Here is a 129,009-nt window from a genome sequence, read left to right on the forward strand (position 1 = left end):
TCAAAACTATAAATGTCATTTTATAAAAGGAAACTTCAAAAGTGGGAATATTGATCCAAAATAAAGAATTAGGTGCGGTCCGAATCAAATACTTGGAAGGGTTAGACAGCGGTCCGCCAGTTTAGTATCCAAGGTGTGTTGTATGAGTGTTTTGATACAGGTTTAATACATTCATTAATATCATCCTACAAAATCGACTGTTTGAGCCGAGCTCAGATATTCTAAATACAATGGGCAATGGTTTGATTAAACACAATTTCTAAACATGGAAAAAGCTATGGGGCAAAACCAAACCTATATAAATAAATGTAAGAGTATCAAATATTTGATTAAGCTAACATAACAATACAAAAAGTGTCTATACCAAAACCACACAATAACACACACTCTTGACAAAACTAGACAGCAATATTTTCAACTCAAAAACTATGTTGGCAATATTAAACATTTTAAAGGCTCCTATACAAAATTGCAATCTAGATGTTTTTCGAGGTCAATTTAGATGTTTTTCGTCGGGCAAAAGTGGCAGCCCTGCACAAGTCATATTTAAAGAGCATTGTTCAATCCAAGGAATGCCAGAGCCCAAAGGTCCCGCTATGTAGCATGCATAACAATAAATGGCTGGTAAATTTCTGTCATAATCATGTTGGTTAGTGACATTTACAATAAACTAACATTTTAGCAGATCTGAATAAAGGTATATCTGATGTTCATGTGTGTTCTTGTTTATAATGTGGCTCTTGGTGATAATAAAGTACGAAATGCGACTCTCGGTCTTTGACTAGTTGGCCACTCCTGCTCTATTCCTTCAGGCAAGTGGATTCATATGCGTATAATGATAAATATATATAGCAAGAATGGAGATTATCATTCTATTTAATTCAAGAGTCGTGTTTCGCACTAACAACAGTTCGTGTCTATTTATCGCGGTCGTTCAAACACATGATTGTTATGTTAGAGTTTCTAACATATTCATAAAATATACAAATCAATATATATATATATATTGTTTATTGCGTGATTGTATATAATCAGGGATTCCATCGATCTGGAACCCAAAATAAGGACAACTGGAAAAATTTCTGCATTGTGAGCAGAAATAGCTGGCTCTGCTATGGCCGTCAGGTTAAAGTTATAATTACAGACGTCACAGCGTGCGAAGCACTCACCCTTCAAGCTTCGTTTACCTTCGAATTCTTTCCCGTACTCATCACGAAAAACGTTCTTACATTTGTTCATTTTTAAATTTAGGCTAAAATACAAATAGCTAAAATACACCACGACAAAACCTAAGGATCGCCACACTAGCAATGCTTCATGCCTATCTGTGCCTTGATTCTTTGTGTTCCAAATAAGATTGTGTTGCTTTTATGATGCCACAATAAAGCTTTGGCGATAAAACAAACAACACAAAGCCTTCTTTATGAAGTCCAAATAAGACAAAATAAGGACACGGAAGCAAAAAATAAGGACGCAAGCCAAAAATAAGGACGAATCTTAGAAATAAGGACGTTATGGAATCCCTGTATATAATAGATAGATTAGTGTACTTTATATTTAACTTGCCGTTATGGTGGTGCGCTATATTGAGCGGAGATTTACAGTATCGATTCTCAAGTCGACATGGTCTGTAGATTATTTGAAATCCATTCATTTTTCAATACTGACAATCGATTCTGGCATCTGCTCGATAAGTCGAAGTCCCCATATTTGTTTGAACTTGCGCTAATTCACATAGATCTATTATCATATATATTGTCCCTTTAATTTATCTGAATCTGAATACCTCCATCTCCCAGTTTCTAGAATTCCTACCCGCAAACGAGACTCAGTTTTCGAATGGATTCAGTCTTCCACAGAACATTATTTAAAAAACTGAACTCAACTGGTATCCCCATATCAAGAACCATATTGAAGTCATGGAGACATATCTGTGACTGATAACAAGCAAGTTCAATTTTATTTCGCATAAAAACGAAAGAAGTACCATCGATAGAATGGTGGGATAAATGTTCATCCTGCACTAGACGCAATGCAATATAATTGACTTTTAAGAAACTTTGGCAGCAAATATTTATGTACAAGCATTGGTTTAAATGTAGTGTGTTCAATATATATCACATGTATTCAATAAAAAATAATATCATTTCAAATTCAATAGTACAATAAAAATGTCATGTACAAAGATATGTACCAAGATTAAGTTGTTAAGTTTCTGATATACACATTTTAGAATCATTTATTCAAATTTATAGAAGATTCACAATGTGAAGTGGAATAAATAATATCTGCTGAGATGGCATCTGAAGGGAAACAATGAGAAAATTATCACACTACTAAATAGAACATAAAATTTCAAAAGATGTTTAATCTAGGATTATGCTTATATATATATATATGTGGGTACCATTTTTCAAATATAAATAAAATTTGATGAAATTTGTGTTATAAATTTGTTTTTCGAATGTGTATTGCAGGGCTACTCAACTATTTTTATCGAAGATCAGCATACAAAACTTCAGAATTATTTGGGTCTGGTCTTTCCAGAAATTATATTTCGGTATCCTCAAACGCGCACTTCCTCGGCCGGATAACGATTATTAGCTAATCAAGATTATTTGTTATGGTTCTTTTCATATATATATTCAAAACTATGAATGTCATTTTATAAAAGGAAACTTCAAAAGTGGGGTTATTGATCCAAAATTAAGAATTAGGTGCGGTCCGAATCAAATACATGAAAGGGTTGGACGGCGGTCCGCCAGTTTAGTATACAAGGTGTGTGGTACGAGTGTTCTGATCCAGGTTTAATACATTCATTGATATCATCCTACAAAATCGACTGTTTGAGCCGAACTCCGATATTCTAAATACAATGGGCAATGGTTTGATTGAACACAATTTCTAAACATGGAAAAAGCTATGGAGCAAAACCGAACCTATATAAATAAATGTAAGAGTATCAAATATTTGATTAATCTAACATAACAATACAAAAAGTGTCTATAGCAAAACCACACAATAACACATACTCTTGACAAAACTAGACAGCAATATTTTCAACTCAAAAACTATGTATGCAATATTAAACATTTTGAATGCTTCTATACAAAATTGTGTCTGTCGAAAATCAATATATAAATCAGTAGGTAAAAATAGATTAGATAGATTTGATCCATTATGAGCAATATAAAAAACATAAAATCAGGTTATCGTAATAAATCAACAAGAGAACTATGCTCAAATATATGGACACGTAGAGTCACATATTTTTGATGACGTCATAGCGGGGGGAAAAGTAATAGCCTTCTGGAGAAAATTTTTATCTTTAACCACTGAAAATTTCAAAGCAATTGGTCCAGTATTCGAAGAGAAAAGCTATTTCTTCAAAACGTGTTGACGGAGACAAATAATAACAATAAAAACAAAATTTTGAAACGATCGTTATGTCCACTACGTGTCCAATAAATGTGAAGACACGTAAAATTCAAATATTTGTGCCATGTTGGAACAAACTGATAATGTTCATGATTCAAAGAGTCTAAATATTAATTTTTATCGACTCAATTTAAATGTGGTAATAGACAAAAATTTGTCCAATTTTTTGGTTATTGTGAGATGACGGAGTCTCAACATATTTATCCTACAAAATTCTACATATAAAAATATTCGTTAATTTCAAAATAAAGACATATCGAGTTTGTTACCTGAAAATAAAAATACTGATCTGTCTTTTGAAATACAGTTATTCTCTTACTATTAATAATTCAGGCTGCTTAAGATTGCGTAAATTAAAGTACGAGAGCTTTTTGAGGGATGTATTGCACATCAAAACAACGCTGTACCACAAATTTTCGAAGTAAGGTTGCACATGAATAATACATAGATAAAATGTACGGTATGTAATTGCTGTTTATGATAAGAAGCTATATATTCACAATGTTGATATAATTTGGCAGGATTTGTATTAATACCTTACGACAGAAGTAAATCAAAATTGTTATTTCAAATTCTACAATCGGTCTTTTAGATGCTAACAAGTAGCAGCATTCATTTACAGCCACCAAATGCAAATTTGTTGGACTGGACTTTATTGTATATTACAGAATTTTTTCAATTCTTATTAACTGCTTTGTCATACAAGTGTGTAAGACACAAACAAATCATTTCTACAAGGTGTATCATTTATTTGGTCGTTTAACATAATTCGGTCAGGATCATGGTTTGACTACCGATTTGTTCATACCGTACTACTTTGTTTTGGCCTTCGCGTCCATATATTGAAGGAATGCTCACTTATTTCATGAAGGTCCCAAGGCAGTCGGCGTGTGTAAATTTGACTTGTTCTCAGCATAAGAGAAAGTTAAGAATAAAACTATTATATTGCAATTTTGACTTCCTTGCACTATAAGTGCAATTTGAAGAATAAGAAAGTGCCAAAGACCATTCTCAAGATTGAATAGTTGATTAATGCATTGAAATATAGATAAATTTTTGTATATTGCATCTCATTTTGGTACGAGACTTGATTAACCGACCATCTAGGAATATACTTTTAATACATGACATCTATATATTAAAACGAAAAGGGTACAGTTTTGCAAACATCGCAAGTTTTAATAAACGTTGCCATCACCCAGTTTCTAGAATTCTTACCCGCATGGAATTTCTGTCAAACGAGAGTCGGTTTTCGAATGGCTTCCTGTCTTCACAGAAAATTATTTAATAAACTGAACTAAACGGATATCCACATATCAAGAACCATATTCAAGTCATGGTGACACAAATCTGTGACTTTTAACAATCAAGTTCAATTTTATTTCGCTTAGAAATGAGTGTAAAGAAAGTATCATCCATAGAACGGATATTAGTAGAATAAATGTTCATCCTGTACTAGATAATATAAATGCAATATAGTTGACTTTCAAGAAACTTTGGCAGCAAATATTTATGTAAGACCATAGAAAACATGGTTTAAATAGAGCATATTTAATATATACCACACATCGCACTGCATTCAATGAAAAACAATATCATTTTAATAGTACAATAAAAATGTCATGTATAAAGATATGTACCAAGATTAAATTATTAATTTTTTGATATATATTTTTTAGAATCATTTAGGAATTTAAATTTATAGAAAATTCACAATGTGATGTGGAATAAATAATATCTGCACAGCTGGCATCCAAAAGGAAACAATGAGAAAATTATCACACTACTAGATAGAACATAAAATTTCAGATGTGGGTACCATTTTTCAAATTTAAATAAAATATGATAAAGCTTGTGTGTTTGAAGTTGTTTTTTGAATGTGTATTGTATGTGCGTTTTGATCCGGGTTTAGTACCTTCAACAATATCAACCTACAAAATTGACTGTTTGAGCCAAGCACAGATATCTCAAACACAATGGTTTGATTGAACACAATTTTTAAAAATGGAAAAAACCTATTGAGCAAATACGAACCTATATAAATAAATGTAAGAGTATCAAATATTTGATTAAGCTGACATAACAATACAAAAAGTGTCTAGAGCAAAACCACACAATAACACACATTCTTGACAAAACTAGACAGCAATATTTTCAACTCAAAAACTATGTATGCAATATTAAACATTTTGAATGCTTCTATACAAAATTGTGTCATGTTGAAAATCAATTATAAATCAATAGGTAAAAATATAGATTTGATCCATTATGAGCAATATAAAAAGCATATAGCAGAAAATAGGTAAAAAGTACTTGTTCTAAATCATTATGAGAAAGATCAAAGCTCTAAATTTCCTTTTATATGCTACGAAGTTGGAAGAAGGCTGCCCTTTTAAAGTGTGATGATCCATTCTTGGACAATCAAAATTTTACGAAGTTTTAAAAACTTCCACCGACTGCTAAATGACCCCCACCAAAGTATTTATGCTTCTCTATCAAACAATTGAAAAATAGCATCATAAATACAATATATGATTGGAAAATATACAAGTACTATAATATAAATTTTCAATTAGTACTGTGGTCTACTGCAATACTATCTTATCACAAATATCTAAATCAGGTTATAGCTATTAAACGTAATAAATCAATAAAAGTGAAGACATGTAAAATTCAAAACTTTGTGCCATGTTGGAACAAACTGATAGTGTTCATGATTCCAAGAGTCTAAATATAATTTTTTATCGACTCAATTTAAAAGTGGTAATAGACAAAAATTTGTTCAATTTTTTGGTTATTGTTATTGTGAGATGACGGACTCTTAACATATTTATTTTTTATTTATTTAACAATTTTACATATAAAAATATTCGTTGATTTCAGAATGAAGACATATCGAGTTTGTTACCTGAAAATAAAAATACTGATCTGTATTTTGAAATACAGTTATTCTCTTACTATTAATAATTCAGGCTGCTTAAGATTGCGTAAATTAAAGTACGAGAGCTTCTTGAGGGATGTATTGCACATCAAAACAATGCTGTACCACAAATTTTCGAAGTAAGGTTGCACATGAATAATACATAGATTAAATGTACGGTATGTAATTGCTGTTTATGATAAGAAGCTATGTATTCACAATGTTGATATAATTTGGCAGGATTTGTATTAATACCTTACGACAGAAGTAAATCAAAATTGTTATTTCAAATTCTACAATCGGTCTTTTAGATGCTAACAAGTAGCAGCATTCATTTACAGCCACCAAATGCAAATTTGTTGGACTGGACTTTATTGTATATTACAGAATTTTTTCAATTCTTATTAACTGCTTTGTCATACAAGTGTGTAAGACACAAACAAATCATTTCTACAAGGTGTATCATTTATTTGGTCGTTTAACATAATTCGGTCAGGATCATGGTTTGACTACCGATTTGTTCATACCGTACTACTTTGTTTTGGCCTTCGCGTCCATATATTGAAGGAATGCTCACTTATTTCATGAAGGTCCCAAGGCAGTCGGCGTGTGTAAATTTGACTTGTTCTCAGCATAAGAGAAAGTTAAGAATAAAACTATTATATTGCAATTTTGACTTCCTTGCACTATAAGTGCAATTTGAAGAATAAGAAAGTGCCAAAGACCATTCTCAAGATTGAATAGTTGATTAATGCATTGAAATATAGATAAATTTTTGTATATTGCATCTCATTTTGGTACGAGACTTGATTAACCGACCATCTAGGAATATACTTTTAATACATGACATCTATATATTAAAACGAAAAGGGTACAGTTTTGCAAACATCGCAAGTTTTAATAAACGTTGCCATCACCCAGTTTCTAGAATTCTTACCCGCATGGAATTTCTGTCAAACGAGAGTCGGTTTTCGAATGGCTTCCTGTCTTCACAGAAAATTATTTAATAAACTGAACTAAACGGATATCCACATATCAAGAACCATATTCAAGTCATGGTGACACAAATCTGTGACTTTTAACAATCAAGTTCAATTTTATTTCGCTTAGAAATGAGTGTAAAGAAAGTATCATCCATAGAACGGATATTAGTAGAATAAATGTTCATCCTGTACTAGATAATATAAATGCAATATAGTTGACTTTCAAGAAACTTTGGCAGCAAATATTTATGTAAGACCATAGAAAACATGGTTTAAATAGAGCATATTTAATATATACCACACATCGCACTGCATTCAATGAAAAACAATATCATTTTAATAGTACAATAAAAATGTCATGTATAAAGATATGTACCAAGATTAAATTATTAATTTTTTGATATAAATTTTTTAGAATCATTTAGGAATTTAAATTTATAGAAAATTCACAATGTGATGTGGAATAAATAATATCTGCACAGCTGGCATCCAAAAGGAAACAATGAGAAAATTATCACACTACTAGATAGAACATAAAATTTCAGATGTGGGTACCATTTTTCAAATTTAAATAAAATATGATAAAGCTTGTGTGTTTGAAGTTGTTTTTTGAATGTGTATTGTATGTGCGTTTTGATCCGGGTTTAGTACCTTCAACAATATCAACCTACAAAATTGACTGTTTGAGCCAAGCACAGATATCTCAAACACAATGGTTTGATTGAACACAATTTTTAAAAATGGAAAAAACCTATTGAGCAAATACGAACCTATATAAATAAATGTAAGAGTATCAAATATTTGATTAAGCTGACATAACAATACAAAAAGTGTCTAGAGCAAAACCACACAATAACACACATTCTTGACAAAACTAGACAGCAATATTTTCAACTCAAAAACTATGTATGCAATATTAAACATTTTGAATGCTTCTATACAAAATTGTGTCATGTTGAAAATCAATTATAAATCAATAGGTAAAAATATAGATTTGATCCATTATGAGCAATATAAAAAGCATATAGCAGAAAATAGGTAAAAAGTACTTGTTCTAAATCATTATGAGAAAGATCAAAGCTCTAAATTTCCTTTTATATGCTACGAAGTTGGAAGAAGGCTGCCCTTTTAAAGTGTGATGATCCATTCTTGGACAATCAAAATTTTACGAAGTTTTAAAAACTTCCACCGACTGCTAAATGACCCCCACCAAAGTATTTATGCTTCTCTATCAAACAATTGAAAAATAGCATCATAAATACAATATATGATTGGAAAATATACAAGTACTATAATATAAATTTTCAATTAGTACTGTGGTCTACTGCAATACTATCTTATCACAAATATCTAAATCAGGTTATAGCTATTAAACGTAATAAATCAATAAAAGTGAAGACATGTAAAATTCAAAACTTTGTGCCATGTTGGAACAAACTGATAGTGTTCATGATTCCAAGAGTCTAAATATAATTTTTTATCGACTCAATTTAAAAGTGGTAATAGACAAAAATTTGTTCAATTTTTTGGTTATTGTTATTGTGAGATGACGGACTCTTAACATATTTATTTTTTATTTATTTAACAATTTTACATATAAAAATATTCGTTGATTTCAGAATGAAGACATATCGAGTTTGTTACCTGAAAATAAAAATACTGATCTGTATTTTGAAATACAGTTATTCTCTTACTATTAATAATTCAGGCTGCTTAAGATTGCGTAAATTAAAGTACGAGAGCTTCTTGAGGGATGTATTGCACATCAAAACAATGCTGTACCACAAATTTTCGAAGTAAGGTTGCACATGAATAATACATAGATTAAATGTACGGTATGTAATTGCTGTTTATGATAAGAAGCTATGTATTCACAATGTTGATATAATTTGGCAGGATTCGTATTAACACCTTACTACAGAAGTAAATCAAAACTGTTATTTCAAATTCTACAGTCTTTTAGATGCTAACAAGTAGCAGCATTTATTCACAGTCACCAAATGCAAATTTGTTGGACTGGACTTTATTGCATATTACAGAATTTTTTAATTCTTTTAACTGCTTTGTCATACAAGTGTGTAAGACACAAACAAATCATTTATACAAGGTGTATCACTTATTTGGTCGTTTAACATAATTCGGTCAGGATTAGTGTTCGACTACCGATTTGTTCATACCGTACTACTTTGTTTTGGCCTTCGTGTTCATATATTGAAGGAATGCTCTCTTATTTCATGAACGTCTGAGGCAGCTGAGGTGTGAAAATTTGTCTTGTTCTCAGCATAAGTGCAATTTAACAATAAAACTATTATATTTTAATTTTGACTTCCTTGCAATATAAGTGCAATTTATGGATTAAGAAAGTGCCAAAGACCATTCTCAAGATTGAATAGTTGACAAGTGCATTGAAATATAGATAAATTTTTGTATATTGCATCTCATTTGGGTATCAGGCTCGATGAAACTGCTCTAAACAATTCCCTTTTCCAATCTTTCCACTTTATTTTCATTTTAAGCAAAACTTTATCAGTTTCATCCCATGGATAATAAACGAGTGGTTTTCCACCATTTTTAATATTTTTTATGCTGTTTTCTTTTCCTAATTTTTCACGTAAAATTCCAAAAAGTAGGACATCTTCAAGATTAAACCCTGAAATATTAGTTGATAATGATACCTCATGAATCATTTTTACAAATGGAAAACTTAAGATTACTAAATTCTGTCTACAGAATGGTGGATACGTTTTTTTCGGATACAACTCTTTGGAAATACTCCTGAAGCCACTACCTCGAATCACAGCCGTGTCTTTTTCAAACATATACCCACAATGCACAGATTCTGCAGTTTCATCCTGGTGATCTAATAAAAACTTCACCACCGTATTAATATTCACAACACAGTTGTCCAAAGTAGTAATATAGAACGTTGTATGAGCCTGCAGAGAGTTTCTAATCCAATAGAAAGCAGATAAAGATTTTTTCGGTGATGTCAAAAATCTATCTGATACATTAACTTGCAGAATATCCTCAAAATTTTCAGCTTCAGATTTCAGACCAATCTAAAGAAGAAAATATTGTCTTTCATTAAACTTGTAAAAATAATCAAATAGACAGACACGAATGATTAATAAATAATATTTTTCCATTATATATTTAGTCATATATTTATTCAGAATAAAGCGCCACCAGCACCATAATGGTACTAAAGTTTGCATAGCTTACTCTATTGATGATATACATAATTGCATTACCTACATTAATAATTTGCATAACATTGAATATATGAGATGAATAGGACCTCAACTATTACTGAGTTGTGAATCAGAAATTAGAACTCATTTTTCAAACTGTTACTTGTATTGTCAAATCCCCTCGTTTAAATCGAGGCATGTCCTGTCAAAGTATATAACATTGAATTGAGAATTTCAATGATTCAAACCTGTAAAGGCTCATACCTCAACATTTGAATCTTCTGTTATGCCAACAACAAAGATTCGAAAAAGATTAACTCCATTGAAATTTTTGATCGATCCCCAAGTATTTCTCACCAACTGACGTCGAGCAGAATTTTCAGGAGTTGAGTATATTATAAATGTCACATTAAATTTCCCATCAGCCTGAAAAACAAAATCAAAGCATTATATAATATTTCTATTTGATAATTGAATGAATAGAAAAACTGAAAATAAATAAAATTGCTATAATTTTAAGCAGTTGCAGTTTCCAAAACAATTTCTATGTGTTGGACAAGTTTATAGGACAAAGTATAGATAATTACATTATATGACTTAATAACCATCCGGATAACAAACCTCATTTTTCAGGATTGGTTCAATTATAGCATTTTTGTGTGTTTGTTTCTGCGGATAGTAGCTTGCAGCAAATCGATTTGGCAAGGATTTGAAATATTCCCAATCTATTTTCCTGAAATAAAAAAATATCAGTTGACAATACAACAACATATATTAACAAATTATATTCAATATAAAGAAATTACGTAATCTAGCTCCAAGGAATACCCTGCATCTATATATAGAATATTTTTTCATTTATAAAAGGATAGACACCTCTTATTACAGTTTTGAATAAGCATGTTCAAGTACAAATGAAAATGATCAAAAAAGTGGTTGAGATTGTACAAAAATCATAAATTAGTTTAGCACCGTCAGACCGTAGTAACTTCAGAACTTGGCCTATACATATCAAATACCGAAGGATACTGGCAATAGTGTGAAAATAAGGAACAACAAACCTTGGCTTATATTCGTTTTCAGTCGGGAGTTTCACTCTAGAAGCTATATAGCGATATCTAATGAAACCTATTAATGTAATCGTTGACACAAGCGTAGCAATCGCAATAGACGCTTTCACTGGGTTGACCATGCTTTCTTTCTACACAGCAAACGTAGTAACAGGTGCTAAAATATTCTTTCTGATTTTGGAAGAACAAAGTCAGATTTCTTCCAGACATATCCTATCTCTGTACTCAAATAACAGAAGAATTACAATTACATCCTGATACGATTCCAAACACTTGCTTACTTCGCCCGAGGCACAGAGTAGCGCAACAGAGCACCAAAGCTTATTCCGACGTAGTTCGAAAAACGACTCAAAATTCAACACTGCAATGAAGTAAGTACAGTATCAGCGAATACGTGGGTATGCACCTCGCCAATAAAAAATGTTATAGTGTCTGACCGAAATCGACATAGTATATGAGTGACAGCTCGTACAGATAACCTTTATTGGGACTTATTATTTACGATAGGATATGTTGTCGGTTTTTAAAAACTGTGTTTCTCACATATCCCCAAGTTGATCGACCCCCCTCGAAATTACAATACAATACAATACAATTTTATTTCGATCTTTCGTCTACAACACAAATAAAAAGAACACAGAACAAGGTCAACTGAAAGATCGGGAAAACGGGCAAAACCTATATAAAGGTTTATAATGAACGCTGTAACCAGCGATTGTGCCCATTCACCCACATTCAGGATTATTATCAAATATACACGCAGCACTGACTGCGAGCAGTTTTCTCTTCAGACAATGAGGATTTATACATTCATATATCCTCATTGCTCCAACCAAAACAAGCGTCAATTTACACACGTTTTGTGGTTAACAAATCAAACCATTCGTAATGGCACATGCGTATGCTCACCCTTTGCACCCGCGGTTACCGAACTATAACAAAACTAGATTTAGATCACGTTAAAAACATATTTATATAGAGAGAAAGAGAGATAAAATCACAGAAAATAATGCTCGGAGGTTGATATTAAAAGTTAGAGGTTAGGAACGAGCCACCGCAGAATCTGATTAGTCGGCTTGGGTTCACGTGGAGAATAATCATGTACATTGTACAACAAAACTGCTGATTTGCGCGCAGGATTTGTACGACGACTCCCAGCATCATCCAAGTCCGAGCATAAGGAATATTTTACTGGTTCACTATTTCTCCCACACGCTGCCTGGGATGATAACCGGTAGTAAAATGGGACATGACATATGCCAAACTTTTCTGCTGCCCGCGGCGGGTTTTTATACTGTAATGATGCCCCCCTTATCTAACTTCAAAAATAATTTCGGGGAAAAACAAATTATAGATGTGGTTATACATGAGAACGAATAAAAAAAGGTAAGTAGGAGTTATAATAAAATCGTACACATACGCCATTTGACAAACTGAGCAACAAAAACAGTATGTATAAGATCAAACTGCCTATCTGCTGCCCCCTGCAACGCGCCCCGGGGCGTCTCTACGGCATTCCTTAGGCCCGCCCCAGGGAGTGAGGCTGCGGTTCTGTCGTATATAACAGTGATCCTTACATTTTATGCACCAGCGCTCCCTTACAGCTCTCTCTGTCTATCATCGCCCCCGATTCTTCGGGGGAAAAAACGTTAGTCAGCCTTAGATTTGTCACAAACACAGTTAAACAAATAGACTACAAATGAGCCTAAAATTTCCAACTATTTTTTTTTTTTATAATTTGAAGACATTTTAGCAAGGTTTAAATCAGGGGTCGGCAACCTACGGCCCGCGGGCCGGATCTGGTCCGCAGAGTAATCTAATCCGGCCCGCGACGCTTCACCAAATTATAGTAACAAAACAGCTGTTTTGACGATTATATTCATTACTCAACAGAATTTATTGTGTGGCACGTGTAGACTAAATTAAATTATATTCTAACAAATATATAATATACAACTACTCGTTTAATGAGCCTATAGTTTAATTATAATTAGACAAATGGCAACAAAACGCAGAAAAGTTGATGCTGAGTGCAAAGGATTTAATGACGCCGAAAGTATTCAAATGGAATTTTTTGAGATGCAGGGCAATGAGGAAATGAAGCTATATTCTATTCGAGAGATGTATCACTGCTTGGTTTTTATTGTAACAAGTATCATCCGTTCAGTTTTCAACGTTCTAAAAATTTGTGCGGCCCGCCAAAGACTTGCAACCTTGATTTTGACCCGCGAGCGACAAAAGGTTTAAATCATCATGTCTGCTGATTAGGTTGCCAACTTGGTGATAAACCCTTACGGGGCATCTTGTTGTCTAGAATTTAAAATTGATGCAACAGTAGCTTGTGAAACACGAAAGACATCAAAAGCAACAGTGCGCACTGCCTGTCAAAGACTGATGATCGTGCAGCGATTATAATCAAAGAAACTTGTGAAATGTTGAATCTTTGGGGCATCATTTGAGGTTATACAAACTAATCAATCTAATCTTCACCTTCTTTCTTTACTCGCCTTTTACATCTACAGAACCTACAGAACCGTTTCAAAAACTACCTGCTTTTTTTCAATTAATATACCAAGTTGAATGATCTACTGTATATTATTTCATCATCCATTTTGCGATCGGAGTTTATTTGATTGTTATGTCATCAGGAAGACACGGTTGACAAAACATGTCCTAACAAAGTTTCAACTCGCTTCTATTTAAGTGACCCACACAGAGGTAACCGTTTTTTGTAATATTCGCGTGAATTACATCCGTTTCCAGTTTTGAACGAAGCCGACACACTTACATGGCCTTTTATTTTAGAACGCCTTGGTTGTCAGTAAATTCTGGGACAACCGTAGCCAAGCCCGGAACACGGGACGCCAAACTTCAATTCCCGGTGTGACAGTAATAACGTCAAGAATAAATATCCTTTTCTACCAAATATGATGTTGGAAATGAAATAATCAATCATTCATTTCCACGAAAACGAGTAGGTATTTGCCAAATTACTTGTTGCAGAATATATCATACTTTCCCTTTGCAAGTTCAATCTGATTTTCTGTGTGGCTGCAGGCATTCAATGCTTTCCTTAGTCTGTTGATGGAAAGCTAGCAGACTGATGAATAACAATTCAATGCAGTTTGACTCGTGTTTCAATATTTTAATAGCATGGAAATCCAGCTTCCACAGGACAAAGTCCAGAAATAATGCAGTAATGTTATCAAACGTGAAATATTGTGTTTCAGTTATGTTAATCAGTAATTACAATGTTGAAACTACGGTAACTGACATTGAATTCGGTGCTTCTCTGACAAACTGTGTAAACAAGAACATAACAATTAATTCCCTTTTTGTCAAACAATAGAGGCGCGGTTCGTACCACTTCATGGCAGCTCCTGCCACGATTTGCCATGGTTTTATAGCGCTATTCAGTATTCTGCAATCAGTATTAACGGTATATTCACAAATTAGTGTACCAGATTTTAATTGATCATGCGGAATTATATCTACTTAAACCCTAACCCCAAATCCATCAAACTGTATCCATAAGAAAAACGTTCCAACTTACCCAAATTTTTACCTGCCATTGGTTTTCAATTTGCTGCCGCAGTAACGGCAGCTCGTCATTGGTTTGTGGCAGCTAAAAAGTCAGTCGCCATAGGTTTGGCCGTAGCGGCCATGGTTTTGCGGCAGCTGCAGACGCAACAGAATACTTAAAACTGCACTTGAAACAATATGCAACTGAACTCAATATCAGTACGGTACATATCCTAACCTCATGTTTTCCAACCTAATAACATATTTTCCAGAACATTCTAATTCTAACTAAACGAAACATCCTAACTATGACGTCATGCAATCTCGCCTGTCAATCATTTAAACACACTGCTGCAAACCGTTGCAGTAGGCTACCGGTAACATTCTGGTGTTTTGAGAATGCGATATCGCCCCCTATCTCTTTCGATCCTACTTCAACAGACAAGATCCGATGACCAACCCATTTCTCGAAAACGCTAATCAAATTACCTAGACTGTGCATTTTTTTAGAAAACTACGTAAAAAAACTTTCTCAAAATCGACATTGACCGTAACAAAATTCAACGCCCCTCGCTTTAATGGACGTTTTCTCGAGCATCGACTTTCTTGTTTACTTCATGACATTGGCCAATCAGCAAGATTCAAAAAGTTATGTAACAATGCTACCTTTTCGCATCCGCTCAGACACTTTTCCCACTCAGACAGATTTTCAGGCGTGGTCGTAAACATTACCTCGTTATCGCGTTTTTGAACTCTATTCGTTAGTTTTCAGTTGTGTTTCGGAAATTTAAATATAAATCGGGTAATTCAATGATCACTCTGTCCTCTTGGGAGTTTCAATTTAATTGCAGTAATAAAAAAGAAATAGCTGTGATAGACTAGGCTAAAATTATTTACCGGTACTTTTAAAAATCATATTGTTATATGCGATGAATCATAATAATGGTTTGAAACACATACCCCATTTTACAGGCGCCAACTCGCAAGCCACTCTTGAATTAAGCCTCGAAAATTTTGCAATGGTAAAGTATAAAAAGAATTTTTCGGGGGTCAAAGGTCGGGAAAAGGTCCATTAAAGCCGGTATGTTAGTCGTTGATTAAAGCCAAACATATGATTTAAATATTTTTTACGAATATCACAAATCAATATAAGACCTAATTTTGGATTGACAGTCAAATTTTCTCTCAGTGCATATTTATTGTTTCTTGTTTATATTTCTAATTGTAATATTTAAAAGATTTTTTTTCTGAATTAAGATACAAAATATTCATCTTGCATGCAACATACATTTTGTACTTTTTACATTTTCAACAGAATTGCTCGAACAAAAATTTTTTAAACTTCATTTAAACTTGAATACTACACTTCTTCATTTGACACACATTTATTAATTAATAATAATTTATTTCACAGAAATAATTGCGTTAGAAAGAGCCACCTTTGGTAAGTATATAATATAAATATGTATAACGATTTTAAATTTACAGTTTTAAAGCATGATTGGGTAAATTACCCACAGTGATCGTCAAACTCACTAACATGACGCTTATTCCAAGCAAATAGGAAATATCCAAGCCCTGATCCCAGGGATACTGAAACCGCCAGCCAAACGTTAAATGTCATATAAATTAACATGAGAAACATTCCTAGTGTTGTCTGAATAACTTGCATGAAGCTGAACAGGATATGCCACCAGTTGAATATCTTTTGCCTGAAAAAAAAATCGATATAATTTTAAATCTTCTATAGTGCCTGACAGCGCTATTCTGTCGTCATGGCGCCATTCATCGCACAAGAGACAGGCATGTCCACCTTTCTTACAATGAGGCAAGCGATCAAATCGAATAATATATAGTTATATTTATAGTTTGATTTCTTATGGGAATGTTAAAAGTTTTGATAACATTCGACAAGATTTAAATGATAGTGACAATTGGATATAATAAAAATGTTTTAGGTGAATTTCCAAAACTCATACAAATTAAATTTTGTCGCACAACATTAGCCCCTAAACGTTACCTGGTCAGCTTGCGGATTAGTATAGCTGTTAAATTGTTCATATTGACTTATACACATTTGTATGTAGTATATTACATACCAACATTGGATCCTCTAAATACAAATACGTATGAGTATGTAGGAATAGTTTTGATTACTATTTGTCAATATCACTTACACACAAGTTCTTTCTGGGCTCTTTATTTTTGTGCCTTCTGATAGTTCATTTACAGCAGACTTGAGCAAATGTCTTCTTTCGTTTTTTGCCTAATTAAAAGTTATAAACATGAAATTAATTTTGCGCATTGAGAAAACAGACATTTTATGTTAACTTGCGCGCTCACCATACTTCCCATTTCGTGAAATACTTTGAAAACCTAAATCTTGACTTCATTTGAATCAAAATCTTTGTATGTAGTTGGTATAAAATACTTTAGGTTATAAAAAATACATTAACTTTGTTTGTAGTAAAATTTAATTTGTTAATTTATAAAGGAGTTCTTCCTCAATTGCCCTTCGCCAGCGTGTTGGACCGTTATGGTGGCCCATCGTTGTCACGCGTAAAATTGAAAATAAAAAATAAAATAAAAAACCGATAATAAAAAATTTTTTGTAAAAAAACATAAAAATAATTAAAAAAAAAATGAAAAAATAAAATTAAAATTAAAAAAAAATAAATAAATAAAAACGAAAAAAAAAAAAAAAAAAAAAAAAAAAATTAAAAAAAAAAAAATTGAATAAAAAGAAAATAAAAAGGTTGGCAACAATGGTCCGCCTCGTGGCCCATCGTTGTCACGCGTTTTTATTTTTAGAAAATTTGCTTCTGCTTGGGACCAACGTTGTCAGGCATAATCTTACACGCACAAATGTGTTCCCTGGGTTTCAAACTCACTACTGATTTTCTTGAGCAATATTCAATATGAAAATGTTCTATAAATTCTCCATGCTACAAGTTCAACAAGAAGTAATATATTTATAATAATGATAAGAGAATATAGAATTGAATACGAAAATTCGGATAATTTGTTTTTACGTGTATAAGGTAATTTAATTGGAGAATGCTGCTTAACTACTCAGTTGTCTGGACACTCGCGATGCCGGTACCGTACCGTCTTACCAAATACCGGTAGTCGGTTATAGTCGCTTTGCGTCTGACCGTACCGGTAGCCATACAATCACTCATCATCTCCCATTCTTTCACGAGTGATTGCATGGGTACCGGTACGGTCAGACGATACCGTACCGGCATCGCACGAGTGTCTGAGCAGTTAAGCAGCATTTTCCAATTAAATTACCTTCTACACGTAAAAACAAATTTTCGTATCCAATTCTATATTCTCTTATCCTTATTATAAATATATTGCTTGTGGCTGAACTTGTAGCATGGAGAATTTGTAGAACATTTTCATGTTGAATTTATTGGATATTGGTCATGAAAATCAGTAGTGACTTAGAAACCCAGGAAACACATTTGTGCGTGTAGGATTAAGTCTGACAACGTTGGTCCCAAGCAGCATCAAATTTTCTAAAAATAAAAACGCGTGACAACGATGGGCCACGAGGCGGACCATCGTTGTCAACCTTTTTATTTTCTTTTTATCCAATTTTTTTTTCCAAATTTTTTTTTTTTTCAATTTTTTTTTTAATTTTAATTTTTTTTTAAATTTTTTTGTTTGTTTTATTTTTCAATTTTTTTTTTTAATTTAAATTTTTTTTTATTTCTTTTTTTTTCAATTATTTTTATGTTTTTTCACAACTATTTTTTTATTTTCGCTTTCTCATTTTATTTTTTCATTTTTTTTTTAAATTTTACACGTGACAACGATGGGCCACCATAGACCGTATATTATTGTCGCTATTGTAAACTTGGAATCTGGTCGATGAATCTTTGTTACCACTAACAACTACATTATTTTAGCCTATTCATAGAATAATGAAGAACGCAATAGATAATCTGGCAATGGATAATAATGACATTGATATATACAGTTTTTAAAACGATAAAATTGTATCATAATTTCTACCATAACGCAACAGATACGCTTAATATTAAACTACTCGTGGTATTGCGATTTATTGTAATAGAAATCAACTACATGAATCGAACAGGGATCTAATTTATGTTTTCTACCTAACTCACGCTCATTTCATATTGATCTTGGTTGTTTTGAGACTGGTAAGAGGATATCCGAAATTGCCTTGGTCGGGATTTCTTCAAATCAAACATAATTTATGAATATAACGTATCAAAATATGCATGAATAATAATTTATGAATTACTTTAGCTACAGGATATATATGTTTTTATTTTTCAGCCTTTAACGTACTTTCCACCCGCATTGTGGCAAGCAAGAATGTTGTGTGAAATGACTAGACGAAAAATAACAGTAAACACTACTTCCTAGAGAGGGCGAACGTTTTCCAATACTTACAACTTTACATATGAGACTCTGACGCAGGCTTTTCAGTCCTTCATACACTATTGACAACACGAGTACAGCGACACACGCTCCAGCAAGCTCACCTTGTGTTGTAACTTCCCAGCCGTAAAATAAGATGTGAAGAGGGAGAGGGAAGTCGAAATATACCTGGAAATACAAATTATTCCGATCTAGAACAGTCAGAAGCTTGAGTGATATACATATGTACATCAATAAAACAACTCTGAAGAAAAAAATAAAAAGAAGTCTTACTTGAAATACAAAATCGTATAGGAATTATCGATCATAATATAGTTATTGAAACTGTTAAAGGTGTATACTCACTCCGCCTGAACCTCCGTGATGACCACCAGCAGTACCGTGCATGCTATGACCTTCGTGGCCCATTCCACCAGTCATTTCAGGATTTTGTGTACCATGCATATGCCCGTTATGCCCCATGGGGTTTGGATCCATGGTCATACTGGTAACTGCGTCATGCATATGGTGACCGTGGCCCATCGTCTCCGTACTGTTCGACATTGGCGCCATGGTTCCATTCATACCGTGCATGTGATGTCCCATATTTCCACCGGAAGGCATTGTCATGTTATTCATGATCATGTTCATAGTAGTATTCAGTATGGACGCGGTCATATTATGCATATTATGTTCTACAACTGTTCCAGCCATAGCCTTATACAATCGATTTGTTACACTAAATTTTGACTATGGGTTATATTAAAAACCTTGAACATTCATAATATAGAGTTTGTTTTTGAAAATATGAGCAATTTTGAAAGCAGACAAAAATTGTGCTTGTCTGATGAACGTCATACTGTCACGCGACGCCATTGATCCTTTGCTTCTATTCCAACCCTAAAACGGTATTGCGACGTCACACACCGATATTATGACGTCGGCCATTCTTTAATCTAATTCTCTTATAAAATAGGTTATTCATTCGGTAAAAATTCTTTCGGTAGTGGACGAATGTCACAGCGCTTCTGAGCCCTCTGACGCTATTGGCATTGTCAAATAGAATTCGTATTAAAAACTGAGTATTCACTTAAAACTTACATGGAAGCGATTCAGGTCTCCGGAACTAAGGAATTATCCTGTTCGATTGATCCGTCAGCCGCGGGCGATTCAGTCATATGTTATTCAAATTTAAATTACGTATAAAAGCCAATTTCCATATTTAGATATAGAAAATAATATTTGCTAAACTTCATCATCAATTATGTGCTGTTAATATCCAAAATTAATTCTTTTACTTTCATTCACAAATCTAACCCTTTTCCAACAAAATTTGACACTGTTTTTATAGAAATCATTCCAAAAACAGAATTGATCGATAGACATGAGCCGCATAATTTACTATTTTCCCTACAATTTATCTGATGTCAAAGTTTTATATAATTGTTTATATACAATTTTGTATTGTTCGTTGGATACGGTTGCCGTGGGCAATTCAGTCATATGTTATTCAAATATAAATTTAAATTACATATAGAAGCCAGTTTCCATATTTAGATATAGAAAATAATCTTTGCTAAACTTCATCATTGATTATGTGCTGTTAATATCCGAAATTAATTCTTTTACTTTCATTCACAATCTCAACCTTTTCCAACAAAATTTGACACTGTTTTTATAGAAATCATTCCAAAAACAAAATTGATCGGTAGACGTGAGCCGCATAGTTTACTATTTCTTCTACAATTTATCTGATGTCAAAGTTGTATATTAATTTATATTACACTATTACGACACATCCTCATACTATTTGGTTGAAAGTGTGAAATGAATTTAAAGTACATTGAACATAGCTTTAAATCGCGTGAGAAATGACACAAAATCAGATCATTGCATGGCAACGCCAAAATATAATATAATTCGTTCATAAAAACCAAGTTTGGATTACAAAAATGTAATCAATACGTCTGACGTAATGATGGCTTCTGACGACTCATGCTTAAAATACGTATGATATTAGCTGCGTGCGTTTGATACAATGCGAGATAGTTGCAGGCCTCCGAATTAGTTCTCAAACTTCATTCTACAATAACACATAAAATGCACTGTGTCTAATAGACCGTCGACAATTTAGCATATTTAAAAAGTTTCAATTCTGGCGTAATCATTCTAGGAAAATTTATATAATTTGACGACTAAAACTTATATATATATATTATGAATAGAAGTTATCAACACCTAACTTATACCTTGCGATGGACAGTTTCTGGTAAAGTACAAAGCACCGTCAAGTTGCCCAATTCTGTAAATTTTGCTATATGAGAAAACCGTTTAATCTACATTTCACATCTGATTTTGCCCTGCAGCTCATCCTTACGTTGCTTCGCGTGCCTTTCGATGTTTTAATTTCTGACCAGCGGTTTCTTAAAGGTTTGATTTCTCAATAATAATTCCTATCACGTGACGATTTTGATATATCCCGACATACCGCTTGATTGGATTATCTTTGTAAAGGAAATTAACAATCGGAAAATTTAAAATGGCTAGAGGCGCAAATATACGTCCTAATTACTCACGTGACATGTAATTATGATGATACCTAATATATTCTCAAGTGTAGAAATATTTCGCTATGGATAATACCGTAGTGACTAATTATAACTGCACTTGTCATCAATAAAATTGCAATAAGTTTAGTTTAGGATAATCGTTGATAATATAGCTTCAACTTGGAAATATGGCAAAGTGTATTTTTGACTTACACAATCCTACCAGCATTTAAAAGAACATTCAGCAGAGACTTGTAATACACCACTAGTAAACTTTCATCCTAACTTGATTTTAAATATCTACAAATTTTCGAGAGATTTTCATCTTTATAAAGTAAAATTCACAGTGGGAAATGGAACATAGGTCAACCGTGAATTTCGTCGAAAGCCATGCCTGATTGATTCCCCTTCTTCATCGACAATGTAGCCAGGAAAATTCAAAAAAATAGCTCATATTGCAAAGCCTGCAAAACTTACAATCGTGTGAATTTACTATCTATAAATAAGCAGTCTGCGTAGAGTCAATAAAATGGCACATATATAACACATTGTATCAAATTGGTTTGCCCCAAGGCAGTCAGATGTAAAAGACACAAAGCGTCTTTCCCCAACGGCGTATTTTAAATATACCAGGAAATAATTGAATGAAATTTGGCTAGGTAAAGGTTTAAGCAGTTCGAGAATATAACCCCTGACGCCAAATTCAAATACAGTTATGACATTTGCTTCTAAAGTTGAATTAAACACATAATAAATCATCACACAGTTTTCCTGACATCACGTGAGCTTCACATGATAACCATCAACACACTTCTATCAATGCGAAAATCTGCACTCGAGGCATATGTATTCAGCCACATCTCAAGTTTATTTATTTGATGTTATTGAAAACAAATTCTGAAGACAACAAGTATCATCACGTTCCCGAATTAGTAAGAGTATTTTGTGGCTCTTTATTATGGTAATATACGTCTCCAGGCGAAAAGAAGACAGAGCTGTTACAAACAAAAATATAGTTCTAGTCGAGTTATCTTTGTGCTTCTGTATAATAGAAGTATATTTATAATTTACTTTACCTAATCGAAATTGATATTTCGTATGTTGCAGTTACATCTTCTGGTTCACTTTTTTTTTGTGAAATATTAGAAGCAGTCATACATTTTCCAACGACATCCATTTTTGACCGCTCGATTTCCAAGAATAAATTTGTAAGCTTTAGTTGTCCAAAAATTATTGAACATAGTCCAATTTTAGATTATACAAATATCCAGGATTGTTCCCAGTATCTGAATTATGGGACAGTACCAATGTGTTACCATGTTGAAGTTATTTTCAGTTAGAATGTGTTTGACGTGAGATTACAGATATACTTGCTAATCGATTGGAAAACAAATAAAGCTGCTGAAGGTGTTTTTCACGCACTCATAATATCTTTTTGGCAGCTTCACTTCATACTGGGTTTTCCGTAAAATCATGAGATTGCGCTATTTTAGGCTCGTTGTTTTTTTGTTCTTTGGTTACAATCTGCGCATGTATCATTGGTGCATATCTCCTTATTCAACTTGAAAACAAAAATACCACGCCTGAGTTGCGCTTTTTCGCTGTAACCGTTCACGTGGTTAAAATAAACCCCCGAAAGTTGCGCTCTATAGCTTGTACATAGAAACATATATATATATACTTGGTATCCATATGCACATTCGAAAATATTAATCAGAATGCGGAATTCAATCAAACACGTTGGTATAAAATCGAACAGTTTTTACTTTCATGAGCCGCGACGCGTGACTTTCAAGAACACGGCCAATGAGGGAATGCTTTTTTTATGTTGCTCTAATTATATAGGTAATAAAGGCGGGCTGGGCTATAATAAACTTTGTTAATTTGATCAGACGAAACATTACAGCAATTACAAATCATGTCGACTCAAAACTCTGACAAAGCTAGTGGCCATTGCCATCTTTTGAACAATAAACGAGAAGTTGCTGTTCGGAATATTATCTTGCTGTTATACCGATTTTCTCTCCACCTGCTGGTTAATATAAAACACCTGATTTGTTTTAGTTTCTGTGTACTAATTCTCTCTTCAAAAGTAAAAGTGATATTACAGTGATATTATCCCGAGAACTGTGACAAGTGCTTTTCATACTCTTCAGTTTTCAAGAGCCACAACAGCTCATTTTTAGATGTTACGCATTGAAGTATGGATGACATATTCAAAAGACAATTTGCACTATATACTGTATGAATTTTGCACATGGTGGATTTACAAGTTTTCACTTTTATTACGATGGCGAACGAAGATAATAAAACTGCTTAATGCTTGGGTAATACAGGCTACTTTGCCAATTTCCACCCCATGTAAGTGATGGCCTATTAAAAGCATGCACCAAGTATCGGTTATACAAGAACAATTCTCACCTCTGTGGACCTAAAATTACATAAAGAGGAAGGGTCACGCCGTTTCGGCAAATCAGCAAAGAATAAACGTCTCGCTTGCTATTCAAAGCTAATACCATGCAAGAAGATGCGAGATGGTTGTAGACCTATTCGCCGTCCTGACAGCCTCACGTATATAAGTATATATAATGATATATATAATATGAGTAAATCTGGGAATTTACAGATACAAAGGGTTTTAAAAATTTAATACGATCGTGGTACCGTTGAACTCGCTTCGACGACAACGTTATAGCAAAAAGATACATATGAACAGATATTTCGAGTACCGGTATCAAAAATCTCGCAATGAATGTTTCTCTGAGCGTTGATTTCCTTTTTGGACTGGAAATGAACATATGGATCGTTTTTGGACACGTCAGTGGACATGACGATCGTTTCAATATTATGTTGTTGTTCTTGTTTTTCTTCTTTTTCGTCAAGATAAAATCGCGTTTCTCTTCGAATACTAGACCAATTGCTTGAAATTTTCAGTGGTTCAAGATTGATTTTTTCGCCAGAAGGCTATTACTTTTACTTATTTCAAAAATTTCAGTGGATTTCAAAAATTCGTTTTTTATGTGTCAGAAAAAAAAAATAGCGAACCTTGTGACATGTCCATATATTTGAGCATAGCTCTTTTGTGTTATTACTTATCGATTTTAGTCGGTAAGTATGTTGATAAGTATTTGTCTGTCTGTTAGATGCACGCGATATCTCACGAAAGCGAGATTGAATCTGCTCCAGATTTTGCATGTGCATTCATCATATGTCGGACCAGAAGCCTATTGATTTTGGATGAATTATATAGTATACTTAGCGATTTGTTAATTAATTAGTGATGGGACACAAGGTGTCACTATGGAGTAAGAGCGCTGTTTTGGAGGATCCCCTAACTATCGATCAAGTCTTCGGTCTCTGACCGATATTCTCGTTATGTTATTGTTCTTGTCGTTGTGAAAAAATCGCCTCTCAAATCACCTTCTGGAGCGATTGCTTTGAAATTTTCAGGGGTGAATGATTTTCTATAGAGTTACTATTACTTTTTACATTTCAAAAATTCCCATCCAAAAATTTTCAAAATTTACATAACGATCAGCGATATATCAACAATGACGTAAGTACGAAGGGTACTAAGGTATTGAGTGCTGAACTGCAAATTTTTTGCTTCTTGTTTACTTCCTACTTAGATAGATAGTTTATTTTTAAAATTCCATAATACACACTAATTAAAAAGGAGAAGTCTAGAAAGCGGGCAAAATTGTTGAAAAAGCTTAAAACGTTTGAAATATCATGTGTCCACTCACCATAAATCACAAAACCTAGTTAAACAAGGCTTGGTCCAGAAATAAACAAACAAAAATATGCGAATATATTGAACTTTCGGGCTGTTGTATTACTAAAACACGCATACAATAATTGTAAAACACTGTTAGCTGTATCTCACCAACTTACATCATCACATCTTATCTAAAATTTTAGACACAAAAGACTAGACTAAGTCCACTTGGTGAATTTAAATAGGCTATATTCAGTTACATACAGCATTAAATGTGATAAAATACTAACAGACTGAACATAAATTTGAATGAAGTAAAAATTTAAGTGCTCCCGAAGTATGCGAACCAAGATGGCGGACATCGGAACGTAACATGGGTAACAGGTTAGAGTTAGGCGATAATTTTTTTCCAAATTTCCTTATTTTAATCCTATTATCCGTTCGAAGACGAGCCAAGAGCCTCTCGTAGTATTTATACCTAAAACTATGGCCTAACCTAGTACACATATTACATTCGGATGTCCGCCATCTATTGCGTGTCATTTGGCAGATTTCAGTTGTGCTTTCGAAAATTAGTTGTAAATAAGGTAATTTAATTGTCATTATGGGCTCCGATGAGCTTGAGTTTAGTTGTAATCAAAATTAGTTTCCTAAAAAAAGCTGCGATTGACTAAACTAAAAATAAGCTACCAGTACCTGTTAACCAAGTTTGTAAGTGTCAATTCTCCAAAACTCTCGCAAAATAAACTTACAAAATTTTGCAATGGTTAGGTATAGGAAGAGTCATGTCATAGGTATATGCAGTGGTGGGATTCCAATTTATTGTCAGCCGGTTCCATCACAAAAGTCATATTTTCAGCTGGTTATGTTACAAACAGAACATTGACAGTAGCCAGTAATGCTAAACGGTTCGCTGATCTTATAAAAATCCGTGAGACGGTTCTATAGAACCGGTGCTAACCGGCTGAATCCCACGACTGGTTATATGTCATGGTAGTGACAGCGAACCATGGTAGTATAGTGGTGAAAAAAAATTGTATTTTAAGCCTGGTTGAAAGGCCTCGTTGAATCTATTGCTCAAAAATATAAATACAAGAAAAAAGAATATCACATGAAAATTTACATAAACAGTTATGCATGAGAAAAAGAAAAAATAACCAGATGGGCTTAAGGATAATTATAAAATTCTCAATATGGTCTTACATTATGTTAGACAAATAGTCAATCATCGGAAAGAGGCAATTTATATGAATGAGTGGAAACAATATATACCATTTTCAAAGAGATATGTCACACGTCAGTACTAGATCAAAAAAAAAAACAGGTCTTATTTCCTACCTCAGGTTTCAACTAATATTGGGAAAAAATCCTTAAAATATAATGGTGTCCAGGTTTGGGGTTATGTCCCATTTGAAATAAAAAAAATCTTCTCTATTATTATTTTCTAAGAAAAGGAAAAAACTCTTGCTCACAGCACAGAATAATCAGAATAATTGCCTGATAAGTTGAACATGTTTTATTACTTATGTGTGCTGTGCATTACATTTTCAACTTCTGACTGTATATCAGAATAGTTTAAACTTATCAATATAAGCTTCTATACCAGAGGTTCTTAACCTTATTTCTGTCAAGTACTCCCCGATTCACGAAACAATCAACGCGAACTAAATTAAATTTTCCTGTTGATAATATTGCCCTTGTCCTCCGCCTAACTAATGAATTCTTGAAATCGCTCTCAAGTTGCAATAAGCATATCACTTTCTGCAATGCTCGCAGCACGCTGTCTTTGAAGATTTCACAGTTTGCCTGCAAAGCCGTGAATTTCACATTGTTGCATCACAATCACAACAACGCAAGATCAGGGAAAATGAACGTTTCAATTGGCATCTAGCTTCAATGAACAAGCATTTTCCTCTGGTAGTAATAAAGGGTATTAAAAAACAGCAACACACAAAAACTCGACTGCCATACAAGTACCCCTGGAAATCTTCTCGTGAACCCCTGGGGGTTCGCGAACACCAGGTTGAGAACCCCTGTTCTATACCATTAATATTTCTTACATTATTTTTGATGTAATATAGGTTTAGTTTTGTTCAGTGATTAAATCAGTGATATTTTTATCGCCATATTGATTATTCATTTTTATATATATCGACCAGGTTTCTGTGAAAGTGAATAGTATTGTACCAGAACACAGTGTAGTATAACTTTACACATGTCCTCTGAACTCTACAATAAACATGATTATATAGTGTCGAATCATAGAAAATTTATCATTTCATTCAAATCATTTATTTGTCGACTCGTTTTCTGTCTTTTTATTTTTTCAAATTTTATACTGTTACAATCCAATGAATTCATTATTTAAGCTTAATCACAGTGAACAAAATGGTCGGGAGCCTCGGTGACCTGTAAAGGTCTTGCATACTGACCATCACAGTTCAATGTTTAAATTATTTACTGCACTGCATTCCGATAAAAATCTGTAATATTGTCTGTTCTTTTTTATTTGAAACATTGTTTCGTGGAAATAAAATCTCTCTCTCTCTCTCTCACTCAGGAAATATACGAGATAATCTAATAGCATCTTCAATATTATTCTACAGAACTACAGAAACCTGGATGTGAAATCTATTGTAAGGATTTGATAGCATACATTGAGATTTGCACATCATTGTGTCACATTACAGTCTGCTAATAAGTGTTGTTTCAATTTGAGATTGAACAGTTTAAGGAAACATTGTTTTATACTCTGGGGAATACTTTGCCAAACTTCAAAGCCCTCTAGCTTAAGCGATTTATTTATGGCTGAAGAATGATATCGTGGGGTGAAATACAACTTGTGTGATGATTTTGACAAAGTAGTTTTGGAAATAATCTGGCAGCAGCAGATTTTCATAACGATACATAAATTTTCCCGTTCCACTTATGTAAAATTTTTTCAGGTATAGAAATCCGCACTGATGATACAGCTTTGCATTATTACTACGTATTTGTTTAGGTGACCCTTTTGTACATAATGCATCTAATCATTTTATTTTGTATAATATCAAGAGGTTTTAGAACACTTTTTGTCGCATTACCCCAACATAACATACCGGTACCATATCGAAGTTATGAAAAAGCGTTAGGAGTTTCCAGATTAACAAATCACCTCATTTTATATAGCATTCTAAGTAATTTTGAAAGTTTTTTTGAAAGATAATCTATATGATATTTCTTTGAAAGCTTTCAATCAAAAATAATTCCCCCATTATTTTCATGTTACTCGTTCTTTCCAAACTCATTGTGCCAACTTTTAATTTAAAGTTTCCATACTTCACTAGGCCAAAATTAGCTATCGGTACCTGAAAGCTGTACGTGGATATATATTTTATGGTTTTAAATATGTAAACCCGTTTGCAGGTGACATCCAGTGGAGAAACACTTTTTCTTAAGAATTTTCTTAAGGTCAAAAGTCGAGGAAACATCCATATAAATTGTATGGTAAATTTTTCAGGGGTCAAGGGTCGGAGAAACGTCTATCGGTTCCATGCATTGAGGTGTATATAATTAGTAAAATTTTGTGCCGAATTGAAGGCGTTCCATGGCTGATGTCTCGAACGCTGCGCACTGGGGAAGGAATGATGAAGTAGACGATAGTGATTAATTAAGCCTAATACTACGCAGCATGTAAACTAGACAAATATAACAAACAGACATTGATTCACGGGATTGCAGGATTGGGAGTGACATGTATACCCACGTACAATGATCAATTATGTAGGTTACTGGGGAGATGATTCTGTATAGGATAGGATTTACAAATTTATCCCGGTGGAGAGGAAAGCCGATAGGGCGACTTAGACATATGGCGAACCACGGCCTCTCCTCCGGTTACCATTCCAAGTCTGGTATGGGATTAGTCATATTGTTTGTTTTCGTAAGCATGGACTTGGTGGTGGAGGAAGCCGTAACCGACCAGATCTTCCGTGAACCACCCAACGACGGCGAGGAGTCCAGCAATCCTCTCGCACATAACCATCCCTGCACAGGATGCGAATCCACGCAAGAGTAATTAGAGGTGCGGTGGCGAGCGTATTCCTAACGCTTAGCTCGTTGAGCCACACTGCCGCGCAGTATTTAAACAAATGTCAGAATGTGTGACTTCAATCCAGCATAATACAGTAATATGTTTAAACCAGTGTTTTCATGTTTGCTAACAATTTCTTAGCAGCATTTACTTAATGACTTACCGGTACCGGTACTGAATTACAACTCAGTGACTACCAAATGATGAAATGCCCTCCACTTTGAAAAACACTGGTTTAAACTTTCTGAATCATCGTCACTAAAATTATGGTGAAATTTTCAAATATTGAAATTTACGCTTTGTAACCTAACAGCCATGCAGTTTAGGAATATTTTAAGAATTGTAACAACTGATGAAATAATTTTATACTTTCTAGACATTTAAAAATTGAAACCTGAAAATGCCACAAAAAAAGAAAAATAATTCATCATTGGGAAGAGCTTTAATGAAAGAGAGATTTGGAGGAAGACATAACACATCTGGAAACAAAGCATCTTCACAACATATGAGAGAATATGCTGAAATTGCAGATCCTGCTACATTGAATCTGAAATCTGTAACAGAATTGTCATCGCTCGATGAATTTCTAGAAACAGCGGAGCTGGCAGGAACTGAGTTCACAGCGGAAAGAATGAACATTGAATATGTTCAACCAGCCAATTTTGGAGTAATATCCAGTATCGAAAGTCGTTTGATCGAGGAAACGCAAGAAAAGTATAAAGAAAAAATTGTCATTCCAAAACGACCGAAATGGACTAGTGAAACATCCGCTGAAGAACTAAATGTAGCCGAAAAAGAATCTTTTTTACAGTGGAGACGATCTCTTGCAGAAATTCAAGAGCAGGAACATATCACACTGACCCCTTATGAGAAGAATTTGGACTTTTGGAGGCAACTCTGGAGAGTCATTGAACGAAGTAATCTAGTCGTTCAAATTGTGGATGCAAGAGATCCTTTGCTATACAGATGTAAAGATTTGGAAAACTATGTGAAGGATGTTGATCCAAATAAGAAAAATATGATTCTTATAAACAAGGCAGATCTTCTGAGTCAAAAGCAGCGAGAAGCTTGGGCTGAATATTTTGACGAACAAGGAGTAATTGTGGCATTCTGGTCTGCCACTCTAGAAGCTGAGAATACTATTCAACCTGACTCACTGAGTATTGAGAAATATGAACCTATCGATAAAAACAACCCATCAATGCTGGATAAATATGAATTAATCTCGTTTTTCAAATCAGAGCTGCATCATATAGAGGGGTGTAGGACTGTTGGGATGGTAGGTTACCCAAACGTGGGTAAAAGCTCCACTATCAATACAATATTACAATCAAAAAAGGTTGCAGTATCTGCAACACCAGGTCGCACAAAACATTTTCAGACATTTTTTATAGAAAATGATTTTATACTTTGTGACTGCCCAGGTCTTGTTTTTCCGAGCTTTGTATCAAATAAAGCTGAAATGATCTTAAGTGGTATTTTATCTATTGATGAAATGAGAGATCACGTTGGCCCAATAAACTTAGTTTGCCAAAGAATACCAAGACAAGTATTGGAAGTTACCTACGGTATCAACATTGCCAAACCTATAGATGGGGAAGATGAATCTCGTCCACCTACATCTCAAGAATTATTGGACGCATATGGACTAATGAGGGGCTTCATGACCTCAAGGGGTCAACCTGACAACCCCAGGTCAGCAAGAATCGTTTTGAAAGACTTTGTGAAGGGTAAGCTATTATATTGTCGCTCTCCTCAAGTTGCTGACCAGGAAAAGTATTCGTCTTGGAACTATTCTGTTATTCAACATGTCTTGCAAATGGCAGAAAATGCACCAGATGAAAATGCAATAGAGGAAATATTGGTCACACAAAGAAAAGTGGAAAGATTACAAAAGCAGGATCAAATTCAACCCAAAAATGAAGTTGATGAAGCTTTTTTTGATTCACAGAATGTGAAGGCATTTACAAAAGGAACACTGTTGGGTGGTGGCGGTGATAAAGGTTCAAAAAGTGAAAATGATTTTTCTAAACCATGGAAAAAACACAATAATAAGAATAAGAAAGAAAAAGTAAAAAGGACAAGAAATCCCTATTTGAATTAATAATTTTGTTTTCAATTACATAAAATGGTGATATTAATATTTTCTGATTGTCGTTTGCCTGGTTCAGTACCATACATCCAGTATTTGGGCAACTTGGTTTAATTTCTCATGTAGAACAGAAATTTGCTACAAATGGGGTCACTTCTTTGTCCTGTTTTATCCAGCAATAACAAATACGAGTAGGTATACATGTATAAGTAGACTGTTCCCCTTGGCATATTTCAGAAGACAGATAGGCACGCATATGTGAATCCAGGGCTGGGAGTCTTGCCTAGCTAAATTATATATAAACAGCCCAACAGCCCAAATAAAGATGGTATAATGTTTCAGACATGAAAAAATTACATTGAAGCACTTGCCTCGCATGATTGAATATTTCAATCAGCAAATCAAAGAAAGTGTGAAAAACTGTTCTTTCATCGAACATACAAGCAATCATGCTTTACCTAGCCTTTTCCATTACTTATCACTATCAATAATTCGAGCGCATTGCCATTAACACCTTTCCAAAATAACATGATTGGAATGCAATTGTTATAAAATGTTTTATTACAAAATCTTGGCAGTGTAGAAGTGAAAAATGAGTTTGTATTATGAGTTATGACAATGCAGCAATGGGAGGGAAAGGATTCACTTTACTGACAACAAGTTTTTTGTGCTGATGAGATATGTATCCTTTGATATTTCCTGAATATATTAAACCAGCCACGATACACTCTGTTTCATCCATATCTATGTCAGCAAGCTGGAAACAAAAGGAACATTTATTGTAAAAAGCTTCGCTCATGCAACATAACACTTGTATGGAGTATATATTTAATGAACGCAAAGGGACAGTGTTCCCCGAAAAACTGAACCCAGGTCATTCTGAATGGAACATACCCAATGTTGCGCAAGCGTACTAGATGACCAATACTTTTGGGTATAACCATATACTAAAAAATTTTTGAATGTCCTGTATTTAACAACAAAAATATTGAGTGGTGGCATTGCCATATGATTCCATACAACACATTAGAACAGCTGTGATACAATGTTTTTACCGTATTTCATTGACAAGGGCAGAATCATTTAAATGTCTGATTCAGTTGAACTGGTTCTAAATGCGGATGGATGTTGTTCATCTGGTCTATGAATTAATAGATGATTTGCCAAAGTTTATAGTTACCCCTTGCATTTCCAAAGCATCTTGAAACGCTTGCAATGGAACTTGGTGAGTTTTTAGCAACTCTGTAACTTTCTTGAATAGTGTCCTTAAAACAACTGCTCGTAATTTTTCTAAAATGAGATAAACTCCTGTTTTTATGAAAAATGTTTCGTGCGTTTCCAAAGTTTTGTCAAGAAGTTGAACATTTCCAGTCCTGTAAAGTAATTGAAGCATAGAAATTTTGTGTCGCAAATTCACAATGAGATTCTTCAAAATAAACATGGATTTACCTCACTGATTGGGCCACCGCACCAAAGTGTGTTAAATTATGTCGTTCTAATAATTCTTGTGGAGGAAGATTCCCCAACAACATTTTAACAGGTACCAGGTACGTCATAATCATTCGAAGATTTTTCTTGCAATTTCTGTGACAATTCTCAAATGCAAATGTTAGATAGTCATCAGCTGAATGAAACAGGAACATAATATGAAAATTAGGGATTGTTTTGTTGATATCAGAGCAGCCTAGAAAGCAATGTGTCATCAACACCAGTTTGGAGTGCCAAGGTTACATTTACACATAGACACTGATAAATCTCAAGAACTGAGCGTATAAAAAATGATATAAAATATGTGTGTCCAGAAAAAAGAAATTCCATCAATCAAGTGGATAATTCCAGTATTAAAAGCAATAAGACAGGTAAACAAAATGAATTCCTATGTGAACTCACCCATTTTATAATCACTGTCAAACATTGCTTTACGACCGACATAAAACCTAAAAACAAACATGACTAATGTTATATACCAACTGTTAATTCAGAGAATTTCATGACAGGTTCAGAGTCAATTTCTAATGAATGTCATAATGAGTACACATTATGGTAATTGAAGAAATGTAAACACAATAATATTTTTCATAAATAGCGTCGAAGGATTTGAATTTACAATAGTAAACAGTTTTGTCCGGCTAACGGTTAACCTAATAATAAAAAATTCTCAGACGTAGATGACTTCATCCAGGTGCTAAAATGCATAATAGTACAGATATTTGAACGTTTTACCATCCTCAACAAATTTTTAATCTTAAGTTCTTAAAATAATTACCCAATCCAACTTGTTGGTCAAAATTATCTTAAATGATTAGGCCTAATAACCAGAAGTTTACTGACAGACTTACTTATAGGTCACTCTCTGGGCCAAAGTAAACCTTTCTTTTATATTATTACTCTCGATGGCTCGAATTAATGGTTTGCAAAGGTGTAGTTTTCCTATTCTGTTTAAAAACAAATGGAAGATAAAAAGAAAACAATGAGAGTGTTGGTTATCTTTAATACTATAACACGTTGGTCATAAATTGAGGTAAAATGAAAGCATATCTTACCTAAAATAAATTTTAAAAAGTTGATTGACTAAAAATAACATTCCCCATTTCTTTGACACTTCAATTGATGATCTCCTGCAAATAATAGTGTCAGTGTCAATTTGAACACATTTAAAATATTGGGATAAAACTATAGCAATACTCGATAAAAGACTAAATAAATTTATGTAAAGCTGTTTATGCCCGATAAATGCTGCTTCTAACGAAGTTTTTTATCAGTGATTTTCCCATTGACTTGATAGCTCCGCGTTTTCTTTCACATATAAAATGATCAAAGAAATCATGATCTAAGATTACTAATTCATTCAATGCAGATAATGGATATTTCAGAAGCGGAAATCCAAACAGATTGTGTTGTTATAAAACAGGGGTGGGCATGGTTTTTGGACCAGAATCAAGTTAGGCAAACAAAAGTAAACGAGCTGTGGTTCACTCTTTGACATGTCACATACCCATCACTAGCACAAACTCTAAAACAGCTCATCACAGTGTCTGCAGCTTTTTCCAGCATATCACCCTTCTTCCCTTTGCCCGTTCTTTGTAATTCTCTATCAGCCTGTAAATATTTATTAAGCTTTATTACAAATCAGTACGAAGTCATTGGAAGTTAAAAATGATAATTATCAATGGTTGTTTGAATATACTAGTCTAGAACTAATCGTAACTAACTTGGAATAAAGAAATTATACTCTTACATTATTTGCAAATGTCCTCAGATCCAAAATTAATGCATACATGATTGGAAGAGCCCTGTTAAAACAATATATCATCTTAGTAAATACCATATGTAACATCAAATGCTGGTAATGACATGAGAGGTCTATCAACCTTAGCCTGGAGTGGTCGATCCATGATTACTCACATAATATTCCACAAAATTAAACATCAAATAGGTGCGATTACGGATTGTAATTTTTATTAGGTCATACAATGCAGAAGTAACTACTGCAAGTCATCATCAGCAAATATTGTGACTCATTATAATTACTGTGTATATGGTATACTGATCAAAGCAAGTGCTTGTGAGTATTTTTTTTCATGGGATCACATGAGATCAAAAAGACTTCAAATTTACGTCCTGTACTGAGACATAAAAACATTATTTGAGTTGAAAAGGATTTTATTGCTTTTAAATTTTTAAAATAATTTAATCAGAGCAGAGTCCCACACACTCAGAAGTGAAAATTACTAACTCTGAACAAAGTTACAGGCAACACTGAAATGCCAAAAGCTAAGGTTTGTAAAGGAAATCTGTGTATAAATATTTCTGCTGTGGTATAACATGAAAAAAAAAAAATTACCAATTTTCATCTTTTTGTAATTGGAAAGCTTTAACAAATGACTGTATAGCCAGAACTTGATATCCATGAGCATCCTTGAAATTGTGACTTGCAACAGAGAAACAGGCTCTGCAAATGAACATGATATGCATAAGCTAATCTAAAACACAACTTACACATATAATGTTACAATGAATAATATATATAAATGTGCATTTTATTTATTCACGAAACAGGATATATTGAGTGCTACATAAAAAACAGAACCAATAAATTATTCAATCACTTCCGCAAAAATGAAGAAAATTTTATTCTACACTTGCAGGGAACTTCTGTTTGTACCCAAAAGTTTAAGTACTCTAAGACGCTTTTATGCACATAAAGGTGTTCTCATTTCAACTGGATCATTATGGTTCCCTATGGAACCACAAGACAAACACCAAAGAACTGTAGAGACCAATCAGTTCAGATCAGTGGTCCCCAAATTTTTTTAAAAAAATTCCATGACGGACCCCTATCTTAAATCTTAATTAAAAATCAAATTAATCTAACTTACTTTACATGAGCAGCAAATAATTTATCATATGGACTCTCTAAATATCTTTGGCAACTTCCCTCTGGATCATCTCTCTGCAGCTTGGAATTTGCAATGTGGGGATCTTTGAAGGAGACAAAACTTGCCAGTGCTTCACCATCACATTCATCTAATGCTGTTGAAACCTTGAAAAAAGAAGCATGGTCAAATATCTGGATGAAATTTCGAAACACTAATTTCAACGATAGATACCAGAAATGTATGTTGCAAATAACATAACAAAGTAGAAATAATAATCAAAATAGACCTTTTAATAAGAATAATTCAAAATATCTAATAGCAGGTTCAAAATTTCTGAATAAGGCTTCAGAAAAGCAACCCAACAAACCAAAACTATTTTAAAAACGAGACTGGGATTTGATCATAAATTTGTAACACTTACTTCTTGCAGATATTGATTTAGGGAATGGAACTCCATGTTGGAATAACTTGATGAAACTTTAAATAAACCAACATAAATGACAGATGAGCAAGTTGTATTTACTACTCTATTATTGAGATATTCTAAAGATAAAATAACAAAAAACAAAACAAAGAGTTTGTTCAGCTCATGTTTTACAACAATATTTGTTTAACTAACCCTTTTTTACAATTACTAGTAAAATACTGTGCCAATATATAATTTATTTTTAGATAGCTAGTCTAGACCTGTCATATACTACAATGACATAAATCAGCGCTCCAGAAGTATGTGTACCAATATGAAGGTAATCCCTAATTTTGTTCGCCTATTTTACATCAAATTGTGTGAAGGGACTGAAACCTATGCGCAGGGGGCTAACACAGGCAGTCCCCAAACTTGTAATAGAACTAAAATAAGGGAAATTGGAATAAAATTACGGCCCAACCCTAACCTGGTACACATACTTCGGGAGTACCCATAAATTATCAAATATTTTACATTTCAAAGTATTGCTGATAAAGCGAGATTTAAAATTTCAAAAAGGTCAAACATAGAACCAATAACAACATTGCCATACACTAGAAACATAAATAACGTAAACACATAAATAAATTCATAATTAATACAAATAAATGCAGCATAATCATGCATTGTGTCTGACCGCTCTGTATATTAATATGGGTTGAATAAGACAGCAATTCATGATTGCAGTGACTTATAAATTATAAAATTACATGTCAGGATATATTTTGGCAAGGTGAATGGAACAAAAAATATATTATTGACATTGGAATTTTTATATTGATTTGAAATTTTAACTATGCAATGAATGGTAAAATATATCCTGCATAGGATCATGCTCTGCAGGGAAGTTTTGTTAATTTATAGAAATTGAGTTTGGTATTGCAGATGAATACCGTAGTTTAGATATACATTGACTTAAGTGATTTTCTACAGTATCAGAATTAGAATTAGAGCTATTATTCACCCTACCCTCTGATGCCAAGTGCTTAAATTGACGAATTTTCAAATGGAAATATTTTAAAATTCTTTCAAAAAATATTTCACTATATCTAATATTTCCCAGTGTTGAATGTATTCAAATATTAGATAGGTCTTGGACAAAGACTGTCATGTACAAATAATGAACTTATAATATGATCCAAAATATAGGCTATAGGGCACACCATATAAAAACAATCTATTCACATGTAGCAGTTTTCTAATTAAAATGCAGATACTGCTTATGAAACCGATACTACCCCATGAATATTATTTATTGAGTAGTTGTGATTCTGCACTGAGTTTGGTAATTTAAATCAGAAGCAAATTGCAGACAGTCGAATCTTAGATTCCATGGATCATCTAACACAGTGATTCTCAACATGTGGTACGCATAGCACTAGTGGTACGCAAGCAGCTTTGGATTGTTGGATTATTAACAACAACTAACTTTTGAGTTGACAGAAATAAGCCGGCAACGCTTTCTCCTTATTTTCAATACTGTATATTTTTGCTGAACTGCATTTATAGCGCCACCCGTCGTTTTTCCAGAGATCAGGAATCGCCCTATTGTCAGTGCGTTTCTTGTGCCATTGTTCCCCACCCTTAAAATATGGTTTTGTCAGTGGTACGTGGCCAGAGTAAAAACCAGTTGAGTGGTATGCGATCAGTTAATAGTTGAAAACCACTAATCTAACAGGTATAAAACATGAATTGTCATTCTAGTAATAAACATATAAATTAGTATTGCGGTTTGAAAATACTAGAAATATTTCGGCTTGCTATTGCTCATGCAAAAAATATGAACACAAATATAGCTGATTTATCCGGATCAAAGTTTCAAAAAGTATAATGTCTAAAACTCTTGTAGAATTAATATTAAATTTCATATTACATAGTTAAATCTCAAAGGAACAAAGATATATATAGCTGAATGAAGTAAATTTGCATGTAGTGGCAATTCTTTAGAATAATCAAGTAGCAGTCTCCAGTTGTGGAACAGGTTCTACATAATCCTTGATTTCCCTTTGTCCCATTCTTGATTGTACTTGATATTTCAAATAGATATTCAAAAATCCTTTGAGAATAACAAACGATGCGCCACCCAATGCACTCCTTTGAAAATTCGACTCAACGCTGTGAAACAAAAGCTTTCCGAAAATAGTTGCAACGGTTGGAAAGATCAAAGCTCCACAAAGAACTCTCGTAAACTTGATTTCTCTTGTCTGTCGCATTTCTACTGGAGATGGAGGAAGTATGGTTGAAGTTCCTTCTTGTGAAGGGCGTGTCCCAAAAATCAGCTTTTTCAAGTAAACCAACTTGCTAGAGTGTTTCTTCCATAACCTCAAAAGATAATCGTCCCATTGTATCATTTTTCCAAGGACAAGACCGACTGGTATCATAGGAAGGCCGACAAGTAAAAATAAAGGATCTGCTCGCTCCATCATATCTAACCCTTCTTTGTGGCCCAAAACTTGCATTACTGTGATTGCTCCATAAGTGACCGCACTCCAATATATTGATCCAAGAAGAACTCCGGTTGCCGCAATGGGTGAAGCTTTAAACACAATGTGATCAATCGTTTGAATAAAACTCGTCAATTTTCCAAAAGGTGGAAAAACAACAACATATTCAGTGTTGCATTGTGGACATTTTACTTTAGTAAAAGAATGGCCTTTCTGCTTTTCATCTATCCATCTCATCAAACAAGCATGATGGACCCACATTGTCGTACCTTTGCAACGACAAGGCTTCACCCATTTCATATGTTCATCGTCATCTGTTCCAAAACATACCCAACAACTTCTATATGTTGAGCTTTGAGGATCCTCACTTGTGCCAGTCCCAACAGAAGTTGAGGAATCATTAGCTTCCTCCATCATATATGTACCTGATAATTATGCAGATATGGTCATTAGACTATGAATAGATAGGTGATCCCTAAGCTAGGGAATTAGAATCAAATTTTCAAGGCTAATAGCGTTATTACTTACCGATCTTAAGATCGGTAAGTATGTTGATAGGTATTTGTCTGTTTGTTTGTCTGTCTCTCTGTTAGATGCCCGCGATATCTCACAAAAGCGAGGTTGAATCAGCTCCAAATTTTGCGTGTGTATCATCATAGCTCGGATCAGAAGCCTATTGATTTTCGATGAATTATGTCGTATAATTAGCTAGTTATTAATTAATTAGTGATGGGACACATGGTGTCACTATGGAGTAAGAGCGCTGTTTTGGGGCATCCCCTAACCTTCAATCGATAAGTCTTCGGTCTCTGACCGATATTCTCGTTTAAGCAGTTAAGGCATTCATCCTGCTATACCAGTATACTACCCACAAGACAGACTGTTACTTAAAAAAAATAAAACTATGGGCTCTATTTTCATATCACATTTTTGTTTGCCATTATTCAAGTAGTTATGGCATTCACTATATTATGATTATTCAATAAATGTTATGAACTATGGGGTACAGGCAGGGCTGTATTTAGACAGCAAGAGGCCACTAAGCTAGGCCTATTTCATTTGTAATGTCCCTTCAACAATGACGTCACAACGTTTCACAGAATCAATTATACGAAATTTTATTTACAGGCAATATACATTCGCTAATAACCCGAATAGATTGGATAGTAAGTTAAATTTAAGAACTTCTTCAAAAACCCAAGGCTGTAATAAAATCATGGCATTGGATAGGGTTCATAACAACCATTTACGGTCGCGGAAAAGTGAGGGAGGGGCCATGGCCCCAGGTAGGCCTACTTATAAATAAAATATTACTAATAAAAAAGTTATTCGTAATAAACGGGTCTTTGTTAAAAAACTATCCGAAAATCATAAAATAATTAAATAATTCTTAGATTAAATATTGCTTAGATGAATGAGTATAGCTATATATCGATTTGTATCATCTTTTTCAATAAATAGAGGGAATTATTATGGTAAAAAACTGTTCATTTATTTCGAAGTAGTATATTTGTTTAGTTGAAGGGGTGAAGTTGGAAATTTGGAACAATCCATTCATTCGATCGTATTTAATTGTTAATTTTGTAAACAGAATATATTTGCGACAAGCATTAAGCCAAATAAAAAATTCAATGAATGTCAATTTAAAAAAATTTTTGAATCAGTAAAAGCCTTAAAATTTAAAAACGACTTAAAATGAATAACAGTTCAAAATTGGATGTCGAGGCCCCTAGGCTACCATGCCTGGCAAATCCGTACACCACAATTGTAGCCTTCTACAAAAATTGCAAGCTATGTTCACAACCAGCTGCTGCATTCTGCGTCAATCATCGTTGATTCATTAATTATTAAAAGGTAAGATAAATCGCAGAATTTTGGTAGTGTTTCCCAATTCTAATTCAGATCCCTTGGCACTGGTCCTTTGCATAATCGCACATTTCGTTCGATAACCTGGTACAGTGGTACTGTAGGTACCGTACCGGTACTCGCCATATTATTTTAATAAGGCACTGCGTTTGATGAATTTGCGCCGAAAGTGCAGCACCAACATTTTTCTGAACCACCTAATTCATGCCTTTTTACAGTCAGACAGTTCAGCAGTTGTAGGCTTGTAACCTACTGGCAGACTGGTCCAAACTTCCAGCTGCTTTCAAAATATTTTTTTTGCACCACCCCATAGCCATACTGCCATAAGCAGATACCGGTATGAGTGGTTTCAAAATATTAAATATCAGTTCAAATGCTGAAGTATCAGATAATATCAGTCAGTCCATTCTACCAGTATACCGTACTGCAGCTACAATCTGACCATAGCCAGCCAAAATTTACTCCAACGTTCACCGGTACCACAAACCAGTACGGTACGGGTACCGGTAAACTGTGATAGGAAAAAGCAGAACCGTAGACTACTGCACTGGGCTACTGGGCTAAGGCCAGTTTCAGAGTTTGCGAATAGATAGGCTACCTGGATAGGTATACAGTACTGAGATGTTCGGACAAAAATCTGCCCCATTACCGGTACCGGTACCGGTAACAGATTAAAGTCGTTAGATTTCCAACCCTCACTACTTACAGACTTGGCGTATTTTGTATATTTTTCCATCGTTGCAATGTTCGTTTCCTGATAAGACAAAATAATAATTCTTTCTCTCTCTCTGCATTTTATATGTATGTCTTTCGTTAATGATAAATCACTTATTATTTAACAGTAACTCAAAATGAGGTATAAAATAAGTTATAGTCTTATTTAAAAATAATTAAAAATTATTCAAATAAATATAAAATTACCCAGAATTTGTTTTCGTGTATAGCATACATAAGTTAAAAATAGTAAACGATTTATTGCCAAGGCAAGCTTGCTTTGGATAGCAACAATAAACGTTGGCCTTATCAATGACAGTCATTGGCCTTATACAGCTAGCCTATAGCTTAAACGGGTGTCAAAGCGTCCTTCGGTTTCGGTCGTGTTTGGCCTTTGGATTCATCAGATTTGACAAATTTGAATGTTTTTTAGTAGATTTGATTAAATTCTACAATTAGTTTAATTGATGGTGAACAATTTCGATAGTCTGGTACCGCAACTCAAACAACTGCGCAATGTCAGCTGAAGTTGAAGAAACGGCTCCCCAGCAGCAACAACATGAAAATACGTATCTAATCAGGCCGAATTTCCAACACAAGTAAGTATTGAAGTAAGGCTTTGCAGCTCATTAAATTCTTGTAAAGAGAGATTGATTTATTTTACTTTTTGCTACAAAGATTTAAACCAGCTGAAGTGAAAGAAATTATTCATGAAGTTGTTAAAGAAGAACTTGATGGTAAAGATTATGATGGAGAACAAGTAGCGGAATGGGTACAAAATATTGGTAATAATACAAAAGCCAAGTTAAAAGGTAATGCTATAATATGGATATTTGATAATGATTTCCTCTCCCCAGAATAAATACCGGTATGTAACTAAATCCTATCCCATCCTTTTTCTGACTGTCTGAAGGAACCGTTCAACATTATATAAAATTACTATGGTATAGGATGGAATTTACATAATTATCCCAGGGGAGAGGGAAGACAATAAGATGGCTTAATCATATAGCAAACCACGGCTTCTCATCCGATTGCCAATCCATGTCGAGAGTGGGATTAGTTATCCAGGTATTTTTTTTCAGATGAATGGACTTGATGGTGGGGGAAGTCGTAACTGACAAGTGGTACATGAACCACCCTACAGTGACAAGTAGTACAGCAATCCTCTCACACATAAATAACCTTCACAGGGTAATCAGAGATGCTGTGGCCAATGATGATGCTTCGTACAAGTACAGTTATGACTAAACTATAGAATGGCTATATTCCTATTTCCTTGCTTAGTAGAAAATTTGATTTATTTTATGTTATTTCTTTTTATTTATTATCATTTCCATCTGACACATGAGTGGGGTTTGAACCTGTGTCTACAAGTGACAAGTCCGAACAAACCAGTATATCAAAGTTTTTCTGAAATATTCTAATCCCATAGCAAGAAAATCTCTAATAGTTGACGTACCAATTAATCTTGCTATCTCATGGAATGGTCGCAGAATTTTTAGTTTTCAACACTTTATATTTCCATTCAGCAATGGGGTATGACAGATACAAATTTGTGGTGCAAGTTGTTATTGGCGAACAGCGAGGTGAAGGAGTTAAAATGGGATGCAGATGTTTTTGGGATTCAGATACAGACAATTACGCACAAGATATATTTATGAATGTAAGTACTGAAATTGATTATCTTTGGTTTAGTCTTTGGTGAGACTAGTTGTTTTGCACGAGTGACCATTTTTACTCAAATTGTGCAGTTTCAATAATATATGAACCACACATAGTAAACGTCCAAATTTTTTGGTTACGACAATTAGAATAAATTTATTTAAAAGTATTACAATTTTTAAAACAATCATGTTGTTTTCCAGAAATCCATGTTTTGTGTCGTCGCAGCATTCGGGATATTCTTCTACTGAAACACAATTTTCATTCAATATTATGACCCATCGTAGTTACCTTTATGTGCACTTTTCTGTCATGACTAGTCCTGGGGATTATTTACCTTTTGGCTAAATAGGATGAAAATACAAAGCAGGAAAGTTATGATGCGTATATAGATCCAAACACTTTGTTCACCAAAATTATGCTCACAGCGCAGACCTACAGCCTATATTTTGAAGAGCGTATTTAGACCCAAGTGGGTAGGTCCACTTTATATGTTTCCACCATGAAAAACTGTCTTCAAAAGTGTAGTAAACAGAAATCCAGTTAATCAAGGACCCCTGGTCATGACAGAGAACCCCCTTTGTGTATCGATTCCTGTCTATATAAATATATATTTTCTAAATAAAAAACGAGGCTTTTGAAAGCATTTGTTTTATTTGAAACTTTATAAAAATCAGAAAACGAGAGATATTAATGTAGAGAAATTAAGGGTGTGTTGTATGAAATAGAGACGCAAAGGAAGCAATTGCAACATATAGAAAGAAAAGTACATGATTTGAATTGAAAGGAAGTGAAAAATAAAAACAAATTGGCCCTTTTCTGTGAATTGCCTCTGGATTGAATCCAGTTTGTCAATGATAAAGAAAAGTGGTTTGAACAAAGAAGACACCATTATTACCACAAAATCATATACAGAAATGTGCAGGAACATGACAGAGGTTAGTCAGAACATTCATTCACAAAGGCTAAATCTCCGACAACATGGACCACCTCCTCACAAAATCTCACCAAAAAGTTGGATACATTCTGTTACATTTTTAACTACCTTGATCAGGTGTAGAATTTTCTGCTGTTGTTGGATGATTTGAAGAGCCGCAATCATTTGTCTTTACCACATCTGTACTTGTCTTGGTTTTGTCTTCGAAACTTTTTGTACAATTTGAATGGGATTCGCTTTCAGCTTCTGAATTGTTACTATCACACATACCAGCATCACAAGATTCATGGGTGCTGACTTCACAAGAATCTTTGGTCTTTTCGTTGACATCAACGCTTGCGACTTCAGCGGAATTCTCATAATTTCGTGGTTCTATTGTGTGCAGTCTTTCAATTTGTGCTTTTTCAGATATCGGTAAAACCACATTCACTTCTTCTGGTGAAACTTCAGTACTTTCATCCACAGTTTTTAGCTCTAAACTTCCATTTGATTCTTGTTTATCAATAGGAGAAATATCTTTGAAGATATCCACTCGAACAAGTTCAGCACCAGTCGATTTGCTCACCTCAGAGTCTAATGCGATGAGTTCAACAACTTCACTTGATAAACTTGGTTTTACCATCTTTTTGAATAATTTGTTTTGCATCTGGATGAAAAAAAAACGATTAATAAATTCACCGAGCAAACAAGTTTGCATGAGAGAGAGAGATTTATTGATTCGTCGACCAAAACAAATATAAATATGAAAGCATAAATACAAATAAATAAACACTGTTTATGGTAGAGACTGGAGGGAGCGATACGACCATACGGTCATCCAAGTCAGCTCCCCCCAGGTAATGGATGACTATGTGTGTAACAGCTAATTATAGAGTAATATACACTTAAATAATTGTAAAAAGCACAATTACAAGGGGCTAATGATTTAAGTTAGTTATCACGCTCATATGATCATTGATCCATGCATATTAATTACTAGGGGTCTGGAGAATTACTAATATGGTGAACAAATTGTGGTAGTTATACCCAATGAGCGTATTTGGATAATTATTATGGTAAATGAAAAGGAATATAAGTGAAAAAAATTAAAATATTGGATTTACGAAGATAGGATTAACTTTGGTTTATGAGAAACAATTGAAACACAATGTAAATATGAAGATCAATTTCAATGACTACTGAAAGGGATTTTTCAAAGTACAAGAAGGGGGTTTGTAATCAAATATCTAAATAACTAATATCATTAATTAACAAAGGATGAAAAATAGAACTCTGAAACCAAATCGGGGTCTGTAGAGATCTAAGTTCTAGTGTCTACAGGGGGTGTACTGAGGAACGGTTGTACCCATTTAAAACATTTTCATCAAACAACAAAAATCTCAAAAGGTAATTGAATATATCAAATATAATAACAACTTCGAGCAATATTGAATTTTTGAATAGTTCCAATACCTATAGCAGTGCTATTGATAGGAAGTGGACCTAATGTATTTGTGGTAATTAGCCAAAATATAGTAAAAATTTTACAATCAGGGATGTAGAGGGATGAATATTTGAACTCAAACTTCACTTACTATATTGTGAATAGAATACTAATTTGAGTTTCAAAATTATCTATTAATTCGAAGGTTACAAAGAATTGCGCTTTACTTAATAAAAAAAAAAATGGATAGGATTCAATATAATGCTAATCACAGCCACTTTCTGAAAAAACTATTTCGGAGTATGCAAGTTCAAAGTTGGGTCATACACGAAAAGAGGATTATATATATGTAATCGAATATTACAACATTATATAGAATATCCACATAACTGATTTGGTTGATTATATTTTTGCAATATTAGACCAGCGGAATTAATCAGCTGACAACTTTTGAGTTGTTGCATCAATATTCCGCCAAGAATAAACTACATCATATACAACTAATTTCAAAACAAGTTATTCAGTTGACACTTTCCGAGAAACTAATTCAGAGGATACAAGTTCAAAGTGCGATCATACATGAAATGAGAGTTATATACAGTATATATATTCAAATATTACAATGCAGACTACCAGCAGAAATGATTTGATTGAATTTATTTCCTGCAATGTAGGACCAATAGAAATACTCTTGTGGCGGATTTACAAATTGTTAGATTAATATTTGATCATGATTCCACTACAAGGAGAACAACTAGTAACAATACTGATTATATTATTTAAAGTTCCCATCTTGCAGATTGATAATTGCCCAAATTTGAGGTAAATCATAGCAACGCACCACCATGAGTATACTGATAACCACAACCAAAAGTATACCAAAATGTACTCCGGACCTAAGAGGAAAATAAACATTCAACCCAAATGACCTGAGCCTGTTACACTATAACTAAATCTTATGTAATGTTTGCTATTAACGCGATTCAGTATGAACAACCACTCAAAAGTGCGAGGGGCTGAGTTTTGTGAAGACAAAAGGGGGCTAGTTCAGCATACACTACCCAACTCCTTATACCATTGTTAAAATGGTATAATTGAGCTTAACAGTGGAAGAACACATGCTCAAATCTGAGGAATCTAATACTATAACTCAGGGGCATAGATAATAAATAGGACTCAGGTATAGGCTTCGCAAAGGGATTGGAATTACTCGCACGTACCAAATTAAGAACTCGTTTCATAAGCCGCACAATTTTTCCTCGTGGGTAGCATTTGGCCCACAGGTTGCACATCCCTGCTGTAACCCATGATCTCAACCAGGCATGTGAAGCTGGTGTCCGAATTTAGATACTTCCAGTGTCAGAATTTCCGACTTTTATTTAAAAGTTTATTTTGATTTCCTCAGAAAAACATACACAAAGCATAACGAAAATCTCACAGTAGCTTGCGAAATTTGTGATTTTTCAGACAAAGTCAAAAAGCATTTTACCAGACAAACAGAGATGGCTTGTTTTGTTACCAAAATTTGGTTTTCCCATAGTAACAACTTTGTAGTTTGGAGTCAGGGCCGGGGTTAAGTTTCACTGACTACACTCAAAGAAAAGTGGTTTATGTCTTATGAAAAAATTAATTTGTTCAATTTAGTACTACAAGTCCAGTAAATATTGAAAAACGTCTATTGAGGAAATGTACTCAATTTGATCAAAAAGTCAATAAAATTATAATTGCGTCAAAAATTCATCTTACTTGGTTTCCTTCAACTTGACTAACAAATTGATCTCTTGCTATTGTTGTAATTCGAATACTGGCCTTTCTATTTCCTTGTTTTTCCGTTGCTTTTAAATAATCATCAAGTAAACAGAAGTTGGATCTCCTGCAAGAAAAAATACCATTTACCACAAGACATAAAAAAGATAATTTAAGCAGGCAAACATTATGGCAGCTAAAACAGAAATGCAGTAATGGTAGACTATGAACAAAATTTTTGCAATAATTGTCAAAATAAAAATCAAATAATTTCTAATTGGACTATTATTATAAACATTGTTATTTGATAACATGCAGTTGCTACTTACGCTGATTCATCTTCAGGTTGTAGTAAGTATGTATTGCATGGAGGTTCATCAAATAATTCAAATTCAAAATATTGCTCTTGTTCAATCTCTGGTGGTTCATCCAAAGTATTGTAGCAGTGAGGTGTATTTTTATCTGAAAAAAAAACGTAAAAAATAAAAATCTATGTTGATATAAAAACAAATTTTGAAAAAAAAAACGGCCAAAATCTATAGTTATGTTACCAATGAGTTCTTTTCCTGACCATATGGACCTGAATAACTCCTTATATTTCAATAAATATGAGTGACAGTTTAATGAAAAATCGAACTCAAACTGTGTTTGCAGATGGCACAGAAATACTGAATAGTTTCTCCTTAGCCCCTATTATATTTCTGTAGTCATCTTGATTCCTCAAGTACAATTTCAAGCGAGTATGATTCACCTTGAAACAAAATCTGAAAGGCCAATACCTAAAGTATATACATTCAAATATTTGATTAGCCTTCTATGTCTGAACATGATCACGAAACAATGGGAATAAATCATACTCATCTTACCAAAAACTGTTGAACAAGGAAATTTCCATTCAAGTTCCTTTGGTTGTTCACAATCCTCAGTTAAATCTTCTAGTTCTTTGAAATAAGCTGAAACAAAGATGTTCAGTTTTTAATTAATATTATAGCAAATGCTGTGGATTTTAAAAATAAAATGCCTGAAATACCTTTAAAAGTAACTATAAAAAATTAAAGAGTGCCTTCGTGCCCAAATAAAATAGAGTTAGTCCCATTTGGAAATATGCATTTTCTCCATAAGTCGAGAGTCTTTAAGTCAGTAGGCAGTAAATTAGGATTGGTTTGCCATTCCTCCTTGAGATTATTTAATTCATGTTTACAATCAGATGCCTATGCTGGGTATGACAATGAGCTCGCTGACTGCCAGCTCTAGGACAAATCTCAAGTAGGATAGCTGTTAACCAATCAGGAAACCCTTGAACTACTCTTGTAAATGTTTACCTCATTCCACCAATCGCAATGTATATGATACAGACACATGCAAATCCAATTTCAAACAAGCCAGAGATAGAAAAAGATAACCATTCACAAACAAATCTACAGAATTTGGCTTTTAATTGATAGATCAGAATAAAAAATAATTTACCATCAAGAAAGTTTCTCATTTTCTGACTTCTTATCATGTGTGGTATCGCTCGACCGGAGAACTTGCTTAACATTGGATCAGCACCACATGCCAACATTAACCTTGCCACTTCCAAATGATCATATTCAACAGCGTCATGAAGTGGCCTGAAAATGTGAAAAATTATGATGAAATTGTTACAAGGTACATATTTTTCTGACTGAATAGGTTGCCAACAGTAAAAAATCAGTGGTTAAGATTGAAGTAATTCAGAAGATTATATTTTAACCTGCCCATAATCAGTATAAATGTGTTGCTAACCACATGTCTGGGTGATTATAATGGCATTGTGAATGATGAATTTGAAAAATTGGGTAAGGCCATTAGGTCATAATGTCACCAAATAAGTATCAAAATTAGGTTTGACATGTTAGAAATGAGGAAAATGGTCCACTAATATATGGTACTCCTTTCTACTTCAGCCCAAATTCTCCATAATTTATACAAGTTTGATGGAAATTGGCAACAGAACCTCTATCAAGTCTGTGAATCTGAAACGACTAACTGGTTAACTATTCCAATACTGCAGGACTTGGTAACTGGACAAAAGGTTCATCATATGATTAAGCATCTTATCGGCTTCCCTCTCCCCCAGGATAAATATGAAAACCCTAGCCCAAATAACTAAATTTAAAATCTGATTGCTATATTAAACATTATATTACCTTGTACCATCTACAGCATTTTTATTGACATCAGCACCAAATAGTAGGAGTAACATAGCAGCCTCTAAATTATTTTGAACACATGCTTCATGTAATGCTGTATATCCTGCATTATCAGTCTGATTGACATTGGTTCCACTTTCTAAGTAATATCGGATATTTTCCTAGAATGAAAAATTAGAATATTCATGATTTGAGAAATCACTATTTCATCCATTTTTTTTTAAATTTCCTATGGGAGTTGGTACATCATCGCAGCTTCACTGTTTAGTGTGATTAAGGGGACACTTTCTAATCCATGATGCTTGTCCGTTCTGTATATCTTCAGCAATCTCTTCAGCGATATCGATACTATCACGACACCCCACAGAACTTTTCTTAATAGAATTTCTTCGAGTAATATGAAATTTTAATACTACATTTGGTTCTGCTAATTGAAGACCATAATATCTACCCAAAATTTCACAATATTTGAAAAAAGGTACAAAATACATCAACTTACCACAAATCCCATTCTAGCAGCTTTGTGAAGTTGAGTTTCACCAATCGCAGAGTTGCAACAAAGTTTCTTCAAGTCTAAATAGAAAACACAGTCATACAATATGACCTACTGAAAATTGACACTATAGATATGAAATAGTAATAACCAATGTGTCCAGTATAATTGAAATAGCCAACACATACATTTATAGTTCAATTTGTTTTTAATTTATCAAATTGACCTCAAAATTTCACAAATCCTTTCTTGCAAGCATAATGGCCTATCGATTAATTCCATAAATCAAGAAAAATCAAACCCCTTTAAAAACATTCCCCATCTACAGGCCTGTTGTTCAGAGCCTAGTTGAAAAAGTTGGACTATACGTTAACACAATAAACATCTAGAATTCTGAATGACTCAGAGCAGTTATTCATATGGGTAACCTGCATTCAAGTAATTTTATCGTTTGTGAAAATATAATGCACAAGACAAATACTCCGGCAAAACAAAATGTAATGCATTTCTCTCATCGACATTCTTCCAATTTCTCACAGCATATGCTGACTGGCAACTGGCCAATCACCTGCAATTATAATATGTTAACAGATCCATCGGCCAAAGGATACAATATACTTACAGGATGGAAAAGGTGAATTCTGATAGAAAGTCGGAGTCTGAGGTCTCGATGATTGACATGGCTGCGGAGAGGACGGAGTTGCTATACTTTCATCATTCTCTGGCAAATTCAGGCTCAGATCACCACCTTCATTATCGTCATCATCCCCATTGTTATACAAAGACAGTTCATTCGTAAAATCATATTCATATTCTTGACTTTGTAATTCATCACTTATTTTGTGAACCTGGGAAATGGAAATTGAAGATTCGAGATTAGAAAAGACGCAGTGACATACTCCCAAGATGCCTACTCTCTTTTCAAGTGAGAATTATTTTTAATGTATGATTGAATGTTGTAAGAATGTTGTAAATTTGATTCATGTTGATATTTTATTTGATAATTACTTCATATACAGGGTGGCCCAAAAGTAGGTGGTGGCCCAAAAGTAGGTATAGAGTTATTAAACTATTTTATATGCTTTGAAGCTACTTGCAGTTCACTTTATGTTGCTTGCTAAGTACCACAAAAATTGCTTATTTTTTTTAGATAATAAATCTAGTGTGAATTTTACATTAGTTTTCTAGCTGCCTGGAAGGTAATAAAAAATAAATAAAATAACTGTATACCTACTTTTGGGCCACCCTGTATGTATAAAATCATGAAAATTTCTAGTGTGTAATGATCATACAGAATGGTTATGAAGTGTGAACATGATGTAAATGTAAATAGGGTAGGGATGAATTTGTTAACAAAACCAAATAAGTAATACATTTTGATATTTAATAACAACCATATACTGTATAGGTATAAATATTTGGAAGTGATATGGTAACATCAGTACGTAAAATCGGTATTTGGTTCGCATGTGTCAAATTTTTTTGTTCCAAATTTCATTACAGTCGGGTCAAAATTTTTGACGACCATATGTCTGTGCTGTTTTTTCAAATGGCACGGTATTTGGAATCGATATGAGGTATAAATGTTACCAGATTTAGAAGCCCTGGGAAAAATAGTGACTAACAGATGTGAAATTAACGAAAAACAGTGATATTTGATTGGTGTAATAAATAATAAAATATAAATTACCCGTAATTATTACATTAATCATTGATAAACAAAATACACTTCAATTTCTATGAATGCAACACTTACAATATCCTTTTTGTCATTTGATGGAAATATTTTTTGTATGTTACTATGATCTTTCGCAGAATCACCAGCTGTACGAAGTCGCTGTATATATAAAAACAAAAAATGTTAATTTCTGGAAGTAAGCAACTGTCAATAGAAATATCACAAGTTCACATCTACTGTGAATTGAGTAGGTCAACTAATCTCATGCCAGATAACTGGCAACCAAAATGCAAGTGTATGGTTTTCTATATGAATAAGGCATACAAATTTAATTTAGAAATACTTACATCTGTAGGTAGAAAATTATTAAGATGTCTTTTATGTTTAAGAGGAGGTCTTCCAAGTCTTTTCTCCAATTTTGATGTCAAATTTAATTTTCTAGGATGATGCTTCAAGTACATTTTATTTGGTGTACTGTGAAAATGTAATATCATTTTTAGTTCGATGAGTAACAAAATTATCAAAGTGTAATTATCCTTGATAAAATTTTTCTATTTCAATTAATATAAAGAATAAATAGTTGCAAGCAGAATACAAGCCCAGAAAAGTAAAGTAATAATTGAATCTTTGTAATAAGCCCAATAGGTGAAACAACCCGATTCCTTTGTTTGTATTTCCAAACCACTAAAATCATGATTTGAATTCAGACTGAATTACAAATCTACATTTTAAGATTAATTTCTCAAGATTACAGGTGTAGATGACTTCTGAGAAAATTTGTGAATCACCATTTTCAGACTTTACTTTTTGACATATTCGTACACTTTTTGCTGTAAAAAGACCCTGAATAAGCACCCTATGACATGCTAGAGGCTGGTTTATTTTGAAAGGACCACAACCTTCCTTGTAGGGCATTGTCATAACCTAATTTATTACAATGTGGGTGAGATGTTGGTCATTTGATTTGAACCATCATAGTTTAAGTAGTTTTTAACGCTTCAACCACTTGGATACCACGCCCATTACACCTTAATCAGGAAAATTTCTAAAATTACTTTGCAAGAGTCTTTCTTACCTATGCTTGACATTCTGTAATTTTGAAAGAGCAGATTCAGGGGATTTTTGTAACAAATGCTTTGGTCTTCGACCTCTTTTTCTTCTTCCGAATCTTGTGAGCCCATCACCTTTAGGCTTTTTATATTTTTTCTTAACTGGTGCATTTGTATGCTTGCCATCAGTATCAATAAATTCCTCTTTTAATACTGGGCCTTTCATCAGAGATGCTTGTTGCTGTGGGTATTTTCTCCATCCTAGTTTACGACCAGGTTTCTTTTTAACTTTGATAGGAGTGTCTGATTTAGCGCCATCGCTTTTTGAGGTATTTTGGACATTAGCATCGTGCAGTCTTGTGGTGATATGGAGGAGACCTTCAGAAAGTTTTTCAGAATTGTCATTTTCTACTTTAGCTGCATTCGATATTGTGGATTCCTGAGTACTGTTTATTGAGGTATTGTTGGATTGTTCTAGAAGTGTACTGGATAATTTTCGTTTGTTTGGTGAACTTTTAATATCTTCACCTGAGAAAAGAGGAATAAATCATTGATTTGGAATGTTTATTTCTACTGAAATTCACTTGAAATAAACTATCAATATCTAAAACATAGTCTAGGAATTTCATATTTATTCTTGAAGAGAGGCAAGCTGATAAAACAGCCTAATTATATGGTGAACCGCCACATTTCGTCCGGTTACCAGTCAACGTTGAGCACAGAAATAGTTACCCAGTTATTTGTTTCAGATGCATGGATTTGGTGGATGAACCATTCCATGGCAACGATGACCAAAAACTCTCGCGCATAATTATCTCCCACGAGATTGGACTATGCGCAGGTTAATCAGAGGTGCAAAGGTAAGCATGTTTCTAACGCTTCGCGCAATGAACCCCCGAGCATATTGAGCTATTCCCTAAAAAAATATTAGCTGGTAGTGAATCTTCTTCCTCATTAACAATCCCATAAGAACATAACAATTCCATTTTCAAACAATATTCACAGTTCCTGTTTAAGAAGATCCTCAAACAAAAGAAAATGGTTGTTAAGCTCAAAAATTTTGCTCTGAGGGGCATAAAAATGTCAATATAATATTACTCACTTTGAGATACTTCTCGACTCGGTCTCCTCAAGTCATGCAGTGGTGGTTTCATGTCTAGATTTGATTCCTGAGATAGATTGATACTATCGTTCAAATAATTTTCTGATAATGCAGGACATATTTGTTTACCAATAGCATTACTGTCAACAACTTCATTTCCTTTGTTTACAGACTTTTTAAACCATCGGTCAGATGTTTTCCTGTACTGTCGCTTCTTTCGGGGAACATCACCAAGCGTACCTTTTTCAATATCGCATTTTATTTTTTTAACACGTTTAATTGGAAGTCCATCTTTATCCAATCTTCTGGTATATTTTCTTTTCTTTCTTACAGGTTCAAGTGCATGTATTTCATTTGTTATCACATTTTTTTCTATGTCGATTGGTTTTTCCAGTTTTTTCGTTTCACACAACTTAGTTTCTTCAAAATTAGGAAGTTTCGTAATTTGTCTCAGTTCACCGGTCACTTCATCTAGGTCAGCAGAAATTTGATCCATAGGAAAACTTTCTTCAATTTTTTTGAACATTTCATCATTATTGGTTTTGTTCCAACTTATATCTTCTTCAACTTTCGGTACATCATTCCCAGATTCTTTTTCGGTGATTGAGTTAGTTTTATCTGTGATTGGGATAGTTTTATCTGTGATTGGGATAGTATTATCTGTGATTGGGATAGTATTATCTGTGATTGGGATAATTTTATCTGTGACAAGAATAGTTTTATCTGTGACAAGAATAGTTTTATCTGTGACAGGAATAGTTTTATCTGTGACAGGAATCCCTTCTGTGGTAACAGGAGTATCAGATTTGATACTTGTTCTTCTTTTTCTTCTTCCCCTTTTCTCGTGTTTCGAACTCGAATACATCTTCTCATTATTATTTTTATGTCTGAAGTCATAAGATTCTTCACTTGTCTTTGAGTCATTGTGTCTCATTGACATTCGTCTGGTTGATCGTTGTTTTGCTTGTCCTAATTTAATATGATATATATTTTCAACAAGAAATTCTAATTTTCAAATTTCTAAGCAAGATTTATTACTCAAAATTAAATTAATATTTATACACAAATGACGGAGTGACCCTCCACCCACCCCCCCAAAAAAAAATAAAATAAAAAAAAACATAACCCATAAGTGTTAAATACATTTTCTTCATCGGTACAGAAATAATTAGGAAATTTATGAGTTCTGTTTTTGGAGTCAACATGCACATAAAACTTCACTAACTCCATGTTTTGTCCATACAAAAAAAATTATATTAAAAAAGGTTTTAGTGTATTGGTATAAGTTTGTGTGATAATTTCCACACATAGACATAATTTAGCAGCTATTAAGCTTTCTAGGATCTTAATAAACCAATATACCCTACTATGCATAAATATTACATGAGCAAAGTCATTAACTGCCTGTCTGCAAGCAAAACCTTTTTGCCACCATCAGTCTTAATTTCAGTAATATACAAAGACCAAACTTTTGATATTTGTTTCTGCAGACCAGATGAAATGGACTATATGGACAGTTGGGTAAGCCCTAATCTATTTCAAAACTAAGCCTAAAATTCTTTTGTCACATAAAAAAATTGCAATATGAGTGAGACAAAGCCGAGACAATAGTTGTCGTCATTATGTGCATGAATTTTTAAACTTCACAAAGAAAATAGTCCATTTTCACAATTTTTGTATAAGGTAAAAAAATATTACCATCACAAAAGAATTATTGGTTTTAGAGTGTCATGAAAAAGTGAAAAGTTATATCAATCCTTTTTGAAAGTCAATTAAATCATCTATGTAAATACAATAAGACTCAAGAAACAAGAGCAATATAAAAATTATTCTGTTTTATATGTTTGTACCCAAAAGTTTCATTAATCTAGGAGAAGTTATGTTCTCTTTACAATATGTTCCAAATGACATGGGTACTGTTTTTTTGGGTCACTCTGTATCGTTCATTGTGGTGCTGAAATGTGAACTTTTTATTAATAAAAAGAAGAAGAAAATTCATGTGTTATTGTGGTATTACCTCTCAATCCTCTGTTAATTTTGCAAGTAGTTGTTGTAGGGCAGCTATAATCTTCATCACTTGAATCATCATTTTCTGTTTCTTCATCGGTGAACCATCCATAAAAATATTCATCCATATCTGGAATTTTACAATTCAAAATGTTATCGAAAAAAATGAATATGTGTTTATTTATCTCAATAAGAAATTTTTGTCTCTGAAAAGCTTCACCCAAGTTATAGGTAACCATTTAAGTAGCAATAAGTCATCAAGATTCAATATTTTCAATAAAGACACGACACTAGTTCGAAAACATTGCAAACTAGAAATTTGATTCAAAAAATTAAAACCAAATGTATTTTTACCATCAAAAATGATATACAATGTTTGCAGTTGATATGTAACGTATTTAGGCTAATTTTAGCCCAATTGTTAAGTACCTGGTACTTTGAAACCTTAGAAATTCGAAACCTGTTGTAAAACAAACCTCCTGACTTTCTTTGTCTTTTTTCAACAGGTGCTGCTTCAGGCTCTGGTTCTTGTGGTTTGGAATCTAAATTGGCTTGTCTCGGTTCAGTTTTCTCTTCTGAAGTACAAATTATGAATGAATTCAGTACATCATATCATCAGATAACTTAACCTTTATGTGCTGTTATTCACATATTTTATTTGAAAATGGTTTTGAACAACAAATTCAGAAAGAACTATTATGGTTTTGAATATACACTACACAGGTTATTTTTACTTCGCCATTGTAAATTTTTGGTAAACCAAGTGCGAGTCAGTATAAATTAGGTTCGAATCCCATAGCTCTAACCTGAAGAGGCGTGATAATTACGTACTGCAAACTATTAAAATATCGCATAAAAATAATCTTTAGTGACTGAATGATAGAATTCAATGGTATATGACAGATACAATTCCAAAAAGAATGTGAACCACACAATTTAGCTTACATTCATCATTTTTTTATTTATGGTACTTACTGTAATTTCAATTCCCACTATATACAAAATGCAACAAAAAGTTCTACAATAAGGGAAATTCATGTCAAGTTACCTTTTGATTCTTCTACTGAAGTTGGAAGAGTAGGAGAAGGAATAACCTCATCCTTGATTTGTTGAATCTGAGTTTTTGGACCTTTCTTTTTCCATATTTCACTTCTTTTTGTGTATTTTCTCTTCGGTTTTTGTTCTTCATCTACGATGATAAATATTTCATACAAAAATATGAGTTTCCTATTTATATTACCAAGTAACAAAGAGAAGAAGTAATTGACATGGATATTGCAGAGATTCAACAATAAAAATTTAAATTAAAAAGCCATGGCTTAACAAATATTGTAGTTAAAATATTGGTTCATCCAACTTTTTATAACTAACAGAGTACAAACGCAAATATATACCGGTATTCTATATTTTTCATTATCCGACACTTATTACACCCTGGGTGAGGTAATGAGCATGGGATTTGAATTTAAGGGGTGTAATCAGTAATGCCAGCGCTGTTAAGTCTGTTTCGAACATTATTACTGAATTACTGAATCATCCAATCTTTAAGAATTGTGTTCTGAAAATTATGAGCAAGCACTGAAATATGGTGCTGTTAAATTCAACCAAATTCGTCTCAGTGCCATTGGAACCATTGGAAATTATTTTAAGAATTTCATTGTATGTAAGCCAGTAAATCGAATATATTCCTTGTATCCAAAAAAAGCATGGAGTATCAGTAATTCGATTTTATGTACCTTTTGCTGCATTTGACACTTTCCTCTTTCTTCCTGGCTTTGAAGGTGAGATTTTTTCATGAATTTTGTTAGGTGTTTTGTCGACATCTGTACTAGTCCTGTGGGGTTGAATAGCGTTATCTTCTATTGACTTAACATTGAGATTTTCATTGCATTGCAATTGTATTTCATCAGAATTTCCTATCTCTTCATCCTTATTGTTTGGCATTTCAGTTTTTGGGGTAGATTGAATTACTGTATTTCTGGCAACGTCTGTTGAACTTTCGACATTAGCATCTTGAAAGAACTTCTCTGCGAGTGCAGCCGCTGAATGCTGATAATCTGGTAAGTGTGAGGATGCTTTGGTTGAAGATATTTTATTCGTTACTGGAATCGTTCCAGCGATGGTTCTAGGATTTCCCTGCGAACTGAAATCGTAATTTCTTTTAAAAGGAATCTTACCATCCCTAGCTGTATCCATTATATGGTTTTCCCAAGGTGAGAGCTTGGATTCATCTTTTTTAGCCCAAGGATGAGATCCAGGCCGTAAAAGTCCATTATCAAATGAAGGTGGGTACCTCAGTGCCTGTTGGTTTCTATCTAATTTGGTAGTAACTCCTTCAGGATAATTAAAAGTCAGTTCACCACCTGGATGTGAGACATTCTTTGATTTGAAACTTTTTGATGTGGGACCATTTTTCAAAGTATCATTGTGTGGGGGTGTCTGAAGATGAGGGGGCGGGGTATGGTGGTGATACCTTGAAGGTAATGGCCACCGAGCATTATATTTTTGAGGCGATTCAATGTTGGCTGTGTGTGAACGTTTTGGATCGCCAGGTGAATCATATAACCTACTTTGTTGCGATGATTGATCACTTAAACTTCCAGAGATTATTTTGGAAGGTTTAACTGGAGTATACGTTGACATCAACGGACGAGGGTCCACGCCAAACGGTGACATGGAGGGATGATCTTTTTTAGGATGAATTGAAAATTCCTTTGTTCTGTCCAATTCTTTTTGCACGTGGATGCCATTTTCTTTCAATGCAGATTCAGGTCCACGTACTAAAGGAGGTGGTTCACTTTTCTGTTTTTTCCTCTTAATTTTATCTACAACATCTGCTTCTGCATTCATACCAGGTGAATTTGAGCTTGTGAGATCTATTACTGAAGCATCATTAAGCTTCAAAGTATCTTTAGTTGAACCACTAGAGAGATATTTGCCACTCTGATCAACTTTGCTTGAGCTACTCAGGCTGTTGCTTTGAGAATAATTGTTTGAGTAATGTGGATAATTATCTGCATGACTCGAATGCCTAGATGGTAAGTAAGATTCTGGTTCACTTGTATGCTTGTTGTATTTCATTGGGCTGCCATTATATTGCGAAGCGAACATTTTTGAATAAGCGTTAGCTGTATCTGCATTCATGTAACTTCTAGTAATGTCTCGATCTTGATAACCTTGGTGCAATGGTTGGAGTCCAGCAGCAGCTTGACTAAGTCCCAAATGACCGGGGGATGGATGATAATTCTTTGGAAAAGGTGTTCTCCTGTCCACAGCATAAGATGCAGCTTCTCTAGTAGGATCGAAAGCAGCGTATGGATTCAGATAGGATGAAAGCATATCATAAGGGGCATATGACCCAGAAAAAGATGGTGCCATCTGTTGCTGTAGAAGGCTAGAGTTTGGCAGTATTGATGAAAAGGGAGATATCCTGGGATCTATCGCATGCTGACGTAGTCTTGCTTGTGTTGAGTACTGTAAATAAAACACAAATAATTTTTACTCAAGACCAATCATTGTGCACAATGTAGAAAACTGACACACTTTGACACATATACAACAACTTCTTTCAGCAGAGGCCAGAGATGCTAATTAAAAGGATGCAACTAGCTCAAATATGCAAAAATCCACCAAATGTGATCCATTTGGAGCTATTTCAAAATCACATTCCTCAGATTGTTTTATAATTTTAAAATCTCTGCACGTTGTAATATCAAAAATATTTGAGCAGAATAAAAAAAACGCTGCTCCCGAAGTATGCGAACCAAGATGGCGGACATCGGAACGTAACATGGGTAACAGGTTAGGGTTAGGCGATAATTTTTTTCCAATTTTCCTTATTTTAGTCCTATTATCAGTTCGAAGACTAGCCAAGAGCCTCCCGTAGTATTTATACCTAAAATTATGGCCTAACCCTAACCTAGTACACATATTACATTCCGATGTCCGCCATCTTGGTTCGCATACTTCAGGAGCCCCAAAAAAACAATAACAGTGGACAATTGGTACAAACCGGCCCCATATCTGGATATCCCGTTGCAAGATGATCATTGGCCTTTGGAGTGAAGTTTCTGTAACAAAAACAAACAATATTGACAATTTTCACTATAACATATTAAAAAAAGTGGTATAATGTTTTAGAGTTGAGAAGAAAAACTCTTCGCTGCTGCAATATTACAATGTTTAATTGTAAACTTTATGCATAAGTATGAATTTGAGAGGGGCTGAATTCAATGAATGCATGGTTATATCCATCCCCCAGTTTAAAATGTAAAAACCATGTTCTTTTTGCTTTATCATTATTATTATGATCACTGTATTATTCAGGCTGATGAAATGGTACTCCCGTGGCATGTGTACCAGGTTAGGGTTAGGGCATAATTTTATTCGGATTTCCATTATTTTAGTTCTATAACGAGTTCGGGGACTGTCTGTGTTAGCCAAGTGAATAAACCCCCTGCCCATAGGTTTCAGTCGCTTTGCATAACTTGATGTAATATAGGCGAACAAAATTAGTTACCTCCATATTGGTTAGTACACATACTTCTGCTGGAGCAGCGATGAAATAATATACTCTTATCTGTGACCAGTCAATTTCGAAATTAAAAAATACTTGGAGTTTAACTACCACATACGGTATGTGACATATTGCGTATTTCTGAAATCATTAATATACATGTATTTATTCTCACAAGGCTTACCTCAGAGAGGATTCGGATACATAGTTATGCAAATTTCTGGTTGCATCGTATTCTCCATTCTTGGGCGTGGAGTTCAGGGGAGTTGAGTTTTCTCTCCGCTAAAAAATAATAACAACTCAATATGAAACAAAATGAATTCAAACACCTAATATAATAATTTAGTCGAAGAAGGAAATAAGTCAATCGAAATGGAATTACCATCAACTTATGATGATGAAGATTGGGAAAAAGCAGTAAAAATTGTCAATAACAAACAATTTTGATATTTAAAAAATTAATTCAAAAAATAAAAAATTCATAATTGAAAAAATATATCTCATATCTGTTTTTCGATCAAGATAGTCAATGAATTTAATACTGGGATTTATCATATGCATATGTGATGAGTCCAATATATATTCAACTATAATCTCGGGATCAAAAAAATCAGAATTATCAGCAAAATTTATAAAAATGATTAAAACCTAGTGTCGATGGAAATTGCTTCGAACGCAATTTATATATGATCTATTTTTCGTTGTTCTAGACGTGCGGTGTGTGCACCGCAGCTGACGACTACCGTTATATTTGTTGTTTCGAAAGTTATTTAAGAAAAGCGTGTCGTGTCGTTCTTATCGTGTAATCTTATGTTATGTTTTTTGTATAACTTTAAAGTTGTAAGTTCGGAAATGAGGAAACTGAATACTGAAACGAGGTAACCTCATGTTAGTGAATTTGATACGAAATAGAGCCAGTTCTTAAACATTTGAAAACCATCGATCTTTACAATGTTTATAGGGTTCTCATTTGAAGTCAATTTTGAAAACAATACCGATATTCGGAGTCAGACGAACGTGTTTTGCGCAACCCAATACGTGAACCGTTAGGAGCCGCTAGAGAGATATCATCAAACGAGAGAACAAAGGAAAAGAAAAAAGGAGATAAGAGAAACTTGCGACAAGAAATGACGTCATCGGAATTAGTCTACAACCTACCACAGCAGCCGTGGTGGTATTGCGGATGGCAGAAGGAAGCAAGGCTGGGGAAGCTGTCAGTTGTTGTCCTATGTTGTCATCGTTGACTGTCAGGCTTCTTCCGGGAACTCGAAGGACAGAGAAGGCGAAGCATAGGGTTCTTGTTCCTAACCTGGCGCTTACCGTAATTAGGGGTAAATACAATATGGTTTACAGCTTTTGTTACTGTGTTAAGTAACAGTTTATTGGAAGGTTTGACGGTGTCTTTTGACCATCACGCCATAGTCTTATCGTAGATATAGGGCTTTTTTTCCAATTTGGGAAACGAATAGAATATATAAGCTCATTCGAATGTTTTGTTGAAAGGCATTATACTGTGTAGGTGTGGCTTGTACTAGTTGAATAAAATAACAACTATTGTTTGTTAAGTATAACTAGCCTATATAACGTCAGAATGTGCCTTGCCTATCACAGAATTATATCATGGTTCCAGAATATATTTTTTCCTTGAACATCATACTGACCTTAAGCCAATAAGATTTATAATGAATAAGTTAAACTCTGTATTGCTTAAAACTTTGTGTTTGTGCAGTTGTGTGGATTTGGATTTAATGAACAAACTATATTTGTAATTTTCGTGACCAAATTCATAAAATCTATTTCTGTTCTGTTCAACTTATCAGTTGTTTTATTTTATTACTTGTAAAATGAATACCAACGTGACATGCCACAGTTACTATTGGGAAAAAATTATTCATATTTCTAACCGAAACATCTTTAATTCCAACTTTATTGTTGTTCTTCCAGAACTAAACTAAAATGGATTCTGTCGTAGCTGATATTGATGAACGAAATGGCTGGGACAGATTATTCAGAGAAATAAAGTTAACTACGGCTGGATACGATCTCTCGTATAAAACTGCCAGATTACCAGAAAACAGGACTAGAAATAGATATCGTGATGTTAGTCCTTTTGACCATAGTCGTGTAAAACTGATCGAGGGTGAAAACGACTATATCAATGCTTCATTAATTGAGGTTCCTGATGCAAATCGGAAATATATTCTGGCGCAAGGGCCGTTAAATCACACAGCAGGCCATTTTTGGCAAACTGTATGGGAGCAAAATTCTGCGGCTGTCATTATGTTGAATCGCATAATAGAGAAAGGAACGATCAAATGCAGCCAATATTTTCCTTTGGATGAAGATCCCATGCAATTTACTGATGTGGGGTTGACTGTGTCTATAACACGGCAACAGGTCAATCCAAATTATACAGTACGATACCTCAATTTACAAAAGGATGATACCGGTGAAATAAAAGCAATTTATCAGTTTCACTACACAGCATGGCCTGATTTTGGAGTCCCTGAGTCACCTGCAGCATTTTTGGATTTCCTCAATTGCGTAAAGGACAGTGGGGTACTTGAACCAAACGTTGGTCCACCTGTAATCCATTGTAGTGCTGGAATAGGCAGATCAGGCACTTTTGCCTTAGTGGACTCCTGTTTGGTATTTATTGAGCGTGATATACCATTCGATGTTAAAGAAACACTTCTAGAGATGAGGAAATATCGAATGGGTCTGATTCAAACTGCACAACAGCTTCGCTTCAGTTATTTGGCGATAGCTGAAGGTGCAAGGGCCATGCGTGACCCTGGTGGACAAGAAAGTACAGAGTCATCAACAGAGTCTGAACCGGAATCCCCATATGAATCTAGCGACGATGAAGAGCATAACGACACTGGAAATGGAGATGGTGATGTTGAAAAGGAACCAGAAGACCAAGTGGACCAGGATAAAAATAGAAAGAGACCAGCTGAAAACGACTTTGAAAAACATGGAGACGAGAAACGTGGAAAACAGGAGGATATAGAGTCACCCACAGACAATCATATCAGAAATACAACTAATGTAGCACAAGTGGAGGAACTTCAGAGGGTTGAGGAAGCAAACAACAATGCAGCAAACCTTAGGAAAAGAAATATTTCGGAAAGAAAGGAAGCATTATCAAATCATGTTAATGACATTAAAAAGAAAATGCAGGAATCTGAGAAAGGCAATACTTATTCATCATGGTTGCCTTATATTGTTGGTGGCACCGTGTTACTTACAGTCTGTACTGTGACTTTTTATGCCTTTTATCGTTGATAGCTGTATTTCTCATTAAACAACACCATGATAGTACTTGCCACTAAGACCGACATGGTGCTTTATGCATAGCCGGCATGTGCAAGCGGATAGGAAAAGTCGGTCACCGCTCTTTTACAATCTCATGTGGTACGAATAGTAAATAAAGTAATAAAAATTTAGCAAGGTTCAAGTTAATACTACTTGTTAAAAATATTTAAAAGACCTTGAATAAAGGTAGACGCTGCGGTACATATACTTACTGTTGGTTTATTATATTGGTGTAAGACTCATAAGGCCTCAAACTATGCTGTTCAGTAATCATTTTTAATGCCGAATCATACAGTTTTGTACTTGGCTGTGATGCCACTCCTCTACATTGTGTTACTTGAAAATAGTGGTAAACTTTCAGATGTCAAAATAAATTTAGGAAAAACCTCGCAGCCTGAGTATGTCCAATTTCTTACAATCAACGTTCATATTGATGATTACTATAATCAACCCCATACAGTCTTTCTGGCTACTCATATAATTGAAGTCCACAAGTGCGAATGCTGTTGAATTTGTATCATTCATGACTTATAGCACAGTCGATGAACAACGAATAGGGTAATATTGTACTAGTTTAGACACTTACCAAGGGCTCATGCTTTGTGTTAATTAAATGTTATTGGGCACTATGAAATAAATAGTAGCTGCGGTTGGCAGTTTGCAATGTTTTCTTTTATTGCTTATTACAGTATAATATTTAAATTATCCTAGAAAATTTGTTTTTAGTTTTACTTTTGTTATTTTATACCTTTATGACTAGATACTTAAGTAATTTTTACATCACATACCTTGTACTCATCGAGACCCATATTGACCAGATTCATATCTCTGTTGGTCTTTATCACTTCAGTCAACCTGTTAAAAAATGGATCATTGTTTTTCCTGTGTAATACGAATCGGAAGTGAATATCTTCGATTTTGGTTTATAATTTTTATTACTGGATATTTTGGTGAAAGAAGGCCTAGGAAGATATTTCCCTGTCATTATTGGGAGTTATATAACAGATAAAAAAATCTCCAGTATGGAAAAACTGTTAGAAGTGTAAGTTCGCTCCATCCATTGTAAGATAGTATGGTTAGTGAGTTGGAAAGTCATCCCTAATTGCCATTTTGAATATAACGAATTTCTTCAATAATATCAACAGTTGGGAATAAGACTGGACTTTTTCGTTTTTATGGTTGTGTTTTGTTAATGTTATTATCATCAATCCCCTTTAGGTTGAATTGTTTTAATTCAAAACGTTCTATTTCTGCCATCATATTATTAACAAATTCCATTTTTTCTTCATATAATGAAACTGAAATAAAATCTACTAATAAAACATGTTAAATTATTCTATGAACGTTTGGGTAAGGACAATCCGCTTTATTATGTAAAGGAGCTGTACACCACCGCGACACTCATTTTCATACAAAATTGACGCTACGATCAAAACGAAATAAACCCTGCAGGGGTATAATACGTCATTGAGAAGGAGCGATGTGACCAGCGAGATCAAACAATTGGTTATGTAACTGCTTGCTGCCTTTCCAGGAAGCTTGTCTTGGATATTATTTTTGTTCATCGCCATTAATCATTATCAATTAAAATAAAGTTTGTTGTTACACGTTGCGAAATCTAAAGAATTCTCAACGTGACAAAAAATAAAGCAGTTGTGCCATAAAACCAACTGTCACCGATTTTTTTTTACTATAGCATAGGACGCATATGATTTTTGAGTTGGGTAAGATGACGTAAAATGGACGGGGAATTTCTCAGAATAAAAAACAAAAATCTATAATTATGACCGCGGAAACAAAGCGCTTCTAAAACAAACAAAAATCGTAGGCAACCAGTACCATGTCACATAACGCATTAGGCGGAAGTAGTTCATTTGGTAAAGCGACCGACGGGGTTGTTAAATTTCGCGATCCCAATAGCAAGATTTTTCTGCCCAGACTACGACCTCGTTATTCAATATTCAACTTAGATCGCAACTATTCAGCCGAATATTTGTTTACAAATTTATATATGCGCACGCTTCGATATTTTGAGATCGTCATATCAATCCATTATTTTTCTAATTTGTTCTTTAATGGATTATTATTATTAGATGGTAAACAAGAGAGCTACGCACAAATATATGGACACGTTAGACCAGAGCGAATCAGTCCTTACCGGTACCTTTGACGCTACCGGTACCCTCAAAAAAGTTCTGAATTTCCAGTAGCAAGAATTTTGCAGAATCAAAACGTACTGCCAGTCATGACACTGACTAAAATCCGTGTTCCCGTGGATAAAAAATAATACACCAAAATTTTAGACGAAATATCAAATTTCATAGAATTCACGCAAAATTTTGAAATAAATAAAAGTAATAGCCTTCTAGCAAAAAAATTAATCTTTAACCACTGAAAATTTCAAAGCAACTGGTTCAGTATTCGAAGAGAAAAGCGACTTTTTAGAAACGTGTCAAAGAACAAGAACAACAACATAATATTGAAACGATCGTTATGTCCACTTCGTGTCCAATAACAATAACCCAATGTTTTGCAATGAAACCGGGAACTAACGTATATCAACACTTATCAAACACATTTCTTGGTAAACATACTATTGACAATTTGTTGACTGTTACATATGACGGAATGTTTTGTGTTTTTGAGGAGGAAGGATACCTTGCATTCCCAAAATTGATCGAAAGTTATGTTAATATTAAAAACCCACATATTTCCACGGATTTTGCACCATTCTGAATTGGTATACAGAAAGCGACATGTTGACATTGCCATTACAGAAAATACCGAAACCGTCTATTATTCCACAAATACATACAAAATAATATAAATGGGGATAACACAAAGAAAATTCAAATAAAACGTAAAGTGATGATTATTCACAGAATCTACAACAAATTTTCTCAGTGTTAGAACATATGTAAGCGATTGGTATACTGCCATATACACCAAAATAATATATTTGTGTTATCCGTTATTTGCCTTCGTGTCTCCGTGTCCATATCATGTGTTTTATTGCATCAACATCGATAATACGACAGAAAAAAATATAAACACCCGCGATTGTACTGTTTGATATTCTACGGTTCTCAGAATGGAAACAGCATAATAAGATCAGTGCGGCGTTATATTTTCCAAAGAAATAAAAAATATCGGCGAATGCATGGAATAGATACAAAAATTGATTGAAAAGTGAAGTTCTGCATATCAAGTTCGACTTAACTTCACTTATGAATAGCTTGATTCATTTTTTATTCTTCGGGGGATAGATTGAAAATTCTGTTGTATTGAAGCTTTTGAGCAGAGGTGATTCACTCGAAAAACCTTAACAGGTTCAAAATAACAAATATGGGAACCAGCTACCGATTCGTTCACTCTGTGGGACAACAGCATAAAAAAGTCTAATTGATAAAAATTCACTACAGAATATTCATCTGTTTCCAAAAGAATGTATACAACAAGCTAAAATTATAGTTTTTAGCAAGAAATGAAGAAATTGAAAAGTTCCCGCACTTCGGTAACAAATAACAAATTATATCGCCAATTAGCAAGTCCATTTCGAAATACAATTAGGCGGCCGAAATAATATTGTAAAAACATATTTATGAATTCATGTGGTCAATCATCGACAATTTTTAGATAAACTGAACGAAAATGATGACTTGCGCATAGGAACAAAAACATATTTATATCCAAAAAAATCTGTTTACCATCAAAATGAATGTAAGAGAACTAAATAGTCTAAAGTCATCAAAAGTACTTTCTCATTGACGACGCAACCGTATCACCTCTCGTCGAAGCAGTCGAGCGAAACCATGTTCCGCCTTTACGGAAAAGACGGGTCCTGTTCAATCCAAAATACGTGTATTACTTGATGCGCCTGAGCCGTATAAATGTTTAACTAAACGATTCACGAACACAGAACATACCCCCGAAAGAGTATTTCAATATTTCCAATTCAATGGGGATGTTTATAATCTTCGTCGGAACCAGAAATATTTATTCAATGACAACACTATTCTTGTATTCAGTAGCTTGCCCTTTGACCCCTCTTCTTTTTATTACAGTAGCACAACTTTTTAATTTGGTCATTTTAAAAAATTAAAAATAACGTCACAGACAACGATAAGTAAATTTCCAATCCGGCTATTTGCAGAAGCAAATGTTCTCAGACAAAGTACCCGAAAAAAAAAGGAATGAGCAGGAATATAAAACTGGTTCGCGAACAAAGAACACAACACATTTATATGTGGTACGCGTGTACGAGGCATGCGTGACAAATTTGTGTCTCTGGGAGGCGGTCGCCAGAAGACAAATTGCTGGTTCTGCTTGTAACCATGGAGGACTGAAGGCAATAAGTTACGAATGTAATGGCAAGATATCTGGTCGCGATGTCACTTACGACATTTTAAACTGCTTATTTTTACGCTAATGCCATGTGGCCTATAATAGAACATGCGTCTTATTAACATAAAATCATGTGGTCGGATCAATATTGAATTCAACGAAGCGGGGAAATGAAAATAAAGCAATAAACGCTTATCGCTGTATCAATTTAAACATAATTTCACAATATATTAGTCTTGTCACTCTCGTCTTACAATCATATGCCATCTATGAATGGCAGCATAGAGGTCCAACTAGAATATTAAATCTAGTCTGCTGGTGCCTCATACAATGATACATTTAGGATACATCCGTCACAGATAAATTTAATAATCCAACTTGTGTTTTCTGCGATTAGCTGTAAGTTAACTTTGTCCATGGACAGCAAAATGTGACGCATGGAAAATCTGCTAAGTTACCAGTGATAGGCAGAAAATATAAAATTGCCTGTCGCAAGGTAAGTGACTAAACAGCCATACATTTAGATTAACTTTGTCCATGGCTTTGCTTGCTGATAGCAAAATGTGACGCATCGCAAATCTGTTGAGTTGCCAATGCTAAGCAGAAAATATTGAATTTGCCTGTCACAAGGTATGTGACTAAACAGCCGAAGCTTGATATTGTAGATATTATATGGTTACTCGATCATTATATGGACGATAACAAATAATAATTTTAGAATAATGATGAGATTGCTCTACATTTTCAGAATTAATATGAAGAGACTGGGTATCTGATGTGCCTGTAATTAACATTTATGTGTAGGATACAAATTAAAATGCCGTCCGAAAGTCTTTAAAATCATAACGAAAAACCATCACTGAAAACTCGTATTTGTACCCATGTTATTCCTTCATGCCATGCATTATTTATCATTCTCTACAAGTCTGGCCAAGTTTGTCGAACGCGGAACTAATACAGCAGTCTTCGAATATTGATTTCTGCTTGATTCGTTTCTCCTAAATACTAACTGAGCTGAGTAAATGAGACGCGCGCTTGATCGCACAACAACAATATACCCTTTGCGTTCCGGGACATACCAGAAAAGTGGCGACATTATCGAGCCTTGGTCGTGTTGTATAGTAAAAGTAACGATCATCCTTTTGCCTTGATGCTTACGAGTTCAAAATACTATCTCTCATCTTTACCTTTGCACCAGTGGGACCCATATGCGTGAAGTAAGGGTGCTGTAGCACGAACAATGATAACTATTAGGTTTAAAACTTTATTTCGCACGTCGCATACAATCAGCGATGGAATTCAAGGGGGTTCGCCTTGTGCGAACGATTTTTTTTCGTTTTATAATTTACATGACCACAACAAATGGGTAACCTGTACCGCAGCTGAAGACCAGCTTTAAATTAGGCGTTTCGAAAGTTTATGTATTAGATTAATGTAAAGCGCGTCTTATCGTCGAATCTCACGTTGCGTTCTTGCATTGCTATTGAGATGTAAGTTTTGCAGAAATTAGGTGATCCAAATGACGCACAACCTGAACATAGTAAGTGTACCAGGTTAGTGTCCAGGTTATGAGTCATCTTGGTACACATACTTTTTTTGACTGTAACAGGTGGTCTCAGTTTCCAAGAGAACTGATGTTCTAAAAATTGCTATGTGTGATACAGAATGTTTTTAGAAATCGAAACTGAATATGTCAGGATTCGCCAGGAACAAGGGCTTCAAATGGAAAGTGCGGACTGAATGGATGTTTCCCCGAGCATCGACTTCCTTGTTTACTTCGTGACATTTGTCCAATCAGAAAGATGCAAAGAGTGACGCATCCGCTCAGACACTTTTCTCGCTCAGACAGATTTTCAGGGTCGTCGTAAACCTTTCCATCGTTTTCGCGTTTTTGAAATATATTCGTAAGTTTTTAGTTGTGTTTCGGATATATAAATATATATCAAATAATACAATGACCACTTTGTCTGTTTAGGAGTTTCAGTTTAATTGCAGTAATCAAAAATTAGTGTAGAAATAGCTGCGATTGACTAGGCTAAAAATCTTGACCGGCACTTTTAAAAAACAGATTGTTGAATGCTATGAATCAGAATGATGGTTTGAAACAAAAATACCCCATTTTACAGGCACCAACTCGCAAAACCACTCTTAAAATAAGCACCGACATTTTTACAATGGTAAAGTATAGGAAGAATTTTACGGGAGTCAAAGGTCCATAAATCGCCTTATTCGGCCACAATCACGTCGCTTTTACTCGAGGCATTCGGAGCCATAAAGTTTTGTGCGCTAATTCGGCGCGTTGCAAGTCGCGCCTATTAGTCGTCGTTTTTTACACATTCCAAACATTCCCCCAACCCCCTCCCCCTCCCCATTTTATATGAGGGCTTATACTTGATATATAGCGCGTATCTGACGAATAATACTAACACTAAAATTTAATAATACGAATAATAATAATAAAATTATGTCGGTTCCCATTGCCTAACGTTTGGCTCACAGGAAAAATGTGAGCTTTTCGCTATACAATATGTAAACATTTTAATTTTATTTTTGAGGAGTTGAGTAGCAATGTCCAACCTAGATGTCGAGATATCCAGCCCAATGTGCCAGATACAGTGACCTGATAACACTCATTTAAAAAGGCCTAAACGGGAAGTATAATTTTGGCATTGTCTGTCCAGCTAATTACATTGCAATTCGTATGGCGCGCATGAATTACGCACACTAACCAGAATTCAAAGCACAGCACTAATGTGAATATGTCTGTACTTTCAATTTCAACAAATAGGCCACATGTCCGCGATATACAGAAAAGACTAGGACCGCCATTAAAACGTGTCATAATCATGTATATCATATCGACCAAATCGTGTAAATATGGCGGTAGCACGGAAATGATCAATACATGATAACACGAACTGCGCACAGGCATCGTGAGGATAGAAACTTTAGGGCTGAAAAAGGCAAAACCGATAGGAATTACATATTCACATTTATTTTATGACATAAGTGATATTTTAGTTCAGCCATTGACAAATAACATTTGAAATCTATTCAATAGTCATTTTTATGTTAACAACTATTAACATCAGAATGTCCTATTTTCAAAAATACTCCAAATGTGTTTATCGGCCATGATCAAAATAACTTGAACGGATTCTTGTCTTGCATTAATGGAAAATGAGAACATATATTATTTATCAATTAAATTGTCCGGGTATGAGAAATATACAGACCTCTTTGGAAATAATGCAAATCGTTATGTTTGAACAGTGTGGAAGTAAAAATTGATTAGATACAATTATCTAAGGCAAGTCGATACTTCAATTACAAATGAAATTATTCAGCAATTCACCATTGAAGGGGATGGAGTATCCGCACGACGGAGCCTGCGTTTAACAAAGCGGACGTGTCTGCCGCATACATTCACAAAAACAAACCATCGGTGCTGTTTGCACAAAGCAACCGTTTAGAAAAGAGAACAATTTAACAGCTCTCTCTTTGCTGTACTAGTAAGTTGGGTGTCGAGAAATGGAATATGCGTATATAAAGATGTATTTTTAAGTATAATAATACCAAAGTACGGAAGATTAATTGATTAAATTCTAGTTTTATGTTCTTTCACATCCTGAACGATACATGTTGACAATTCGCAAATAATTTGCCTGAATATAAATGTAACCAAGTCCATAACTTACAGAACGTATGCTCAAAATGCAGAAAGTAAATAGCGATTTTTGGTCACAAATTTGAAAAATTTAGGATGCGAAAATGAAATATAGACAAACTGTCGATTTTATTGCCTGTTCAAATTTCTACATTTTTAACACGGGGTTGATATCTTAAATGGGATTTTGCCTATTATGTAGTATATAAATTACTAATCCTTCAAGTAGTGTGACATTCGATGTTTAAACGATTATAATAACCACTGAAAAACACAAAAAACGCCAGGCAAAACCTAACATGAACAATTTTACAAACAAAATAACCAAATTTACATCACTATACCTCGTTTATTAAATGAACATTGAAAACGCAGTTTTGAACATTCCTAATCTTAAATAATAAACTTAATCTTAATAACATAATAATTGCAAGAATGCTAACAAGTCTAACGTTTATTAATAAGATTAATTATTGCTATAGAACGTTTGACATCAAATGACTTGACTTAATTTCATTTGGTGAGGCGTGTTACCAAGTTGACAACTATCATCTTCAATAAAGTTAGACATTTCAATGCATTGATATTTAAAAATAAATAACATTTTTCGGAAAAATCATCATTCTAAATTGAATCCATTGAAATTCATTTTTGGTTTCGTGATGTGATTTCACTATCAACAACCGAGTTAATTGAAAAAGTAAATGAGTACAGCTACCTGTATAGTATATAGGCTGTGTAATATTGGATTTTATCACTACGGTTACCCTTAAAATTAGATGCCGGAAGTTGAACAAACAATGAACTAGAAAGCATCACGCCACCGGTGAATGAATGGCACTATAGATAGAGCAAACAGATTGTATAAGCTATCCGATGTGTGAATTAACCATCCTAAAATCCAATGTATGTTAACATATCAAAAGCAATTACGATTACCGTATTGTTATAATGTCAGTTTTACGTGAAATTATGTTAGCCGAATTGGTGAAATACATGAAAATTCTTGGTGAAAGTATGTATTCAAATTTCGTATTGTTCCGTATTCGTCTTTTAACTAGTATATCATGATCTACCAAAACAAAGAAAAGAGATATTTATATATCAATTAACAAATATAAATTAGTGACAGAAATGAAGTGGGAAGTAACACAGAAAACAACATCATTTTACTTTCCACGAGACTATGGCATTTCCGTACTGGATTCGAATGCAATCCATATGTGGCTATGGCTCAACGGTCAAGAAGATATCGAGTGTGGTCTATTACCGCTATGTCAGAAATGTACTCTGTCGAATATGGGACTGCTACAATTAGGCAGCTGTAGTTGGAGGGGTGTCATATTTTATTATATATATAAATATAAAGTGTATGTATTTTACGGGAGCGTGTGCGGGGAAATATGATTGCACCCAAACACATAAACATCAGTGGCAGCCGTCTATTCATTCAACAACGCGATATGCAGATTGAATTAATTTTGCCTCGAGCAATAACACAGAAAACAAAAGAAAAACTGAACGATGTGGATAGTCTGATAATCCCGCGCGCTAATTTCAAGCACTTCGCACGCGGAATTATTAACATACAACGACTAGTTTCTTTTATTTCATTTCGACGTGCATCAATAAAATCTTGCGAGAAATATGGATCCTCTTGAGTACAAAATCGAATTAAAGCTGTTAATGACTTTGCTCAAAGAAAGACAAGAAGCAACCAATAAAAGAAAGAAAGTAGTGCCCAACAAGACCCTATAAAATAACATAACCGAAACATCATTTAACCTATCCAACTACAAAATAGTAAGTACATGGACCTTCAAATAGGCAAACGTATTATATATATAATAACGCAAGTCAGCAAGAGTTGCATCCTGAATCTCGTAAAAAAAGGCAACAATGGTTTGTCGGGGATACTATGTAAAATGATTCCAATCAACTGGACTACGAAACAGTAGAAAATATGACTTCGTCGAAGATATCAAAGTCTGGTCAACTTCGCTACCATAACGTAAAATTCCACTTTAAATTATTTGTTTTCAAAAGCATTGTAATAAATAACTATGTAAATAGCAACTGTACAACCAACTGTTCGTCGCCCCCTAAAATCGAACGTTGAACTTTGTTTATTTGCAAATGATCAAACAATAGCAGAAGGAAATATTATTATATGGATATCCATATATATATAGGGCGCACAAGTTTACTTGAAATAATTTCTATCAAATCCTCATACGACATCAGCAACCTGTTACTACTTAGTGTATTTAGACTGAAATTGTCGAAGAGGAGCACTAAATCAGTTATCGAAACAGAATCCGGCGAAATACATACACTTTTTATCCAATCCACCTGAATGACATGTGTTGTACAGTATCGTCTCGTTCTGTACAGTATCGCCTATACTGCCGAACGTTAGAACTGAGAATCGCTACATAAGCGCTGATCCCTACGAACAAGGAAGAAATAAATATGCCTTGGTTTCGAATGTCAAGCAATGTACAACATTTTAAGGAATTATTACCCACTACTAAAACTTGGCAAGATATAGCGTAAAATTGAATATTATTACTGATCTCAATTAGGATTCTGGTAATGGGCCCCTAAATCATTACCAAAATATATTTCGGTTTAGTTATAAACATATATATTAACTATATGCAATTGAGCTTTCTTCTTTCGATCAAACGAAGAAGCTTAGCCTCTGTGACCGATTGGTCCGAATTGACTCGAGGTGTAAAATATTTCTTGTTCTTTGATATTAAAAAAGGATAGATTTATACGCACACGCCAGAACTATCTCCAAAAAATTTGTTCGATATCCCGTTGAATTGCTTGTCTCTGGCCTAATTATGACGTCGATAATGGTCGAAATCGATAACTATTTACTACAATGAATGGTGCGAAACAAAGCTGTATTTGGCGCAATTAAAAGCTTGGTATCGTCCTAACTTCTTGAATGCTAGAAACCAAACAGAGCTTTTATGACGTCATACAAATATGACCGAAATCGCCAGTAGTTACCACGTACACGCATAGGATAAGTGGACAAATATCCTGACTGACGGGCTTGTGCGATATTATGCCATTAGTGACAACGCAATAATATTATAATTAACGCAATACTGACAAATGAAATATAATAATATAATAAAATAACTTGTAATTCATTAAGTCGATATCGGCATGCCACGATGAATCCATGATACATACTCGGGACTTGGCGAACGGAGCAAAATTTAAATACGAAATTCCCTTTTCTATCGTGAAAATAAGATTTTAGTTCCCCGACTGCCTGCAACTATAGCCAGTCACATGCCAGCCTGATGTCGGCAAATTACTTGAAATTCATTAAGTCATAATCACCAGGCCTATAGGATTAAATGCTCGTCATTTGCCGAACGGAGCATTTGGGAAATTGAAACAAATCCAATTGATGAACAAATATTACGGTACATCTTGACAAAATTTAATCGAAATATTATATACAAAATAACATCTCTATAATGAAAAGCAATAACGCACGCCAGCCTGACATGGGTAATTTTTTTTTTTGCGGAATCCGACAACTCAATTCGTCAGTTCCACAATGGAGAGTATTCACAGTATGCGTTATCAAATTTGATGAATATCAGGCCATATTGTGTAAAGCTGTTACGTTATTATATATAGTTCATGGTCGTTCATAAAACATCGGCCGATCTACATTATGATAGAATATACTTTCGAGTTTCAATATATAAATTTCCTTCAAAGTCTTCAACTGATAAGTCTAACTTGATCATTGGACTCCATTATATAGTCGACAACGACGACTAGAAACAAATTGAGCATTGAGCCAATGCTACCATGATGCACCAATGAAATAAAAGTAAATTGCATACAACAGCGAAACAAGTGTTACAGTTGACACAAAAATCAACGACTAGGCTACACGTGAAACAACGCAATATTATTACAGTTATAAAACATGCATTCGCAAAGCATCAACGACGATTAAATTGTTAGGTAAGATGTAATAAGTTTTGCCTGCACATTCGCTTTCTCGAGGATTTTGAATAAAAGTTAAAATGGCAGCGAAACTAACAAGGTAACCCAATTAAAACACGCCATAGTCTAACAAATAGCACCTAATTAAAGGTACAACGATAATACAACGCGGCCGTTAAACAAGTAAGTTATATCAATTGAAATGGACATCGGTATGCTACTGCTACTAATAAATCTAACGTAATAGGATTACCGACAGAATTACCTTACAATAGACTCAGTCGTCTCTTGTGGCTCCCTGCTGAAATTTGTCTCAGTCTTTCACAATAAACTTGCTCAAATTCGATCGAATATCGTAGATGAATATTCGGACATTAGCGATATATCGATGACGTGACTAACGGCGACCAATGCGCGCTTTCTTCGCAAGAGGTCGAGAACAACCCCCGGCTGATCATCGAGCGGATAGAGTTCAATAAAATCACCCGTGCGTAACAACGCAAATGTACGAATGCAGAGCAAAAAATGAATACGCGTTTAAAGTTTGGTATTAACACTATCCCCGATTTCTATATCTTCGTTGTTTATATACCGCATAACATCGTTACGCTAGTATCAAATGACAAACCAAATATCGGACATGATAATAATGTTAAAACGAATATGAGGCGGCTAAATATGCATTCAAAAATAATGTTTCGGCATCTTAGCGTTTAACATATTTTCATCTTTCTATTTGATATGTTCACTAAATATACATTTTATGTCGTAAATATGTTATATGTTTCATACGCAGAATATGTCTTATTATACTTCGATAATATCCTGGCGTCTGTTGATATAAAACGGATATGACGTCACGAATCCATCGCGATGAGCTAGTAAATGTAGACACGGCTTTGTTGAGCACTGCGTCTGTGAAACGAGACATACCAAACGGTGTATACGACGTTTGCTTTCGGCGTTTTGAGAAGCGCCTGGCTCGAATTTCAAGACAAATATATATAATAGTTTACATTTAACACGGGATGTATATACAACTGATATGTATAAATACTTTTATGTATAGATTGGACTGCATTAGTTGTGGTGGTTGACCAAATCATCAACAAATTCAAATCTTTTTATGGAAATTTGAAATTTAAATGCCCACCTTTGCATATCTTATTATTATATATATATAATTCAGTCTTCAAAAGTTTTGCTATCGACATCGTGCCGTAACTATGAGAACATATGTTACAAAATGCGCTCATATCGGCGTATTTGTCAAGTTCAACGAAATATAATCATTATGTTATAAATAGAAAATATAAATAATCATAGGACTAATATTAAGTAAATCCTCTTCTGAAACATATTTTTAGCATAATGTATCAAATATACAACATATCTCAAAAAATCTGCTTTTGACAGTAATATAAATCTTATAAAAAATTTCACTATAAGCCAATCAATTAATCGTTTAGTCTGGATGAATCATATTTTACAGCGGTGAATTGATGTTCATTTCGAGTGTGCTAAATTTCAATCAACTCTAAAATTCAAAATCCAAACCCTCGTGTTTAACTCATCTAGGTTGGGAAAATTTTCACTGCTTGACGATATTGGATCTTGTCAATTTCATAACATAAATATTAAAACCAAACCCGCTTTACGAGGGATTCTGCCATTTTGAATAATAGATACGATCACATAAATTAGCTCGAATTGAATCCATTACTTTTTATATATTTTGTATGCATCTCCGACGACCAAACATTTTAAAGTATTTCGGGCGATGTAACAACGGTTCCGTTCACACGCTTCGATTTTTGCTTCAAAGACGTTAACCTGCAATGCAGTTCACATAACGTGAAATGAACCCACTTTATTGCTAATATGTAGTGATCAATCAATTTCCTAGAAAGTAAATTAAACATCTGATAAAGCATATTCACAAACTGCAAAGCTCCGTTATACCCTTCATCTCCTAATATTAACAACAAGAAAAAGATTCGCCTGTATAATTTTTCCAATATATTTATTTAAACACGATAGAAAAATATTAACAACAAACTGTATTGTAGTTAATGGCTAAACTCGGCGTGAAAACACGTGAAATTTCTGCATTTGCAGATTCGCTGTTCAAAGATGTTATTTATTCGCGGATACTTGGTTGAACTCTATCAATCAGGAGTTATTTCTGTCTTCCAGTATACTTATAAATAAATATCTATCTTGTTTCGATCTTGAAACCTTCATCTAATTTCGTTCAGCTTTACTTCGTGGTGATTTTTATCTTTAAATATCGAGCTTTTGGCCTTGCTTTGAACAAATCTGTATGAGGCGAGTTCACGTATACGAATTGTCAATATTCGATAACTCGCTTAAAGGCAAAGATTTTAAATCTCGACAGAAAACTACCAAACTGAAAACTTTTGTAGTGTGCTACTGTGGAGTAAGCAAGTGGATTATCTGAAACCAACTCCGACGAAAATTTTTGTAATTTTACCGCTGGATATTGAAAATAAACTAAATTTAAATCATACCGCATTGAATTCATAAGATATTTGGGAAATGTAATTAACAGATCCATTCAAATAATATATATATAGGTATTTGTAACCATTGTACGTATTAATTAATGTATTGATATCACGTTATATGAAACGACTACTAGTTGATGGATCAGTTATTTATTTTAATCTTGCCCAAAGCCTTAAATTTTAGCTGGAGCCTTCGATTTAATTTTACGTATTTTTTTATTTTATGTATATTGCAATTAGCAGCAACCCCTGAAGCAAAACCCATTATGCAATAAGTCTTATCGCGACACATAGGGTAAATACTACTACACAGTCCCCCCAAGCGTCCCAAAACATATGCTACAGACGGATATCCTTGTAAGCGGTCAATCGCTTTGTATTCACGGGTTACAGAACGCACACTGAAAATCCGCGCATAATGTGTTCATTATTCGTCAATTGCCGTCTTAGCGATTGTTCTACGTAGAATTCGTCCGTTCATTATCGGACCTTTTTTTAGTTACCTCTCAAAATGGACGAGCATGAAAATGTATCTCGTTCGATCGAGTGACTGGCTGTATCGACGAAACCACGTATTTGAGTTATCAATTTGTTTGTAACACAGTTCCATATAAATATATTTAATGATTGGTATTTTTTGTCAAATTTTAACATGAATTTTAAAATCGAATCCAATAAAATGGGACACCATGTAAAACCCAATATCCACGATTGTATTCATATAATAATATCGCAAATTAAGGCCAATCACAAACATGAAATATGGCAATGTTATCACGGTTGAGAATGATTACCTAAACAACGATAGAAAAATATTCTAGCGTATACGGTAAGCGATAAGTGTGATGATTCCGCACGATGTAGTCATATTACGCCTAGCCTCAATGCTTGCTCAAAACTATCCAAGCGAGACTCTTGAATTAGAAGCCATGTCCTACGGGTAGTCTGACGTCATTGCAAATGTATAGCATGCCTGTACGTAAAAAAACTCAATAATCTGATACTCGTTTTCGAGTAGAAATTTTGCAACTTTCGAAACCATTTCTTGAAATATAACCAGGTTAAATTGCTTCAGACCATGCTAACTGATTGCACATATGAAGAGCTCTTTTCAAACATTGCGAGATTATAATAAACATCTCAGATATGGCCTAACAGAACATGATCCCGTGATAACCATTTTTGATTGAGAATTAATTTAGCAAAGCCGACTAAAGACAAAGAATAAAATATTGATCGACTTGGCTAAGGCTTTGAGGAACAAAGTGACAAAGATGCACTTTGCATTTCCCTTCAGAAGATAGTTAGCTACTTAGTGAGTATTGAGAAATATACAGAACTATAAAAATGTTCACATTTACAGATTATATGCTTCTTTTCAAATATTATCCGATCCGATTCGCCTGATCTAATCTTTTCTGACTTTGATCAAATTATACAAGTTTTCGGTGACCGAACTCCATTGACCTCGCCACCATTTGAGTTACTTTTATGATCTTCTCCTCTTTTATCATGACTTTATTTTAACCACTAACAAGTTTTCAAAAAATAAACGTTCCAAATACCAACGATTGTAACTAACATACTGCTGTTTATTGCCCAGTGGTATTCATGAGCTCTCGTATATAACATAGTAAAAGTACATTATATACTACAAAATCATTGTTTCGTGAAAGCCATGTACTGCTACAAAATTGCAATCCAATACGACTCTGATTCCACACCTTATATTCTAAATTGATCCAATTGTCGAATTTGGTCAATGAAGAGTCGCCCTAAAGCTGTAAACATCACTCTCATGTAACAAACACCCTTAGCTATTCAAAATAAATAGTCTCATGTCCCAATTGAAAGGCTAAATAGTTTCGAAAATCCCTAGCCTTATTCTTGGATATTTGTTAATATAGCAAATTGTTCTTAAATTGTTTCAGTGTTGGTGGAGAAATGGTAGCAGATGACACCATTACTCCTTAAAAAAACGTTACCTATTTTTGACAAAGGGTAATACCAGTGAGAAGGGGAGCAACATCATTGAGAATTTGCGAGTTCATCAGCCAAATGCTGAATAATGTAAGAATTTCAACTACTGAAAAAAAATATTGAACTTATCGATGCAATGATGACCGACGCGATTGCTTTCACACAGGGATGAAATATAATTTTACACAATTTATTTGCGTCGTGCGGATTAACGCCAAGGGCACGCAAAATAATGAAGGTTCAAACTGAACAAAGAAAAAGTTTTTTCTGTCAACGTCGATATAAGCATGACAATCCATTGTGTATATTCCAATGGCAAGATCATATAATTTTTTTTTATCAATTTAACCAAGACACGGTACACGATTCATTTCCTATGCATACCTATGTTCACATTTTTTGTCGCGACTCGCTACCAGCGATGATCGATAAAAAGTGATTGATTCGTTTCGGCTGAATAATCATCGGCTAACATTACGGTGAAACAGAGAACGTTCGCGAGTTGTGTCTCCAGTGTTTCGGAGACATAGTAGAAGTGTCGTTGCTAGTTTGAAGATGAATCATGTAATAAATTAGCTTTGTATTACTTTAGCCACACATTGGATTTAAAGTTTCACTAAAGACTAGCCATTTGCTCAATATTATTGATGTGACGCGTTTAAAGTCCCGTGTGATTCCCTCTTGTTAATGTTTGCTGGCAAAAGCCTCATTTTCGAGAAAGTCGAGGTCGGATACGTTAGCAAAACTGTTTTTAAAATGACAAAACGCTCGTAACTAAAGACTCAGTTCGGGACATGAATCACAGCCCTCATAATAATTGATTAAACACAGGGCTCAAAATAAACAACATAAATGAAATCGGACACGGAAACCCTGCCGAGTTTTTCAATTTCGGGCAACACTACTGATATTTATTGAAATATATTTAGTAAACTTATCCACGTTACCCCAATTTAATTACTTCAAATGGTATTCTGACTAAAATATCGTTAAACTATCTTTTTACCCAGTCGAGAATTCCGCTGCAGTGTCGATCTTTTTTTTATCAAAAAAATATTCTTTGTCTTCTATGTAGTTTCTCAACATAGATAAATATATCATGAATCTATTTTTATCAAGGCATAAAATTAATATTAACAAAGATACTTTTCATTCGGTGTGAATTCCAGCCTGTATCCATTTTCTGTATGAAACAACCGCGTGATGTTATCATTGAAAAGAAACCAGCTGCGAACGAGTGCGCGATAGATTTATATTTCGGTCAAATACCGCTGGTGTTCAAACACAAAGAGAAGTCTGGCCAAGACGGGCGTCGGTTTACCTTTGGATAATCTCACGTGCCTTCTCGCCGAAGTAGCCACCCCTAGGTGTATGTATGGTTTGGGAGCCGAAACACTCAGAACCTGTAAATTCTACACAACTTATTGGTCACATCACAACTAACAATCTCGATTAATATATTATACGCAGTTACGTTACGGCAAAACAAAATGCCACAACTAGCAACAGTATTTGACGGAGTTCAGCAAGTTATTACAAGATAATAAAAATGTGAATAAATAATAACACATCGTGAACATAATTCAACTTACTCAAATTAAATTAACAAAAGCTGATTATTGAAATATTGTCCTTGTCAGGGGCGTGGCCAGGAATAGCCGAGAAAATGTGGGTTTTCAAGAGTTTTGAAAAGCGTTTCAAAATGCTATGTATGCTACAGAAAAAATGGCGTTTCTATTTTTACATTTCCAAAGAAAATAAGGGGGGGGGGGGAAGGTTCCGCCCCTGGTTCTTGCACCCTCTAGGCAAAACTCATTCTTCATTTGTTATCAACACAGTAATTTTGAATAAAATTTTAGCAAATTATCGCATGACAAATACGTGAATAAATAACAACATCTTTAACAAAAGTCTACTCTCCTAATAGTTCAATTTATATTATCAAACTTTTACATCGTGATTGAAATATGCGCATTTCTTGTCAAACCCCATTTTTACTGTCTTACCCACAAAGCACAATTTACATTTAAATTACGGTAAACATTATTACCAGAGAAATGAGTGAATAGATAACATATCCTGAACCCAAGTCTACCCGCACAATATAACAACAAATTCACATTATCGAAATTCCATACCCATGTATCATTTAGTCAACCACCAATTTATCAATACACACAGAACACTCTCAATTAAATTCATATTATTTATGTTTTGATATCAAAGGTGTCACTGAACTGAGATATTGAATTTAAATGCGTTTTTTGGCACTTTCAATGGTCTTTGATCGCATATCTCATAGTGTCAATAACTACCTTTTTAACATACTTTATTGTTCACTTCAAAATCCCTTGTGATATTGGAAAGAATAAAATATGCCATTCAGCATTTCGGAACGGATAATTTAGGTTAGTTAGGCTTCAATTTCAGCCAAATAAAGTGTGAAAATAGCTGATAAAAGACAAAATGAGCCGCAAATGTGATTGTACATGGAATTCAGTTGTGCCTTGTTCAGTTGACTTTGTATGTATTGGAAGTGTCTAATAATATGCCTACCTAAGACTGTGCGGAGACTTTAAGTCCAGCTGTTTCAATTTTTCGGTAACAAAATAGTACACAAAATAGCAATGTACCAATAAAAACTCACATTCTATTGTAGTTCTTCTCTTCTACTGAACTAGGATAGGATTCCATTTCCTCTCTTCCGGAACTCCCCGCTTCATGTCTAGAATTTATGCTGCGGGCTTGTATGTCCATGACTGGGTCAAATTTTGGACGGTAAGAGACAAATGTATTGCTTTCGTCTGGTGGTATGAGATGAGAAGAATAGTCCAAACTACTGCTTCCGGGGTATAAATATGTAGGCAAGTTCATGGGCGCTCGCCCATATTCATCGTGCGGTATGGGCGGAGTGCTGGACATATCTTTTCTTTGTCACAATTTGTCGTTGGCGATTGCACCAGTGAGCCAAAATTTTTAACATTAGAGAATTCTTTGTTAATACGTTTACGTATTATCCATCTCATGTGAGATGAGCTGTAAATAAGAACTATAAAATTAACAATCATTCTTTTACATTTGCCCATGAAATAAAAAGTAAAAAAACCCTTCAATCGGTCGATTGACGGCCTCTTTGTATAGGAATGGTTTAATAACGCTACTGCGGCTAGAGTTATGAAAAAAGAAGGCTAAATCGCTAAAACGAATTCGGCTTTGCAATTGATAACAGAAAGCAGTGGTTTTTCGAAACTTATTTGGATTTGGCTTAACTTCTGGCTTTGGATTTTGGATGTTAACTTCTGTCAAATCATAGTGCGTAAATTATGATCTATAAATGGATGAAAATTAAATTTTTCCCCGAACTCATTCATTTTGTGTGGATATATTGCAATTCTAAATTCGTTCGACTAGTAGTTTCGAGACTGGTGTTTTTCTCTCCGCAAGACAATATAGCGTACATTACACAGTAGGAAGCCCGGCTTACGTACGTATTTATGCCGCCGTACATTGTTTTTTGAAGCCGGTTTATACTATTCATATTTGCGCAGGGAATGTCAAATAACAGTAATTAGCACAACATCATTTGGATTCTGTGACGGTTCCATTACAATGATTTGTATTGAGTTTATTAACATTGTCAACCGTTATCGCACCGCACCAGTGGTTAAAAGACAGTCATTATTTTATTTTTCATTTGGAATCAATTATTGGTAAGACATCGTTTTCTGTATAATATATTTTCACATCTTCTAACTATAGCAAAGCTTCGGCTTGCAGTTGCACGCTTGAAATTACGGCCACATAACATTTTCCATTTGGGTGAATTTGAACTCAAGTATCTCTGTTTTCGCTAGGTTCTTTTATCTCATCTGAACAAACAATATAACGTACAAAATTTAACTAACGTCTGGGCCTACAAGCAGAGACCGACACATTGACATTTGTTGTCTCATACTAAAAATAATATTCGCAGCAATATACTCTTGCGCCCATAGTTCAGGTTTAGAAAAGATTTTGACTGATTAGACAAACATTTCGGCGTCTATCCGTTGTTCTCGTTTTAACATTGACCACAGTCAAGAACGATATTGAGGGCAGTTGCTGAGAGTGGAGAGGGTACGCAACGCCACGCATATCGATACATTTATTTCGCACGTTCGAATAGTATACATTTCTAGATCAAAACTAGAAAATTCAAAAATAGACACGGACGATTATTTATCGAATTATGAAACATATTGCTTGCTATCCTGCTAATTAACATATCCACGGACCTCGATTGGCACGAACTATATTAATAACAAAGGTCTTTCAGGCGAGACATGGCCACTTGTTTCTTTCCCTCAAGGCAACAAAACAGCTAATCGAGAATATTGATTGATACTCTCTCGCGCTTTCCGCCGCGCGATTTACCACAAAGGTTACAGAATTATCATGCGTCCGTACGAATATAGGTAATAAATACGATACCATAAGACATCTTGTGAGTAAATATGTAAGAAATGTTGTCTTTAGACCCCATTGTTATTTTGATGCTCGGTCAAGAACCGAACCTGTAACAAGTAGGGGAGCGTTTTTTATCTGGAAAGACATGTGAGATACGACATAAAGACATTCTAATCAAAAACTACAAAAATACCCATCTCACAACAGTTGTGTTCTTTCTATATTTTATCGGAGCATACACAACCATCTCTAATTTGGTAAAATTCGTTATAAAAATGTTTTTTTTATGAAAGGTTCTCTTTTCGTACCATAAACAGGGCTCTGTATGAGCAATTTATCATGTGACGAAGTTCGAGCAACGTCATGTGCAGTCAGACTAACAGATAGGGGTGTATCCATACATTAATCAAGTCTAGAAACAAAGATCGTTAACTTGTGAGTGTTGTGACAGTGATACAGTCTGAACAACGCTCCAATGTCCTGTGCCATACTCGAATATACGCTGTTTTTTATTTCTACGAAATTCAACAATTCGTATCGAAAACTAGTGATAACGTTTAGATACAGTTTAAAAGCTGGCAACATACTCGACTATAAAATCTGGTAGCTAACATGCAGATCCTACACGACAATTTTTCACTGTGACATTAGGGATAACCACGTTCGGTAACTTGGCGACCTGAATACAGGAAAATAAAGAAGGGCAAAATTTGTGCAACGTGTTCCTGATTTTTCTGTATGGCAAACACATATTCAATCAATTGCACTAACGGGCATACAACATTACGACAGTAAATAATATTTTACAGGTACATATAGTATAAGGTTGTAATTGTAAAATGATATTTTTTCTCCCATCAACGCGACATTTCTTTGCATAAAAAGCCATGCTACCCAAAAGTCACACAATTGAAATAAATTACCATGCCGAACAGGCAAATATTAACGGGCATTCGCAACGTGAGCTCGTAGCATTGTCAACCGCTATGTGAAACTTAACTGGACGTTATCAGGTAGACAGTTACGTACTCACTTTAGGATCAGAATTGATGGGCTGAAAAACTATTATTGTGCGCCTAAACTTTCCCACAAAACACCAAAGCCACATCTTCACGCTAATATTATTTGACTCGTTGAGCCACTGAGACTTAAATACCGCCGAAAATCTTCATAACTTGCGTGAAACAAGATCATAGGTAACAAAACGGACAGAAAGGAATACGCAAACAATATCACGACTGAGTGTAGAAGTAGATATTAAACGTCAGCAAAAAGTCATACCGCAACACATTGCATTGATTATGACACGATGCGCTAACAATATTTAGCATCCTTTTCCCTTCCTTTGGCTACGTAACCGAAGTACCGACGCTTCGCCAGTTGCTTATTTTTTCAAATAACAAAGTACCCTTACTCAAAGTATATGTCGACGGCTACGATAGTTTCACATGTGCCTGTCAGCGCATTGTTCAAACTTTATTTTCCAGTCACAAAAATTAGTAATAAATCCAAATTTTGCGAGTTCATCTACAACCAATTAACGCATGATGGTAAACAATACAAATTCTCAATCTTCATTCTGGCGCTCAGGTGGACCAAACATATCATGACTTCTGCTGTTTAAACTCGGCCGAAACAAAATATGAGCCTGCACTTGTTTCCCGGACAGAGTGCGTCCAATCTATGTAAATATGCGACAAAGTGCCAACCGCATTCGTAATTTATTTGACGAAGACACATATCGCCCCTGATCCGAACCGAGACAAAAACCGCACGCCTTTGCAGTTTATAATCGAAGCAATTTACGACAACTCGGGAGCATTCGAACATTTACCACTAGTATAAAGTAAATTTATAAGTAGGTACTTTTTAACGGCAATCAATTCCTTTTCTAATTAAATCCGTAATTAGCACACTTGACTGTAAAAAATCTAACATAAATAAACTCATTTGCCGTGGTATTTTCGGCAAATATCGCGAGGTCGAACCTCACAATGTTCTTTAAAAATTTTAATACGGAGGCGACCATCGAGTCTGTTTTTAGTTTTGAGAGACTAGTGTTCGATGACGAATACGTCATGCAGCGAGAAGCTTGAGCATCGAGAGGCAGGCGTGCGCGTTCGTATTAAACGACAAACAGTGCATGACGAATGTGAAAGAATGAACAGAATAGCGCCGGCGGTGGGACCATATGAGCGTTTGTGCGCTATCAGAGAGAATAGAAGAAAATAAAATTACTCGCAAATAGTGAGCCGGAGGAATGAGCAAATGAGCAGGTGTGATAGAAATTCAGAGCATTTGCATAGGCGATGCTTACGCGTTTCTCAATGTTTGGGAAAGCGTTGATTTTCGATGCTGAGCGTGTGCGCTCTTGAACTTATGTCATTTAAAATCCCTGGTATTAATTAGATAGAGGACCAACTTTAATAAAAGCATAAACGCGGGGTAGCGATTTCACAGCTAATTCGATTCGACAGATAGTCAAAAGCGCGAAGGTGATGGATGCACTGTCCTGCATTACAAACCATTTCAGTCCAAGTAGATATGGTAGCGCATTACACAAAAGCTTTCGTCAAGTAATGTGCAAGAAACAAACGTAAAAAATATGACGTCGCAATAATCGTGCGGTAACCCTGCAAAATGATTTATTTATACATAAGTTGGGATTGTCATCTTTCTAAGAGCAGAATCCACCGCAATTTTTGATAAAAAACGACGACCAAATTTTGCGCTTTAAGTAGACAACGCCAAATTTGGGAGATGTGACAATATCGAAACACGCAATGAAATAAGACAAGGTATATCATTTGGACTGAAAGCTATGTCAACATGACACAGATAGATCGACTCTTTAAACAGTCTTATATTTCTTTGATTCATTTGCAGGATTGAACGTTGTGAAATTTCAAGTACAAAAAATCTAGAAAATGCAAGTTATCAGTTAGAGCAAAACAGAGCTAGTGAGCGATGTCAAACCAGAGCCATTACATCTCTGGTCTAACCATAGACTCCTTCTCGATGGAACCATTATACACGTCTTTTGATTGTGTATTAATTTATTGAACACGAAACGTACATATGGATCGTTTTGTTATTATGTTGTTGTTAGGATTCTTTTATCATTCTTGTTCTTACGAAAAAATCGCATTTCTCATTACCTACTGGACCAATTGTTTTTAGTTTTTCAGAGGTTAAAGATTGTATTCTTGCTACTAGAAGGCTTTTATTTTTGTTTATTTCAAAATCTGTGTGGCCTCGACGGGGATTCGTTTTTTTTCTGTGAGATGAGGTCATGGAAATTAAAAATTGCGCTCCTTGTCAGGCTACTGTGATAGATTGCATACCCGCGCCATTTCGTGTCCATATATTTGAGCATCGCTCTCTTGTTGGACACGAACTGGACCCATGAATCGTTTTGTTATTAATATTCTGTTGTTGTTCTTCTTATCGTCATGAAAAAATTCTTTTCTTTTTATCTACTGGACCAATTGCCTTAAAATTTTCAGTGGTTAAAGATTGTATTTTCGCTAGAAGGCTATTTCCCCGTGTCCATATATTTTACCATAGCTTTCTTGGTATTATGTTGTTGTACTTCTTTATCGTCTTGGGAGACATCGACCCTATTCCGCCATCCGTAACTTGACACCCATCAACCGTATTTCGTCATCCCTATTTTTAAATCACCAATATGACATTTATGCTATCACCACTATAGATGATTTCGACTGATATTTTATCTGTTTAATCCTTGAATTTCTACTTGATAACAAAGTTCCGTACCTGCTTCAACATATTGTCGAACCCATTATTGTGCGGCTTCCACAAAGCTGTAGGTCGTAGAGTTTTCTCAAATTATCGCCGCATTTGTATACTCTCCTCATAGGGTCATTTTCAGGCCTTGAAATTTTCCTAAGTGAGGACGATTTGGTTAACATGTGGTAGATGGATTATAATAAAAAATTATTCGTTGACTCGATATTCAGGCGCGTAGATCACCATAGAGTAAGATGCCTAATGAGAGAGAGTAACAGTAACGGTAGTGCAGACAACAGGATATGTCTGAAAACATCTGCGTCGATTAGCCTACATGTATAGTTTCATATTGCATAAAGAATATAGGAAAAGCGACAAAGGGGTAATGGTGACGTTTATCACCAGGTATAATAATAGGTAGGCTATTATATTTTTATTGCCTCACTTTACTCTGCAGTCTGTTTAATGCCCCGTCACAATCTTCGATAGGATAAGTTAGGTTAGCACAAAAGTATTGAACAACCTAAGAAAAACAGAGAAACGAGAGGAACAAAAGGATGGTACATAATAATAGACTTAGTGATATACATATATAATGAAAAGATATATTCGTTTCGATTAATTAAATGTTAAGTCACCAAGACCATGAAATAAACGGTATTAGTTATTGCAATTCGCAATAAAAATACCGCCGTAATTTTTTCGACCAACACCGTTTTTTTATTTATTTATTTTAGAAAATAAAACATGCGATCGTGATGCAACATGATTTGCAACCGAAATCATGTATATATGTCCTTTATGAAAATACAATTATAGTAAACGGAAAGAGTAAAGAGTTGGATAAATTGAATATCATTACATTGGAAATCAATCTTGGACAACTCAACTTAGGAGCGTGTTGGCAAATATTTTGTAGCGGTCACTTTAATTTGTGTAAGTGGACTCCTCATTTTTATTGTGCATCTAGATCAGTGCTTTTCAACCGGGTATACTGTATACCTAAGTGTATACCAGACCATTCGTAGGGTATACGACTGATAAAAGATATACGAAGGGTATACAACTGATAATGGGTATACAAAAGGTGTACAGCCTAAATCAGGAATTGTAGGCTCTAATATAATAAATTATAAAATATTCAATTGGAGACAACAATGCAAATGCGACGCACATGAAATATAAAATGTCATTCACGCAATGAACCGACTTGAGCACATTGTTACATCACAAATTATGTAGATAATGCTGGTCGCTTGATATGCGGAAAGAAAATGAATTACACGATGTTCTACGGGAAGTCGTATATTTTGTGAATACGATTAAGAAAAGTTCAAAACAAACGAGAATTTTCTCGAAACTGTGTGAGGAAAAAGCTTTCAAAGAACTTCTTTTACATTCAGAAGTACGGTGGCTGTCCCGAGGAAAAGTTCTTTCCCGTGTGTTTGAACTTCGCGAGCAATTAGGGGCGTATTACACTAAAAAGGGATACCAAAAAACCACCAAGTTTCGTAATATATATTGGGTTGCAAAATTAGCGTACATGGCGTCGATTTTTGATCGTTTTAATCAAGTGACTGTCAGTCTTGAAGGGAAAGGAGGTGATATATTTCGTTCAACTAGCGAAATCAATGCTCTGAAGATGAAAATTCAACTCTGGAAAAACAATGCCTCTTCACGAAACTTTATTGACTTTCCTCTTTTAAATCAATATTTGAAAGAGTCTGGGTGGGAGTTTGAGAACGTTTCAACGATAAATACCATGTATACCCTAACTGTTGGTCATTTGAACGTACTGGGTGATAAATTGGCTTTGTACTTTCCCTAAGATAATAACAGACGCCTGGAAGAAAACTCGTGGATAATGCAGCCATTCACTAGTGAACCAACAGAAGACGTAGAATTGTTGAAACTCCGGGAGGATTTAAATCAAAAAATTTTATTCCGCGAAATGGATTACTCGGGAATTTTGGGTTTCTCTTTTTAAATTTGCCGATCACAAAAATCTGGCAGAAAAGGCCGTTGCTCTTCTGGCACATATGCCTACGACTTATTTGTGTGAAGAAGGGGTTTCCAGTCTTGTTGAAATCGAGCCGTAAAAGCGAAACTCAATACTTGCGGGGAGCAATTGAAAAGGAACCAAAACCCTGTTATGAACGAATTGCCGAGACTATACAAGAACAAAGAAGCCGCTGGAACTAAATGTCTTTACTTTTTCTACACATTTGGATGTTAAATTAATTGCATCTGTGAGTAAAAACTAAAAGAAGCATTCATAATGACTCGCCCGCCACCTAGATTTTAGTTTTTTTCAATATGTGCCTAACATTTAATGTTCATTTTAGCTTGAAATAAACATTGGTATTTGTAAGATATACGAAGTTCTCGAAAAATTGTGAAAGGTATACCACGGTAAAAAAGGTTGAAGACAACTGATCTAGATCAGTGGTTCCCAACCTTTTTTGGTTCGCGACCCCCTTTTGTGATTTACACATACCTCGCGATCCCTGCCTCACTTTCTCTACTTATCAATAAAATAATTTAATTTCCCATCAAGCAGCAGTTTTGCTCAATGTTACGGCTGACATTGAAACCCCGTAGCCAACTGCGTAATTCGTGGTTGAGTTTTCGACAAAGCTAATCTCATATATATTATGCTAGACCGGGTTCATGTCGCCGGAAAAATTCTAAATTCTTCGTGGTGTATTTGGAATGCTTAGTCTCCAAATGACATTTCAATTTGGACGGTTTCATGGATTCAGCACTGAGAACGATATTGCACAAAACACACCGCGGCTTTCCAATCCCGCTGGTATCGAAACCCTGGCGTTCCACAGCATTGTTTCGAAGCTTTATCGCATCGCGGCATGCGGAAATGCAGACTAGTTCGTGTGACGTCACAATGGCTAACATGCCATAAACATCTCGCGCCGCTTGCTTGGTTCTCAAGCAAGAACATTCTGGGGTCTCACGACAGCTAGTGGAAATCTCTCGGAGGCAAACGAGAATCCATTCAAGACTTCTTCGCATTCTATTGACAATATTTAACCTAAAGCTATGTATTATTTTTTACTGTTTTGCAAGACCTTCGCGACCCCCAGGTTGGGAACCACTGTCTAGATCAGAGGTTCCCAAACCAGGGGTCGTGACCCCAAATTGGGTCGGAGTGATAAGTAGCTAGGGTCGCAAACAGGTCATAGGGTCGCTGAGGTATGGTATGGCGACATCTAGGCTCGGGTCACATGACCTGTGACGCGCTGCCACGTTTTGGCTTTTTGGAATACCAAATTCGACACTCGCTTCCTGACACTTGATCTTTGCACACTCGACTTCGGGCACTCAACTCGGGGATCTCTCGCGACACGCACCTACTACTACTCCGAGCATCTGCCTCATTTTTGAGTTAAGTTAATTTACTGTTTGATATCTACTTTATGCTCTTATAACGTCGTTTTTATAATACAACAAGGAACTTACTCGTTTTAATCAGAGACTTGAAAGCGGACAGGAATTAGGAAGCCTTGTCTCGGCACGCGGAGTCTAGGGCAATAGCAAGAACCCTATAATGGTAGAGGATGGATACACAAATCATCTAAGATTTGACAAACCGTGTTAAATTTATCAGTTTGTACCATGGCTTACTGTAAAACAGGCTCATAAGCATCGCTCTATGCTTAAGCTATAGAAAATGTACGTGCTTATCGCGAATCACTGTTTGGTTTTAGCTTATTTTACTTAATACCACCACTTGACCAAACTCAAAAGTCCAGTGAAAGAGATTCTAAACTAAAGTTTCATGAAAAATATATATATTGTCCTGGGGTCGCACTGGACGCTTGAAAGTTCTTCTTAAGGTCGTCCTGAAAAAAGCTTGGGAACCCCTGGTCTAGATACTTCGCTCATTTAACCTTGAAGCGACTTGTACATACATTCACGTTTATTAAATTTTGCTTGTTTAATATCTTCCCTGATTTTGCATGCAAAACGGCTCTCAAGCGTCTCCAATGGAGTGAAGGGTGATCGTACATTTGAAACCATGTGTATATCCGCGGGTTCAATCTATATGCGGGTGCTAAAACCCATGGGTTAGGGTTAGTATGGGTTTAAATATCCGTAAAACAAAAAAAAAACTCCATAGGTGCAATAGTATGCAGGTGCAATTGTCATGGGTTCAAATGTACGTGGGTTCAAATGTAATGGAACCGAGTGAAGAGATAGGATAAACCCATTGAATAAACATTGGTCATTTAAAATTAATTCTACGCGGAAAAAAATAAGGGGGGCCATAAGCAAATAATTTGTGACGTTAGGTCTTGTGGAAAACGTTGTCATCGGAGCTTAAATTTGTAGTTTTGGTCAGATTGCGTCTTGTTTGTTTATGTATTTCATATTTTTGGACACGTAGTAGACATAACGATCGTTTCAAAATGTTGTTGTTATTGTTATTTGTCTCCATCATTTTTAAAAAAATCGCCTTTCTCTTCGAATACTGGACCAATTGCTTTGAAATTTTCAGTGGTTGAAGATAAAATTTTCCCCCAGAAGGCTATTACTTTTATTCATTTTAACTATTTCTGTTAGCTCTGTGAGATTTGTTTTTGTTTGCTATGACGTCATTAAACGTTCTGCGGACATCGGATGCCATTTTGCGTCCTACTGTCCTGCTTCGCTTGGTGTGAATATATTTGTAGACTGTGATCTGACGGTACGGTAAACCGTACTGTACTGCGAACAGACGTGGCCATATGTTTGGGCGTAGCTCTCTTGTCTATAATATAAATAAAAGTAATTTTTGCCAGTTTTTAAAAATATTGTTTTGAATGAAGAAACGTAAATAGCGGGACAGTGAGAACGCGTTACAGTACGTGCTCCAACTATCGATGTTGAGGGAATTTTTTTTCACTTCCAGACATCTCGAAAATCCGATAAACGGCTTTATGATATGTCGAACCACGGGCAAAAGATCTATTGAATTTTCGGACATTTTCCATAGGGCCCTATGTTAATTGTTTGTTTACGTCGCGTTATTTTCCCACTTAAAATGAATTCCAAATATTTAAAAACCGGACTGTATGCCGTTACCATTCACTCGGCGGTATATATAAAAATGATACAAGTAAAAGTGAAATGTTTTAAAATATTGTGATACGTTGAATTAGTATTGATGTTTTATGGATAATATCATATTCCACCTATTTTTTTGGTCGCTTCTCAACTTGCTTATTTGTCGTTATTTCGGTGAATTTTTCTACCAAAATACGAGATGCTTTATTTACATTTTCCCTATCCTTATGAAATTTTACGACTTCTGTAGTTATTTGGGTTTAATCAATATGATCCCAACTTTTCGGGTAGTCTTAACGCTACCGACTTGATATTTGTCTTTTTGATTTTTAAGACCCCTGTGAATATATATTCGTTCATCTGCCGAACTTGCTGCATTCAACTGTTTGTTCGCAATGATTTCAATTGTAGAGACTATTCAAAAGAGTATTTCACTTCTTGTTGTGATTGTTCTCTAATTATCTAATTAGTTTGAGTTATCGATAACCATTGTACTGAAAATCTAATAAAATGGGTGGTGCTCTGTTTTCGCTGATGCTTTTTCTGTTAGATTATTGCGAAACCTTTTCTGCTTATCATATTAACAATTGGCTAATAAAATAAACAGGGAAAGGTGGGCTAATAGCCCAATCGAATCTCACTTTAAGTGGTGGACCAACTACAGGAGAGTAACACAAATGTTCCTAAAAACTGAAACTGGCTTCGGGATGGGACAACGCGTGCTTCATGTTTGAATTCATTTTCACTTTTCATATCTGAGGATAATGCGCCTAATGGACCTTTCCCCCCGAGCATCGACTTCCTTGTTTACTTCGTGACATTGGCCAATCAGCAAGATGCAAAAAGTGGCGTAACAATGCCCCCTTTTCGCATCCGCTCAGACACTTTTCTCACTCAGACAGATTTTCGAGCGTGGTCGTAAACATTACCTCGTTTTCGCGTTTTTGAACTCTATTTGTTAGTTTTCAGTTGTGTTTCGGAAACTTAAATATAAATCAGATAATTTAATGATCTCTCTGTCTTCCTAGGAGTTTTTAATTGCAGTGATAAAAAATCAGTGTAGAAATAGCTGTGATAGACTAGGCTAAAATTCTCTACCGGTACTTTTAACAAACAGATTGTTGTATGCGAGGAATCAGAACGATAGTTTGAAACACATACCCCATTTTACAGGCGCCAACTCGCGAAAGCACTCTTAAAATAGCCCCGAGAATTTTGCAATGGTAAAGTACAGAAGGAAATTTTCGGGGGTCAAAGTTCGGGGAAAGGTCCATATACTCATCATAGTATCATCACTACATATTAGTTTTTTTCTAGTATTTGTGACTGAAAGTGATGTAGAGATTGAGTAATTTTTTTCAATGGTTTTTCTCGGATTCAATTTCCCCAAAGGATCTATTTTTCTATCAGATGCTTTGCATTAAACTCTTTGTCGTCTTAACTTATTGACCCGTTATAATATATGTTATTTTTTAAAAGCTCTTTCTGTTGAAAATTCACATATCAGTGTTTATCACTCAAAATCACTCACTGTATTTCCCGGCGAATAAGTCGCTTTTCTAGACCCAAAATTTTGGCCTGATTTTTGGGGGGTCGTCTTATTAGGCGAGTATGATCATTTTCATTTTTTTGTTGTCGCCTTATTATTAAATCTGGACAATAAAATACCTTCGGCCATAGCATCTCACACGTCCTCATCAGGTTAGTTTAAATATATCGACATTCTCGCGCAGTGAATCTGAAATTTTAATGCTGTGATTATCATATTTGAAGTTGCCGCATTTGTGTCGCTATTACCTGATACACGTGGGATTGCAATTTGTGAAAACCGTCAAATGTTTTTGTCAGCGTGATGTCTTATTTGAGCTGTGAACATCTTTCATTTCAGCATTTATTCCCCCTAAGTCACAAACGATAAATACTTCATTGCTCTCAAGTAACCATGGCACTTGTGTTGTGAGATACGAGTTATCACAAAATCATGTGTGACAAGATGCTAAGATAAATAAAGGAGTGAATATGTGACCCAAATTTTCTTTATTACATAATCATGTGTGACAACAGGCTAAGGTAAATAAGAAGTGAATACATGACCCAAATTTCCATGATGTAAAAGCGGCATTACAAAATACTAAAAATAAAACGGAAAGGATGACTCGCGACAGATTACAGCTAATTTTCGTAAATCACAAAAACATTTTTTGTTCTACAATTACCGACAGGGCCAGACGCGACTATGCTATGTGTATAATATCGTAATTACGGTAATGTAAAGTATATTCAATTCATTTTTTGACATAAATTTACTCGGTGGGATATCATCGCTGACTTAAGGTTTTTTCCTACCGTAAAACCCTCAAAAACAACATATATATAATCCCCATTAAATCGATGAAGCAACACATTTCGTTTTGTGGAGATTTCGAGGTGATCAATATGTATGATTCATATAAACACTTTATATGTATATTTATTCATAAAAACTAAATATAATCAGGTAGTTTATATCAAATTAGTATGTCCGCAGATTGCCATGTTATTTTATATCAGTAATGTTCTTGTACGGCGGACGCAATCGCGAGTTGAACACAATTAGATTGAAATTGAAAGACAGTTTGAATTCCCGTAGTTGTTATAGATTGAATATTACGCTACAAAAAAAAGTCATTATCCAATGCGCAAACGCGGCGACCGCTCAAAGGGCATTGCATGGTAATTTAAGATTCCGATGTTGATGCGATTTTACTACCCCGACTTATAGGCCGGTTATATGCAAAAACCCATTTTTTCAGGCTTAAAAACGGGTCTCGTCGTCATATTCGCCGGGAAATACGGTATTTGCGCTGAAAGATTTATCACTATATTCTGATCCTGTCCCTTTAATTAGGTGACAACGATCTCATCAAACCCCTTCCATCATCATTTTCAGAGAAATGACAGGCAAAATAGCATAATAATTTACCCATTCTCTAATTAGATTTCAATTATTATTAGCACTTTTTACGATGCACTCTCTAAAATAAGCATACTTTACCTTGTAATGTGCAACAAATATAAAACAGAAAAATATCACATCTAGTTAAATTTGAAAGAAAAAACATCAATACCCTGGTATAGAGCATACTTCTATATTTATGATTTTTCTGTCAACGAAAAAATCAAAAACTTTGCTCGATCACGTATCTTACAAAACTGCAAATTACGAATTGTATATTGTGACAAGAATTCTGTTGAATTAAACACATTAATAACTGAGGCATGTCGGTAGTATGGGATATATAGTTGAATGATCGTTAAGCGAGTCATATGCTTAGTCTACTCATGACCACTTAGACACCAGCAACTTTGAAACGGTTCTAAGTGATAACTTTGGCGTTTTTGGTGATTTTTGCTTTTTTAACATCTCTGTTATGGAGCACGCTTTTATGAATGCTAGGATTATTTCGTCTTCAAGGTCCGGTGGTCGTTGAATGAGTCGGATTTGTGTTTGGGTATGGTTTAAATCTGTTTGTCGGTTTCGTGTAGAAGATTTACCGTTTCTCTCGTGCAGAAGTAACGAATTTCGAACAGCGCGATCCCTGCTACAAAACGGAGAAACTGATAATGAATTTGACCGACGACGAGAACGAAAATTTCTTGAATGTGTGGTCACGAAATTCAGTTGGAGCGGCAAATTTGCCATAAGGAGAAGTTGATCGTACATTGCTTCCACGTTGTAATAAGTTTTAGCTGATGCTTCAATGTGACTAACGACACATGGCAGCTTGAACTGCCGTTTCATCAGCCATACGTCTACCTCTCTGCCAAGCACATTGCACTCTGAATTATCATGTTTATTGCCGACCACTAGAATGGAAGCAATAGGTTCCTTTGCTGATTCCATCGTCAAGTCCGGTTTTTGTCTAACGCTATTCTGCAAAACATAAAAGTATTCTATCACATACCGAGTGTGATGGTTGGCGATGAAAAAAATTATGTACAGTTGTATCTAAACTATAAAATGACGTGAGTTATTGTGTAGATTGGAACTTTGTGAAATAGTTTTAATTTTTTTTTCTATTTTTACAAGAGGGAGATCAGATGATAAGACTCGACCATGTGCTCTAGCTCAGTCTCTCGCCCAATCTTCGAGAATGATATGGTCGTCGAGTGTGCCGCTAACATGCATACGTTTTCGATACGTTTAGGCAAACTACACAAGGTGGGTGGCGTATTTTTATATATTTTTTAATTAAATGCTTTTAAATGTCTATAGCCTGAAATTTCCTAATGACTAATAGAGAAAATGTGTCATGAAATGTCATAACGACCTCATCTATAAATGTGGCATACCAATTCTGGAAAATAAATCTGATTCATTACTTTGCTCATCATAGATGTATAGCAAAATTGGCAGGGGAGAAAAGTTTATATCCTTCGTTTTGTAATTCTCGTACCACTGAATGCCTACGTGACACGGACCAAAATTATTCTTGAACCAGATAAAATTTATGAAAACTTACTTTAAAATTCCGTTCAAAAGAAACTTTAATATTTTCAGCATTGCATTTGATTTTTTCGATAGTATCAATCAAATGTTTTGCTCGTTCCCAGCTTCCAGGATCCGATACGGAGTAAACGACCAAAAAGAGATCACCTATAAAAATTTCTGTATTTTAGTTCTCGGATCACGGGAGAAATATCAACTTCCGAGACTGGATTAAGCCTGTGATGTAATAATATAGTTTACTACGAACCAAAGCAGCGAGCCCAACATTAAGTTTGCGTTGATTACATCCCGTATGCAAGTGAATGTTTCAGTAATAAATCATGTTTTGTATCCTTATGATATTCTTTGTTTTCAAAACATTTTCGCAAGTCATCACTAGATTAAAAAGCGCTGATATGCCGTTATCGCATAATTAACCAGTCTTATTGAACAATGGTAAACGCAATAGTTTTACGTTGAGAAAGGTTAAAATTAGAAACGGTCATGCAGCTCCTTGGTATAATAAGTTCTAGACCAAGATATACTTTGAGCTCGTTCGACGCGCTATATCTTCAAATCGTAATCGAATGAATATGCATGCAAGTAAGTCATGATAATCAAAGTCGTCCAATTCACTCACCTGTCATTAGAGTGCAAGTCTCCATCGCCGGTGGATAGGGGGATATTCCGGATGTGTCTAAGATGTCTAATTTGTAGATTTCATTTTCAATGTTATGAGTTACTACGTGAAAATCGTTTACAGTAGGGTAATGATTCGCTTTGAAGGCCCTCCCAAGAAGTCGAGACACCAACTGGGTTTTCCCCACACCCAACGATCCTAGTACAATCAACCGAATTTTGTGTAGGGGTCGAATCGACGGCGACCAGACTAAACATGGTAATGATAATCGCCTGCAACGAATTAATATTTTCAGAAAAGCGTTATTTTTATATATATATACATTCCAAACTTCACTGATACGAAATCTCATCTTAATTTAAACTGATTTATAATGTATTACGCTCGTAGAAGTGCAACTATACTAAGTCACAGTTAAATATACCAATCTGCCAATGATAGCATGGGTTGTCGTGGACAGAATGATATTAACGTACTAAATTTGTATGACCTGAATATCAAAAGTACCCATTACCCCGAGATCTGATCAGAATTTTGCAGGTACCAATTTCTGTCCCTTGAGACGTGAGTCATATGCGAACCAAATCCTGCAGCATGTCCCACAATCTTTCTCTTATGCACGATGAAAGGATCAAAACTATTAGAAATTTCGATGCAAAAGTCCATTAAAATCATACTTACCTGGATGGTGCGATAAACCTGCGTTCAGCCATGTTTTTCCCCCGTTGTTTCGTCTCTGTTCGTTTCAACAAAAAATGCTATTGTGTAGACTGTAGATTGTTTGAATTTATATATTCCGAAGCGGTGAAATAGAACAAGATAAATGAGCAGCATTTATAATTCCTTCATTATGCAACTGAATTTCTATCCGTCATTATTTTTTTAACGTCGGTAGAATTACAGGAGAAAACAAGCATTACGTCTGTAGACAGATGCGCGGAATTTCATTTTGTGTAATTATTACGCCGCTCGGATTCTTTACCAACTCCCTCATACGAACGGCAAGTACTGTGTCGATGTAAGCAATATGCATTGTTCAACGATTTCAAATTAAAACATCGTCTAGTATCATCAAGTTTTCGGAATCATCGGCGAAAATAAATTTCAACATCATACAATTTTCATCATAAAGTTACTTAAGCTTGGGTATGTATATAAAAATGTGTTAATTAGAAGTTTGTCAAAGTACTGCAGGCCTGAAATATGATCGCGGGGCGATAGGATCCATTGATCTCCAATGGGTGATCGTTGATAGAGCTCGGAAATATCAAGTATTGATAATATCCCTTCGTTTGTACGTTAGTGATCGACAACTGCAGTGGGCGTTTCCGCATATTGTTGAAGGATCGGAACTTTTTGGAAAATATAGGCCGGAAAATTATTTAACGCAAATCCTCATTGGTCCGGCATTGTAGAATATGATTTTCAAATGTAACACCAAGAAGGGTAATTTTTTAAGACAATTTAATTTACTAATTTAAATAGTACGGAAATAACCGTAACATGGTTGGTGATATAATTTGTTCTAATATATGTATATATTTATATATTTTGCTCTGTTGATAAATCGTTTTTTTTTCACCTTATTTTTTCTGCTAATTATTCATCATTATAATGCAGTGCTAACTCACGAACACCTGTCGTATCGCGATTCCCGATAAAATTATTGAGCATGGTTGCGAAAATAGTGTAATCCAAATACCAATCAATGGGCATAATAGATTATAGATTAGTTTATTGGGGGTGATAACAAAATAATGATGATAACAAAATAATTGTATTCTCCTTGAAATTTTGTTGGGTTGTTTTTTTACATATTCGCTCGAAGTAAGGTTTCCTACAGTCATCTAAGTCTAAGCCAAGTATAATACTTGATGTGTAGAGGACGACGAAATGTGCTCAGTAAAATAAACAAACAATGGTATTTCCAGAGATAAATTCGTCCTATGCTGAGTCTCGTGATGATTCAGAATGCCTGAAGAGAAAATTTACTGAAATATGCCTACCCAAGTCAAACATAAGACTAACAAGACATCAAATTAACATGAGAGCACAGATGCCAGGTGAATCTATCCAATCATTTAAATACACTCGAAAAATAAAACCAAGTGTTGTGAATTTGGTGATCTCAAAGATGAGTTGATTGAAGACAGAATTTTGACTGATGTTTTTGATGATAACCTGCGGAGACAATTGCTGGGAGAAGTTAATCTTACACGAAAAAAAGCAAGTATGACACATGAACTTACAAAAGAGGGAATGAAATCTCTAACAGTAACTGCAACAAAATAAGTCGATTCTCTATCTCAGGGTGGTCCAAACCCAGGCCCGCGGGCCACATGTGGCCCGCCGCTTCATTATCTGTGACCCGCGTCACATTCGGAGAGTAATCAAAAAATCGCATTTCGTGTTGTTTCGTAATGAGGTTAATCAGAAAAATCTTTTGACATATTGTTACATCAATAATGTCACTGAGTTGACTAGTGTTATGGCTAGCTGAGGCAACTAGCGAAGTTGAATGGTGTGCTTGGCAGTCTAAATTATTATCTGGCTTTCTATCTTTTTGGACGGAAATATATGCTAACAATATAGGCATCATAGAAAACTAAAAATCGAATGCGGATTCTATTAGCCTGGGATGGCTATGTCTGATAACTATGTGTTTCAACAATAAAAGTGTTTGTTTTGTATTGCACTGTATACCTATTCTTGGCACTATTGTGGTCCGCGAACAATGCAAAAATAATTTTGTGGCCCGCGAAGCCGACAACCTTGGATCACCCTGCTCTATATCATCATGAAAGATACATGCGCTATAGTTCGAGATCTGAACCTATAGGTTCGCAATGAACAATTGAACATTTCGTGCGAATATGACAAATTTCCTGTAAGTTATATTCAGATTGTGTCAAAATCTAATTGTGCTTGCCAGTATTGTGCTGTGTTCATCCACAAAATTTTATATGTTTACTTCATTTTGGATGTTATTCGTGCGCAAATAAAGCAAGGGAATATACTTAGTATTTGTTAACTAAATTTCATGTTAATAACAGTGGTAAAATAGATGTACATTCCAACAAAAATACCAAGTCTGTGAGTGCAAGAATCGGTTACTCTGACTAAATGTAAGCCTCCCCAGAAGACATCATATGTATAGATGAAGTCAATATCGGACGATACGTTACCGATTACTTGAATTCGGAATTAGTATAATGCTGACAATCCTAAAATCGGACGATACGTTACCGATTACTTGAATTCGGAATTAGTATAATGCTGACAATCCTAAAATGATTATCATTTCTGGCAAGCTAATTGGACTTTTGCGGATCGTTTCAGAAGACTGTTGATATTGTATTTGAGACAACAAAAACTACCTTACTAAGCGAGGGAGGCAACAACACATGCTGGCACAAGAAATATGTTTTAGGCATTCGCAGTATCGTATTTGTCTTCAGTCCCGCAAGATTTCTTTTCCGCCCAGTCCACCAATCCTTCACTTTGAAAAAATCTCCACATATTTCAATAAGTTCGTCGACCAATTCTAAATGCCTTTGTTTGATGCAGTCAGTTGAATATGCTTCGATAAAAATAAATATAATTTTGTTCAATTCAATAAACACTAGAGCGATGTGGAGGTCAAATGACTAATAACACTACAGTACCAACTTATGCGACTTGCGCAAAATTCTGATCATTCAAATGCTTAAAAATGTAATTTGATGGAAATACAATTTACAGCTAAAAAACTATTAAACAAATCGCTGAAAATTTTTTTTGAATCGTCGAACTGAAATGCCGTAACCACGCACCTGACTGTATATATATTATATATAAAATATGATAAAAGTAAAACTGAAATGTTTTGAAATATTGTGTTACGTTGAAAATAGTATTGATGTTCCACCTATCTTGTTTGTGGTCGTTTCTCAACTTGCTTATCTCATTATTTGTCGTTTTTTTGTAAAGTTTTTCACCAAAATACGAGATGCTTTATTTACATTTTCCATATCCTAATAAAATTTTACGACTTCTGTAGTTATTTCTTGCATTCTGAATCGATAACTTTTGTCAAGATCATTGGCAAATATATGCGCCGCTTCGATCTCTGCCCAAAATATATAACTAAAATATCTATATACAATTAAGATTTCCACGTTTTTCGATCTTTAATCAATATGATCCACAAAGTAACTTTTCGGGCAGTCCCAACGCTACCACTTGATATGTGTCTAATTGGTTTTCAAGATCTCTGTAAATATATGTTAGTTCATCTGCCGAACTTGCTGCATAATTGTTTATTCACACTGATTTCAATTATAAAGAGTATTCAAAAGAGTATTTTACCCCTTGTTGTGATTGTTCTTTTAATATATTTCGAGGTATCGAAAAGCATTGCACTAATGGGTGCTTCTCTGTTTTCACTGATTCTGTTTCAAGGTTATTGCGAAACCTTTTTCTGTTTATCTTACTAACAATTGGCTAATAAAATAAACACAGAAGGGTGAGCTGACAACTCAATTCAATCTCACTTTTAGTGGTGGGCTAACTACAGGAGAGTAACAGAAGATTTTTTGAAAACTAGAACTATAGCTTCGGGAAGGAACATCGCGTGCTTCATTTCTATTTTTTTTTTTTTTTCAGTAAAATGTGAGCGATATGGCTCGTGTGGGACAGTATCATAACTACATATTAGATTGTGCTAATATTGCTGACTGAACGCGATGTAGAAATTGAGTACTTTTTTTAAATGGTTTTTGTTGAATTCAATTTCCTTTTCGACCAGATGCTATCAAATTCTTTGTCGTTGCAACCGATTGACCCGTCATATGTTGTTTTTAAAATCTCTTTCGGTTAAACTTTCACATATCAGTGTTTATCACTCAAAATCACTTATTTTTGCTGAAAGATTCATCACTATTATTCTGATTCTGACTTCTAATTTGGTGGCAACAATCTCATTTAACCCCTTCCATCGACATTTTTTAGTATATATACTTACATATATCACAGGCAAAATAGCATACAAAATTACTCATATTTAATTAGGTTCAGTTATCATTAGCACTTTTTACAATACACTCTCTATATAAACATTCTTTACCTTGTATTGTGCAACAAATATAAAGAAGAAAAATATCATATTAAGTCAGGTTGAAAGAAATAAAAGCAATAATTTGGTATATAGACTGTAGAGCAGGGGTCGGTAACCTTTTTGGTCAAGAGAGCCCTAAAATATACATATTTTCAATTGCATTACCGTGCGAGCCATATAGCATTTCTTCACTTAATCAGGCCTGAAATTTTTACTCAAAAATCAACACATACAATGTGAATATACATTTAACGTGACTTCTGATGCTGCATGTTGTCGCTGCGGGCTTTGAACGGTTGCTCACATGCAGCCCAAGTTAAAATCTACGATACTCATCACCCTTTTTCGTTTAGGCATCTCCGTAGTATTTTAAAACACCATCGCTTTGTGATGTCACAATATATGTTCCAGAATCCCCATGTTTTGTCACAATGCCTGCTTGGTAATTCTCTTACATAACATAGACATGCGCTGGGCCCGCGTTGTCAAACGTATTGGGAATTTTTTGCCAAATTTGGCCATAAAATAGTTTGAATTCTAGTAACAATAGTAAGCTTAATCTTGGAATAATATATTTTTCTGGGAGCCATATGCCGTCACCAAAAGAGCCATATATGGCTCGCGAGCCATGGGTTCCCGACCCCTGCTGTAGAGCATACTTCTGAATTTATGATCTTTCTGTCAACGAAAAAAACAAAAACTTTGCTCGATCACGTATCGTACAAAACTGCAACTTACGAATTGTATATTGTGACAAGATTTCTGTTGAATTAAACACATTATTATCTGGGGCCCTGTCGGTAGCTTGGAATATATAGTTAATTCAATACAATTCGTTTATTACACCAGACCATCGTGGTCTATATCAAATAACACAAACAAATCATTGATCGGATGATCGTATATAGGTTGAAGAGAGTCATATGCTTAATCTACCCTTTGACCATTTAGACGTCAGCAACTTTGAAACGGTTCTAAACGATAACTTTCGCGTTCTTCGTGATTTATGCTTTTTTAACATCTCTGTTATGGAGCATGCTTTTATGAATGCCAAGAATATTTCGTCTTCAAGGTCCGGTGGTCGTTGAATGAGTCGGATTTGTGCAGTTTGGGTAGGATTTAAATCTGATTGTCGGTTTCGTGTAGAAGATTCACCGTTTCTCCCGTGCAAAAGTAACGAATTTCGAACAGGGCGATCCTTGCTACAACACGGAGTAACTACTAATGAATTTGAACGACGACGGGAATGAAAATTTCGTGAATGTGTGGTCACGAAATTCAGTTCGAGCGGCAAATTTGCCATAAGGAGAAGTTGATCATACATTGCTTCCACGTTGTAATAAGTTTTAGCTGATGCTTCAATGTGACTAACGACACATGGCAGCTTGAACTGCCGTTTCATCAGCCATACGTCTACCTCTCTGCCAAGCACATTGCACTCTGAATTATCATGTTTGTTGCCGACCACTAGAATGGATGCAATAGGTTCCTTTGTTGATTCCATCGTCAAGTCCGGTTTTCGTCTAACGCTATTCTACAAAACATAAGAGTATTTTATAATATACCGAGGGTGATGGTTGGCGATAAAAAAATGATGTACAGTTGTATCTAAACTATAAAATGACGTGAGTTATTGTTTAGATTGGAACTTTGTGAAATAGTTTCATATTTTCTATTTTTACAAGCGGGAGATCAGATGATAATACTCGATCATGTGAACTAGCTCAGTCTCTCGTCCAATCTCCGAGAATGATATTGTCGTCGAGTGCGCCGCTAACATGCATACGTTTTCGATACGTTTAGGCACAGGTGGGTGGCGTATTTAAAAAGTCGTTTTTTATTGAATGCGTTTAAATGTCTATAGCCTAAATGACTAATAGCCAAAATGTGTCACGATTTGTCATAACAACCTAATCCATAATTGCGGAATAACAATTCTGAACAATAAATCTAATTCGTTACTTTATTTACCATAGATGCATAGCAAAATTATCAATGGAGAAAAGTTTATATCCTTCGTTTTGTAATTCCCGTACCACTGGATGCATACGTGACGTGGACCACAAATATTCTTGAACCAGATGAAACTTTATGAAAACTTACTTTAAAATTCCGTTCAATAGAAACTTTAATCCTTTCAGCATTGCACTTGACTTGCTCGATAGTATTATCAAATGTTTTGCTCGTTCCCAGCTTCCACGATCCAATACGGAGTAAACAACCAAAAAGAGATCACCTGTAATAATTTCTTTACTTTAGTTCGCGAATCACGAGCGGAATTATCAACTTCCGAGACTGGGTTAAGCCTGTGATGTAATAATATAGTTTACTACGGAATAAAGCAGCGAGCAAGACATTAAATTTGCGTTTGTTACACTTTACACCCCGACCTCCGTATGCAAGTGCATGTGTCAGTAATGAAGCATGTTTTGTATCCTTGTGAGTTGTGATATTCTTTGTTTTCAGGACATTTTTGCGATTTACTACTGAATAAAAAAGAGCTGATATGCAGTTATCACATAATTAGCGAGTCTTATTGAATAATGATAAACGCAATAGCCAATAGTTATATGTTGAGAAAGGTTAAAATTGGAAAAGGTCATACAGCCCCTTGGTATAATGAATTCTAGGCCAAGGGGTACTTTGAACATAAATACAAGGAAGTCATGCTTTTTGAAGTCTTCCATTTCACTCACCTGTCATTAGAGTGCAAGTCTCCATCGCCGGTGGATAAGGGAATATCCCGGATGTGTCTAAGATGTCTAATTTATAGATTTTATTTTCAATGTCATGAGTTACTACGTGAAAATCGTTTACAGTTGGGTTATGATTCGACTTGAAGGCCCTCCCAAGAAGTCGAGACACCAACTGGGTTTTCCCCACACCCAACGATCCTAGTACAATCAACCGGACTTTGTGTAGCGGTCGAATCGACGGCGACGAGACAAAGCTTGGTAAGGATAATTGCCTGCAACAAATTATTATTTTTAGAAAACATCCATTTTTGTATATATACATTGCAAACCGCACTAGTACAGAATCTCATCTCAATTTGAACTGATTTCCAAATGGTGATTACATCAGCAGAGCTTTGATCGAAGCTTGTAATTAACAAATCAACTGATGTATTACGCTCATACAAGTGCAACTATACTAAGTCATAGTTAAATATACCAATCTGCTACTGGTCGCATGGTTTGTCGTGAACAGAATGATATAAACGGCCTTACTTTGCATGTATGACCTGGATGTCAATACCCTGAGACCTGATCAGACATTTGCGAACCAAATCTTGGCCCCAATCGTTTTTTGTGCTAGCTTAAGAAATCCAAACTTATAACAATATCGATGCAAAAGCGCCTTAAATCATTCTCACCTGGATGATTTGCTAAACATGCGGTCAGCCATGTTTTCCCCCGTTGTTTCAATAAAAAGTTGATACAGCTTGGATTCTTTGTATTTATATATTCCGAAGCGATGTAGTAAAAACGTAAATGAGCAACATTTATAATTCCTTCATTATGCAAATGAATTTCTATCCGTCATTATTTTTTTTTATCGCCATTAGAATTACAGGAGAAAACAAGCATTACGTCCGTGGACAGATGCGCGGAAATTTTTTTGGATAATTAAATATCTCTTATTGCGCTCGGATTTTTTACCAACTCCCTCATACGAACACCAAGTACTGTGTCGATGTAAGCAATATGACCTGTTCGACGATTTCAAATTAAAACATCGTCTAGTATCATCAGGTTTCGCGACAAAAAAGGGTTTTTCGAACGTCATATAATTTTCTCATAACGTTTCTTAAGCCTGGTGGAAGTACTGAAAGCCCGGCATAACCGGAGCGATATGGCCCATTGATCTCCAATGTGGGATCTTCAAAAAATCTCGGAATCATACAATAATATCCTTTCGTTTGTACGTTAATGATCGCATGCGACTCGAGTGAAGTTTCCGCATACAGTTTAGAGATCGCAACTTGGCTTTGAACAAACCTTCTTGAAAAAATAGGCCGGATATATACTAAACGCAAATCCTCGTTGGTCCGGCATTGTAGAATATGATTTTCAAATGTAACACCAAGAAGGGTAATTCGTTAGGACAATTTAATTCAACTTCGCTAACCCCGCACAGACTGTTATTCTGCTAAATTATCGAAGAACATTGTTGAACGCTTAGCTAAATCCAATTAAATTTACTAAAATTGGAATAATACGAAAAATATCAGAACATGGTTGGTGATATATTTTTGCTATATGTACTTGTATATTTTTCTCGGTCCCATTACATTTGAACACGCGTACATTTGAACCCGTAATTTGAACCCACGACAATTGCACCTGCATACTATTGCACCTATGAATATTTTTTACGGATATTTGAACCCATACTAACCCTAACCCATGGATTTTAGCACCCTCATATATAGATTGAACCCGCGGATATACGGGTGCAAATGTATGGATTTAAAAATTACGTGGGTTCAAATGTAGGGACAAATTTTTCTCTGATGATAAATCGTTCTTTTTCACCGGCTTTCTCTGCTGCTTAATGTTATGTAATACACAATTACTCATCATTATAATGCAGTGCTCACTGGCGAACACCTGTCGTATCGCGATTCCCAATAAAATTATTATGCATCGTTACGAAAATACTGTAAACCAATCATGGGATAATTGCATTTTAGATATGCCTATTGGGGGTAATAGTAAAATGCACATCCATCATTATTAATTCCCGAAGCAGAACAGTTGTTATAATACGTATAGTACCAAACGAGGTGTATTCTTCTTCAAATTGAGTTGTTTTACATATTCGCTATAAGTTAGGCTTTCGAAAGTCAGTTAAGCCCAAGTATATACTTGATCTGTAGACGTAACGTGCGCAGTAAAATAAATAAGCAATGGATGTTTCCCCGACCCGACTTGACTCCAGAAATATGCTCAATTTACTTCACTATTGTAAAATTTTGGACTAATATTTTGAAAGTGTTTTATAGAGTTGGCGTATACAAACTGTTTTTTTGCGGGATTTATTTTTGAATATTGTAACTAAATTAAAACTCTTCGGAAGACCAATGAAGACATATTGACAATCGATCTGATTTACAACTAATTTGTAGAAATACAACTGAAAACTGACAAATAAAACGCAAAACCGCGAAAACGATGCCATGTTTACACCCGTGTTAGCTGTCTTCGCAAAAGAAGTGTTCGAGCGGCGCACTTATTGTAATTGTTTCGTCCGTTATTGACTCATTGCTTATTGATCATTGTTACAGAAGTAAATGAGGAAATCGGTGCTCGGGAGATGATCCGTACCCTGTACTTTTCATGAATCCGCCGGCTTGTCCATGAGACATATTTTTCTGTCCCATAACAATTTGTGCCTGGCTCATCCCTTTGGATGTTTCCCATAGGACTTCCTTCCATGGACAGACCTATGAATCCGTCGTCGAGCTGTTGTAACTTGTCTTCGGTGATATTCAAAGATTTCATATCAACTCTGCGGTGTGGTGCATCGCGCTAAGCGTTAGGAACATAAACTTGCCACCACACCCTTGATTTCCTTGCGTGGATCCGCAGGTTCGTATCCCGTCGTGGATAATTATGTGCGAGATATTGCTGAGCTACTCGCTGTCATAGGGTGGTTCGCGTAACCGCTGGTCGGTTACGGCTTCATCCACCATCAAGTCCATGCATCTGGGAACAAATGGACTCTGGTATGTTGTTTTGAATTTCGTGTTCATGTATATATATGAGCATCTCTTGTTGCTGCAATGTTCATTTTTCGGGTTGACGAAATATTAAATATCTATCAAACTAACTAATCCCATACCCGATTAGTGACCGGGCGAGAGGCCGTGGTTTGCCAAAATGATTATTAAAGTCGGCTCACCCCCGGGATAAATATGAAAATATCATCTGCACCTTGAAATCGTGTGGTAATGTCGAACTAGGCAAACATGAATAAACCCCTATAAATAGTCTTTCAGTCATTAAACAAACCTAGGGTCTGTCCAAGTTATACATATTCTTCATATATACATTTTAGATGCCATCCGTACGTAAATATAGCAGGGAGCAAAGCTTTGTATTTGTTATCTGAATTTTATTATAACAGTGGTAAAATAGATGTACATTCCAACAGAAATACTATGAAGTCAAGATTGCATGATACGTTACCAATTACTTGAACTCGGAATTATCATAATACTGACAATCCTCAAAATAAATATCATATTTTGCACGCTAATTTGACTTTCGTGCATTTTTTCAGAATACTGTATTTATATATATGTATATATTGTATTTGAGACAACAAAAATACCTCACAAATTGCCATAAATTTTCAGCAGTGGAATTATTGAAGTATTCGCCAGAGGGTTATTACTTTTCCTTGTACTCGCTGGGGCCTTTCGTTTTGGCACACATTTTGCTGATTTCGGAAAAGTGCGTATTTTCCGCAATCTCAAACAGTACCTTTTCCAGATTATATTTGTTTCTTTTCATCAGCCTCCAGCGGCCGTTAAGTTACTGAACCCTACACCAAAAGCGAGGGAAGCAACAACACACGCTGACACAAGAAATATGTTCCATGCATTCGCAGTATCGTATTTGTCTTTAGTCCCGCAAGAGCTCTTTTCCGATAGTTTTTCCCAACCACCATGAGCCATGATCCAGTCCACTAATCCCTCACTTTGAAAAAAATCTCCACATATTTCAATAAGTTCATCGACCAATTCTGAATGCCCTTGCTTGATGCAGTCAATTGAAAATGCTTTAATAAAAAATAAATGAAATTTTGTTCAATACAATAAACACTAGACTCGAGCAATGAGGAAGTTAAATTACTGATCATAGTACAGTGGTAACTTCCGCGACCTGCACAGAAATTTGTTATTCTGATCATTGAAATGCTTCAAATTGCAATTCAATTGAAGTTGAAATTACATCCGTGCCCTGGTAAGTATTTCACTAAGCCAGGGGTCGGCAAGCTACGGCCCGCGGAGTAATATAATCGGGCCCGCGACCCCTTACTGAATTATAGTAACAAAACAGCTGTTTTGACGATTATATTTTTTACGTAACAGCATGTATTGTGAGTCAGGTGTGGACTAAATTATATTATAATCTAACAAGTATCGAATTCACAATTACTCGCTAAATGAGAATATAAATTTAATTATAATTAGACGAATTGCAACATAACGCAGAAAAGTTAACTCTTTGAACCCTGAAAGCCGCTAAACCGGCTTTCCCGAGAAAGTCTTCTGACGCTGAAAGCCGGTTTAGCGGCTTTCGCATCCCGTAAGAGGTATGCAACTTTGAAACCTCATATCTCGCGAACCATTTATTATATTTAGACAAGTTTTACATCGTGTGAAAGATAATCTAAGGACTAAGTATAATTTTAAAATTGAGATAAAATATTGTGATCATCTTATGAAAATTGGCAAAATTAAAAAGCATAAAAAACTTCTGAAATTTGCTCAAATCTAATTGACAAAACTTAAATTTGTTTTCGATTAAACCTAGTACATTATCGACAAAATTTGTAGAATTTGAAGATAGCTTTCCAGTGATACCATTAGATTGAACTTATGTTGCACCATTCAAATTTCAGAAGCATTTTTATTCGTGATTTTGTTTGTCGCAAGATCGAGGCGACGTCAAGGTGACGTAAATAACGACCCAACACATTTACGCCGTTACGCAGCGACGTTAATCAATTACGTTGGCACGTAGCACGTTTACGTTTCATACGAGAAACACTTTTCCTCGCATGCTCGTAACGTCATTTACTTAAGTTCGTACTCGTGAAGCGACTTACGACTTGTAAACGATACACGGGGAAATTCACGCATTACATCGGTTCGACTAAAACACACAATACGCAGTGTTATTGCCGTTTTAATTGCATAAAGATATGAAAAATACGAATAGCCAAAATAAGGATTTTTAAAAATAGAATGATGGAACATATCGATGGATGCATTGTTTAGCGCCATTGCTGAGTTTTATTGTGCCATATTTTCTTCTTCCGATAGATGAATACTATCCAATATTTCATCTGGACAAAGCTTTCGTTTAAAATCCATTGTAAATAAAGCGATATCAGAAATGTAGCGTATATGCAGTAATTTCGAAAATCTAATGAGGCTGCAAAATGTAAAACACTGACCAGGTGAGCGGAACCTCATAAATTCATGAGGATCAAATATTTCGTTTTGGCCATTCATTTTCGTCCCATATTCAAATAGTAAACGTATATAAAATTGCCTTTTATTCTAGCAATTTTACTATGTTCGATCAAAATTCGTCTGAAAGGGTTTTATCTGCGGCCGAGGATATGATACTAATGCAATGAAGCCACAATCTGCACTCAAGCTGTGAACGACCAGATGTGCAATTGCGCAATATACCTCACGCAAAGAGTTACGCACGATACGTCGCATGAACGTTATCACGACAATGTCGTCGTCGCCCTTTGCGTCCTTACGCAAACTTGGCGTCAAATAGTTGATAAATTTTGTTTGCAAACCATTTGAATCGATAGTACAAATTCTGCAATAAAATGAGTTATGCGTATGTTAAGAAAGTCATACGTATATTCTCCGAAAGGTAATTTTGTATACTTTCCAAAATTGTACTTATATTGATGATACATTTCTAATAAATGTATTAAATATTACCAAAATACAAAAAAATAGTAGATGGGGCTACAAATAGGCTTACACATCTCATCAAAACATCTCGTGAAAAATAATGCCAGTTAAAAATAAAAGACTAGATAAGCTTTTATATGATATATTACAGACCATCTGATATCTAATGGTTTAGAAGTTATTTTGATTTAAAATTAGGGATATTACAAATTTTTAACGCGTCAAATCGATGCGACGCCGTGGGAGGTCAGGGTGAGAGAGTAGCATCCTTCTGGGGATTCAGAGTTCAAAGAGTAAGTGCAAAGGGTTCAATGCCGCCGAATATTTAAATGGAATATTTTGAGATGCAATGCCATGAGGAAATAAATCTATATTCTATTCGAGAGATGTATCTCGCTTGATTTTTTATTATAAAACGTATCATTCGTTCGGTTTTCAACTTTCTAAAAATATGTGCGGCCCGCTAATGACTCGCAACCTTTAACTTTGGCCCGCGAGCGACAAAAGGTTTCCGACCCCTGCGACTAAGCAATAGTTTTCCGAAGCCCCAAATATCGTACAAGTCAGGGTTAGAGCCTGTATCATTATGCAGTATGGGAAAAAAATTCTTGAAATAATAACAATGTGCAATAATTGCAATCTAAATTGTGAGCTTCTGTAAGTAATTACTTTCTTTGTTTCCATTTTACCTCCAGATATAACAAGAATTCCCATTATTCTTCCCCAGGTTACTTCTTGTTCTTTCTCCCTTTGATTTTCTTCTGAGTCTGTCCTCGAATTTAATCCTCTGGAATTGTTTTTCGATGGCGTTTTTGTCGGTGTCTGACAATTGACAAATATATTATTGGACACGAAATGTACCTATGGATCGTTTTGCTATTATGTTGCAGGTTGCTGCTGTTGTTAGAATTTTTCTTCTCGTTGTTACTCCGCCAAAAAATCGATATTTTTTTCATCAACTACTAGACCAATTGCTTTGAAATTTTTATTATAGTTCAAGATTGTATTTTTTTTGCTAGAAGGCTATTACTTTTATTTATTCCTAAATTTTCTATGAATCCTATTGGATCTGATGAACACGGTTTTTAATCCACCAAGCGTGGCGGCAGTCTTACGCTTTTTGACCGGTATGGTAAGTTACAGTAAAAGGTGAAGTACTTAATTAATACTACAGTTGTGAGTCGAATCATCTAGCAATTCAATTGACGTTGGCATAAGACGCTTGAATCATCATTGTCACAGGATCTGGGAACGCTGGGCAGTCGGGTTACCGGTACTAGTAAGTTACGATGGTCCTTGCCACAGGTTCAGCTTCGTCTAGGATATGATTTGGGGGGGAAAATTGTGGGTCAAATATTTGGTTCTGGCTTTCGTGTTCATATATTTGAGCACTGCTCTCTTGTTGCTTTTGAAATCAAGATCGCAATGCACAAATGTATGGACACGATGGCTAATGCAATGTGGGAACATTCCGGCCAAATACTAAAAATTCTTTAATGAATGTCATATGAAGGTTTGCCCGCCTTCCCGTGTATTTTGAAAACAGTGTATTCACCGGGATTAGGTGACCAAGAAAAAGTATTAGCTTTGTATGCGGATTCTTCTATCTTAAAAAATGAAAACATGAAATCGATTAGGCCATCATGTGAGGAGCAACGCGTTTTTTCTATCAACAATACCAACTTAAAGCAAAACGATCCATTGTGTTGATATTCACAAAGAAGGCATTTTTTCTGGTACATGTTTCCATGTCAAACTTTTTGTTATTAAAACTTTCCGTTTTTGGGCATTTTAACAGAATTTACAAGTATTTATCAATTACCTGTTTAGCACTAATATATGTTGATATTATTTCAAGAGAAATTTCAAAAAATACTTTCCGCAAAACTTCTTCTGAACGTAGAGTAATTCCGAGCTGAAAATATAATTCAGATATTAACGAGTAACGACATGTCAGATTAAGGCAAGATGAATCTTGAAGAGAGACAATGTAATAGTTTTCGAGGCACACTGAAGCGCCTGCATTATTAATAGAGTTGATAATAGGGGTGTGACATTCTGTGCCATATCCGTTTTGGTAACAAGGTAAGGCATATCCTGTTTCGTGTGTTGAATAGCTCAGAATAGGAAACTATCTTCAGATCGTTGTAGTATAAAAGCGATTATTGCTTTCTTGTGCAACTTTCGATAGAAGCCAATTGAAAATACGCTACCGAAAATTGGCCGTACGCTTTAATCAATCATTTTCCGATGATCAGATTTGTATATATCTATGTTCTATTGCGAATCTGTGTTATGATTGTTAAATTCAATAGATGCGCTGTCCACATTCAGTGCATGTCTGAAAATGCAACTAATAACAAGAGAAAAACTCTGAGTTGCTGTCCTTTGGGATGCGGGTTTATTTTCAGGGCACAAAATGAAAAGCATCTGTGATGCAAATACCGCAAAACCTCATGACAATGAAAATACGATTGCAAAATATAAATTATGCAAAGTAGAAAATACCTGTTTCTATCGCAAACGGCGTTACGGCACAAACCAGCTTATTCGTCAATCTATATATATATATACGTATACGTTGAGCATGATGCAACACCAGTAATAAAGTATTCTTATCATTATTGTTAAACTTATAGGCTAGTCAACATATCACATTCTACCAATTTATTTACCAGAAAATAATGCAGAAGATTTCTAATTTACAAAGATAATTATAAAAAATCAATATCCAACATATCCAGAAAAACGCATCCCCAGAGGTTCTAAAATCCACTCTTGTCTTAAATTGAAGCCATTGATGTAAAGAAGATTACATGATTTGTTACATTTTAATAGGACATACTTTACTATATAGGTTTAGTCACCCCTCTGTCGATATTCGCTACAAAAATGTCGTTATTGCATTCGATTCTTTACTCACACGAACACATGGGTTTTGTTGCGTTTGGTACGAAAGTTGAGATCGCGTCTTTTTATGTCATAAATATATGGTCGTCTATTCTGACACATAGTTGTTCAAAGGGCTTTCAACAAACTAAACCAAATATGTTTGTTGACAAATATTTTTCACAATTAATTTAATTAAGCCCGATGTACAACTCTGGGCTAACTAGTTTTTATTTACCTGCTTTGATAAATTTTTGCATAGGCCATGATTTCTTCTTTCTAATTCATTACACATTGCATGAATATCTCGCAGTAACCATTGATCAGGACATGCCGGCCTAGCAATTTTGACTCTGAAATGTTACAATTAACCGTGTTATTATAGGTTTCAAGCATACCGCAAATTAGTTAGGTATCATCCCAGAACACTGAAAATTTGCGTTTAAAATCACGATTTACCTGTGTATTAAATTGTTTCTTTTCAATTTTTGAACGATTATATCACGACAGAAGTCTTTTGTTTGCTCAACTATTCTTTCTTCCTGTGTTCGAAAATCCCTGTTGGAGTTTATTCCATTTTGTCTATAGAAAAATTTGGAAGTTTTCAGTATTTACGAAAAAACTGTAAAACGATCGTTAAAGATTATTTTATTGGCTTTAAATCCTCGTCGTGCACGAATAGAGGTTTAAGTTTTACATTCCCAATGCCAGGTCGTATTCTCAATTATACCACATAGGGAATAATGATATAGGTAATGGCGGCTTATCTAGATCTTCGTTCGTAGCGAACGTATGAGACACTCGTAAATAATAAAGATTATCATGTGTAATGGCTCTCGCCGATTCATTCAATTGATTATTAATTCAGATTTCCATTCTTGTAATTTTATGATACTCACCCAAGTGTTCCACTAAGCTCTTTTGATGATACAGATCTCCTTAGATCACGTTTAGAAACCATATCGTCGGGATTCGGCATCGAAATAGATCTCCTGCTAAAAGCTTGGCGAGCCTGTGAACAATATTCTTTTTCAGTAGATGGACAATCGAATTCGTTTTTGTTAATCTTTTCAGTGATAACAGTTCTTCGTATTTTACGTGGTCGGTCAAGTGACTGCGAATGCTGGTATCCTGACCGTATGGAGGTATTTGATGATCTCAACGATCGTTGAGTAAAATAGGACAACCATCCGTTGTCACCCATTCTTTTAGATACCGAGGGCTGAAAGAAAAGTAAACGTGCGATTACTGATCGGTATACACATTGGAAACGATATGGCTCAATTAACTGAATATAAACTTTCATCTTGGTTAGACATAAAAATAAATATCCCGTGTACTGTCATATTTGCATTTTCAACTGCATGCAATAGCTAAATAATTCACATCTTCCGAATGTCAATAGCATCAATGTATAATTCAACCCTGCAATGGTTGCATTTTGTACGCGCGTCAACTCTGTTGTTAACGCATTATACGTGACTCGCAACTAGGCTGCTTCCCAGCTTACAGATATCTGTTGTACCATCCTTATGTTGACTGCCTTACCATCGTGATATAAATCGGGTCATACAAATAAGCATACAGCATATAAGCATACAAATGAGCAAAATTTTAAACACGTGGTGTCTTGAAATGACAGAATCTTAAGGTCCAATAAAATGAGAACACGACCGCAAATACAACTAACGTTGACGAATAAATATTATATTTCGATGTGGGTTGTATACACGAGTTTAGAGTTTTTCACACATATGCGCTAAGTAACAGTATATAAACTACCGTGTAAGATCGGATATATTAATTACTCGAGAGTTTCATATCTTGTTATCAATGCAATGAAAACGAAACTAAACAATAATGTATTTTTCGAAAAGCGTTCGAATTCCTAAAATGATTACAGAACCAGCCAACTGTAAAATAAGACTGCACCACATAATTGAAATAAATACAAGCATTCTAATGCAATATATCTTGTTGCTTGCCAATACAGCGCAATGCAGAAGAAAGATATCAACGTTGGTTTTAACAATAGACAGAAATAAAGCTTGGCGCAAAGTATATCAACATTCAACCAACTGAAAATATCCTCTTTGCCTCATATCAAGAATATATATATCCCTCATAACTGCAGTCTGGTACACAGAACACATACAAACATTACTAATTCACTGTATCTTTGCCGTACTGGCATATTACCCGTTCATATCTATTCATTCAGTATTGATAAATATAATTGTAATTGATATTTTAAAGAATATCGACAAAAATCGCACTTAAACAACCTTGTGATATATTCATCTGTTTCCACCGTTACCAACAGATCTTTTCATAAATAAATTATTTTCAAACAGTTTTACCAATCTCCCCAAGCACGGCTATTTGTGAATAGATTATTATTGCAGCAAGACTCTGGAATTAAATTGAATAGTCTTATTATTCATGTTGAATCGTAGTTGTACTGTTTTATATACATCACGTTGATTATCATAACATGTCTTTATACTGTTTATACTCAGCCTACGCTTTCACAATAGAAGCTATGTCGAATTTGTAGAAATATTATCATAACAAATGCCGTCAAATCAAGACGTGAATGGGATACCGCTACAGAAATCGAGTTGACCATATTGCTTCTCGTTTCCTTTCTTATCTATAACACAAAACCACAGCGGGAATCGAAATTTGAAAAAAATATTTTTCAGTATAGCCGAAACTAATCGACCACATATGGGAGATAGTAAAATCTGACACATGTTTCAAAACCAGAAATCTTTCTCAACTGTCAACAAATCCCAATTATATTTCCGCCCAACCTAGCACGCAACCCCCATGAACCAGAATTCAAAATGTATCAGTATACTGAACATGATATATGAACTTCGCTTTATTGTATGGTTGAATAAGAACAACAGACTAAGTTCACAACTCATCGATAAATCAAGTATTGCTCAATACAACACGAACACTTTGAAAAAGAAGAAAATTTAAAAGTCATTTACATGGTAATCACTATTCAGGTTACGTCGTCTCGAAACCCTAATTGTATTTGTAAACACTAGCTGAAGATGAATTCCTTAGTTGTTACGTGGTATGTTGGTTGAATTCAATATGTTGCAAACCGAGATATTGCCAGTATGTTCAAAGTAATTCTTGTTAAAACAAGGTAACAAACAAACAAGGCTTGTAACGTTATTTACTTATTTCCCAGGAGAAAATCATGAAAGTAACATTGGATATAAGAAGATGTCAGTAGTCTGGGTGAAATTGATGAATACACATGCGAATATGTATGTAATATATATGTAATATAAAAAATCAAAGTATCTGAGCAATGTATACAGAGAAAATTTATTTACACAGCAAAAGAAATCGTGATTCCCCTCCAGCACTTTAAGCTAAACTTAAACATTTCTAAATTATATTAAATCTAATAAATTTAGTTGAATTTACCAGTAATGAAAACTCAATCATTAAAACTCGGTTTGAATCCATTATGAAAAGACTTACCCTAACATTTGGTGCATTCGTCGACATTGAGGGTTCGCTCCTAGTTCTCTTCCAGGCTTTGCCTAAACTTTGTCTCATGCGACTGAGAATACCAGCACCATTCGACCTTTCGGTATGACTTGGTTTCGCCGTATAGTGCATTACTAAGGCTTGGTATTACTTCCTGTCATTTGCCAATCTTACGTCGTTGTGGGCTCACAGTTCACATCACAATTCGACTGAATTATGTATCCCTTGCGAAAAGCTCTATAGTCCAATTAATTTGGACGTTTTTTTGCCCGAGGCTTGTGTCTGTATATGTGCGGTGATTTCGTTACCTCGCAAAATTCATTCGTGCTTTCAATATTTTTCACGAAATTAAATGGAATTTTCACGTGGAGGCCGCCCCTAATTTATCGAATGTGGCTCCTATTTGTCCTGGTAGAAATTTCGTTTTTTTTCTTCAAAATTTCGCCGGCCTAATTTTCTCGCAGTTGAAATATTTTTATTTTTATAATGGACTGATTGTGTTAATAGTTTTATTGCAGGCCTAGGGCGCAATCCTTGTTGTAAATACGTTGACCTATTTGACTGACATTGGTTGTTAGATATATCTGGTCCGAGTCCTGACTCCTGAACAGTTTGAAAATAACCTAAACCATGCCGTGTTGATCAGGTAGTGCCGGAGACTCAGATTATTTTCGATCTGGCTTCTTGGTGACTACTTGTATATATATGAGAAGGTATTTTACTAAACCACGCATTCATCTCAAAGGAAACAAATCCCACAGGATTGGAATAACCGCGTATGTAATTGTGCAATTGTCGGCATTCAATATATTCAATACATGGATATCTATGACTAATATTATCATGTATATGCGCTTCGTGCGCATATGAAAGTAGCAGACAGTCAAAACATAAATACTGTTATTGTTTCGTCTTCCGTTGCATATTTTAAAATGATTCAACCATAAGCAGTACCGCAATAAAATGTTTTTATGAAAAGTGAATGGCGTCATACTTGTTGTATAAATGAGCGAAATTCATATGTTTCAGCTTTGTTAATGTTTGATAAACTGTGATGCTTCACTGAAAGTTACTAAAAGAAAACCATCCGAACAAATTGAAAAAATTAACTACATAAAAATGATGCAAACATTTTTTGGTCCCTTCTAATTTATTCGTAAGTATTTCTTTATAATCTAATGTGGATTTATTGTATATTGTTCCATGCTATTCAAAATATAATATTTAATATGGTGCTCATATAAATATAAAAATTTTTGGGCTATGTGATGAAGTATTTTGTAAATTCTTAAAAAATTGTTATGGTGTCACCTGTATTACTCGACCCGTTTGGCGGATATGAAGAGGTAACAAGGGTAAAAATGCGGGAATAGATGAATGAAGATGCATGAAGGACATGGCTCAAGATCTGACAAGTGCGTGTATTATGGCGAGTTCGGAGAGGGACAGTGAGGATGTAAAAGGAAGGGATAAAAGTAACACGCGTTTTCAAATATATATATATATATATCTTTTGTCCCTGCAAAGCTATCTGCAAATACATATTCTTTACTCGATCATCGCAATTAATTGTCAGAGAGAGAGAGAGAGAGAGAGATTTATTTTTTCGTCAACCAAAATAACAGTCATCGTAATAATAATAAAAATAACAATAAGAAATAAATTTGTTTGGTATAGACAGGAGGGAGTGATACGACCAGACGGTCATCAAAGTCAACTCCCCCCCTTCAAGCTATTATGTTTAAGATCCACAGTTTCAGATGACTAAAATATTGGGGAGGAACATTCTAGAATTTAAAATTATATTCTCAAAATGGAAGAATAAAATTGGGGAGGGGAATGCTAGAGTAAATCATTTTTATTTATTTATGTGGAGCGGGATTTCAAAATCTGAAGAGATTCCAAAGGTTACTGAAAGAATTTAAATAATTTATACACAATATGTGATGAATTAGCTGAAATGCTTCATTTCATGGCATAGGTACGCATTGAAGATGTAACAAACATGATCTGCTTTGATTTGTCTAGATTAGGAGGGGAAAAAAATAGTTAATAGGACCTAACAAGCATTATTTCAGCATAATAATCAACAATATTTTGTCTGCAGAGGGATGTCAAAGTAGTATATAAAAAGACAAGTGAAAGATAAATAAAAATGTAAATAATTATAATAGTATGAGTTGATGTAACAGGAAAATGTAATGCAGTATCGTAATTTCATTATCACAAAATATGAATATAAAAAGCATCATTGGCAAGTTGTACATGAAAAGGAGGAGAATGATTTCTAGGGAATAGTACTAGATTAGTATATCAAGTCAAAGGGTCTCAAATGTAGAGCAATTCGACCTAAACACAACTGGCATTTAAGTTTGCCAATTGTGTTAGAGGATTTATTTCAATGTTAAATAATTGAAATGTAATAGTTATTTTATGATTGAGTAAATAGTTGATTTATAATGGACACTATGACTTAACAAGTCTAGAGATACGAAAAGTTTTCACATTTTAACAGGATGTACTATTGAGTTGGTAGTACTCCACTGCTATAATGATGGATTATAAGACCTGGAGGAAATTATTCATTGATGCCTAGAACCACAGTAGGCCCGAACGAGTTGTATAATATATACAGGAAGTACTCAAGACATGTATGCTCAAAGAAGAGTATAAGCTGCAATATACTATACATAATATATATATTAATATACCTAGAGCCCGTTCGATCAGATAAGAAAATATGATATAATAGTCATACAATTTGTAATCATGAATTTCAATTTGAATGACAGAAGTACAATGTTAGGTGACATCTCTAATTATATACACTTGGAATAATACAAAGTCTAAATGATCTCTACTATACAAATATCATATTCCAGAATATGAATGATTGTGAGAGATTTTTCATTATTGTTCTGACCCTTATCAATTTTTATAATCCATATTGCCCACATATAGGGGCAAATGTCCCAGTTTGGTATGGACTCAATGTAGCATTTTCCATCAGTATATACAATAATAACGATTTAGGACGTATAGATGCAAGTTTGAACACAGAACCTTGGATGCAGCAATTCATATCAACATATACAATAATAATGATTTGGGATTTAAATCCTTTAAATCGGATTAAATAATATAAATGCAAGTTTGGTTTAACATAGAAAATAGAATGCAGCAAATCATATCAACATATACAATAATCTTGATTTGAGACAATATAAATGCAAGTTTAAACACAGAGAAAATAGGATTCAGCAATTTATATCAACATATACATTAAAGAAGATTTGAGATATAACTCCTATAGATTGGATTAATAATATAAATGCAAGTTTGGTTTAAGATAGAAAATAGAATGCAGCAATTCATATTGACATATACAATAATGATAATTTGAGATATTAATCCAAGTTTGGTTTAACACAGAGAATTTATATCAACATAAGGTAATAAACGCCTTCAACCTACAGCATAAATTGTTTAATTCTATAGGCTAGGACTAAAAATAAATTCAGGAGAATAAGAGCCAACATACAGTACCTATTTTCATAAAGTACTATTAACATATAAAGGGTAAATTGCTATTCAATTTTATGTGAAGAACTACCATAGTCACATCAAAAAGGCATAAAGAAAACCTAATTACAGGTTACATATAATAGCAAAATTTCATCCAGATATCTGCTGAACTGAACAGATATTGATTTATGATATAATATGTGTGTGTATACAATGTGATATTTTAAATGTCAGTAGAGCAATTTTAGATTCCACCATAAAACCACACATACTTTTAATAGGTCTAGATGATTTCCACTGGACAAATTTACATAAATTAGAATCATGGATAATTGCATGAGATTCTTCAGTTATTGTTCAACCTCAAATTCAATTTCGTTTTGTGATCTTATGAGGGCAATCATCTCAATTTTATAACAAAGTTTCACAGTGTAGCACCACTGAGCACAATGATGAGGACTCCACCCATGCATACCAGACATTATATCCCAAGAAAATATACAATTTTAAGTGCTGGCATTTTAGATCATGATTTGGCTATAGAATTATGATAACACACAATAGAAAATTTCATAACTATTTACACTCAACATTTATTATGTATGATCTGTATATTTTCAGATCTGGGAACTGAAAAAAAAAATGCACTAATCTGAGCTTGCATAGTTATAGATCAGAACAGATTAACTAAAGAACAGGGAACTTTTAGTGTAAAATGTACTAGTCTGAGCTTGCATAGTTATAGATCAGGAGATTTGTAGATATGCTTAGTAAGTCAGTGGCATGGGTTACACAGTGGGTGTCACGGGTTGTCAGTTCATAAATTTGCCTCCGTTAATAATCATTAGTGAAAAGAAACCCACAATACAATTGACAGAAAACGAGATAGAAATGAACTTTTGACCTCCAATTCTTATCTGTCAAATTGGTAATACCACTGGTGTCAGGATTAATATTTAGAAATGATATATTTCATAAACTCAGATTTGAATTTTTTATATGAATATGTTTTAAAAATATCAGGTATATCATTCCAAATTTTGGGACCCGCAATTTTTATAGATTTTTGAGCAAATTTGAGATTTGTCCTGGAAATAAAAAAAGCACCTTTAGATGCTGAGCGCGTGTAATAAGAATGGACATCTCCACAGTCAGTAAAGTATGCATCGAAAGCCTGTGGTAACATGTTATTTCTGAATTGGTACATTAGTTTTGCAACCTCGTGAATATACACATCTTTAAGTTTTAAAAGATTCATTCCCTTTTAAATAGGACTCATGCTATGATGCAGTGGGGTGTTACTCATAACTCTGACAGCTCTATTTTGTAAGACTGACAGAGCATGGAGTCTATTTCTATCAGCTGAGCCCCAAGCCACAATTCCATACTGTAGGTGTGCATAAAAGAGGGAAAAATAAACAGTTCGAAGGATTTTTTTGGGAATTAAACTTTTTAACCTTGTTATAATTCCTACAGCCCTGGACAATTTCAATTTCAAGTGGTTAATGTGGGTGTCCCAATTTAGCCTGTTATCAATAAATACCCCAAGATATTTCACAGAGTCGCAAACTTTCAGGTTAGCACCATTCAAAGTGAAATGGAGGCTAGAGGAAGACTTCTGCTTTTTATTAGAGGGATGATTAATTAATAGTACTTGTGTTTTCTCAGGATTAATTGTTAATTTGTTAGCTTTCATCCATTCAGAAATATTATCTAAATTTTGCTCAACTTTGGTGGACAAAATGGCAACAGTGGAGGAAATCGAGGTTGTGCTGGTATCGTCAGCGAAGAGTTTGACAAATGCTGAGGTAGAATTTACGACATCATTGATATATATTAAGAACAAAGTTGGACCGAGCACCGATCCTTGTGGGACTCCTACAGAGACAAATTCATGTTCAGATTCACTGCCTGAAAGAGCGACAAATTGACTACGACTGTTCAGGTAACTAGAAAATAATTTATTTACACTACCACGAATTCCATAATGTTTGAGTTTGCTAATGAGTATTCTGTGATCGACTGTATCAAATGCTTTCTTCAAATCTAAAAATACACTACATCCTACCAATCCCTTATCAATGATTTCGTAATATTTGCTAATAATGTCTAAGACTGCATGTTTAGTTGAATGGTGGTTTCGAAAACCAAACTGATCACAATTTATTATTGAGTGTTTGTCTAAAAAGTTTTTTAGCCGAGCAAGTATTAGTTTTTCAAAAACAATTGAGAGACACGAAAGAATAGAAATGGGACGGTAATTGGAAACATCATCTTTTTTTCCAGCCTTGTACACAGGAACAACCCTAGCTATTTTGAGGTGGTCTGGAAACATGCCAAGGGACATGGAATAATTAAAGAGTTTGCACAGTGAAGAACTAATAGACCCACAAAGATGTTTCAAGAGATATGCCGGTATGTTATCATACCCAGCTGCTTTATCTGTTTTTAAAGAATTTATCGTATTTTTTATTTCCATCACTGATGCATCTTCCATGAACATGGATGATACGATTGGGGCCCCCATAAATTTAAGGTGTTCGCGATCACTTACGCTTTGAAATACTGCGGCTAGATTTCTCCCTATCTGAGAAAAGTAATTATTAAATGTTGTAGAAATTTTGATACTGTCATGAATAACCTCCCCAGAGTGCTGATTGGTTATCTTTTGGGGTACATTTCTGCTAGAATTAGGGTTTAACAATGAATTTATTATATTCCAAGTCTTTTTAGGGTCATTTATATTTTTTTCGAAGCATTTGGAAAAATGTATCTCTTAGGCTTTATTTTTTAGATGGCATAATTTGTTAGCATACTTTTTATAGTGAAGTTTTTGTTCTATTGAACCATTAATAAAATGAGTTTTGTGCAATCTGTCTCTCACTTTGGTAGAACGCAAAATGCCAGTGGTTATCCAGGGTTTTCTCTCTAGGTGGCGTTCTTTTCTAGTTAATTTACGAATTGGCGCATGTTTATTGCATAGACCTAATACTTTTGAGACAAAATCTTCAAAGTGAAAATTGAAATTTTGACTATCAACATTAGAAAGGTCATAAGAATCAAACAATTCTTGAGCATCTTGAGCAAAGTTAGTGGAATTAAAATTTCTCATATCACGTTTTAGTTTGTGTTGATTATGGGATAATGCATGTTTAATCTGAAATTGACAAAAAATTGGATAGTGATCTGTCAAACAATTTTGCCAGACAACTGAAGAAACACTTTTTTCGCTGATATTTGAATATATATGATCTATCAAAGTAGAACTGGAACTAGTAATTCTCGTTGGGTGTGTAATCAGTGGAATTGTGGCATGGGACCTCAGCATGTCAAGAAAATCTTTTGTGAATTTTGAACAGCTAAATAAGTTTATGTTTATGTCCCCTAGTATTACAAATTTTTTTTTATCTATGGCCAAATTATACAAAGTTAAGCTTAGTGCATTCATAAAATCTGATTCATTGGAACCTGGATGTCTATATACAACTCCAACAATGATTGAAGAGAATTTCCCCGAGCTAATGGGTATTTCTACCCACAGGTCTTCACAAGAGGTGATGCCTAACATATATTTGTTAACCAGCGACGGATTTAAATTTGACTTAAAGTATAATCCAACCCCACCAGCATTAGTTTTGGTCGGAGTGTGTAAGAAATTGTAACCTCTAATACTAATATTAACCACAGGATCGCTTTTTAGTTTGGTTTCTGAGATTGCTATTACACTAGGGAATGAATCTAAATCAACTATAATGTCAGATAACTCATCGATATGCTTTTGTAATGATCTAATATTAAAATGAGCCAAGGTAAATTGGTGATTTGACGAGTTAGGAGTTTTCAAATTATTCAGAACGCTATCAACTGTTTCAAGAGACATACATGGCTTGACATTAATATAATTGAAATATGACGTGTCAAGAGTTTCTAGTTTTCTGTCTATTCTATTTGGACAATAATTAAATGAAAAAAAAACACTTTGAACAAGTTGTACAAAAAATATTGTTGTAAGTCAGCAAGGTATTGGCGCAATTTGAGCAAAATTGCTGTGAAGCCATTTTGCCAAGCTACTGTACTAGGTATGAATTTAACAAAATGCAATTACGATAGTTTATCTAAATCTGACAGCTTTTTTATTGGGATTCTTGGACTATCTTTGGTCTTTCTCATATAAATGTTGCCATTTGTTGTCCAGAGTCTCTCGAACATTTTGGATTTTTTGGTGAGTCTGGCATTATAAAGGAGATTACTTCGAAAGTTTGTCAGATTTTCATTAATATAAAGCGAAGTCATACCTGCGATGCCGAAATCTTTAATTTTGGTGGTGTCGTACTTTTTGGCAATGAACTGATTCCTTATGTTTCTGTTGGTGAAGCGAACTATTATAGGTCCAGTGTTAGAGCCATCTTTCCTTGGGATTCGATGTGATATGGATAAGTCAAGTCTCTCAACAGTGATGCCTAATCGTCTGCCCAGATCCACTATAATCCTGTCTGTATTTTCATCATTCTTAAATGGAATTCCATGAAATTCCAGATTTTCTCTTCGTATATACTGAGCAAGGTCTTCCAGCTCAGTATCGAAACGCTTTTGAAGGGTAGTGCACAAACTCAACAGGCTTTTGTTGCTTTCAGATAGATCTTTAACCATTTGATCAAGCTTCATTAGGTAGTCCTTTTGAATTTCGAACTCTGCGTTAATAAAATTTTGGCTTGCCTTCACTGTGTTGAGATCGGTGTCAAGCTTTGAATTTTTCATGTGTAGACACTCCAGCTTTTCAACTAATTCGTCATTTTGTTGGAACATAGCTTCTAGTTTTTCCGCCATTTGTTGCGTATTATTCAGGACGGATTCGTTGATTTGGGTCGATATTTTTCTGTCATGTTCGCTGATTGACTCTTCCAGAATATCTCTCATACTGTCTCCTACAATTGCTCTTAATTCCAGTTTTAGATTTTTGGTAATTCTGGATTCCATCAATTCCAATTTCTTATTTAATTCGTCAATTTTTCCTTCCATTATGACAATATTTTAACTAAGCTACTTATTATGTACGAAGAACCTGTGAATCTTAATCAAACTTAATCAAACAGCGAATAATGGCGCCCCTTAATCAAATAGCGAATAATGTCAGACCGACTGCCAGTGTCCCAATGTGATTATATTCCAAAACAAACTTGCTGTTGAGTATTCAATTTATTCATCACAAACCGCATTTATTCCGAATGTAGGAGAATGCTACATTTGCGATATTATTAGTTTCGTTCATTGTTGTGAAAGTGAGCGCACTGTTGTGCATGTTCTTAATTAATCTAGTTGTCTGCTTTCATGAATTCTATATTAGTAACCTGCATTTTCTGTTGCTTTTTATTTTATTTTTTATTGTGTTGGTCCGGTGAATAGTTCGTAATTCTCTTACCTTGTTTTTTTATCTTAATATTTTAAGCGAATGGACAACTGTTTCACATATTATTGTGGATTTCTTACATATTATTAATATAAATTAATTGGGATTGATTTGGGTGTGAAAAATTACACCATGATGACAAATTTTAGCTGAATATATTATCTACGGCTAATAAAATGTCGACAATATGGCTATCGACCACTGGTTCTCCACTCTCCACTCACTGTGTCCCACTTTCGTTGCACAAAAATTCTGTAGCCTATTAATTTGTATGCGTGTCCGTGTGTGTGAGTTAATTATGTATGTGTACGTAGTTTACGTACCACTTTGGCGATTGGCGGAACCTTTTCAACTTATCATGTACACTATGTCCTTACTTAAGGTTTTGTTCGGTCTCTTGATTCTATATTCAGTTTTTATTTGTTCGTTTTAATCAATTATTTCATCATCTGTTATGCTGATTATGGAGTCAAAATAAACTTATACTTGCAAATTTATACTAATTATACGGTAGCGGCTATGGATCCACGGTAGTTGTCCTGAATGCTGACCACTGGTGGGCAACCTTATTTGTTTTACCTGCCAAAACCAACTAAATTCAACGACAAAATTCTCCCACGTGCCAACTGAAATTTGTGAGCAAATATTACTGACATTTAAAGGTATATATATATATATATATATATATTTATATATATGAAAACGCAATAAACCAAAATTGAATTTATTCGCTTTAAAACCAATGCTTTTCTACCTTCAAAGCAAAAAATGCACAATGATAAACCTTTAAAACATGTAGCCTATTGAGAAAATATTAGTCCGACAAAACGATTTTATTACTTTTCAGTGAGATTTCTGCTGCTACATTACCGCTGACAGAAATTTTACATCGTGTTTATATTTTGCAACCTTCATAGAAATATACGAACTAGACCTACTAGCTTCGCCCGTCAGGCTACTCCTAGAGAACAGAGATTCACAAGAATATGTAGAATTAGAATTTGAAATCAATTTATACCAATATGTTAACAAACAAATCTAACTAGCATGCGCTTTACAACTTCATAAATCAGCCAGAAATGGAGAA

The 129,009-nt window shown here is 34.7% G+C and overlaps 12 protein-coding genes across 16 annotated transcripts; 3 read left to right on the forward strand and 9 right to left on the reverse strand.

The window, feature by feature from the left end:
* Nucleotides 1–1,932: 1,932 nt before the first annotated feature.
* LOC120327947 (beta-1,3-galactosyltransferase brn-like) lies at nt 1,933–12,143 on the reverse strand. Its single transcript, XM_039394324.2, has 4 exons — nt 11,594–12,143; nt 11,154–11,265; nt 10,797–10,958; nt 1,933–10,400 (listed from the first exon to the last, which is right to left on the reverse strand). The coding sequence occupies exons 1-4, from the start codon at nt 11,722–11,724 to the stop codon at nt 9,780–9,782; spliced, it is 1,026 nt and encodes a 341-aa protein (XP_039250258.2). The 5' UTR covers nt 11,725–12,143; the 3' UTR covers nt 1,933–9,779.
* Nucleotides 12,144–16,409: 4,266 nt separating this feature from the next.
* LOC120328756 (high affinity copper uptake protein 1-like) lies at nt 16,410–20,310 on the reverse strand. The gene is made up of 4 exons (XM_039395291.2): nt 19,889–20,310; nt 19,556–19,711; nt 17,302–17,390; nt 16,410–16,836 (listed from the first exon to the last, which is right to left on the reverse strand). The coding sequence occupies exons 1-4, from the start codon at nt 20,234–20,236 to the stop codon at nt 16,635–16,637; spliced, it is 795 nt and encodes a 264-aa protein (XP_039251225.2). The 5' UTR covers nt 20,237–20,310; the 3' UTR covers nt 16,410–16,634.
* A 9,868-nt stretch (nt 20,311–30,178) lies between these two features.
* Nucleotides 30,179–32,106, forward strand: LOC120327554 (large subunit GTPase 1 homolog). The gene has a single exon (XM_039393874.2). It carries the CDS (start codon nt 30,262–30,264, stop codon nt 31,963–31,965), a length of 1,704 nt encoding a protein of 567 aa, XP_039249808.2. The 5' UTR covers nt 30,179–30,261; the 3' UTR covers nt 31,966–32,106.
* Nucleotides 32,107–32,491: 385 nt separating this feature from the next.
* On the reverse strand, nt 32,492–36,879 carry LOC120327555 (PCI domain-containing protein 2-like). 2 transcript variants are annotated; one of them, XM_039393875.2, is made up of 11 exons: nt 36,754–36,879; nt 36,333–36,496; nt 35,798–35,905; nt 35,192–35,246; nt 34,949–35,052; nt 34,497–34,571; nt 34,293–34,388; nt 33,844–33,890; nt 33,403–33,577; nt 33,134–33,326; nt 32,492–32,710 (listed from the first exon to the last, which is right to left on the reverse strand). In XM_039393875.2, exons 1-11 carry the CDS (start codon nt 36,787–36,789, stop codon nt 32,564–32,566), a joined length of 1,200 nt encoding a protein of 399 aa, XP_039249809.1. In that variant the 5' UTR covers nt 36,790–36,879; the 3' UTR covers nt 32,492–32,563. The 2 variants fall into 2 exon arrangements, with proteins under 2 accessions (XP_039249809.1, XP_077970293.1); XM_078114167.1 differs by lacking the exon at nt 34,293–34,388.
* Nucleotides 36,874–42,115, reverse strand: LOC120327556 (E3 ubiquitin-protein ligase MARCHF5-like). Of its 3 annotated transcripts, XM_078114170.1 has the most exons (3): nt 42,030–42,115; nt 41,815–41,862; nt 36,874–39,667 (listed from the first exon to the last, which is right to left on the reverse strand). In XM_078114170.1, exon 3 carries the CDS (start codon nt 39,657–39,659, stop codon nt 38,751–38,753), a length of 909 nt encoding a protein of 302 aa, XP_077970296.1. In that variant the 5' UTR covers nt 39,660–39,667; nt 41,815–41,862; nt 42,030–42,115; the 3' UTR covers nt 36,874–38,750. The 3 variants fall into 3 exon arrangements, with proteins under 3 accessions (XP_077970296.1, XP_039249810.2, XP_077970295.1); XM_039393876.2 differs by lacking the exon at nt 42,030–42,115 and having other exon boundaries at nt 41,815–41,943; XM_078114169.1 differs by lacking the exons at nt 41,815–41,862; nt 42,030–42,115 and adding an exon at nt 41,707–41,756.
* A 28-nt stretch (nt 42,116–42,143) lies between these two features.
* On the forward strand, nt 42,144–44,047 carry LOC120328309 (dynein light chain Tctex-type protein 2B-like). The gene is made up of 4 exons (XM_039394757.2): nt 42,144–42,421; nt 42,501–42,634; nt 43,355–43,488; nt 43,691–44,047. Exons 1-4 carry the CDS (start codon nt 42,339–42,341, stop codon nt 43,736–43,738), a joined length of 399 nt encoding a protein of 132 aa, XP_039250691.2. The 5' UTR covers nt 42,144–42,338; the 3' UTR covers nt 43,739–44,047.
* A 75-nt stretch (nt 44,048–44,122) lies between these two features.
* On the reverse strand, nt 44,123–83,480 carry LOC120328307 (uncharacterized). Of its 2 annotated transcripts, none has more exons than XM_039394753.2 (20): nt 83,087–83,480; nt 64,719–64,785; nt 60,797–60,894; nt 60,109–60,166; nt 57,833–59,570; nt 57,145–57,285; nt 56,573–56,671; nt 56,107–56,226; nt 54,090–55,058; nt 53,014–53,515; nt 52,286–52,412; nt 52,017–52,097; nt 50,883–51,108; nt 50,267–50,340; nt 49,765–49,928; nt 49,061–49,206; nt 48,460–48,546; nt 47,923–48,055; nt 47,594–47,720; nt 44,123–45,070 (listed from the first exon to the last, which is right to left on the reverse strand). In XM_039394753.2, exons 1-20 carry the CDS (start codon nt 83,359–83,361, stop codon nt 44,525–44,527), a joined length of 5,778 nt encoding a protein of 1,925 aa, XP_039250687.2. In that variant the 5' UTR covers nt 83,362–83,480; the 3' UTR covers nt 44,123–44,524. The 2 variants fall into 2 exon arrangements, with proteins under 2 accessions (XP_039250687.2, XP_039250688.2); XM_039394754.2 differs by lacking the exon at nt 83,087–83,480 and adding an exon at nt 76,197–76,419.
* Nucleotides 61,788–65,252, forward strand: LOC120328308 (tyrosine-protein phosphatase non-receptor type 2-like). Its single transcript, XM_039394756.2, has 2 exons — nt 61,788–61,943; nt 62,557–65,252. Exon 2 carries the CDS (start codon nt 62,569–62,571, stop codon nt 63,898–63,900), a length of 1,332 nt encoding a protein of 443 aa, XP_039250690.2. The 5' UTR covers nt 61,788–61,943; nt 62,557–62,568; the 3' UTR covers nt 63,901–65,252.
* Nucleotides 83,481–96,659: 13,179 nt separating the features above from the next.
* Nucleotides 96,660–99,919, reverse strand: LOC120328742 (GTP-binding protein Rhes-like). Its single transcript, XM_039395271.2, has 4 exons — nt 99,492–99,919; nt 98,811–99,082; nt 98,205–98,338; nt 96,660–97,615 (listed from the first exon to the last, which is right to left on the reverse strand). Exons 1-4 carry the CDS (start codon nt 99,521–99,523, stop codon nt 97,022–97,024), a joined length of 1,032 nt encoding a protein of 343 aa, XP_039251205.2. The 5' UTR covers nt 99,524–99,919; the 3' UTR covers nt 96,660–97,021.
* A 4,119-nt stretch (nt 99,920–104,038) lies between these two features.
* LOC120328741 (dexamethasone-induced Ras-related protein 1-like) lies at nt 104,039–107,489 on the reverse strand. Its single transcript, XM_039395270.2, has 4 exons — nt 107,282–107,489; nt 106,602–106,873; nt 106,009–106,141; nt 104,039–105,439 (listed from the first exon to the last, which is right to left on the reverse strand). The coding sequence occupies exons 1-4, from the start codon at nt 107,311–107,313 to the stop codon at nt 105,412–105,414; spliced, it is 465 nt and encodes a 154-aa protein (XP_039251204.2). The 5' UTR covers nt 107,314–107,489; the 3' UTR covers nt 104,039–105,411.
* A 2,515-nt stretch (nt 107,490–110,004) lies between these two features.
* LOC120328555 (uncharacterized) lies at nt 110,005–119,661 on the reverse strand. The gene is made up of 7 exons (XM_039395074.2): nt 118,982–119,661; nt 116,371–116,693; nt 115,931–116,053; nt 115,710–115,824; nt 114,405–114,497; nt 113,272–113,404; nt 110,005–110,694 (listed from the first exon to the last, which is right to left on the reverse strand). The coding sequence occupies exons 1-7, from the start codon at nt 119,120–119,122 to the stop codon at nt 110,426–110,428; spliced, it is 1,197 nt and encodes a 398-aa protein (XP_039251008.2). The 5' UTR covers nt 119,123–119,661; the 3' UTR covers nt 110,005–110,425.
* A 5,489-nt stretch (nt 119,662–125,150) lies between these two features.
* Nucleotides 125,151–127,590, reverse strand: LOC120331388 (uncharacterized). Its single transcript, XM_039398458.2, has 2 exons — nt 126,811–127,590; nt 125,151–126,743 (listed from the first exon to the last, which is right to left on the reverse strand). Exons 1-2 carry the CDS (start codon nt 127,532–127,534, stop codon nt 126,682–126,684), a joined length of 786 nt encoding a protein of 261 aa, XP_039254392.2. The 5' UTR covers nt 127,535–127,590; the 3' UTR covers nt 125,151–126,681.
* Nucleotides 127,591–129,009: the final 1,419 nt, after the last annotated feature.

The sequence above is a fragment of the Styela clava genome, chromosome 7, assembly GCF_964204865.1.
Source record: "Styela clava chromosome 7, kaStyClav1.hap1.2, whole genome shotgun sequence".
NCBI classification, from domain to species: domain Eukaryota; kingdom Metazoa; phylum Chordata; class Ascidiacea; order Stolidobranchia; family Styelidae; genus Styela; species Styela clava.

Bases quoted from the DNA above. Each gene is read 5' to 3' on its own strand.
- LOC120331388 (XM_039398458.2), bottom strand. From the start codon at position 127,534: ATGGAAGGAAAAATTGACGAATTAAATAAGAAATTGGAATTGATGGAA. The intron at 126,744-126,810 runs GTATGACTTCGC...TTATAATGCCAG, and splicing joins TAAAGATTTCGGCATCGCAG to ACTCACCAAAAAATCCAAAA.
- LOC120327554 (XM_039393874.2), top strand. From the start codon at position 30,262: ATGCCACAAAAAAAGAAAAATAATTCATCATTGGGAAGAGCTTTAATG.
- LOC120328307 (XM_039394753.2), bottom strand. From the start codon at position 83,361: ATGTCCAGCACTCCGCCCATACCGCACGATGAATATGGGCGAGCGCCC. The intron at 57,286-57,832 runs GTACATAAAATC...TTATCATCGTAG, and splicing joins AGTGTCAAATGCAGCAAAAG to ATGAAGAACAAAAACCGAAG. The intron at 53,516-54,089 runs GTGAGTAATATT...CTCTTTTCTCAG, and splicing joins GAGTCGAGAAGTATCTCAAA to GTGAAGATATTAAAAGTTCA.
- LOC120328308 (XM_039394756.2), top strand. From the start codon at position 62,569: ATGGATTCTGTCGTAGCTGATATTGATGAACGAAATGGCTGGGACAGA.
- LOC120327947 (XM_039394324.2), bottom strand. From the start codon at position 11,724: ATGGTCAACCCAGTGAAAGCGTCTATTGCGATTGCTACGCTTGTGTCA. The intron at 11,266-11,593 runs GTTTGTTGTTCC...TTTTTATTTCAG, and splicing joins GAAAACGAATATAAGCCAAG to GAAAATAGATTGGGAATATT. The intron at 10,401-10,796 runs GTATGAGCCTTT...TTTCTTCTTTAG, and splicing joins CAGAAGATTCAAATGTTGAG to ATTGGTCTGAAATCTGAAGC.
- LOC120328555 (XM_039395074.2), bottom strand. From the start codon at position 119,122: ATGCACTATACGGCGAAACCAAGTCATACCGAAAGGTCGAATGGTGCT. The intron at 116,694-118,981 runs GTAAGTCTTTTC...CTTTTCTTTCAG, and splicing joins CGAATGCACCAAATGTTAGG to CCCTCGGTATCTAAAAGAAT. The intron at 114,498-115,709 runs GTAAATAAAAAC...TTATATTTTCAG, and splicing joins GCAAAAATTTATCAAAGCAG to CTCGGAATTACTCTACGTTC.
- LOC120328309 (XM_039394757.2), top strand. From the start codon at position 42,339: ATGTCAGCTGAAGTTGAAGAAACGGCTCCCCAGCAGCAACAACATGAA. The intron at 42,635-43,354 runs GTAATGCTATAA...ATTTCCATTCAG, and splicing joins TACAAAAGCCAAGTTAAAAG to CAATGGGGTATGACAGATAC. The intron at 43,489-43,690 runs GTAAGTACTGAA...GTTGTTTTCCAG, and splicing joins CACAAGATATATTTATGAAT to AAATCCATGTTTTGTGTCGT.
- LOC120328742 (XM_039395271.2), bottom strand. From the start codon at position 99,523: ATGGCTGAACGCAGGTTTATCGCACCATCCAG. The intron at 99,083-99,491 runs GTAAGTATGATT...AATTCGTTGCAG, and splicing joins AGGTTTATCGCACCATCCAG to GCGATTATCATTACCATGTT. The intron at 97,616-98,204 runs GTAAGTTTTCAT...TATGTTTTGCAG, and splicing joins CTTTTGAACGGAATTTTAAA to AATAGCGTTAGACAAAAACC.
- LOC120328756 (XM_039395291.2), bottom strand. From the start codon at position 20,236: ATGGCTGGAACAGTTGTAGAACATAATATGCATAATATGACCGCGTCC. The intron at 19,712-19,888 runs GTGAGTATACAC...TTGTATTTCCAG, and splicing joins ATCACGGAGGTTCAGGCGGA to GTATATTTCGACTTCCCTCT. The intron at 16,837-17,301 runs GTAAGTGATATT...TTTTTTTTTCAG, and splicing joins AGCCCAGAAAGAACTTGTGT to GCAAAAGATATTCAACTGGT.
- LOC120328741 (XM_039395270.2), bottom strand. From the start codon at position 107,313: ATGGCTGACCGCATGTTTAGCAAATCATCCAG. The intron at 106,874-107,281 runs GTGAGAATGATT...AATTTGTTGCAG, and splicing joins ATGTTTAGCAAATCATCCAG to GCAATTATCCTTACCAAGCT. The intron at 105,440-106,008 runs GTAAGTTTTCAT...TATGTTTTGTAG, and splicing joins CTATTGAACGGAATTTTAAA to AATAGCGTTAGACGAAAACC.
- LOC120327556 (XM_039393876.2), bottom strand. From the start codon at position 41,902: ATGCAGAGAGAGAGAAAGAATTATTATTTTGTCTTATCAGGAAACGAA. The intron at 39,668-41,814 runs GTAAGTAGTGAG...CATAATTATCAG, and splicing joins ATACAAAATACGCCAAGTCT to GTACATATATGATGGAGGAA.
- LOC120327555 (XM_039393875.2), bottom strand. From the start codon at position 36,789: ATGGAGTTCCATTCCCTAAATCAATATCTGCAAGAA. The intron at 33,891-34,292 runs GTAAGTCTGTCA...GTTTGTTTTTAG, and splicing joins GCCCAGAGAGTGACCTATAA to GTTTTATGTCGGTCGTAAAG. The intron at 32,711-33,133 runs GTAACTATAAAC...TTTTGTTTCCAG, and splicing joins ATGCTTTGGAAATGCAAGGG to CTTGCTGACATAGATATGGA.